This window comes from Labeo rohita, unplaced genomic scaffold (assembly GCF_022985175.1).
Source record: "Labeo rohita strain BAU-BD-2019 unplaced genomic scaffold, IGBB_LRoh.1.0 scaffold_64, whole genome shotgun sequence".
Taxonomy (NCBI): Eukaryota; Metazoa; Chordata; class Actinopteri; order Cypriniformes; family Cyprinidae; genus Labeo; species Labeo rohita.
This window is the reverse complement of record NW_026129568.1, coordinates 285,379-399,055: the sequence shown is the minus strand read 5'-3', so window position 1 is coordinate 399,055 and position 113,677 is coordinate 285,379. Positions and strand designations below refer to the sequence as shown.

The window sequence follows — 113,677 nt, the reverse complement described above, 5'->3', positions numbered from 1 at the left end:
CGCTGTCAACAAATATGTCTCCTCATCCCATAATGCACAGCGCAGCTGACTACGGCAGCTGGATTAGTCCAAAAAGGCGCAGTACTTTTTGCAGTTGGGTCTGTTCGAGTTCGGATCATGTTCTCACCACAAACGAACCGCTCCAGTGTTCGTCTGAAAGCGTACCGAGACCACCTCTTCGAGGAGGTCTCGGTACGCTTTTTTGGTCCGCTTTTGGTGCGCACTCAGGTGCGAATGTTACATTCACACCTACCCAAACGAACCGCACCAAGTAGGAAAACGAACTCTAGTGCGGTTCAACCGAACTAAATGAGGCAGGTGTGAAAGCACCCTAAGTGCCACGTAATTAACAACCCTAAGTGCCACGTAATTAGTAATTTCCCAATTTAACTCAAGTGAAAACTTAACTGAAAGCCACAGATGTCACCGGATGAGTCGCCTTCTCTCTGGTGGGTTGCCAAGAGACGAATAACCGTCCACGTTCAAACAGAAAAGCGCGGCATCGGCCTTCGGTCATGAACAAACTCATGGGCCGACCTTTGATGAGCTGGCAAAATAGAGCACACCCGCCTATGCCTGGCCGATCCTTATTAGATGTTATAGTTTATGAGGCCGACGTTCTGCTCATGGGCCGACGTCGGCCAGACGTACGTGTGCTGTAGGGGTGTGCAAAGCAGCCGGTATTTGTATCTGTATTTGTATTTGTTGAGGGGGGAAAAGTATTTGTATTTGTATTTGTATTCGAGTAAAATTCAAAATAGGCTTAAAAATCCAGTTTTTTTGCGTTACACTTCTACACAACTGCCTCTGGAACCCAGTTAAGGTACAAAAATCTATTCAACAAAAATAGTGATGCAGTGAAGTCTTTTTTTCGCTCAGCCGAGCCTTCTCTGTTGCTGTGTGGAGCAGCCTGTGTCAGTCCCCGAAATTAACTTTTTTACTTGGTAGCACTGGTGCTCCCAACTTCAAAAGGTAGGAGCACCAAAAAAAATTTAGGAGCACCAAATGAATTTTAAGGAGCACCACAACTGCCAATTGAGCAGAACAGCCAGTACTCCACCAGGCATTTCTTTTTAGTAATGCAGTGATCTTGATTCTTCATGGCCGATTCTGATTGCCTTTTTTTTACAAATATATTTATTTTACACCTTAAGCAAGGGACAAGAATTAATGAAAATTTGAGTACATGAACAAGATGAACAGCCATAATCAAAGTAGGCTAGTCTCTCAATATTCAAAGTACAAATAGAGACCGAATTTTTCAAGCATGATACAGAGCTATAGACAACTACACAACCTATTAGAGCCTACAGCCTAGATATGTTATGTAGCCTAATTTGCGCACATTGGGGAGTCGCTCTCTAAACGTGGGGTATTAAAATTGCTTTTGAATGCGCGCGCGCGTTTTACTTTCGGTTTCGTTTTAACGATGGCGCGAAACTCTCGGCGGTGCTGTGTGTGCATTCTACAATACAAGACATTCATTTAACAAAGCAATTTGAAAGTGGTGGGACACAAACGGGATTTTGAAAAGTGTGTCCCCAGTGGAAATTACGCCCCTGCGTGAGTGGAGTTATCATTTGATGTGAATGTATGCCGCGTTGTACAGTATATTGAGACGCGTTGAATTGCGTCTGACAGAATGTGCGCTGTAGCACGAAATATAGTATATTTCTTCAAAAGTAGATTGTGGAGACATTTTAATTGTCCACAATCAAAAATCGTCATATCACACACCCCTAATTGCAATGTACTTTGTGCAAATCCGGAACAGAGGTTGGTTGAGAGAGAGAGAAAAAAACGGCCGGTTCCGAGTTTCAGCGGAGCGCAGTGTCAGTGACAGGGAGTGACTGACGGCTAATATCTAAAATCTGCATTAAAATTAAGAATGTAAAGATAAATTGTAGTTAGTTATGTAATGTTGGCGAGAACGGCGAAACTTTCACTGTATCAGCTCACAGCAGTCTGGGCAGTAGTTCGGCTAGCGAAAGTTTTGTAAAGAAATAAAAACAAGTCGCACCACAACGATTTCTCGCACTCGCACAAATGGTTCCAAATATATTTTGAGGTCGCAATTTCGAGCCCCAAGCCCCGACTTCTGAATGTCACTCACTCACACATGCGGGCATGCACTGCGGTCTCATGAGGAAACGCAGCTTTTTGATATAAAGTTTTTCTTGTTCCCGAATACAAATATTTTTTTTAAGTATTTGTTCGAAATAAGTATTAGTAAAAAACACGCTATTTGTGCCTTTCCGAATACCGTATTCGGGTTCGGCTCCACCCCTAGTGTGCTGTCTGGGTTCCCACTGAGTGGACGGTGACAACTAAAGGGTTAAGAGCAGAAAATGCACCTCTTTTATTTCTGATTGCGGCTGTGTGTGTTTTGGGTTTTTTAAAGCCCTACATATACTTTCCATAAGTCACAGCAAACTCACACCTGTTTTATTTTTGAATGCATTTGTAGTTACATTAATTACAATACATTACATTATATAAATAAAAATGTATGATGTACCATTGAAAATCATGCACACCTAAGGTGGTTTTGGACGCATTAAAACTATTGCTGCAAAAATGTTAAATATTTTTCTTTGAAGCTAGAAACTGCCACCTGTAACGTGGGGAAAGAGGCGAGAGGCGAGCGGATCCAAATGCAAGCTTTTATTCATGGGACGAGACAAAGACATGGCTGAACAGGCAGAGTAGACAACAGCAAACAGGTGTATCAAAGGCAAGATGTAAGAATAGTCCGTGTAGCAGGTGTGGGCCGATGATCGGCGAACGTAATTCAGGAGGGAAAAGCAAGGGGATAATCCGTAAAACGAGCGAGAAGTCCAGAAGGCAGGCGGTGAGACAGACAAAACGAGAAGACCAGGCGAGAAAGCTAAACACAGGGAACTAGGGAACGCGATACACAATGCAATAAAAAAACAACAATAACCACAGAAATAACTACAATACTCCGTGATTAACAGAGAGAAAGTCCGGGGCTTATATAGGGCACCTGATTGGCCACAGGTGTTGACGCAATCAGCACAATGGGTGATGGGAGTAGTAGCCCGGGGTGCAATGCGGTCTATGTGATGTGACAAGGCGAGAGCGACATCTGGTGGTGAGCGGACCGAAGGTCACCGACCAGATTCATAACATAGCCCCCCACCAAAGAGCGGCTTCCAGATGCTCCAACCGACCGACAGTCCAGGGGAGCGGTGGGGCAGGGGCGAGACAGGGCGAGGGTTGGAGGGCCAGGTCCATGTGTAGGACCAGACGACTGGGGCAGAGTCGGCAGAGCAGGAGGCGCTGGAGCCCTCCAGGGCAGAGCAGGCACCAGCGTCATGGACTGGGACCTGGGGAGAGCAGGGACAGAGGAGGCAGACAGAACAAGGAGAGAAGCAGAGAGTTTGTAGGTGGCCCTCATGGCCGTGACAGGGGAAGCAGAGAGTCCAAACTTGGCCGGGACAGGACAGGATGAGAGTTCATAAGCGGACTCCGTGGCCGGTTCAGGACCAGGCCTGGGTACTCTGGCTAGGAGAGGATGATTGGGTGCTACCACCATGCAGGGAGCTAGGACAGATGACGCCGTTTCTTGAGGTTCCACAGCCTCAGCCACCACCTCTGGGGAAACTGTGGCGGGCATCTCAGCCACTGGGGAAGCCGCAGTTGATGCTGCCACCTCCAGAGGCTCTGCAGCAAAAGCTGCCACCTCTGGAGTCTCGATGGCGCCCCCTTTAGGAGAATCTGCAGCCAGCACTATCATCTCAGGGGGCACTGGTGCAGACTCACGGTCAGTCGAGACCTCTGGAGCAGACTTGAGGACAGACGAGACCTCTGGAGCAGAATTGAGATCAGACGAGACCTCTGGAGCAGACTTGTGATCAGACGGGACCTCTGGAGCAGACTTATGATCAACTATGGCTTGACTTGGCTCAAGAACAACAGCTTTGACTTTGCTTGACTCAGGAACTGCAGCTTTGATTTTGCTTGACTCAGGAACGACAGCTGTAACTTTGCTTGGCTCAGGAACGACAGCTGTAACTTTGCTTGACTCAGGAATGACAGCTGTAACTTTGCTTAACTCGGGAACAGCAGCTGTAACTTGACTTGACACTGGAACAGCAGCTGTAGCTTGACTTGACTCGGAAGCTTGACTGGACTCTGGAACAACAGCTGTAACTTGACTTGACTCAGGAAACACAGCTGTACACAGCTTTCGACTTGACTCAGGAACTTGACTGGACTTGGGAAACGCAGCTTTAGCTTTGCTTGTGGTAGCAGCTGTGACGTGACGGAGCACCGTTTTCGCCGCCATTTTGTGCATGGGCTCCGCTGTCGCCGCCATAGTATGAATGCGCTCTGGCGCGGCCGCCATTTTAAGAATGGGCTCCGTTGTAGCCGCTATTACATGAGCGCACTCCGGTGCGGCCGCCATTTTACGAGCGGGTTGCACAGCTAGTGTTACCGCAATGTCGCGTTGCTCCTCTGCGACACCCACGGTAAATGGTGAGCCCACAGTCAATAAGGTGAAGTCCATGAAATGTGCAGTTGATGAACGCGGACCCTCGCGTCTGAGTTGCGAACTCAGAGGCTGGTTCATGCCATCACAAAAAATTTCAATTAAAATGCAGTCTGGGAGGTCTGAATAGTTTGCTATGGCAAGAAATTCGCGAACATGTATCTTGAGTGATCGCGGGCCTTGTCTCAGTCGAAATAATATTTTTGTCCATACCTGTAGATTGTCCGGGTTTAAAGCTGCTGGATCCTTTTGTGACTGAGTATTCTGTAACGTGGGGAAAGAGGCGAGAGGCGAGCGGATCCAAATGCAAGCTTTTATTCATGGGACGAGACAAAGACATGGCTGAACAGGCAGAGTAGACAACAGCAAACAGGTGTATCAAAGGCAAGACGTGGGAATAGTCCGTGTAGCAGGTGTGGGTCGATGATCGGCGAACGTAATTCAGGAGGGCAAAGTGAGGGGATAATCCGTAAAATGAGCGAGAAGTCCAGAAGGCAGGCGGCGAGACAGACGAAACGAGAAGACCAGGCGAGAAAGCTAAACACAGGGAACTAGGGAACGCGATACACAATGCAATAAACCACAACAATAACCACAGAAATAACTACAATACTCCGTGAGTAACAGAGGGAAAGTCCGGGGCTTATATAGGGCGCCTGATTGGCCACAGGTGTTGACGCAATCAGCGCAATGGGTGATGAGAGTAGTAGTCCGGGTTGCAATGCAACAGTCTGTGTGATGTGACAAGGCGAGAGCGACATCTGGTGGTGAGCGGACCAAAGGTCACAGACCAGATTCATGACACCACCATGTTTAAATAATAATTTCAATACAGAAAAAAACTGATCAACTAATGTAAGTAAAACATTCTTAAGCTTGCTGAAGGCAAGTAAACACAAAGTAGGCCTATTACTTACAAACAAAAGGATAAATAAATATATTAATCAAAAATACAAATGAAATATTTTTAAAGATAGTATCTTTTTAAAAAAGTTTTTTTTTTCTAAAAAGTTCTATCTAAAGGCTATTACAGAAACAGACTACAGACATTTTTTGAAGTAATAAATGTTAAAACAAAACACTGCAAAATCTTCACTGTATACGTTAAATATGATTCTTATCAATGTTAATAAGTGATTCAGGCAAGACAAGTTAGTGATTTTCTCTCTTTTTCTTTTGTTGTTTGATTGATATTTATGACGCGGTCAATGGCTGCAGGTTTACGCTTTAAGATCTGACGCACAGATCAAATATTTTGAAGCATCAGTGTTTCTCCCAACTGTTCAGGTTTACTTAAGACAAAACCGACTTCATTTACATGAATATTCTCCAAGACGAGCATATGTGTAGCAATAACAAACTCTATTTGAAGAGAAAGAGAACTCGGCATTCGCACACTGACGCCGTATTTCCACTACAGCGTAGCGAGCAGGGCGAAGCAAGCGTTTTCCATTAATTCCTATGGAAGCTGAGCTTAAACGCTCACGGGGTGCATTATGGGATTGAAAGCGGTGCGGAGAAAGCATTGGAGTGCTCACTGCCAATAGAAAACAATTTAAAAAAGCAGTGGTGTTGTAGCGTTGTCGGCGGCACTGAGTGTGGTTTTGACACTGTAGTGGAAATACACGGTGACTGAGAGGCGCGTTCTGTGAGCGCGCTTTGAGTGTGTGTGCACATAAACCCGTCAGCTTTCAAGTACCCTACTGGACAAGACTTTAAAAACACATGCAAATACTATATATCACTTTCATGATCAATGACACTTCCGTCAACTTTCTCTGGACTCGGGATATTTTCCGAGTACGAAATCCTTGAGTCAAGTCCGAGTAAAAATGCATCCGAGTCTGTGACAAGTCCGAGTCGCCTAAAAATTGTACTCGAGACCGGACTCGAGTCCGAGTACCCCAACTCTATTAATAAGGACCGTATTTCTGCGTGCCTGTGTTAGTGAATTGCGCAGATGCGCAGTTTGGTTTAACACACATAAGCCTGACGCACGTGGCGTTTTCAACCTCTGCCGCCTCAATATATGAGTACATGAACACATGAACATCATCTCTAGAACTGCTCTGAGAGTCACTTCATGACCATTTTACCATTTCTTTTGCAGAAAACTATCATCATATAATGAAGACCCTAAAGGTCTTCACAGCAACTCATCAAAATAAAAGTTCGGTTTAACTTGTCAGTCAGAAATATATAAATACATTACCTAATGTAAAGATAGAACTACTACTAATAATTAAAAAAATATTTTTAAAACAATGTTTAAGTAATATTTATCAGAAAAACTATTTGCCAGAATTTATTTACCAGAAAGTTGTAAACAACACAGTATTTCTGAAAAAAGTAGTATTAATTCTTTATCAAATCTAATTTCAATCTAAAATCATTTATGAATTAATTAGACATGCTTTTGATTATTAAAATGTAATGAAACGATTAAAATAGAATCCAGAAAATTAATGAAAAATCGAGATTCACAAACTAAACTGAATTTGAGAAAAATAATAAAATGTATTTCATAGGGCCCTAAAAATTTTATATAAAAAAAAGTTAAACTTTCAATAAATTGCTGTTAAAACCTGCAAGTTTCATGATTTCAATTAATTAGACATGCTTTTTGATAAATATATTTTTTAATGTAACCATTAAAATAGAGTCTAGAAAAACTAAAATGCAATTTAGGAAAAAAAACAGATTGCATAGGACCCTCTTTATTTCATGTGTCTCTTGTTTTATTGTAGTTGTCCTTTAGTTTGTTACTTGCATCTAGGTTCTTATTATTAATAACAAAGATAAAATAACAAAAAATGACTGTCATGATATAAATTGTTGTTGTGAAATAAAATTAGTATATCATGAAATAAGATTTGGCTTTATCCTTTATGCTAACTTACCAATATAGCAAAGATCTCTACATACCTGTAGGCTCGGTAGTTGTTCACCATAATCCAGTGTAGTGGCACTGGCATGTGATTATTATTATTTTATTTTATTTATAATTTTTTTTAAAGGGGAGATGAAATGCTTTGTTTTAATAGATAAAATAACTATGATCTCCATTTGGATCACCTATTATTCAGTTACTTTTCCTGTTGTTCTATGTTTTTTTTTTTTATTCCGTAGTATCGGTTCAGCAGTAGTATCTTGATATTTTAGCCAGGTATCGTATCAAAGTCAAAATTTTGGTATCGTGACAACACTAGTATGCAGTTGCTGGTTTATTAGAAGGAAACAAAGCTAAAGTACAGGCAAAACGCAGAAAATAGAAAGAATATACAGATATATAATTTACTACAACTAGATAACAGAATCTATGTTTTTAGATTTAGGTAGAGTATCACTTACATTTGAATGTCAAAAGCTTCTTAAAATTACTGTAATAAATAAATATATAATTTTGCAGAAAAAAAAAACAACAACAATAATGATCCGTGGTGACATAGGTGAAATATATTTTGTGGGAAAAAAATGTTATTTCATGAGCTTCTTCAGTTCACCTGTATTTCCTGCTGCTGTCAGCAGCTCCCTTAAAGGGGTCATTGGATACCAAGTTCACTTTTTCATGTTGTTTGAACATTAATGTGTGTTGGCAGTGTATGTACAAATCTACCCTATAATGATAAAAATCCATGCAGTGGTTTTTAATTAATCTGTAAAAATAATATCCCGTTTTTCAAATCGAGCCATTCTCAGATGCCACACAGACAGAGGCCGCTCCCACAATAGTTGATTGACATGAGCGTTTTACCTCGGATCAGCTGTCACAGTCCGCCCTCTTTGTTTCCATGCCAGAGCAGGGATGTAAGTTAGACAAGAATATCTCCGATTGAGTGATTGAGGTGTTGTGTTGCTGGATGTAATAATGAACATAGTGGTCGTCATTTACTCCCGACATCTGAGCAGCTGAAGATGCAGTAGATTACATTTGTTTGTGAAGGGAATGCACCTCCTGATCTACATATATCCATCTATGTTCGTGTGAATCATTCATGATCCAACTTCACTTACAGCAGAAGTATCAGGGTTTTTTTTATGAATCTTTGCGATCACCTTTCCTTATAACGTGGTAGTTAGGAAGTTTAGCGACTAAACGGTGCTAAATGCGGCTAAAGTAAACAAGAACGTCATTCCACAGAGAGAAGAGAGGGGTGGGGTGAGCAGAGCTTATTTGCATTTAAAGGAACAACCCCTTAGAATGAGATGATTTTTGCAGAGCTGATTTTGGCAAGGTAAAAAGGGTGTTGTTTTATAAAACCATTGAGAATTTTTAATCAAAGTGTATTAGAGACTTTTCATTAAGACCCTAAAGAATCATATCAACTTGTGGAAAATGGGCATCCGATGACCCCTTTAAGAAATTTTGAAACCTTGGACTTTCTGTTGTGAAGGGTTTATTTCTGTCCCCCTGAAATCACAGAACAATTTTTATCAATATTTGTTTACCTTAAAAGATCAAAACGCATTTGAACTTGTTTTCAGCCATTTAGGTTAAATAAGTTTGCCTACTTCCAATAACCCATTGACAAATTGCCAGCAAAACCTTTACACTTCAGTCAAAACCTGCTATATACACACGAGAAGATTTGATTAAAAGCCCAAAGTTTCATAAATAAGAGCTCAATCTGTAGAGTTAGCCTACCTCGTCTGTGAGATGCTAATGGACTTTTTAGACATTAAACCATTTCTATAAAGTAAATATTCAACAGAAACATGTCAATTACAAGTAAGAAATGAGTTAGGAACAGTTTCATGTAACATTTGTATGTCTTAAGGCGACAACAGCAGCAAGAGACGGAGTTTTCCTGTCAGGAGTCGTGTTGCCGCCCCGTTTCCATGACAACTCCTCAAAAAGGCACGCAGTATTTACATAAGTTAACATCTAGAGTTAAAACATTACATTAATAATTCACAGTTTCTTTCAATCATTTTCCAATAATGAATTTAAAACTCATTTAGTTCAAAAATGAACCGCAACGATAGCTCACTGTAGATACGCAGTTACCATTATCTAACATTAAACAAGTTAACGTTAGTTGGAAATAAGCCAAAGTATCAAGTAGGGCTCCCTGCAAAGTCTTTTCCCCTGTACTACAGTGCACCGAGCGCTGTAGTGTCACATAATCAATAAAATAAGGTTTTTTTACAGTTTAACTCAAGTGAAAACTTACCTGAAAGCCACAGATGTTGCCGGACGAGTCGCCTTCTCTCTGGTGGGTTGCTAATAACGTGCACGTTCAAACAGAAAAGTGTGCCATCGGCCTCTGGTCATGAGCCGACAAGAGAAGGGCCTGGCTGCAGACATGCACCTACACTCTCAGACGCCTGAACTCTCAGACAACTGCACTTCCGGAAGTGATGTCACTTGCAGTCGATTTTAATTTTACTTTATTTATTTACTTATTTAGTTAGTTTTTATTGAATCTCTCAACATTTTACAACCGTAGCCAGGTGGTGAAGACAAGAAAAAATAAACTAGGTCTGGCTGCAGACGTGCATCTGCACTCTCAGACAACTGCACTTCCGGAAGTGACATTTGCAGTCGATTTTATTTTTACTTTATTTAATTTATTTATAATTTTTTTTAATTGAATCTCTCAACATTTTACAACAGTAGCCAGGTGGTGAAGACAAGAAAAAAGAAACTACATTACAATGTCACTCGCAGTCACCACCTGCACTCTCAGACGCCTGCACTTCCGGAAGTGACGTCACTTGCAGTCGATTTTATTTTTACTTTATTTTATATATTCATTTATTTTTTTAATTGAATCTCTCAACATTTTACAGCAGTAGCCAGGTGGTGAAGACAAGAAAAAATTAACTAAATTACAATGCCACTCGCAATCGCCACCTGCACTCTTAGCTACTTGCAACGTCACTTGCAATCCACACAACTGGTGCATGTTGCGAAAAGAGACAAGACGCTGTGGTCATTAAACGATTAAAACTAATTTAATAGCATAACATAGAGGATCCTGCAAGTCATCTGTAGGAGATAAAAACAAGACCTGCAAATCTGTGGCCACAGAAAAGCAGAATATGAACAAATATGAATATGAAGCAGAATATGAATGAGAAAATATGAAGTCTCTCGTTAAGCGTTTTCCTCCCGTCAACATTATACAACAGTAGCCAGGTGGTGAAGACAACAAAAACAGTATTAAATGTGACAGCTTCTTTCACTTATTAAAATAGATCTTATAATCATTTAATACAGCTTTACTGTAGTTACAATAATATATTTTATGAAATGCTATGATTAATGTCATATTTTATAATGTCAACTCATTTCAGTCTTGTGAGGAATCAATTATATTCATGATACAAACATCAATTCACGAGTTCGCCTGCCCATCCAGTCACAATGGGCAATGGTAAACAAACTTGGCTTGTTGTCCTTAATGGAGGCTCGAACCCGAGGCTCGGCTTGAGCGCAGAGTTCGGACCCCCCCAATGCGATATTACCTAGAGGGAGAATAACAGAAACAATGGAGGAGAAGGGGAGGTGGAGGGATGCCGGAAGAACGGAGGCTGGGACGGTGCAATGAGAGCTGCTTATATAGGCTTGTAATGATGATTGACAGGACTGAATGATTAGGCTCCTCCCGAACCTACGTTTAGAACTTCATTTAAAATCTGGTCTCAAGTTGATTTGTCATTGTGTTTTATTATTTCTGTACAAAAACAATAGAGAGAAATGAATTACATGTTCTTCATCAGTCATGATTGTGACATTTTTACACTTTGACACTAATAAAACAAATGATTGATGAGACACAACAATAAAAATACAAATACACACACAAACTGATGTTACTGTCTATATGGTGATTTCTGACACACATTTATTCTGTTATTTGAGTGACAGAAGTTGAGCTGCAGTATTAATGTCATGAAGAGACTCAATAACATCTCACTCTTACTGATTCATCATCAGCTCAAAGCATTATGATACAATCACTCGTTAGTCTATTCTCATTCATCAACACAGTTTTACTGATGATTCATAATAAACACTAAACCCAGGATAGAGCGTCTGAGTGAATGTGGTCTGTTCTGTGTGGATGAGGTTCATTGTGTCAGAGACGCTGTAGAAGGACAGAGTTCCTGCACTCACATCCACATACACTCCTATTCTACTACTGATGGACTTCACAGGGAGATCAGTCTGTATCTTATTGTGTATGAATGAGTAACTGTAGCGAGAGCAGATCAAACTCCAGGACTGATCATTACGTCCAAACACACATTCAGCACCCGCTCCCTTCCTGCTGATGCTCTTATATGACACTGATATACGCACATCACGCCCACTCCAGTCAATCTCTCAGTAACAGCGTCCACACACACTCTCTCTACACAACACCTGATACCACACATCAAATCTGTCTGGATGATCAGGATGCGACTGTTTCTCAAATACATGTGTCACCTTTCTGTTCTCCTCAGACAGAATGAGTTTAGTGTGTGCTGTGTTTGGATCCAGTGTAAGAAAACAGGCATCTGAACACAAGAACAGAGACATTTATAACACAACAACAATCACTACAGCTGTGTGTGTGTGTGTGTGTGTGTGTGTGTGTGTGTGTGTGTGTGTGTGTGTGTGTTTGTAGACGTACATTTCTTCAGTCCTGCTGTAATCCTGGATTCTCCTCCATGATCCACACTAGAAAATACACACACACACACACACACACACACACTGTTATGACCCTAGGTGGTCAGTCAAGGGCAAAAAGGGGAGTAACATTAAATTGGGGACACATCTGCAAACATATAACACATCAGGTGTGGAGTAAGGCTAGATACAATCAGTACTGCGAATGGGTGTCACCGCATCCTGTGGTGCACAGGGGGCACACTAAAGTGCCTTTTCGGTTCGATTGTATGCGGCGATGCAGTGGAGATGCGTTCACTCATTTCAATCATTCAGCATTCATTTTATAATTTTTTTTTGTCAAATATTTTTTCTTTTGTTCTTATTGTAAAATATTTTGTTGTGATTTATTTCTTGTTTTTCATTTAAGTCATAAGTTAACACTGCAAATTACATGGTTTCTTTTTTTCTGCAGTTGAAGAATGTAGGCTATAGCCTAAATTATGTCAGATCTATAGACTACAGACTAATTCCATTCTTTCTTAACATTTAACTTCATAAAATATGTTATGAAGAATTTTAATTCAACTTCATAACAAATACGGTACGCTAATGAATTTTTGTCTGTAAGTATGGGCCCGGGTAACTTTTGAGGTCTGGTACAAATTATGACATACAAAAAAACATAGGCTATAGGCTCATATGGATTAATCATTAAAAGACCAAGATCTCGATTCAAACACACGCAATCTTATTGCTATATGTAGCTGCTGATCCAGAGAGAGCAGCTCTAGTCATGCAAGGTAAGCGTTAGGCCTATGTTTGAAACAGCTTCACAAGCAGGATACACGGTAGGCTACATTTCTGTGTTGCAAACATTAAATAATAACTAATGTATTGGGATTAATGTTTATTAGAGCCTTGCACAGGCCTCAGATATAGGCCCTAGCCCGGCCCTTGTCTGACTCGAGACCGTCTTTTTTCACCCTTCTCCCAAAACAGCTTATACTGCTGTGTCAAAGTTCAGTTTTGTATGTAATGGCAAAGTGATTATATTTCATTTCATTTTTTTTGGTAAGTTAATTTAGAAAAACATTTGGAGCATTTTGTTGTTGTTGTTGTTTGTTTGTTACATAAATTTTAGTTTTTTAAACCAAGCGGCCATTGGAAGACTGTCATAGTCTGTTTGATCAATTTTGCCTTCTCAAATCATCAAGACTTGTCTAAAATACAATCTATAGTAAAATCTATAGCCTAGATACAGGCCTAAAAGAGTTGAAGTATAAAACAATGTTAGTTTTAACGTTAAACTTGGATAAATGTGCACTGTTAGACACATATCCAATCGTTGGTGCGGAGAGTGGAAGCTAAAGCCTATCTATCCTGATTCTTTAAAACATGCATATGCGTTGAAAGTGAAACCTAAAAAAACCTGTGCACATAAGGAAGCGATTTTTGCGAGTTTCAGCAAATGCGCATGATGACAGATTGCATGCTATCCAGCTGAAATAATAATTATAATAATAATAATAATAATTGAAATTATAACCCATGATATAATATTTTGGCCATATTGCCCATCTAAGTCTTTCGTACCACACTATCAACAGGCACATCATGTAGGCGACACTTCTTGTATTTCGTTTGGGCACCACAAGGTGTCACTGCGGTCTCAAATTCTACCTCTCGCCTACTCTGGCTCAACTGATATTCCTAAGGTAAAAAAAACCTTCCTCATTACCCTACGAACAAAGAGATGTAGAAATTAATAAATGTAGAAATAAAGATATAAATACGTAAATAAATACATACATGTGGAAATAAATAAAAGTGGAAATAAATAAATGTATACATAAAATAAAAAATAAATAAATGTGGAAAAAATACATTTGAAAATAAAATTATTCTTTGTATATTTATTTATATTTGCTTTTTTACATTTCTTTGTACATTCATTTATTTATTTCTAATTATGTCAGATTTGACATTCCATACAAACTCTCTTCCTCATCATGCATTATGACGATATAGACACACGTCCTCTTCCAGGCAAATTTGTAACTTAATTATTGGGGATTTTCAATGCTTGAGCTCTTTTCCTGTAGCCACTTTTTAATTTGTAAGGCTTAACAATCTTTTGCTGCACATAAGAACTATATATTCTTTGTTTTTTCGCATTGTGATGAATGATTAAGAGAATTTGGTCTTTGTATTTCCTTACATTTATACTTCTGGATAATTTCATGTTCTTTGTCATGCTGGTGTGCTAAAAAATGGAAATATGAAGGCAAGGCAAGGCAAATACTAGTTAATGCATTAGACTCAAACTTACTGACTTTGTTCACACAGAAGTCACACTTGAGGTGTTCCTGGTGCCGGTTTTTGTAAAGCCATAATTGTGTTTTAATATTGTTTTGATATGTTTGCTATTTGCAATGGTTAGTAATATTTTTCATAGTGTGATTTTTGGTGAATTATATAAAAACTTTCAAACTTTCACATAGCATCTTTAGGTTATAATAACATTAAAAATTTAAATCCAGATTTTGATTTTCAAAGATTTATTATAAAAACTAATTATTTTTCCTCAAAATGCAATAAATCCATCAGGGCTCTACGCTTAAAGAAATTTAGGAGCACCTTCTAATCAATAATCAAAAAATCTGATAAAAAAAATAGTCTTCCTATTATGAGGTGATATTTGACCCCTTAAAGTGAATTAAAGGGGGATTTTGTTTTTACCTTTGTAATGGCATTTTTGTAACTTTATTAAAAGTATGTTATTTTTCATGTCAATTTTTTAATAATACATATATTTTAAAGCTTTTAAAAATTTATAATTAAAACAACAGAATAAGAACAAGTAGAATAAGAATAAGTTAATCAAATGAAATCAGTATTAACAAAATTAATTTGTACTACAGAGGTGGCACAGAAGAACACAAAAGTGGCTTGTAGGTGTATTTGCATTTTAATGAGGCTCAGAAGTGGCATGAGTGCAAACAAATTTTAATAAAATTTTGAATACAGAAATATTAAATGATTTAAATAACTGAAAAGATACTTTAAAAATGAAACTAAAACTGGCAGTAGGTGGTGGCAAGTCACTGATTTAATTACTGAATCATGTCATTTATTTGATTTGTTTGAACGGCTGATTCATTCAGTAATAAAGCAAATCTTTATGAATGGGAAATTGAATCACTGATTCGTTTTAAAATGCATGTTGGAGATGCGCAGTGGCTCAGTTGTGACTTGTTTCAAACTATTTTTGACATCGAAATAGAGCAAAACCAGGCAATAGCGTAATGGTCAGATAATGTATGTAACTTAATATTAACTTCTTGTTTATGTAACTGTTGTATTAAATCAATATCTCATTTACAAATTCCCTTAAAAATCATTAAAAGCTGTCACTCATCTTAGTTCATTGCGTTCTCACAAAGTTCCTTTATAATCACTGAAGCTCTCTACACTGCACAGTGAATCTCTTATTTACACTCTTAATACACTTTGTTTTTGAAAGGATTTGTCAGATGTGTCTGTGATACATTACTCAACATAACAAAAACACATAGAAACCTTTGAAGCTCCTCTTAGCGGAAACACAAATATGCTTACTGGGCCAGTCGCACTGGTGCTCCTAAATATTTTTTTCATAGTTGCACGCAGTATTTTGTATGTTTGTTGATCACAAAGTACAAAGTAGATGAGGAAAACTAGGATGCTGGGTGTAATCAAAGAGCTGCCTTTACTGCTTACAATGCGTGGAATGGTGCACTGTGATTGGTTGAGCGGATGTATCACATTCTGCAGAGAAGTGAGACTGGCGTTTGTCACATGACTGAAAATATGACTGAATAACATGGCAGATATCACATTTTGTGTAAAAATAAAAATGGACTTTTCAATATCGACCAGGGGGTGCGTTTCCCAAAAGCATCGTTAGCCAACTATGGTTGCAAGTTCCATCGTTACCAACATAGTTCAACGATTCTGGGTTTCCCGAAACCATAGCTTAAACGAACATTCGCAAACAGCATCACAAACATCCAACATGGTTGGAAGTACAGCTCTAGACCTGTGGTTAGAAGCATAGTTCCTTGTTAGTAAGACATATAGGTTCAATAAATTATGCTTTTGGGTGCAAAAAAAACTAACATGCAGTACAATCTATATCTTTCACTCGATCTAAATATAAATGCATTTTAATCTATGTATTTTTAAGCTTCCTCTGCAAGCGACATTTTTGAACGTTTCTGAATAGTGCGCATGTGCATAAATGCCTAAGGGAACCCGTAGTATGACGAGTATGACGTAAGAGGGAACCCGCGATGAATCAAACATCAAATAAAGCGATATGACATGGAACAAAAAAATAGTAAATTAGTCACCAGCTGCCATGTTTAATATAGCTGCATTTTAGAAATCTCTAATAAGTTAAATAGCGTAAGTTATTACTCGGTAACCTCATTGACGAAGGCCCTACATTGTTGAACTAATGTGGTTCAAACGACGGAGAGGCGACTGTGTTCAGGAAACAGTCGTGACTAGCTAGTTTGTTTCCACAACAATGCATCGTACTATGGAGGTTAATCAGCGAGTTCGTTGTACGGGAAACGCACCCCAGATACATTACTGATTTTGGCATTTAGCGTGTTTCGGAACCAAACTCTTCATATGGAATGCACAACATTTAAAAAACAAAATCACATCAAAAAAATATTGTGTCCATTTTTGAAATTATAGATAATAACAAATGAGCTCCCCTTTGGGAACTCAAGCTGCGTCGATAAATGCTTTGGGAATGCCTTCAGTGTAACCATGCTCTGAAACGTGTAGAGCTGCGAGACGTCACGAGTGGGGTGACGTAGAGACCAGGAAGCTATAAAGCACGTGCAGCGAATGCAGCCGGCAGCTTCTGTCTTTCAGCAAGCGCTTGGTGTGTCACTGTTTTTTTTAGTGCTAGTTTGGAGCACAAACGGTGGGAGAGCGGTGTACACCTTATCATATGGTGCCTGTCTCTCCTCAGTGCCCTTGGGAGATCGATCTGTTAACCCTTCCACTTACGGTGCTTCAGGGCACAGGGGTCTCGCAGCATCTGCCCGGGATCGAAGCGGTGCTGGGAGGCTCGCCGCCTCTAAGGAGGTCTCTAGAGCAGCTAGATCGGCTGTTCCCTGCCGGGCATCTGTTTCAGGGCATCGAGCTAGCCACTCTAGTACACCAGAGGTCAGTCTTGAGAGACTGATTCTCTTAGTAGACCATCTGGCAGCATCTGCCTAACGTGTCTCAGTGGGTCCTGCACAGGCGAAGGCTACAGAATCCAGTTTGGATTTCCTGCTTCAATTTTACGGGGTCACTTCCACTTGGAGGCTCCTGAGCAGTCTCCATGGTCATGGAACAAGAAGTACACTCCCTTGAGAAATGAGGTCATCCAGGTATTCTACAGCCGTTACTTCACTGTTCTGAAGAGGGATGAGCAGTTGACTTGTCAAAGCCTGGGGGAGACTGCACTCAAGAGGGTGGCACTCATTTGGAGGAAGTTTGGCCAGTCTTAAGTGGATTTGCTGTGACTCAGAAGACTTCGCACTATTCCCTCTGGCCTCTCTGACTCACCCAGCTCCTCTTGGACTGGTTGCTTTGGTACAGAACTCGCAGAGGCGTTGTCTGTACATTCTTCCCCCGATCGCTCTGCTCCCGGGGAAAAGAGCCCTACCTAGACAGTGCTGCCCCCCCTGTGAGGGTTCCAAGTAACAGCCCACTCTGTGTGGTCTAGATAACCTCCGCTCCCCCTTCTGGTAGCCTTCCAGGCACATGTCTATCTGAGGATGCCTATGTGTTAGCTTGTGATCACTCCCCTTTTGGGTTTTAAGTAGTGGTTGCCCTGAGCTTTGCCTAGACAGTGCTATCTTCCCTGCTGGGTCATGAGTAGGTAGCCCACTCTCTGTGGTCTGGGCTTTGCAGAAGGTTTACCGAGAAGTGGTTTCCTTCTTCAACGTAGGAAGTCCCTATGGTATGCTTTGGGGGCAAAGTGTATTGCTTGGGTTTTTCCCCTTGACTTTGCACTCTCACCCCACTCTTTTCACATTTTATGCAACATTGCTGCTGTTGTTAGCTTGATCAGAGTGATTGGTGGTCCAGCATTGAGATGCTGTTCTTGCCTACGTTAAAAAATTTGGGTTGTGACTGTACGCTGAGTGATTTTATACATTTCTAATTAAAACAACAAAATAAGAATAAGTTACCAATCAAATGAAATCAGTATTAACAAAATGAATTTGAAATCAGTATTAACAAAATGAATTTGTACTACAGAGGTGGCACAGAAGATCACAAATGTGGCTTGTAGGTGTATTTGCATATGTTTAATGAAACTCAGAGGTGGCATGCGTGCAATCAAATTCATAAATTCATGTTGAGATTAATGTTTAAAGTACAAAATTTTGAATATAGAAATATTAAATTATTTAAATGACTGAAAAGAAGATACTTTAAAAATTAAACTAAAACTGCCAGTAGGTGGCAGTTTTAATTATTGATTAATTCATTTGATTCCTTCGAACGGCTGATTCATTCAGGAATAAAGCAAGTGACTGTCTTTATGAATGGGTAATTGATTAATTGACTCACTAGATCCGTTTAAAAACGCACGTTCATTTATAAAGGAAACATCTTTGAATAAAGATGTGCAGTAGCTCATTTGTGACTTTGTTTCGAAGAAATAGAGCAAAATCAGGCAATAGTGTTATAGTTAGTCAATGTTAGTCACTTAATATTAACTTCTTGTTTATTTAACTGTTGTATTAAATCAGTATCTCATTTACAAACTCCCTCAAAAATCATTAAAAGCTGTCACTCATCTTAGTTAATCGCAATCTCACAAAGTTCCATTATAATCAATGAAGCTCTTTACACTGCACAGTGAATCTCTTACTTACACTGTCTCTACACTTTGTTTCTGAAAGGATTCGTCAGATATGTCTGTGATACATTAGTCAACGTTGAAAACTAGGATGCGGTGTGTATTAAAAGCGCCACCTTTACTGTTTACAATGCATGTAATGGTGTGCTGTGATTGGCTGAGTGGATGTATTTTGTAATTTTGTAAAATTTTGTAATTTTGTACATTTTGGAACCCAACTTTTTTTTTTGTTTATTTAAATTGCAATTAATTTGCTTCTCTTTTCAGTAGCTTTCAGCAGCCTGTAAAAATATACCTCAGGTTTCTTGTCAAATCTCTTTGTATAGTCAATCGCAAAGCTTGTTCTTGTTTTAGAGGTGTTTTATGTGTTCTGTCGCAGCATTCGCATTGAAACCAATGCTGCCACTCAGTCTTTTTTTTTCTACTCAGTGGGCGAAGCCACAGCCACTCCAGCTGATGGTGATGTCACATGCATACCCTCTATAAATACCTGTAAAGGGCAGTGCACTCTGGGGTCACGTGGTGGTTTGACGTAAACATACAGCTGTAGCGGACAGCACATTCCAGGGCCCAGTTTATGGCAGGGGCCCTCCCTGACCACAATACTGGACATAGGTTTGCTACATTTTGATTGGATCTTGGTGAACTAACATAAACTGTCCAACGCCATCAGATAAAGATGCCAGGATAACAGCCAGACATCTCTTAGAGCACAAGAAGAAGACCTTTGGTACAAAGCCCGGGAAGGACAGAACTTCCTATTGGTCAAAATGCAGTTTGTGCCCTTCACCCACCTTGAGACTGTTCCTAAGGGTTTGGCCTGTGACCGACCATAAAAATTCCTTAAGACCTCCAGATGCAGCAGCAGTGGGTGAAACTAATAGAGATCATGGAGATCCATCCAAATCCATTCATAACTGTTTTCAAACCTTAAAACTGATACACACTACAACAAACACATTTTATACTTATTCAGAGAAATAAGTATTCCTTGTGACAGCAACGTGTAGTGCAACCTCTTACACAAACTTAGCTGTTAATGGACAAATGAATGCATGCATGACAGTTCAATCTTTTCCCATCACGTTTGGACTTAATGTGTTCGTAACATTGCCGAATGCATTCTGGTTATGGTTTGGAAAGTGATAAATGCACCGGTAAAACTTTAGTGACACTTTTCTAACTTTGTGTTTGGACTATGCAAATAAATTCCACAGGAGGAAAGAAGGATGGGCAACCACGTGTCCCCCCACTGTGATGGAACCAGCCAATCACAGCATGGAAATGGAGAAGCGCCAAATTGCAATCTCCTCCTCATTGGAAAGGGATAAAGGTACCCTTCCAAAAGACACTCCTTGTTCTGAGTCTCCGGCATGTCTAAGAGACACAAACAGAGCGCCAAAGTTTTGAGTCTCCCGTTCAGAGAGACTATAGCAGGATACACAATTCTGAGTCTCCGGCACGTCCAGGGGACGTTAACAGAAACACCAACGTTCTGAGTCTGCAACCTGTTACAGGGAAGGCAGCAACAGATCAACCTTCATTCTGAGTCTCCGGCCTGCAAAGGTGAGACAACAACAGATACCTAGTCCAAGTCTCCAGCTTTTGAGGCAGCAACAGATACGACCACGTTCTGAGCCTCTAGCCTGCGAGGAAAGAGATAATCTACATTCAGAGTCTTCGTCCAGCAAGACAACAACAAATGCAGCGTCCTGAGTCTCCATCCTAGAGAGACAAAGCAGATTGACCAAGTTCTGAGTCTCTAGTCCAGAGAGGCAGAAGACAACAAGGTTAAGCTCTGGCGAGCAAACCTTCACTTCAGGTACTTTTGCTTGCGTGTTCCAAGCTAAGGACCTTCAGCACCTACTCCAGGACCACATCTGCATGTTCCAGATCTTAGCACCCTTGGTGCTCCAGGAGATCAGCATCCTACAGCGCTTCATCTTCAAGGCTGTCGAAACGGATTCCTGCTCCTTTCCCCACTGTACTGCCACCAGCGCAACCAGTGGAAGAAGTTTTTTTAGGCGACCATTATTTAGAACGTATAGCCTTATTGTTTCTGTGGCAAAGCGTCGTGTCTGTCACGTGACACACCACAGCCACAATAGCGCTGTATGACACATGTAACGCTTTTATATCGCTTTTTCCCTTTTTATTATTAATATTCACAAACGTGCTCACTATATTATGAAATACCTGATATTCCGATTCTGAAATGTTTGCAAGTAAATGTATTTGGAAGTTTAAACACTTTCATAATGACAGTGTTAGTTGATCTATGCCGAGTGATGGGTGCCGCCATGTTAGTTCGCGCTGAATCCGAGCTGTGGGATTTACAAAACACAAATTCATCCTCTCCTCCCAAAAAACATTAAAGTAAGTCTCTGGTGAGCTTGGAGAAGAGCAGAGTAAACTTTATAGTTACCTACACAATGTGTATATGATATCAATAAAACATATCGTCAGATAACATTTGTAAGGATCATTATTGCCGCTTCCATAGACATCGGCGTGTATTTTGCCAACTATAAATGCATCATTTTCCTAGTACTTATGTGTATTTAAATGTCTGGAACCTAAAATAAGCATTATATGGTTGAAAACACGGAATAGTTGCGATAATATGACAAGCGCTCAGCGCGTCTGATCTGGCTCTGTGCCAGCCAAAGCGCCAAAGCAGATTTGAATTCAGCAGTTGATCACGTGACGCGCTGAACGTTCGAATCACACCGGTGTAATCGTATGCTCCAGGGACCAGCCAAGAATGATCACACTGGTGTGATCGTATGCGTGAAAGGGTTAAGGTGTCTACATTCGTGGCAACCGCAAATTAACGAATCATTTGTCCACGGCGAGTGAGGGAGACTTGTGCCGGGTTTAAGCAGTGCGGCCGCAGGAGGATTTCACACATTCCCCAGCCTTATAGCAGATATAGGCGGAAAATCTCTTGGTTCCTACATTAACCCTCTGGGGTCGAAAAACACACCGCCGCGGTTTGTGACAGATTTTCTGATAATGCCAAAAAGAACTTCAATTACTCCATTTTTGATATTACAGATTAGAGCAATACATCAATCGAATCAGTAAGGGATCTACTTTTATTGGTGTACACTCATAATAACAACAACACTCTTTGGTTTTGTGAAATAAAGAAAACAAATGGTGTGCAGTCTGCTGCCTTGTTCTCTGTGATTGTCATTAAGAAATGCATCACTAAATGAACTGAAACTCAGTGAATACTCGACACAGAGACATGAGAAATGTATCTATAGAAAGCCTGACATGTCTACTTTTAAATGAAGTAAGTCTTATCGAAAACAAATATCATGTGTTAAAGTAATCTGTATGAAACCAATGCCACATCAGACCTCATTATTTTTAATTTGATTTCGCCCACAAGCTACTTTCAGTTTGATATTATAATCATCCACATGGAGGTGCAAGCGGCGTACCGCCCACATCAACGTAAACAAAGCAGCAAGACTTGTCTTTTTGACTAAGTCTTTCTTTTATTAGCCTACTTACGTTAGTCGTTGTGTTACTGTGACATAACTTGTATACATTATAGTAGTTAGATTTTTTTCCAAATTATAATTCCTGACTACATGTGCAATCAAGTCAAACGTTATGAACTAATTGTTAAGCACGTCATAAACATCTATTCGTGAACAGAGTATATGACAGTAGTTTTGCCTAACAATCTTAGATTCAATCTTAGATCATTCAATGTTACAGTGTAAACACTATTACTTTTATATTGCGTCATTTTTATTTTATGGAACATTAAAAACATCCTGGCGTCGTGAAACATTTCAATGCAATTAAATGAAACATACTTTCCCAGACATAAAATGGTTTTGTATTGTATAACACAAACAGAGCATGCTTGTGTTTATGACTATAAAATCATATTTATTTATTGTGTAACAACAGGATATAAAAGTAATATTTATTATTAACACACTGTTTGTGAATAGATGTTTAACGTGCTAAACAATAATAATTACTTTCTCAGATATAATATGTCAGTTTTTTTATGATAGTATAAAACATGCGTGAGTCTATGACTACAAAATCATACTATATGTATATATTACAGATGCTCCTGATATTAACATGCTCACAGATTTTTTGTTTGTTTGTCTGTTTGTTTGTTTTCTAATGATCTGATACCTGCACAACAGATGAATGCTATATGAATGCCACGTGAAGAGTGCTGTACCAGCATCAGATGTTCAACTGCACTGATATTCTATGGTAAAACAGTTCCTGGACTACTGATGATGGGTTTTGTTTCTTGAATCCATGGAAAGAAGCAGCAATCACTTAAATATCAGGTATAATTCACTTGTTTCACAGAATTCAGAAAACAGTTTTCAGGAATGACACAAAATCTGTTCATGTCTCTGCACAGTCTCACTGATGAGCCTTTAGGGGAGGGCTCTTTGTCTCTCAGGTGTGAATTACTAAATATTCATGGCCATTGTCACTCCCTCGCATATTCCCTTTCAATCACAAAACACGTCTTAGAAAATTTAAATCAATATATTGTGTTCTGTAAACGAGTGAATGAGATGATTTTCACATCATCTTGTAGAAAAAACTCTAGCCTATCACATTCAGTTCTCAAAAGTTTTGTGAACTAATGTTCTGAATATGTTTCATGGCCTTATTTCAGTGACTTAATTTTTGTTTTTCACTAACCATGCATTAACATTTTCTCAAAAACACAAACGTGTACATTAATGTTGCTTGCATATTATGCTGATTACAATTACATCAGACTTTAGCCATTAATATGTTTTTAAAGGGTCATGAAACCCCCCTGATTCAGCACTGGTTAGATCTCACCACAGTTTTAAAAAATGCTGCAAAAGTGGGCATGCGCTGTGGAGCAGAGGGGGAAGAGGGGAGAGAGTCAGCTTCGGGTTCAGATGGTTTTATTTTGCTCCCATTGAGTTAACAACACAAATCAATGCACAGCCATTTGCACTCTGCAACGAAAACATATATATGAACTAGGGATGCACCGATACCGATACTGGTATCGGTACCGATACTGAGCTCCTGTACTCGTACTCATTAAAATGCCCCGTTACCAAACGCCAATACTACATCATGTGACAAGTGCATATGCAGGCAAAAAAACACCAACAACAAAACAACAGACAGCAGAATGGAGTCATTAGAGCATAAGGATGTCTATGAAGTATGTGTATGTAAGTAATATAATGTTAAACATTCAGTATTAAGCTTGTATAACTGGTGCACGTCAGCTGATAGGCAAAGCACGCAGATTGGATTGAGCGCGTGGCGTCTTGTCGAGTTAATATCCCGCCTTGACATCACTGGAAAGTTTGTAGTTCGGTGAGATATGTCAAAAACGACTGAAGTAAATCAATGCACAAGTTATTTAACGGTATAGAGAGAGAGGGAGAGAGAGAGAAAGAGCGAGACAGAGAAAGAGAGAGAGAGCGTGCTGTTGCGTGATCTTCATTGATGTTCGCATATTTAGCACACACATCTTTTGGATTAAAACAAATTCGTAGATATAATATATATATATATATATATATATATATATATAGGGGCATTCGCTATAAACATAGTTTTTTTCAACCTTAAGCAGACACGAATGTCCGGTGAAAGTGAAACTATCGCAGCCTGTGCGAAATGCGATGCGATGTTTTGCTTGCTTCACAAGTGATTCTCCATTATTTGAGTCGCTTTGGATTGTAGCCCAAATAGCAGCATATTTTAGATGAAAAAAAATGTGACATTTCTGAAAATATCTGAGTTAGGAGATTCATAATGAGTGGTTCGCGTGATTACAGTACTGAGCCGCTGCAATGGAGCAGTTTAATGCTATTAAACTGAAGATGATGTACCATAGAGCAAGAAAAAAAAAAAACAGTGAAAGTAACAAAACACATTTTTAATGGGCATAATTAAGTGTAAATATAAAAATAATTAAGGGATATATAGTCAACCCAAAAATTATTCAGACAGCAGATATACACCATCTTTTGACAATTTTTGATATATATATATATATATATATATATATATATATATATATTTTTTTTTTTTTACTAGTGGGTGCAGGACACAGTTTATGATAATGGGTTCTAAATACATTTTGGTTTGACTGTATCTATTTGATAAATGAAGTTGACCAACTAACATTATACATTCTAAATAAAGTTTAATTTACAAAAACCACTGGACTTACAAACATACTTTAAAAACACAAGACGTTTCAGTGTTCATCCAAACACCTTCATCAGTTGTTTGGCGCACAGGAAGTAACTCTGGCAATTTATAGACACAGAGAAGTCACATGATCTAAACCACATGACAGATGTTAGTCCAATTGTGTGCCAGAGAAGATGGTGCTCCAGCAGCTTAAACTGCTATCCCCCCCCCACCCACCCCCCACCCAAACCTATTAGGGGGAGCCAGTTGGTTTATCTGTAAAGCGCCGGGGTAATGTTCTCAAAACAGCATTGTATGATGAGGACAGATGATGTCTCAGTCCCCCACCTCTGTTTAAAGAAGGTCGCTCTACTTTCACATAGATGGCCTCCTTGACACCTCTCTCAAACCATCCATCCTCTCTGTCCAAAATGTAAACATCTTGATCCTTAAAACTGTGTTGCTCTTTTTGTAGGTGGGTGAAGACAGCTGATTCTTGTCTCGAAGAATTCCCCCTCCTATGTTGAGACATACGTTTACTAAGCATCTGTTTTGTCTCCCCAATATAAAGATCTTTGCACTCCTCTGTGCATTTTACTGCATATACCAAGTTACACTTCTGATGTTTGGGAACCTGGTCCTTTGGGTAGACCAACATCTGTCTCAACGTATGTTTAGGTTTAAAATACACCGGGATGTTATGCTTAGAAAAAACCCTCCGGAACTTCTCTGACAACCCGGCCACATATGGAACAACGATGTGACTTCTTCTAAGTCTCTTAATCTTGATGTTTTCTGATTTTGGGTCGTTTTGTTTTTTCTTTTGTGCTTTTGGACTAACATCTGTCATGTGGTTTAGATCATGTGACTTCTCTGTGTCTATAAATTGCCAGAGTTACTTCCTGTGCGCCAAACAACTGATGAAGGTGTTTGGATGAACACTGAAACGTCTTGTGTTTTTAAAGTATGTTTGTAAGTCCAGTGGTTTTTGTAAATTAAACTTTATTTAGAAGAAACTTCTACCTGGATGAATGAATCTTCACAGACATAACATTATACATATTCTTGTAGTTTCTGTACCCTATATTTTACAAATCTACCTGTAAATTTTAAAATATCGGTATCGGTACTCGGAATCGGCAAGTACCAAAAATAAAAGTATCGGTATCGGGCGAGTACTGAAAAAAGTGGTATCGGTGCAACCCTAATATGAACATGCTGTTTTATCTCTATTAACTTGAAGGCTTATTTTGCGGCATTTATAATCCTTTTGATGGGTTGCATTAAGGAGTTGTAAAAACCGTTATTACACTCACTCTATGAATCGCGTTTGTGCCGAACTCTACTTACAAAGCAAACAAAAACAGTCTCCTTTGATCCATTATCATTTCTCTTAGTTATTGTACGCAATCTCACAGTCTGAAGCGTCTGTCATAGCAAATCAACACGTGTTGTCGTGAATAATTAAGCAAAGCGTCTTCTCATAGGATAAGAACGTGCAGCCTCATGAATAATTATGAGGCACTGACACGTCATCGAAGTACTATAGTCCATTGCCACGTCACAAACTGTGACGTCAGCACAATGTAGATTTTAAACCCAGAAGATGAATATAGAGCAAAAAAGCTCAAAAGTAACCCGTTTTCTCCAACAATTAAAATTAACGGATGCTAACATTGTCATATATGACGTGCAACACAAACACTTCTGCTCAAATCTCAGAAAAAGTAGTCTGGGGTTTCATGAACCTTTAAGATGCTAAAAAAAAAGCACAAATGTCAGGGCATGTCAAAACTTCTCCAGGGTGCCAAAACACCTTCAGACCCCAGAGGGCTAAAGGAGAAGTCCACTTCCAGAACAACAATTTACAAATAATTTATTCACCCCCTTGTCATCCAAGATGTTCATGTCTTTCTGTCTTCAGTCGTAAAGAAATTATGGTTTTTGAGGAAAACATTTCAAAATTTTTCTTTATATAATGGACACACCGTAGCCACTGTAGTGCTGTATGACAGATTTCATTTTTCCTTATTTTATTGAAAATATTTACCACACTTGCTTACCATGTCTTCAACTATCTGATATTCCAATTCACAAATATGTGTAAGTGAGTGTATTTTGGCATTTTAAAACATGTATAAATGATCTGGATCGTGGTCTATAACGTGAGATGGGTGCCGCCATGTTTGTTCGAGCTGCCATTCGTTCTGTCAGCCGGATTTACAGCACGTACATTCACCAGTTTCTCCCTTAAAGAGCATCATCTGAGTTACATCGTGCTTCTTCATGTTAATTTCGTCAGTAGAAGACATAACAGAGGGGCTAGACCAATATGTGTTGCAATTTGAAGTTCCGCGATCAAGCGCACACAATAGGCTAAAGCTTGCCACAAAGCACTGGCAAAAGTAATTAACAAGAATGTGTCGAGATAAAATAGTACATTTAATTTAAATTTATTTATTTATTAATAAACTAGTGTTTTCTGAGTCAGTGTGGCAAAGATAAAGTCGATCCTGACACGCCATTTCCTCATTGGACGCGCCTTTAGAGATAAATGCATCCTTACGGATAACATAATGAAAGAGATTTTGTTTTCAATTTAAATTATTTCATTTTAAAGTAGTAATTTAAAGCATTCTATAGATATATTTATCTTGTCTGTAAAGCAAGCCAAGTGGGCGGTCAAAAAGTTTCACAGGAGACCCGCGGGGAACGGTGGGATTTGGTGTCCAGGACACACCAAGCCGACTTTAAATAACTAGCGGCTACGACTAACGTACGTTCTGCACCTGCGTGAAAACATTTAACTGTATATATCAGCAGCTCTTAATAGTAGATCATCGTCATTCAAAATGAGAAACTGAAATAAAGATATACGAGATAAATGCAGATATATGAAATGTAAACAAAGCAGCACTTACCATTTTAAATATCAGTTACGTTAATCACTTTGTTCATTTTAAACGCTCATGTTGTTATGATAATATTCACATACTGGAATGCTTGAGGTATTGAAAAGCCAGTTTTTAATTTTATGCAAAAAGTGATATCCGCCATGTTATGCTGTCATGTTTTCTCTTATTTTTTCCAAACCGCAACAATCGCCGGTCTCCCTTCTATGCAAAATGCAATACATCTGCTCAGCCAATCACAGCACAGCATTTCACGCGTTGTAAACTGTAAAGGCGGTGATTTGAATACACCCCACATCCTAGTTTTCAACAATGAGAATGTATCACAGACATATCTGACGAATCCTTTCATAAACAAAGTGTAGCGACTGTGTAAATAGGAGATTCATTGTGCAGTGTAGAGAGTTTCGTTGATTATTATTTTGTGAGATCATAATGAACTAAGATGAGTGACAGCTTTTAATGATTTTTAAGGGAATTTGTAAATGAGATATTGATTTAATACAACAGTTAAATAAACAAGAAGTTAATATTAAGTGATTTACGGAGACAGACAACATCACGGAGCAGAGAGGCTACACGGCGGCCTACCTCCCACATTTTTTGACATTTTCTAGACTTTTAGCTAGACAAAAAGTTAATTTCACATCTGTTTGGAGTTATATTTCGGAGCAACAACATGTCTAGCAAGGACGGAGGTACTTTTCCGATTGAAAAAGGTCCAAAATACCAACGAAATCTTTAGAGCAGACCTGCCGACGCAGATTTACAGGATGGCAGTTCATGCGATGTGGCTCTTCACTTAACTCTCTGGGGTCTGAGGGTGTTTTGGGGCCCTGGAGAAGTTTTGACATGCCCTGACATTTGTGCTTTTTTCAGTATCTTAAAAAACATATTAATGGCTAAAGTCTGATTACATTCTAATCAGCACAAACTGGGCTACAATAATATGCAAGCAACATTAAAATACATGTTTGTGTTTTTGAGAAAACAACGTTTATGCGTGGTTAGTGAAAAACTAAAATCTTTAAGTTACTGAAATAAGACCATGAAACACATACAGAACATTAGTCCACAAGACTTTTGAGAACTGGATGTGGTAGTCTAGAGTTTTTTCTACAAAATGATGTGAAAATCATCTCATTCACGCGTTTACAGAAAACAATATATTGATTTAAATTTTCTAAGACATGTTTTGTGACTGAAAGGGAATATGCGAGGGAGTGACAACGACCATGAATATTGAGTGATCTACACCTGAGAGACAAAAGGCCCTCCCCTAATGGCCCATCAATGAGACTGTGACTGTCAGGTAGAAACAATGAGAGATTCAAAGAATGGAGTTTTAGACTATTTGTATTTTATTTACAACACAGTATCATCAAAACATACATAATGAAGGTCAAAAGCACATAATTGACTACACTGATCTAACCATAGAGACGTGAAATGACCTTGTGTCATTCCTGAAAACTGTTTTCTGGATTCTGTTCAACAAGTGAAACAAGTAAATTATACCTGATTGCTGCTACTTTCCATGGATTTAAGAAACAAAACTCATCATCAGTAGTCCAGTACATTGTCTTACAATAAAAAAAACAGTGTAGTTGAACATTTGATGTTGGTATAGCACTCTTCATGTAGCCTTCATCTGTGGTGCAGGATGAAGACAAAAAAAGAAAAAAAAAAAAAAACAACAACAACTGTGAGCATGTTAATATCAGGAGCATCTGTAATATATACATATAGTATGATTTTGTAGTCATAGACTCACACATGCTTTATACTATCTTTAAAAAATGGCATTTTATATCTGAGAAACTAATTATTATTGTTTAGCACGTTAAACACCTATTCATGGACAAAGTATTAATAATAAACTAATATTATCCTATTGTTATACGATAAATAAATAAATAAATAAATAAATTTGAATTTATAATCATAAACACAAGCATGCTTTGTATGTAGTATACAATACAAAACCATTTCATGTCTGGGAAACTAATTTACTATTGTTAAGCACGTCATAAACATCTATTCGTGAACAGAGTGTATGACAGTAGTTTGGTCTAAACAATCTTAGACTCTGTCATTCAGTGTTACAGTGTAAACACTATTACTTTTATATCGCGTCATTTTTATTTTATAGAACATTAAAAACATCCTGGCGTTGTCAAACATTTCGATGCAATGAAATGAAACATACTTCATAACGTTTTACTTTAACTTGAGTAGGCTTAAGTAGGCTAAGGCTAAGTAGTTAAGTAGGCTAAGACTTACTCTTTCGGTGGATCTCCCTGTGCGTCCCATCGTGCTCTTCCTCTGAGGGAAATATAAATCTTTCTCCTCACAGCGCGTCTTCTTCAGTAACAAGACTCAAGTAGCCGACATTAACAATGAAGTCTCCCGCTTTGTTTACGTTGATGTGGGCGGTTCGCCGCTTGCGCCTCCACGTGGCTGATTATAATAACAAACGGAAAGTAGCTTGTGGGCGTGATCAAATTAAAAATAATTAGGTCTGACGAGAAAGACTGGACATCGAGTTGGTTTCATACAGATTACTTTAACACATGATATTTGTTTTCGATAAGACTTACTCCATTTAAAAGTAGACATATCAGGCTTTCTATAGATATCTGTCTCATGTCTCTGTGTGGAGTATTCGCTGAGTTTTAGTTCATTTTAGTGACGCATTTCTTAATGACGATCACAGAGAACAACGCGGCAGACTGCATACCCTGTTTGTTTGCTTTATTTCACAAAACCACAGAGTGTTGTTGTTATTATGAGTGTACACCAATAAAAGTGAATTCCTTACAGATTCCATTGATGTATTGCTCTTATCTGTACGATCAAAAATGATGGAGAAATTGAAGTTCTTTTTGGCGTTATCAGAAAAACGGCCACAAACTGCGCAGGCGCGTTTTTCGACCCCAGAGGGTTAAGCTTATGCACGAAGTCACGGAGTGCATCAAAAAAAGTTTTGGATGAGAAACTGTCTACATTCACAAATGTTTTGGATGCCATTTCACTGCGTTGAAGACAACACTAAACGCATTACTGACGCAAAGTGCAGAGTCTCTGACATTAAAGACACTGTGACCTCGACGGAAAACAAGCTGTCACTATCTGAAAAGGTGGACGACTTTTAGAACAGGTCCAGGCTAGACAATATATGAATCCTAGGGCTCAAAGAGGGGTTCGAAGGTTCTCAGCCCACTGCATTTTTTGTGGCATGGTTCCCAAAGGTGCTTGAACTAGACACTGCAAAAGGCTACTTTAAAATCAACTGTGCACACAGAAGCCTCGGCCCACAGAGGAGTACAGACATAGACCAGTGCTCATCAAGCTCCACACTTTTGCCGACAAGCAACGTATAATGTCTGCTATAAAGACAAAGCGCTACCTGGAGGTGGATGACCAGAAAGTCTTCATTCAGCAGGACTTCTCTTCTGCCGTCATTGAGAAACGTCGGAGTTTCAACAAATCTTGGGAGATGCTGATCAAGCGTGGCTTTCGTTTCACCATGCAATTCCCGGCCGTGCTTTGCATCACATGTGATGGACAGAAACATTCATTTTATTGCCTGCAAGAAGCCCAGGCTTTCTTAAATGGTTTGCCTTGACTTGATTGATGAATGACGTTGTCGTTCTTTTACATGGCAGGAATGACCTCTACTCTCCGTTTCCCTGTTGGCTTTAAGAACTGACTGCGAGGCCATGAAAAATATGTATATACATATATAGGTCTGTTTTCTTTTCTTTTTACTTTCACTTTTGCTGAGACAACTTTAGACAACTTCTGTTGTGGCTCCTGGTTTGTGTATTTGAAGAGTTTCGTTGCAAAACGAGATATATCCATTTTGAGAAATGTTGGTTATTTGACATTATTATTTAAGACATCAACAGTCAAGTTCATTCACAATTTTTGTACATTAAACTATTACTTGAGCTCAGTGAAGGCCAGGGACACAATATTTTTCAAATCCAGGATATTTTTTATTTAATTTTATGTCCATAAATAGTTCACAAATAAGTCAAAAACCATGCCAAAATGCAACATATTTATCTTAACATTGTCAAACATCTTAAATTGGTTAAAAAAACAATACATCATAAATATATGGAATAGTATATACAAAGATTGATTAATAATAATAAGATTCTGAGTTAGTTTTGGCCAGAACATACACAACATAACATAACTTTTTTTTTTTTTTTTGCAAAACGCTATAAACGTACGTGACTGACAGCTCGCCTACAGTATAAACAATTAAATGGTAAACGTTTTTTAGTTAGCCTATTGAATCCTCTTTTTTAAAAATATATGTTTTTTGTTTTGATATTATCGTTAAATCAATGAGCAAACTCGGAGCACTTCACCGGCATTGACTCTCTTCCCAGGGGATGCTGAGCATTTTCATCTTCTGCCTCCTTCCTCTTCTCACCTCTTCCTGATCCTGACGTCTGATTTTAGCTTATTTCGCTGTCCAGCTCAGTCCTCTTTGCTCATCCGATATTTCCTATTTCTTGTTTGTATTTTCGCGCTCTTGTCGTCGTTGATCGGACCCGCAAACTAGTATCTGCGCGCTGCTGCCAATAGGTATCTAAAACGTCACCCGTAGTGTAGTGTTCATGTGAAATGTAGGACGGAGGGGACAAACGACCCAGAGCGTCTCTGACATGATTTGCATGATTGGCTCATGCATCATCGGCCAAACTGGCTGGTAAGTTTATATCAATACCCGCCAAAATTATTTTTAACCCGCGGTTGGCGGGTGTTAATTTCGAACCCTGGTTATATCGCACTTTGTAAAGAAACTGGTCTGGCGGATATCGCGTTTTGTGAAAAAATACATTTTATAGTAGGCCTAAAATGTACATTCTTAACTTTTATTAATAGCAGCAATTCACACATAGATTAAGGTACATCTGAACAGTGATTTCCAATAATAAAATCCAAATGTCAAAAAATGGCGTTTATCGCGTTTTGCAACCAAACTCTTCATTTCTTTTAGAAGTTGTGGATGTTGGAAGGGGTTGTTTAAAGATGTTTAACAGTTTTTTACAGGTCACCTTTTTGGGCGGAGCCGTTACATCGCTTAGTATCATTGGTTCTGAAATACCTGATCACCTTTTCAGGTTGTTCGAAGGCCGGTTGGCAGTATGTTCTTTCTATTTTATGTTTGTTTTTCTCTCCACATTGAAGCATTTCACTGTTGGTAACCTGGAAAACTTTTGGTTCTATGTGTTTATTTCTAAAGTGGCGAAATTACACTTTGATTTCTCAGTGCCTATCATGTCCATTCAAAAGTTTAATTTCAGATGTCTCTCCTCTATCCACTCATATCATTGATAGGTGTTTAGGTTATGAGTGAAATTAAGATTGTCCCATTTAACCTTAAAGGGGTTAATCATGTAATTACGAGACAAAATATATTATCCTACCTTAAAAGGGAACAAGCTCAGATTGCTATATTACAGGAGACACATCTAACTGAAACAGAACACCTTAGGCTCAGACAAGGTTGGGTGGGTCAAGTTTTTAGTTCCTCTTTTAATTCTCACAGTAGAGGTGCAGCAATCTTAATTCATAAGTTAAATTTTAGGTTTGAGGATATGATAAAAGACACAGGAGGACATTACATTCTTATTCTTGGCCTGCTTTTTGGGGAAAGGGTACTTAAAAGAAGCGTATATGCTCCAAATACATATGAACCTACTTTTGTTCTCTGAATTAATTGCCAATATTTCTTCTTTTTCAGTTAATCACATGATCATTGGTAGAGACTTTATTTTTGTGCTTGACCCCAGTATAGACCTTAACCCACCTAAATATACCACAGCTTCAAGACAGGCTGCTAAACTGACTATGTTTTGTGAAGAGTTGGACCTACTTAATGCATGGAGAATTATATATTAGAGACTTATTAGAGACACATTTTATTCGTAACCACATAGGATGTCTTCTAGAATAGATTATGTGTTTGTGTCTTGGCAGTTTATGGACAGAACAAAGGATTGTGCTATAAGCATATGTACTTTATCTGATCATAAATCTGTTTATGTAGTCATATCTCCACCTTATATTAACCTCCTGGGGTCGACGGTGACGCAGGCGGCCCGAATTGCATATTTTCATGACATGAGCAAAAAGAACCTAAAATGCTCGCTCATTTTTGATCGTACATATAAGAGTAATACATCATTTAAATCTGTAGAGGATCTACTTTTATTTGTGTACACTCATAATATCAACAAAACATTATGCTTTTGCAAAACAATGAAAATAAACAGGGTGTGCATTCAGCAGTCTCCATCTCCACACGTAAGTTTTTGAAATGCGTCAGTAAAATTAACCAAAACTCAGCGAATACCTGACGCACACACATGAGAGATATAGCTATAGAAAGCTTGATATTTTTACATTTATATGAAGCCCCTCTTGCCAAAAATGTCTAGGTTACGTACGTAACCCTCGTTCCCTGAAGGAGGGAACGGAGACGTTACGTATGGGAACTCGCTTGAGAGTCCAATCATCTCTGAGCCTTATTCAAAAGGCCAATGAACATTGGCGAGTGGTATTTGCATGCCAAGCCACTCCCCCCGTACATACTGGTATATAAGATGGCGGCATGCAACCACTCATTCAGGTTTTCGCTGAGGAGCCGAGCCGCAGCCCGGCGTCAGCGTGACGTAGGGTCGTGGCAGGGGATGTAACGTCTCCGTTCCCTCCTTCAGGGAACGAGGGTTACTTACGTAACCTAGACGTTCCCCTTCAGTCGTTTCACTACGACGTTACATATGGGAACAGACCCATGGAACAGGCCACGACCCTGACGTCGTGTTACACACAGACCCACGTGCTGACAGGCGGACGTGTCAGCAGACGGATATGAACGTAACCTTCCCAATGCCCTGAGGGCCGATAAAGGGGCCCCACAAGGATGCCAGTTGTTACTGAAGCAGGAGTTGGGGGGGGGCGGAGCACATGAGATCTCTACATGTGGAATGAAAGTAATTCAATATATCTATAGCCTTAGAGATATATGAGGGAAACAGCGGCCTTCTGGCTGACCGTGGAAAAATACTGAGACATGTTGCCACAACCTGCTGGGCGAAGGAGACCCAGCCGGAGCACAGTCAGGCACTACTCTGCAGCTAGGCCTGACTGCGGGGCATGGAGCACCCAAGGTTTACCGGGGGGAACAACTGAGGGATATAGCGCACGGATCCCGTAGGAGTGGCGCAGCAAGCCGACACCAGCTGGTCTCCCGTTCACCTGATGTCTATGTTAAGACACGGGAGGACACGGCCTCGACGCAAAGGTTGTAGAACCTAGCGAAGGTGTTAGGTGTCGCCCAGCCCGCAGCTCTACAGATATCTGCTAGTGAGGCGCCATGAGCCAAAGCATAGGATGAGGCAACACTCTGTGTGGAGTGGGCATGAACACCTAAGGGGCATGGCTCTCCCTGGTTTTGGTACGACAGGGAGATGGCATCTACCACCCAATGGGCCAACCTCTGTTTGGAGACAGCATTCCCTTTTTGCTGACCTCCAAAGCAGACAAAGAGCTGCTCGGTGCGTCTGAAGTGCCGAGTGCGGTCCACGTATATACGCAGGGTGCGGACTGGACACAGCAGCGCAGAGGCCGGGTCTGCCTCCTCCAGGGGCAGAGCTTGCAGGTTCACCACCTAATCGCGGAAAGGCGTGGTGGGAACCTTGGGCACATAGCCGAGCCGGGGTCTCAGGATGACGTGAAAATCGCCAGGCCCGAATTCCAGGCACGCTTTGTCGACAGAGAAGGCTTGTAGGTCCCCTACCCTCTTGATGGAGGCCAGTGCAGTCAGAAACGCTGTCTTAAGTGACAGATGTTTTAGCTCTACTGACGCAAGTGGCTCAAATGGGACCTCCCGTAGACCCTGGAGGGCGATGGAGAGATCCCAAGAGGGTACGAGGTGCGGTCTGGGAGGATTAACCCTTCTCGCACCTCTAAGGAACCTCACGATCAGTTGGTGCTTACCAAGGGATGCTCTATCCACTGCATCGTGATACGCTGCGATGGCAGCAACATACACTTTGAGAGTCGAAGGGGACAGCCTGCGCTCCAACTTCTCCTGCAGGAAGGAAAGCACTACTGCAATCAGACATCTCTGTGGGTCCTCTCCGTGAGAGGAGCACCAGTCGACGAACAGACCCCACCTCAGTGCATAGGCCTGCCTTGTAGAGGGAGCTCTAGACTGAGTGATAGTCTCTATCATGGCCTGTGAAAGGCCGGAGAGGTCTGATGCGTCCCGTCCAGGAGCCAGACGTGCAGGTTCCATAGGTCGGGACGCGGGTGCCAAATTGTGCCCATCCCCTGAGAAAGAAGGTCTCTCCTAAAGGGGATCTTCCAGGGAGGGGCTGCCGCAAGGGAAATGAGGTCTGGAAACCAGGTCCGGGTGGGCCAGTATGGCGCAACCAGCAGAACCTGCTCCTCGTCCTCCCTGATCTTGCACAGTGTCTGTGCAAGGAGGCTCACTGGGGGAAAGGCGTACTTGGGCCCCGGAGGCCAGCTGTGTGCCAGCGCATCCCTGCCGAGGGGAGCCTCGCTGAGGGAGTAAAACAGCTGGCAGTGGGAGGATTCGGGGGAGGCAAACAGATCTATCTGGGCTTCGCCGAAATGGCTCCAAATCAGCTGGACTACCTGGGGGTGGAGTCACCATTCTCCAGGATGGGTGGACTGCCATGAGAGCTGGTCGGCTGCACGGTTGAGTTCTCCTGGAATGTGAATGGCGCGTAGCGATTTCAGCCACGTCTGACTCCACAGGAGCAGATGGTGGGCGAGTGGTTACATGCGACGGGAGCGAAGACCACCTTGGTAGTTGATATAGGCTATGGTCGCAGTGCTGTCGGTGCAAACAAGCACGTGCTTGTAGCGCAGCATCGGTCGGAAGCGACGCAGCACAAGAAGCACAGCCAACAACTCTAGGCAATTGATATGCCATTGCAGTCGAGGGCCTGTCCAGGAGCCCGAGGCTGCTTGCGCGTTGAACAGGCGGCGACACTGCAGGGAAACGCCAATCCGGAGTGTGCCACGGTGCCATGCCCATCTCGGGACTCGATCAAATACCACTCGCCAATGTTCATTGGCCTTTTGAATAAGGCTCAGAGATGATTGGACTCTCAAGCGAGTTCCCATATGTAACGTTGTAGTAAAATGACTGAAGGGGAACAAATATTCTTTGATGAAGTAATTCGCATGAAACCAACTCCATGTTCAATCTCTCCCGTCTGCTTCATTATTTTTAATTAGATCACGCCCACGAGATGCTTTCGCTTTCATAGTGTAATCACCACGTGAGGGCGCGCGCCAAACGTAACGCCCACATCACCGTAAACAAAGCGCCGAGACTTTTTCTTTTCCAAGTTCATCTGGGCTACTTGTTGTTTCTGTAAGAAGATGCGCTGTGAGGAATAAGAATTCAGAGGAAGAACACGATGTGACACGCGGCGCGATCCATTGGAGGAGATATTTACATGAGTAAGTCTTTCATTAGCCTGCTTGTGTTAGTTGTTACTGTGTTACTGTGACAGAACTTGTACACATTTTACTAGTTAAGACTTTTTTTCAAACTATAATTCATGACTACAGCAAGTGAAACATCATGAAGTACGTTTAATTTCATTGCATAAAAATGTCTCACGACGCCAAGATGTTTTTTTAACGTTCTATACAATAGAAAACAATGCGATATAAAGATAGTGTTTACACTTACGCTTAACAATAATAATATAGTTTCCCAAATATAAAACATTTTTGTATTGTATAATACATACAAAGCATGCTTATGTTTATGACTTAAAGATCATATTATTTAGTTATTTATTTATCGTATAACGATAGGATGTAATATGAGTGTTTACACTGAGTGTATGTTTAGACCATGTTTATCAATACTCTGCTCTCGAATAGATGTTTAACGTGAAAAACAATAATTATTACTTATATACAGATATAAAATGTCCTTTTTACGTTAGTACAAATGCGCGAGTCTATGGCTACCAACTCATACACTATATATATATATATATATATGCTCCTGATACAGAACTAATGTTCTGAATGTGTTTCATGGCCTTATTTCAGTGACTTAAAAATTGTAGTTTTTTACTAACCACGCATAAACGTTGCTTTCTCAAAAACACAAACATGTACATTCATGTTGCTTACATATTATTGTAGCCTAGTTTGTGCTGATTACAGCGTAGCCAGACTTTAGCCATGAATATGTTTTTAAGATACTGAAAAAAGCACAAATGTCAGGGCATGTCAAAACTTCTCCAGGGCCCCAAAACACCCTCAGACCCCAGAGGGTTAACCCGGCATCTTGCTATTGGCGTTTACAATCTTCAATGTTTAGTAACCCTACATTTTTGGAGTTTCTTGAAAAAGAATGGATGTTGTTTTTCATGGAAAATAACAAGCAGCCTGATATAGATCCATCTCTTCTTTGGGAAACAGTGAAAGCTTATATTAGGGGGTCAATAATATGTGACCCTGGACCACAAAACCAGTCTTAAGTCGCTGGGATATATTTGTAGCAATAGGCAAAAATACATTGTATGGGTCAAAATTATTGATTTTTTTTTTATGCCAAAAATCATTAGGAAATTAAGTAAAGATCATGTTTCATGAAGATATTTAGTAAAATTCCTACTGTAAATATATCAAAACCTAATTTTTGACTCCTTATTGAGTGGGTTCACTTTAGACCCCCATCACTTTCCCTTTGTTATCAAGAGATGTTCAAAATATTGCCTATGGAGAGACTAACTGCAGTGGTAAGGGGAGATAGTGCCATGTTTGAAGAGATGTGGGGGCCTGTTATAGAACATTTACCAACCAATCTACAGGAGATTATATTTAAGGGAAGATTTGTCTTTAAATAAGCATTCCCTTCTACTGAATGGCTGATTTACTATACTGTCTGAGATAGAACTGGCTGAGGGGCAAATAGCTAGGTCAAGAGGTTCATGATGGGCTGAGAATTTTCCTGTCTTTTTTATTATTATTATTATTTATTTATTTATTATATATATATATAAATATTTCCATTGATGCTGATTCTTGTATCTTCATTTGGTTTTACTTTTTGTATTATTGTGCTTTGTTAATTAAAAAAAAAAAATATATATATATATATATATAAATAAATATATGACTATAACGCTATTGCCTGATTTTGCTCTATATCATCGTCAAAAATAGTTTGAAACAAAGTCACAACTGAGCCACTGTGCATCTTCATTCAAACACAGCGGTGTTTCGTTTACGAATGAACGCACGTTTTCTAGTGAGCAGTGGTGGGCAGCAACGAAGTAGCGGTACTTCGTTACTGTACTTAAGTACATTTTTCAAGTATCTGTACTTTACTGGAGTAGTTTTATTTTGAGTAACTTTCACTTCACTACTGTAACATCGAGTGAGAGGCGAGAGGCGAGCGGATCCATGCGCGAGCTTTTATTTATAAGACGTGACAAAGACATGGTCGTACAGGCAGGGTTGAAACAGGAGCAGACAGGAATATAAAAGGCAATCGTAGAGAATAATCCAATAAGCAAGCGCGATAGTCCAAAAGGCAGGCGGCTAGACAGTCAGAATGAAAAAACCAGGCGGGAAAGACAAAACACTGGGGACTAGGAACTCAGAACCAGAAACTAGGAAAACGCTAACAATACAACAATTCAACAATCCGTGAAGTGCACTGGGAGGGACCGGCGCTTTTATAGAACGCCTGATTGGTCACGGGGGCTGACGCAATCAGTGCGGTGGAGGATGGGAGATGCAGTCCGTAGTGTGGTGCAACAGTCAGAGTGTGTAGGTGAGGTGAGAGTGACATCTGGTGGTGAGCAGACAACGGGACACTGACCAGATTCGTGACATAGCCCCCCCCCCAAGGAGCGGCTTCCAGACGCTCGAAGGGAACAACAGTCCAGGGGAGCGGTGGGGTGGGAGCGAGACAGGGCGAGGGCTGGAGGGCCAGGTCCATGTGGGAGGCCCAGTGATTGAGGCAGGACCGACAGAGCAGGTACCCTCCAGGGCGGGGCCAGAGGTGGAGCAGGAGCCCTCTAGGGCGGAGGCGGAGCAGGAGGTGCAGGAGCCCTCCAGGGCGGAGGCGGAGCAGGGGCCCTCCAGGGCGGAGGCAGAGCAGGAGGCGCAGGAGCCCTCCAGGGCGGAGCCGGAGGCAGAGCAGGAGGCGCAGGAGCCCTCCAGGGTGGAGGCGGAGCAGAAGGCGCAGGAGCCCTCCAGGGCGGAACAGGAGGCGCCGAGGCCCTCCAGGGCGGAACAGGAGGCGCCAGGGCCCTCCAGGGCTGAGCAGGAACCCGCGTCATGAACTGGGACCTGGGGAGAGCAGGGACAGAGGAGGCAGAGAGAACAGGGAGAGAAGCAGAGAGACCACAGGATAACGCCGCCTCCCTAGGAGGATCCACAGCCGAAGCTGACACCTCAGGAGGCATTGGCGTGGCTTCTCCGACAGGGAAGGCCTCTGGAGCTGACTCGTGGTCAGACGGGGCCTCTGGAGCAGACTTGGGACCAGACAGGACCTCTGGAGCTGACTTGAGACCAGACGGGACCTCTGGAGCTGACGGGAGCTCTGGAGCAGGAAACCACGTTATGGCCTGGGACCTAGGAACAGCAGAGACAGAGGAGGCAGACAGAATAAGGGGAGAAGCAGAGAGGTTGTAGAGGGATGCCGCCTCCGTGGGAGGATCTACAGCTAAGGCTGACACCTCAGGAGGCATTGACATGGCTTCTCCAAGTGAGGGGAGCTCTGGAGCAGGCTTGTGATTAGACGGGAGCTCTGGAGCAGGCTTGTGATCAGACGGGAGCTCTGGAGCAGGCTTGTGATTAGATGGGAGCTCTGGAGCAGGCTTGTGATCAGACGGGAGTTCTGGAGCTGACTCAGGAACAGACGTGACCTCAGGAGCTGAGTGTGCAGCCCACACACGCCAGAAGGCCACCGCCATTATAGGAAGAGCAGCGGCAGGTGACAGGACATCATTATAGGAGGGTTCTGACAATGTTGATGGAACTTAGATGTTTGAAGATCGCCCTGACCCTAGTGGTGGGTCCACCACGCTGGCCTTCGTGACTGGCCGTGCCCTTGGGGTGTTGGATGAGTTGTGACTTGACTCTGGTCCGTCAGACGAGACATGGTGAGGCTCTGGACAGATAGACGAGATGTGACGGGGCTCTGGAAGGTCAGACAAGACGTGACTTGGCTCTGGGCGGTCAGACGAGACGTGACATGACTCTGAAACAACAGCAATACCTTGACTTGGCTCAATAAGTGCTGCTGTGACTTGACCTGACACGTGAAGTCCAGCGATGATTTGACTTGGCCTATGAGGATCAACGGTGACTTGACCTGGTTCGTGGTGACTGGCTGAGGCCTGACTTGGCGTGTGAAGAGCAACTGTGACTTGACTAGGCTCGTGGAGATCAGCTGTGGCTTGACTTGGTTCGTGAAGATCAGTAGTGAATTGACTTGACTCTTGGAGATCAGCAGTGATTTGACTTGGCTCGTGAAGATCAGTAGTGACCTGATTTGACTCATAGAGATCAGCGGTGACTTGAACTGGCTTGTGAGGATCAATGACTTTACTTGACTCAGGAACCACGGCTGTGACTTTGCTTGACTCAGGAAGAGCGGCCCTGACTTCGCTTGACGCAGGAACGACCGCCTTGCCGTTGCTTGACGCAGGAACGACCGCTTTGACGTTGCTGGACTTGGAAGCTTGACTGGACTTGGAAGCTTGACTGGACTTGGAGGCTTGACTGGACTTGGAGGCTAGACTGGACTTGGAGGCTACAGCTGTAGCCTGACTTGACTCTGGAGCAGCGGCTGAAGTTTGACTTGGCTCTGGAATAACAGCAGCAGCTTGACTTGGCTCATGAGGATCTGCTATAACCTGGCCTGGCTCATGGAGATCCGCTGTACCGGGACTTGACTCATGAACAACATGGCTTGGCTCAGGAACAACAGCTGTAACGTGACTTGACTCAGGAACAACATGGCTTGACTCAGGAGCAACAGCTGTAGCGTGACTTGACTCATGGGGAACAACTGTGACTTGGCTTGACTCATGGAGAACGACGGCTGTGTCTTGGCTTGACTCATGGAGAACGACAGCTTTGACTTGACTCTGTCTTGGCTGCCCATACCGTCATTAGGGGTGAGTCTAGCACGTGGGCCATCATGACCACAGGTGGCGTCCGGGTGCTGACCACAGGTTCAAGAATGGCGGCCATCTTGTGCAGCGGCTCTGGCGTGGCAGCCATCTTGTGCAGTGGCTCTGGCGTGGCAGCCATCTTGTGCAGTGGCTCTGGCGTGGCAGCCATCTTGACAGTGCTTGGCTCAGGAAAGATGGCTGTAACTTGACTTGAGATGGGGGCACTAGCTCTGACTTGACTTGACACAGGAAACACAGCTTCAACCTGACTTGACACAGGAACAAGAACTGTAGCTTGACTTGACACTGGAACAGCAGCCGTAGCTTGATTTGGCTTGGAAACTTGACTTGACTCAGGAAACAGAGCTGCAACTTGACCTGACTTGGAAACTTGACTCAGGAGACACAGCTGCAACTTGACTCGACTTGGAAACTTGACTTGACTCAGAAAATATAGCTGCAGCTTGACTTGACTTGGAAACTTGACTTGACTTAGGAAATGCAGCTGCAACTTGACTTAACTTGGAAACTTGTGAACGGTGATCTCTATGAGTCAAATCAGGTCACTACTGATCTTCACGAGCCATCTTGTGAACGGGCACCGCTGTCGCCGCCATTAGAGCAGCGCTATTCACAGTCGTCGCCATTGCTCGCGCGCGCTCCGATACGGCCGCCATTTCACGAGCGATCCAGGCGAAAAACTTGTTTGTGGCGTCGTGATCCGCCGTTACCGCCAATCTGCGAGAGGGATGCGCGGCTGCTATGTTCGCGTTGTCGCGTTCCTCCTTCGCGACCCCCACAGTACACGGCGAGCCCACACTCAATAGAGCAAAGTTCAGAAACGCCTCCAGTGACGAGCGCGGGCCCTCACGTCTCAATTTTGTACGGAGGGGCTGGTTCACGCCGTCACAAAAAATCTCAATTTTTATACAGTCCGGGAGAGTGGAATAGTTGGCAATTGAAAGAAACTCATGGATGTATTGATCCAGTGTGTGCGGTCCTTGTTTGATCCGGCAAAGAATCCTGTCTGTGTCCATATCATGTGAATGTCCGGGTAAAAAGCTGCTGGATCCTGTTGTGACGGATTGTTCTGTAACATCGAGTGAGAGGCGAGAGGCGAGCGGATCCATGCGCGAGCTTTTATTTATAGGACGTGACAAAGACATGGTCGTACAGGCAGGGTTGAAACAGGAGCAGACAGGAATATAACAGGCAATCGTAGAGAATAATCCAATAAGCAAGCGCGATAGTCCAAAAGGCAGGCGGCTAGACAGTCAGAATGAAAAAAACAGGCGGGAAAGACAAAACACTGGGGACTAGGAACTCGGAACCAGAAACTAGGAAAACGCTAACAATACAACAATACAACAATCCGTGAAGTGCACTGGGAGGGACTGGCGCTTTTATAGAACGCCTGATTGGTCATGGGGGCTGACGCAATCAGTGCGGTGGAGGATGGGAGATGCAGTCCGGAGTGTGGTGCAACAGTCAGAGTGTGTAGGTGAGGTGAAAGTGACATCTGGTGGTGAGCGGACAACGGGACACCGACCAGATTTGTGACAACTACATTCCAAAGCGTAAGATCATACTTTTTACTTCACTACATTTCATAAAACATGTCGTTACTCCTTATAATATATCACATGCTCTGAGACACACAAGCGGTGTCTGATTCATGAACTGATTTTTTTCAATGAACCTGTTAAATTACTAGTTAATTGCACCAAACGATTCATTCACAATGATCCGATTGCAGCTGTCGACAATTCATTGATTCAAATGATCCGTTTATAGCGAGTCTCCAGTCAACTTAATTCACAGGTAAGAACTGGGAGATCTTGTGCGCGCGCGACTGATGCTGCGAAAAGTAAGTTACTAATGTCGAATTTTAGGATTAATTATTATAACTGAAAATCATATTTAGGTCAAAGCTGTCCGTTGTTTGTGAATTACATCTGCTTTAAAAGGTGACCTGTTTAAGCGCACTGAAAGGCTTGAATTCAGACACATCAAAAACAGACAATATTTGAAAGGACAAAATTTGAAAATATAATTATGTTTTCCATAAAATGTTCTTGCTAATTTCAGGCCTTATTCTCATGTCATATATAACTGTGACATTATGCAAAACAAGCTTTAAAACACTTTTTTTCTTACTCATGAAAATGTAATGGTCAAATCCATTTTCTCTCAGGGACATTGCAGTGTAAGCTTCACATTGTATATTACTACATCACTCTCATCAACATAGTCCATATCAACAACAAAAATGTATTTATTGGGAAAATCCCAGGTATTTTGAGCAGTAGGATTTGAAAAAAAATATGTGCTAATATAAAATTCAATGAAGTAGCCTATATAAAATTGCAAAATGAATCTATCAGTACCTTTTTACTTAAGTACCTAAAAAATCGGGTACTTTTGTACTTTCACTCAAGTAAAATTGAAAGAGGAGCACTTTTACTTTTACTGGAGTAATATTTTATTATACGTATCTGTACTTTTACTCAAGTACTCAGCTTGTGTACTTCGTCCACCACTGCTAGTGAGTCAATGAATCAATTACCCATTCATAAAAAGAGTCACTTGCTTTATTCCTGAATGAATCAGCCATTTGAACGAATCAAATGAATGATATGATTCAGAAATTAAATCAGTGACTTACCGCCACCTACTGGCAGTGTTAGTTTCATTTTTATCTTCTTTTTAGTTATTAAAATCATTTAATATTTTTATGTTCAAAATTGTATATTTAAAAAATTAATCTCAACAAGAGTTTATGAATTTGATTGCATTTATGCCATCTCTTTCCATCACTTATACTTTCTCTAAAAAGAAAAGTAAGTGTAGACCCCTAATGGATTTATTGCATTCTGGAAAAAAAATTATTGATTATTTTTTATATTTTTATAGCGTTTTTAAGATTTCTCTTAAATAACTGCTGTTCTTTTAAACTTATTCATCAAAGAACCCTAAAAAAAGTTTCACATGCTCCAAAACATACAATGACAACATTGACAATAACATTAACAACACTGACAATACATCAGCATATTGATAATGAATGAGAATGATCTCTAAAGGATCTTGTAACACTGGTGTAATGATGCTGAAAATTCAGTTCCCCTTCAGTCGTACTCTACGATGTTACGTCATAACTGATGTATTTGGGGTCTCACTTGGGGGCACAATCACCTCTGAGCTATTTGGAAAAACCCAATGAAAATAGGCTAGTGGAATTTGAATGCCAAGCCACTCCCCCGTACATACGTATACGTATATAAGATGCCGGCGTGCATCCACTCATTCAGATTTTTGCTTCAGAGCCGATTGCTCTGTGAGCTGCTTCTACAAGAAGGAAGACGATACATTCATCGCTGCGGGAGTTTCTCAAGCTGTGTGGAACATCCTTTCTTTGCATTCCAGCAGAGAGATTGCCCTGCTGTGCTCAGATGAGTGTGGCATATGCAGATAAGAGTGCCCATGGTAGGGCCGAGTTTTTCGTCTGCCATCGCTGAAGGTGCCCCCCTGGTGGTCCCAAAAGGACACACCTAAGGGGTGGCGGTCTGCCATCTGGGTTGCCTTGTGGCGATAAAAAATTGGGCTTCCTGGAAGCAGGCTACCCGGGGATTGGAAGATTGCTCTCGGAATACCCTTGGGAAAGACGGGCATTCTCCACCGCTGCCGCCTCTGACCTACGGGTCAGTAGGTACCCACCCTTCAATAAAAGAGCAATTTTCTCTGTGTCCTTGGGTTTCTTATAACATATTGGGTTTGTTGTGAGCGACACATGTCTTCCTCACACCTAGCCCAGCACATGGTCTCACCGTAGGACGCATTGCTTCCTCGCACTCTAGCTGCGACAACGCGGGATCATGGATCAGGTAAGCGCTGCCTTAGCAGCCTGGCCCTACTTCGGGACGCTTGCTTTCCGGACTGAACCATCCTTAAAAAAACAAAAAAAACAGAAGCTGTTTTGTCCCACTGCAGGAGTGTTTATGCCGTTTCTATATCCCTATTTATGCAGGCAGCAGCCCGGCTACTAAAACTACCTAGCCTGTCTGCTGATTGAGTTGGTCGGTCTATACATCCTAAAAGAGCAGAGGGCTTCACCCATTCCTGGTTTTTAAGTTCTGAATCGGTCCCCCTTTCGGGCTACCATTTGGGTGGCTGATATGGAAACACATGTCGTGATTTAGCTCAAAAGATAAATGTATATAAATAATTACCATTAATTATGATTAATTACAATTATTTATAAAAGCTGCCAGTAGTAACTGTAGCAGGATTAATTTTCCATCAACTTATTTGTTCGTCCAGCGAACAGTCAGTAAAATTTTTATATCAACTCTGAGAAATGATATTTTCTTGGCCACAGAAAATAACTTTCTTTAAGTACTATTGCATTAGAGCATGTAGCTCGAATCGGAATCGTAAAGGGACATTAATTTTGCAAGGCAGAATCAGAATCAAAACTGTAATTTGTGCGCAATGGTTTTATTAACGAAGGACTAACACATGACTAATCTAAACAAACAAACATGAAATCACTCATACATGGGGGAGTGGTCAGTGAAAAGCCATTAGAGAGAGACAAGGAAATGAAACTATGAAAGAGTCAGTTAACCACCTGAGTTAAACCATCAGTGCTGTCTACAGCTTATACTAAACCTTTGTTTAGTTAAATGTACGATACTTGCATTGCCTTGGTCGTTGAACAAGTGTCCGAATGCAGTCTCTGTGAAAGTCTTGATGGTTTGGAGCAGTGGTGGTTTTGGAATCACGATCACGTTCTTCCGGGTCCGAAGAGTGATGAACTCCAAAGATGTTCTGACTCGATGGTGAATGGGAGTTTCTTCCCATCTGAAAAGAGAAGAAGAACCAAGAGCTGAGAGAGACCCAGCTGAAGTCCTGTGATCTTTGGGGAATGGAAAGACAAGGGCGCAAGGCCTGGCGCATGCTTAGGGAAGTCCTGAAGAGTTCTAGCTCATCCTCCTCTTAGGTTCTAAAAGAACCAACGACTGGCTGCTGAGGCAAGTCACTCATGTGAGACGACTTGAAAAAAAAAAACGCTGAAGAAAGAGATGTCTGTTCGAGGACATTTCATGAAGATGAATTCCAGGGTTGGCTGAAAATGTCTGGCTCTTTGTGGTCAAGATCCACAGCTCTATAGGTTGGGGCCTGTCAGGCCCGCCGGGCACGCCCTGTGCCAGCTCAGGCTCCCCGTGGGTTCCTCCACACGGGCAGCAATCAGAGGATTTTAGCAGAAGAGAGAAGAGAGTCTCATGTGAGAGGTTTTAAATTTAAAAGGTCCAAAAACCAATGGTAATTTTCACCTTTGGAGGGAGAGTTATGACTCTTTGTTTGTGAGCATGGTATTCTGCGTATTAATTTGATTGGGTGTTGATGAAAAACTACTAAGGATTTTTAAAACACTAATATGTTGCAAGCGTATCAACATATAATACACACCATCATTTAGATCATCAAAATATAAATTCAAAGAGACTACACATGACAGGTAATTAGTGGAAAAAATGGTTTTGATTTTGGATACGCAATCTGATGTGGAGGAAGTGCCACCAAAAAGGAGCTTCACCTCCGCTTTTGGCAGAGGTTCCTCTCGTTGAGGGGACCCCTCGTTGAGGAGTCAGAGATGCTCGGTCAGAGTTGCGCTTTCCTTTTTGCAGGAGAAGTTGGAGCAAAGGATGTTCCCTCCACTTTGAATGTGTTCATCGCGGCCATCACGGCATGCCAAGGAAGCATCACCTGGCTGTCAGGTTCAGGAGCAGGGCAGGAGGACAATTTCCCCTGGCCCGCACCTTTTCCCCTCTTGGGATCTCCCCGTGGCCCTCTCTACGTCTGCGGAGTGCTCCCCTGAGCCCAGACCCGGCCTTAGTGTTGCTGTGTCCCGTTCGTGCCATGCGCGTTACGTGGACCGCACCCAGTACTCAGGCGGTCCGTGCAGCTTTTGTTTGCTTATGGGTCAACAGATGGGGAATGCTGTCCTCGACTAGAGGTTGGCCCATTGGGTGGTAGTGCCTCACCTCGGCTTCTGTGCCTAGGTGGGTTGTGTCCACTAGGAGTCGAGTCCACTATCTAAGAGTTACTCCTCCTAGGCGTGGTGCACAGTGCCTCTCTAGCAGACATATGTAGCAGCTGTGGGCCGGAAGACACCCATCACTGTGCAAGATTACTCTTGCGTTAAGTCGTGTCCTCCCGTGTGTTGCGGGTAAGTCAAGGAATTAGCCATTGTGGCTGTGTTGTGTCACGTGACAAAAACGACGTGTCGCCATGGAAACAATAAGGCTATACATTCTAAAAAACTCACCCTGGGGGCTCAGCTAGAATATTTGAAACTCACAAGTGAAAGGGTTAAAGGAATAATCCCCTCAGAATGGGATGATTTTTGCAGAGCCCATTTTTACAAGGTAAAAAGGGTGTTTTTTTACACAACCACTAAGAATTTTTAACAAAAATATATTGTAGACTTTTAATTAAGACCCTAAAGAATCATATTAACTTGTGGAAAATGGGCATCTGATGACCCCTTTAAAGCTTATGCAGTTAATGACTTGTTTCAATTGCCAGTCATTAATATTTAGCAATCTGGAAAATATATACTGCATATATAGAATACACAAATTAAAGAAGTTTACTGTAAAAGCAAAAAACAAAAAAAAAAAAACACAACAAAAACAACAACAAACAAAAAACAGCAATGTAAAAAATACAGTTATTTGCTGTAATCAGGAAATACAGGATAATGCTGTAAATTAAATTACAGCAGTGCTGCTGTAAAAATTACAGTAACTGGCTGTCAACCCTGCTGCCAGTATTATGCTGTAATTTACAGGAAAGTTTTTACAGTGTAGTTGCTTATTATCATGCAGATTACAAGCATATATAATGTTTATTAGTACTTCTAAAGCACATATTAATGGCTTATTCTGTATGACTATATATTTTGGATCCCTTAATGCACTCCATAATTAACAACAGTTGGAGTTTGAATATATCTTGTCTCATTTGAACACTCTGTCAATGTAAGGCTACGTTTACACGACAATGATGTAGTCAAAATGGCTCACTCAGCAGTGTGCTGGCCAGAAGTGAGCCAGCTTTGGCCCAGTAATGGTTGCCAGATTTGGCTAGGCTTGGGATCAGTGGATCTGGCCCGATTATGTTTAAGAAACGGCACATTCAGCCTCATTCAGCCCTACTATGAGCCATATGTATCAGTCCCAAAAATGTAAAAAATTCAGGTTTTACTGCTTTTTGTGAATAGTTGGTCCCCAGAATGCCTAAACCTGTACACACACACTGAATTACAAACTTGTAAAACAAAAAAAAAAAATGCTTTAGAGATTCAAGCCTTTTCCCTGCCAATGTTACTTAATTGCATTACTATTTTAAGTAATAGTTTGTTTTCTTTCTTTTTTCAGATTGTCATCCAACTGTTGTAAGTGATCAATCTAGCAGTCATTCTGTGTCTTTGATTTGCCATGTTCAACACACTGATTAGTCAATAACCAATAATTTAAAATCAGTACATTTCAATTTGTACAGATATATGTATTATCTGACTCAAAATCAGTGATGCTTTTTCTTTTTCTCCCCTTTATTTTTGTCAGTAGCTGCTGCATCATGAAGGCTCCACAGCATCTTTGGCTTTGCAAGTATATTTTTTCAGCTGATTGTCAAACACATTCTCAATATTTGTATTTAGGTTCATTAAATATATACCATGTATCAATATTTATTTATGTATTCATTAGTGTTTAGTGAAATTAAATTTTTTAATTACTAGGGATGTGACCAGATCTTGTGGCACGAGATCTGACTGGTCTCATGAGATCTCGTGACCATATCCCCAAGAAACATTTTGCAGTGTTTACAATAGAACTGCATGATTAATCCTTAAAATATTGAGATCTTGATTCAAACACCCATGCGATCTTATTCCTGAATGACAATGATTTATGTATGTCTATTAGGACTGTTTCACATCGGAGTGTCAGTGGAGTGCAAGAAGCACGTTTTGTTGCTGCCCATGTTAATGAATCAGAGGTCTTTTCAACCACATTATAATCATTATTTCTGTGTTACAGACATTTAAATAACAGAAGTACTGGGATAAAAGTTTATAATTTGGGTATAAACACTTATAGTCTACAGTAGCAATCAAAACGAAAGTATCTTAACACTTGTATGTATAGGAACACTTATCCTCTTCCGCCAGGAGGTGGCAACAACTGCCCGTTTAAAAAAAAAGTATGTCATCATTCATTCAGGAGATTTCAATAGTCAAACAAGTCTTTATTATGATGTGAGACAATGACTCCATTGTTTGTTTGTTTTTTTATTACTATTTTGTTTAAATAAATATAGGTTTTTAAAAGACTTAAGCAATGAACAGTTTGTCACAACCACTAGTAAATTACGTTATTTTGTTTAGTTTTCTAATTTTTCTCCAGAATCGTGGGAGAATCATGGTCTCCAATTTATTAAAAAATAACTGGGATTCTCAATTTATCCAGAATCGTGAAGCTCTTGTTTAAATGTTGTTTATTACTGGATATAATTCATTAAAATGGAAGTTTAATTTCATGAAGTTCAAAATGCAACTACATTTTTTTGCATTTTGTCTTTTTCAGTTGAATAAAAGACTATCTTTCCTATACATTTGATCAATGAGGATTTCTTAAGAAAAGTTGAAAAATCTTGTCTCGTCTCGTTCTCGTTCACAACACACTGTGAATAGTGTAATAATGTGCCTTCCTGCTATACTTCTTTTGATGTTTTGTGACTGCTTTTTCATATGTTTTGTAAGAATTGTCAAGATCATCTGAAGAGAGTGCATCTGTGCCACCGTAAGTAATTAAATGTTATATTTTTCTATAGAGTAAATGTGTAAATATATGGTTTCTTTTAGGAAATTGAAATCAGATGGGCCATAATATGTTAAGATTAATTATGTTGTACTGATTGAGTCAGGGTGTTGTGAGTGGTCAAGTAGGGCCAAAATTAATATGATTAATCTTACTGACATTTTACATATTACATTTTGAATACCCTATTACTCAAAAAGCTGTAAACTGTACCATTTCACAGGCAGTGATATTCAGCAAAGGGAGCATTGCCAAGTAGTGACCATGCAGGGTGCCCAAACTTTAAAATATCCCTAGTGGTTTATTTTTTATAGAAAGATTAAAAATACGGGAGAAATACAGGAAACTATTTAAACGGGTTATAGTGGTATAGAATGGTAAAATACAGGAGAATCCTGGGAAAAATGGGAGGGTTGACAGGTATAGTGTGTGTGTGTGATATTTGTTGTTCATATTAATTAAATAAAGTCTGTATTTCATATGTATTTCACGCCATTCATTTCGCAACCACACATGAAAGCATGCAACACACGGTAGACACGCGTTTGTGCGGCAGAGCAGGTTTCTCTCTCACATTGTATGACGTGACAGACAGCTAGTTGTCCAGTCCTGTTCCGTTCACACAGCGTGTGTGTTCTGAGAATGCGGTTGTGAGTCCTGAAAATTTACGGGTGTGAGTTTGGTTATAGAATAACCGTAGTGTGAGTAAAAGCAACTGTATTAAGGACTCAAATACGATATTGACAACTGTATTTTGCTGCTGTGTGAAAGTGGCCATTAACTTTTTTTGCTCACCAGTCACTGTGGCTAGTGGTTTTCCAAAATTACTAGCCACTCAGCATTTTCATTGGCCACACCTTTGGAAAAACTACGTTTTATATGATTAAAGTTACTGCATACTAAAATGTATTTAAATGAATTTCTAGGTCTCTTTTTTGCCTATTTAAAGGGCATTTTCCCCTAACCATATTAAATGTAACCAATTTTTCAACTACACAAGAAACAGAAGCATGAAAGCATTTACACTGCAAAATTGCAACAGTATAAATAATGTTTTGAGTATGGTGCTTAAAATCATTTTTTTAATTTATAAAAATATGAAATATTGGAAAAAATACAAAGATAAGCTACTTTTAAATATGAAAGTAAACCACCAATAGGTGGCAGTAAGTGACTGTTTTAATGAATAAGTCACTGAGTCATGCCTTCCAACACAGGCTGATTCATTCAAGAATGAAGCAAGTGCCTGTCTTCATGAATGGACCACTGAATCACTGACTCAAATGATTCATTCTGTAACGAAACACTGCTGTATGCTGTTGTGTTTACTTGTGTTGATTTCTCCATGAGGTGACCTTTATTGTTGACATTATCATTATCAATTGTCAGAATCAATGTTTGCAATAAAATTGTAACTCTAATATAAAATGGTTATTATAATAATGTGTTGTCATGACTTCTTCTATGATTCTGTGTTTCCACTAAGTACAGTATCTTGACATGCAAGTGCTGTTAAATATCATACTGTTCTGTTTGGTTTAATGAGATGAAGACACAAAGAGATCAAGATCTGCCCTTATTTATAATAAGGCCCCTGGTAGTTAGTCATCTACTACTAAACAGCAGCTCTACTTTCTTCATTCACTTAGGTTAGAGAAGAACTGGTCCCCAACTGAGACCGAAAGGTTTTTTTTTTCCATTTCTGTCACCTGATGGAATTTGGTTTCCTTGAACTGAAGAGCTGCCTTACAGTTGAATCACATCCTACAACATCGAGACTGGTATTAAACTGAATTGTATAAAACACTGCAGAAATGAAAGTGACTTGACTTGTCCTATTTTGTGGTGTACTGTCATTTGTGTTCCCTGTTGTTTTTTTTTTGTCTGAAGAGTTTATATTTGATTTTACTCCTCAGACTAGTGATCTTTATTTTTTTTATACTGTTGCATCCTCTAGAAACTCATAGACTCATATAGATATACAGAGACACTGAAATGTTTAAACAATAAAACACAAAAAAATCCTCTTGACATACTTGAGTTTGTCCAGTTTGCAGTTTGGATCCTCCAGTTTTTCAGAAAGCAGCTTGACTCCTGAATCTCCTGGGTGATTGTAGCTCAGATCCAGCTCTCTCAGGTGTGAGGGGTTTGAACTCAGTGCTGAAGACACACAACGACAGCCTTTCTCTGTCACCATACAGCCAGACAACCTACAAAAACATACAAGAACAGTCCGTATCACATTAGTGTGTTTGTTGTTCCTTTTTATATTGAACTGATTATTCAATAAAAATAACTGGTCACAAAAAGATAATTTTGTGTTCTCATTTAGCATTCTCAGGAAGAAACAAATATTCCCCCAAGTCATTGAACATTATATATCCTCCATTTAAATAAAAAAGTAAAGTGATATCTCACACAAACAATAGTGGCACAATACTAAGTGGTGAAAGAAAGAATATAAAGATAAGTTTTAAAACCAAAACTTCTAATGTTGTAAAATAAAATAAAAAGCAATTTTCAGATTCTCACAGTCACACTTCTAAATACAACACACTTGAAATCCACTGAAATCCACACTTGAGAACTTTAAGCCCACATGATCCCAAATCATAAATATCTAACATGTCTGATATTTATAACTCTTGATTATGCTGCCTCTGATGTGTTCAGTCCAGTCAAGCGTCTGTGGGATGTGCTGAACAAACAAGTCTGGTCCATGGAGGCCCCTCCTCACAACTTACAGGACTACATCTTGGTGCCAGATATCACAGCACACCTTCAGGGGTCTAGTGGAGTCCATGCCTCAATGGGTCAGAGCTGTTTTGACAGCAAAAGGGGGATCAACACAATATTAGGAAGGCGGTCATAATGTTTAGCCTGACTGATGTATACATACACATACATATATATGTTTACATGCGTGTGTGTGCGTGTGTGTATGTTTGCTGTTGTACATGAATTACACTGAATTATTGATCCTGATCTGATCAAAAATCATAGCACATATTTATAAATATAGAATTGTTTTGACAAACTCTTTTAAAGACTCTTCTAAAGACTTTAGATCTGTTCCCTAGCTTCTATAAAGAAGAGTTCATGATTTCTTACATAGTCTATTAGGGTAACTCTGATTTCATTTAAAATGTGTCTTTCTTTACCTTTTACATATCATTCCACCATGCTTTACACTTCTTCTCTGTCTATGTATTCTTACAGTTTCTCCTCTTGCTCTTTCCATTACACCAATGTCCTCCTCTCCACTCATCTCTTCTCCCTCTCTTTCTCCTCTCCTCTTTTTTTATATCTTATGTCTTAAGCCGGCTACACACTACAGGATTTTTAGCCCGATTTTGCCCCGATTTTCCCCTCCCGAGAATCGGAGCAAAAATCTTGTCGAGCACCTCGATCGGTCCCGATGTTCGGCACGGATTATCTGATAATGTGAGACGTTCACAGATCGAATCTTACACCTCCCGATCTGCTCTCACACAAATCGGGGCTGCCCCGATCATATCAAACATGTTTGATATTCAGGATTTTAAATCGGGATGATCACGGCTGTGATTATGTCAGTACTTTAACAACAGCCAATGCACGACCGCAAAACAGCTGCTGTACGGTCCATTGGATAGTGGAGATGGAGGAAACTGCTTCTTATGTTTTTGTAGTAACACTGTCTGTATAATATGTTGAAAACATACCACAACCACATGGAGCAAGGAAAGCAATGCTCCATGCGGCCTGAGTCCGACCCAAGCCCATCTTTTTTCCCCTTCTCTTAAAACGGCTGATACTACTGTTTTAGCAATTAAAATAGTTCACTTTTGTATGTAATGGCAAAGTGATTATATTTTGTTTCGTTTTTTTAAGTTAATTTAGAAAAACGTTTGGAGCATTTTTTATTCGTTAAATATAAGTTGTTGTTTTTTTTTTTTAACGACCAAGCGGTCAGCTGCAGACAGTGAGACCAGCACTAACCAACCTGGCCCAGCACTATACCAGCACTAACCAGTGTCTGGCTCTCAAGGGAGTTGAATGCACTTTTAGCATTCATTGTAGTGGGGCTGCTTAAGTCCATTTTTGAGCCGAATCGTTCACTTCATGGTACAAGCACCAAATTTGGTACAAATGATGTCCAGGACATACCTTCTAATAAAAGTACGTTGCCCAGCTGAAAATCCAAGAGGGCCGCCAGTTTTCAAGATGGCCGCCTCGTCAAACGCCAAAAAAAGGTTTTCGAGGTAGAACTTGAATTAACAGAAGAATGTTAATGATCCAAGCATCAAAATGAATGTATTATGACTGGAATAACTCGATGGTGTCAATTGAATTCCAATATGGCCACCAATTTTCAAGATAATGGCTATTAAATGACTAAAAAGTAGCGTTTTTGCGTTTTTCTTCAGTTTTCTGCAATGATCTTAAGTGAAAATCTGCAGAATTCTGAGGGATGTGTTTTTTGTGTGAATCATTTGTGAAAATGTGTCCAAACTTTTGACTGTCACTCACCACACACACACACACGCACACACACACACATACAGCAACACAAGCGTTCTTTACTGAAATAAAAGTACTAATTTAGCAATATAAATGATAATTCATTAAAATTCTGTGGTCAAGATTTATTGGTTAGTAATTTTTTATAAGAGTGATGTCAAAGCACAACCAGGGCACACTGGTGACATCACTGCTGTGAGACTCAGCATGGGGTTCAGTGTCAGCTTGTAGTGTACTAACTGTAGTTGTAGTTTACTAACTGTTGTAGTGGTGTACTCACTGTAGTTGTAGTATACTTTAGTGTCCCAAATGCTATCTAATAAGCCCCTGTATAGACTCAACTAGAAGTTTAGTTAGTTGTAGTATTGTAGTTAGATAGCCGCACCTGAATTGACAGGATGTGCCAGCGCGGATAGCCGAGCCAAGGGTAACGGGGCTTTAGTTACCTGGATGGTGTACAGATCGCACAGGATTTATGGCACTGGATGAACGATCGGGCTAGGTGTAGGGCACCAGATACTTGAACCTAGTTGCATCCCATATTCCAATGTGCTATGATATTTTGTATGTTTGGGTGGTAAAAGGATAATCCCTCGACCTTCAACTGTATAAGATGTCTGCCGATAATCCATTGAGTTGTGCTACTAAAACTGACTGGAGCAAGTGTTGCCTCTGTCAGACAGATACAAAAGCAGCGTTGAAGTCTCCCCCTACCCGTTATGAGTGTAGTTCTGACGGCTATTCCATGATAGCCAAAAACATACCTCTATTTCAGGCAATCAACCTGTTGCCCATCAGGTTAGACACATCCAGATTGGATGATGGAGGTGGCATTGAGGATACATTGAGGCGAAACGGTGCAATGTATCACCAAAATTGTCGCAAAATGTTTAGCAACTACAAACTCAAGCGTGCCACTAAAAGAGCAGCTGAAACTCAAAATGATCCTGGTGAAGGACATCAAAAAATTCGAAGGGCTAGCACTGAAGTACAGCAGTGTTTCTTATGCGAAAAGATGGAACCAACATCAGAGATGCGACAAGCCATGACCATGCAGCTGAATGAGAGGCTCAATGAATGTGCTCGTAACCTTAATGATGGAAAGCTACTGGCATTATTGAGTGGCGGAGATGTGGTGGCCCTAGAACTTAAATACCACTGGTCTTGCTTAACGGACCTGTATCACAGAGAGAGGGCACACATTAAAGCGGAAAAACAAGAAAAAATCCAGTCGTCTCAAGAAAAGGAAGCCTTTCATTTGGTGTTCTCTGAACTTCTGACCTATGTCATTGAGGCAAAAAAAACACAAACAGTGATGGGCCTTCTGTGTTCCGACTTGCTGAATTGGTTAATCTTTACAGGGAGAGACTTAAGCAGTTTGGGACAGACCTACCTGATGTGAATGCGACCCGACTGAAAGAAAGGCTTTTGGCAGAGATACCTGGACTTGTAGCCTACAAGAAAGGGCGAGATATACTTCTGGCATTTGAAAAAAGATGTTGGTCCAGTCTTGTCAGAAGCGTCATCCGATGCTGATGCCATTATTCTCGCCAAAGCTGCCCAGATATTGCGCAGGCACATGGTGAATCACAAGTCTAAGTTTGAGGGCAATCTCTATGAGAGTTCAGTGCACGATTCCTTTCCTCCAGCTCTACTTCAGTTTGTCTGTATGATTGAACATGGGGCAGATATAAAATCTCAGCTGAAATTTGGAGCGACTACAAATGATCTGGCAATGGCTCAGCTCCTTCAATACAACTGCTTTGCCAAGTGCAAAGTTGTAATGTTTGGCGGTCTCCACATAGAGATGGCTGCATTCAGATCACTTGGGACCCTGCTTCAGAGTAGTGGGTGGACAGGTGCTCTTGTGGAGGCTGTGGTGGCCTCTTCAGGAACAGCTGACTCCTTTCTTTCTGCCTCAAGTGTCACAAGAACACGCCACATGCACCAAGTTACAGCATGCTGTCTGTACATGCTCCGAAAGGAAGCATATGAGTACCATTGTGCAGATCAGAATGATGGAGCGCTGAATTTCAATGACTGGTGTGAGAAGTGCAGGAAGGAGAGTCCTCAGTTTCAATTCTGGGAGCTTGTGTTGTCAATGGAATTGGTGATTTTCTCGCTGGTCAGGTCTTTCAGAGAGGCTAACTTCAACTTGTATTGTCAAGCACTGTCTGCTCTAATCCCCTTCTTCTTTGCAAACAACAATGTGAACTATGCTCGATGGCTCCCCATTCACCTCAGAGACATGGTTTCTTTGGAGCAAACTCACCCTCAGATTTTCAATGAATTTCAGCTGGGAAAGTTTGTGGTCCACAAGACTCACAGGGAGTTCTCAGGCATAGCCATTGACCAAGCTCACGAGCAGGCTAATGCAGTTGTTAAAGGTGATGGTGGTGCCATTGGAGTTACTGAGGATCCATCTGCACTGAGGCGGTGGATGGTGTCTGGACCAGAAGTTAGCCAGTTAGTCAACCAGTATGAGTTGGCATCTGAGGTCAGTGAAGCAACTGAAGATATCAGGCATCATGAGCAGACTCGTCAGTCTCAGAAGTCCTTCACTGACAAGGTCCAGAGGTTGTTTGCTGTGATGAAGGATCTGGGTAATCCTTTTCAGGAAGAGTCCAAAGATCTGCTCACATTGGACACAAAAAACATTGCACATCCCAGTGCTGCTGAGCTTGTAAGAACTCACTTGGAGAAAGGTCAAGTTGCCTTCAGAGACTTTTTCAATGGTCTGGGTGATGAGACTTCCTTCTATAGGCCGATTAAAAAAAACAAAGTTGACTTCTTTCGCCAAGAAGCAGCTTCAGCTTGCAGTGACATGAAGAAGCAGGTACTCAAAGATGACTGTCGCCTGTTCTCACAGCTCTTTATATCCTGCCAATCACGAGAGTGTGACCTGCTTGAGTTCTTAAGCATGAGAATCAGTCTTTCCCTGCAGCACTGAGCGACACAGGGAAACTCTACTACGGCCAGAAGTCTCAGCTTGCAAACATTTTGGAAGCTACCATTTCTCCTCCTGACAAACAACCAGAATGTGGTGCTATTATCATTGATGGTTCCTCTCTTGTGTATTCATTGTCTCCAAAGACATCAAAGACCTTTGAGGAATATGCTGTCCAAGATGTAGTTCCAAAGATCCAGGCATACTCATCAAAGTATGAGCGAACAGACATAATTTTTGATGTCTACTGGACTTCAAGCCTGAAGGCTGAAACAAGGTCAAACAGAGGTAAGGGAGGTCGACGTAGAGTGACCGACAAAACCAAACTACCGCCCAACTGGAAAAGCTTCTTGCGAGACAATGAAAACAAGACTGAACTCTTTGGGTTCCTAGCAGAGAAGATAGTGACCTTGTGTCCTGACAATGTCGTAGTTGTGACCAAAGGAGAGCAGGCTCTTTCAAACAAACCCATCAGCCTTGAAGGTTTAAGTCCTTGCAACCACGAAGAAGCTGACTCCAGAATCTTCACACATGCTCTTCATGCAACCAAGCAACAGATAAAGTCTGTGTTGATTAAGGCATGCGACACAGATATTCTTGTGGTTGCAGTCAATGTTTTTGCGACTCTTCAGGATGCAGGCTTGGAAAAGATCTGGATAGAATTTGGCCAGGGTCAGTCCATTAGGTGGTTGCCAATTCATGATATGGTGGTGAATCTTGGCCCAGAGAAATCCAGTGGCATGCTGTTCTTCCATGCCTTCACTGGCTGCGATGTTGTGTCAGCTTTCCGTGGTAAAAGCAAGAAAAGTGCATGGCAAGCATGGGAGGTTTGCCCTGAAGTTAGTCCTGAAAAAAAGCTCAGCCAATACCCACCTATCATAGAAGATGCAGACCTCAACATCCTTGAGAAGTTTGTCATCACCATGTATGACAAGCAAAGTACTACATGCAAGGTTGATGAGGCAAGACTGGACTTGTTTGCTCGGAAGCAAAGGTCTTATGATGCCATTCCACCAACAAGCGCATCCCTCGTTCAGCATGTGAAACGGTCTGCTTTCCAAGCTGCCTGCATATGGGGCCAAGCAACAGTGTGCAAAATGCAAACTGAAAGTCCTGCCAACTGGGGCTGGCAAAAAGATGGTCAGATCTGGCAAGTTCTCTGGACAACCCTTCCACCCATTGCTCAGACTTGTGAGCAGTTGACAAAATGTGGCTGCAAGACTGAATGCCAAGGACGATGCAAATGCTATCGCTTTGGCCTGAAGTGCACACAGTTGTGTGCCTGTGCATGTGAGGGCTAAGAAAATAGAACAACCAAGTTTAAGTTGAATGTTTGAGTTGGATATTTGTATTATTATTTTTTAAGTTATGTTGATTCAAGTTCTGGATCGTAAAACATGCAGCCTATGCTTTGACACCTTTTCTGTGTTTTTATACCGTTATCTAAAAAAAAAAAAAAAAATAGCCTATACAAAAAAAAAAAAAAAAAATGGGGGAGACAAAGACAGCCTCTACGTGGCCTCCCCTACAAGTAGCTTACAGGTCCAAAAGCTTTAAGTGAAACTAATGTCTTTGTTTGTGAGTGTTTTTTTTCATTTAATTTGCATTGTATCATCATAATATTCAATAATTTTGATTTTCTAAATGCAGAGTTGTATTTCTCATGTGCAAAAACACATATTTCAATGTATAAACCATCAGAATAGGACTATTCAATCAAAATATAGTTCAAACGCTGTTTCAAACCACTTCCAATGGCGGCCATCTTGAAAAATGGTGGCCACTTTGTTTGTTCAAGTGGGCAACGTACTTTTATGAGATAGTAGGTCCAAAAGCACTTGTGTACCAAATTTGGCGCTTGAACCACAAAGTGAACGATTTTTCATTAATGTGCTCCACTATTGCTTAAGCTCGCTCTGATACCCGCAGTTTCACGTGTTGTGTGTGTGGTGAAGAGCAAGTGCATGCGGCTTCCGAGGGAACTGAATGCGCCTGTAGTATTCATTGCTTAAGCATGCGCTGATACCTGCAATTCACGCGGTTTGCGGGCTCGTTCAGCTCTCGAGGGAGTTCAGTGCGCTCGTAGCATTCATGCTCTGATGCACGGCTTGCACGGCTCGCATGTTGTGTGTGTGGTGAAGACCAAACGCATTCGGCTCTCGAGGGAGTTGAATGCACTCATAGTATTCATTTCTTTGCTTGTTTCTCGTGATGAATAAGCATGAACTGAACGTGCTCGACTCACAAGGAGACTGCTTGTGCTCATTGTGATGCATTCACGGGACTACTGAGACGGGAGGTGAGTGCTTCACTTCACGCTAGGCTAGGCACGCTAGGCACCGAGTTGAATAGGCTTGTCCTGTTTGGCTGGAAATGCTTCCCTCAGCCTAGAGGTTTATCTTTGAGCTTACCGTTCCCGGTTAGGCATCTGAGGACTCCTCCCACCGGGCCCTGCACTCCCTGGAGCTCCGTTGAGCAGCAACCTCAGGTCGTTAGGCCCCTCTTGCCTTCCTATTGGGTTGCTCTCCTGATGGTTGACCTTGCAGTGCTCCACTCACTCTAGTGGGTCACCTATGAGCACGCCACTTCTAAAACTGAATGTCTGAATTCCCTCTCATTCTGAAAGCTGAGTTCTCTGCTCACAAGAGCTCTGTGAGAGAGTGACCTCAGGCTGTTAGGCTTCTTTCTGCCTCCCTGTTAGTTTGCTCTCTTGCTGGTTGAGCTTTGCAGTGCTCCCCTCACTCCGAGGATCACCTATGAGCACGGCGCTCCTAAACTGAGCGTTTGAGTTCCCTCTTATTCTGAGAGCTGAGTTCTCCACTCACCAGAGCTCTGTGAGTCCGCAACCTCAGGCTGTTAGGCATCTTTCTGCCTCCCTGTTCGGTTTCTCTCTTGCTGGTTGAGATTGCAGTGCTTCCCTCATTCTAGAGGGTCACCTATGAGCATGCCGATCCTAAAACTGAGCGTTTGAGTTCCCTCTCATTCTGAGAGCTGAGTTCTCTGTTCACCAGAGCTCTCTGAGTCAGCAACCTCAGGCTGTTAGGCCACTCTCTGCCTCCCTGTTAGGTTGCTCCCTTGCTTCTTGGTCGAGCTAGTATTTCTTCCCTCACCATAGAGAGTCACTTATGAGCATGCTGCTCCCTTCTGAGCACCTGAATTTCCTCTCATTCTGAGAGTTGATTTTCTGCTCACAGAGCTCTGTGAGTCAGCAACCTCAGTCTGTTAGGCCACTCTCTGCCTCCCTGTTAGGTTGCTTTCTGGCTGGTGAGCTTTGCAGTGCCCCCTCACCCTAGAGGGTCACACATGAGCTTGACACTGCCAAAACTGAGTGTCTGAGTTCCTCTCCTATTTTGAGAGCTGAGCCTCCACCCTCTAGAGCTCTGGTTAGCAGTCATGCCAGGTTGGTGGGCCACCTTCTGCCTCCCTGGTAGTTTGCTTTATGATCAAGTTAGCATTGCTCCCCTCACCATGGAGGGTCACTTTGAGCATGCCACTCCCTTTTGAGTGTCAGAGTTTCCCTCTCATCTTGAGAGTTGAATTCTCTGCTCTGTGGGACCCACCATGCAGCCATGCCAAGGGGTCAGGCCCTTTCTCCACCCTCCCCCTTAGGCTGCTCTCATGGTGAGTTCGGCAGTGCTCTCCTCACTCCGAGGGTCACTTACGGTCACTTATGCTTCCCCCTGAGCACTTGAGTTTCCCTCTCATCCTGAGAGTTGAGCTCTCTGCTCCCCAGAGCTCTGTGAGTCGGCAACTTCAGGTAGTTAGGCTCTCTGCCTCCCTGTTTAGTTGTTCGCTTTGCTGAATGAGCTCAGCAGTGCTCTCCTCACCCTAGGGGATCACCTATGAGCATGCTGCCCCCCTTCTGAGTGCCTGGGTTTCTCTCTTATCCTGAAGAGTTGAATTCCATGCTCTGTGGGTTCCACAGCAATGTCAGGGGGTCTGGGCTTATTCAGCCTTGCCCCTAGACTGTTTTATGGGGAACACGGCTATGCTTCCCCACTTCAGAGGGTCGTTCAAAATTTCCTCTCTTCTTGAGAGTTAAATTCTCTGCTCCCCAGAGCTCCGTGACAGGCTTTCTGTACATACAGAATCATGCTAATCTCTAATCGTGCACTTTCTAAAATCCATGTTGTGGTAAGTGCACACACGAGTCTCTGTACACTTTCTAAAATCCACGTTGTGGTAAGGACACACATTAAGGATCTTGTGTTCTTTCTAAAAACATGTATGGTTTGGGTTACGCGTTCGACCTCGTTCCCATTCTTTGAGTTGGCTCAGCCCCCGATTTCCTTGGGCCCCACGCTACCTATGTATCCCTAGTGATACCGACTTCAACAGGGTGTTGTTACCAAGGATCTGTTGAGACAGTTCCTTAAGCAAGCTCATGCAGAGCTTGCAGTAGTCCCTGGGTGACAGGCCAGGGCCTAGTTACTTCCTAGGTGCTTGGCTGTATGCCATTAAAGGAATCTCTTCTGATTCCAAGCTTTTGAGCTCTACCCGGGGTCCAGGATACCTGACCCCTATCAGGTAAGTCTTGGGGTATGCAGCTCAGGTCTTTGGCCAAAGGGGATAATGTCACTGACAGCCATCTAGGCTTCCTTGGGGCAACTTTTAGCTTGGTAGAGTTGGTACTTAGTGCTCGGCTTGTGCTTGGCATGCACTCCCTCAGCAATGGCAGCATGGGTATAATGTTCCCCATAGCAACCTCTAGAGGACGCAGTTTGAAGTTCCCTCGGAAGGGAACGTCTCAGGTTACGTATGTAACCATGGTTCCAGTACTTAAGACTCATATCCAGATCAGCCTGCATCAGTTAACTGTGTTGCATCCTACTAGAAGAAGTCAAATTCTATTAACTCTTAAAGACCTAGGACATTTTCAGGGCACCTGACATGCCTGCACTTTAATAGGCTTGTCCTGTTTGGCTGGAAATGCTTCCCTCAGCCTAGAGGTTTATCTTTGAGCTTACCGTTCCCGGTTAGGCATCTGAGGACTCCTCCCACCGGGCCCTGCACTCCCTGGAGCTCCGTTGAGCAGCAACCTCAGGTCGTTAGGCCCCTCTTGCCTTCCTATTGGGTTGCTCTCCTGATGGTTGACCTTGCAGTGCTCCACTCACTCTAGTGGGTCACCTATGAGCACGCCACTTCTAAAACTGAATGTCTGAATTCCCTCTCATTCTGAAAGCTGAGTTCTCTGCTCACAAGAGCTCTGTGAGAGAGTGACCTCAGGCTGTTAGGCTTCTTTCTGCCTCCCTGTTAGTTTGCTCTCTTGCTGGTTGAGCTTTGCAGTGCTCCCCTCACTCCGAGGATCACCTATGAGCACGGCGCTCCTAAACTGAGCGTTTGAGTTCCCTCTTATTCTGAGAGCTGAGTTCTCCACTCACCAGAGCTCTGTGAGTCCGCAACCTCAGGCTGTTAGGCATCTTTCTGCCTCCCTGTTCGGTTTCTCTCTTGCTGGTTGAGATTGCAGTGCTTCCCTCATTCTAGAGGGTCACCTATGAGCATGCCGATCCTAAAACTGAGCGTTTGAGTTCCCTCTCATTCTGAGAGCTGAGTTCTCTGTTCACCAGAGCTCTCTGAGTCAGCAACCTCAGGCTGTTAGGCCACTCTCTGCCTCCCTGTTAGGTTGCTCCCTTGCTTCTTGGTCGAGCTAGTATTTCTTCCCTCACCATAGAGAGTCACTTATGAGCATGCTGCTCCCTTCTGAGCACCTGAATTTCCTCTCATTCTGAGAGTTGATTTTCTGCTCACAGAGCTCTGTGAGTCAGCAACCTCAGTCTGTTAGGCCACTCTCTGCCTCCCTGTTAGGTTGCTTTCTGGCTGGTGAGCTTTGCAGTGCCCCCCTCACCCTAGAGGGTCACACATGAGCTTGACACTGCCAAAACTGAGTGTCTGAGTTCCTCTCCTATTTTGAGAGCTGAGCCTCCACCCTCTAGAGCTCTGGTTAGCAGTCATGCCAGGTTGGTGGGCCACCTTCTGCCTCCCTGGTAGTTTGCTTTATGATCAAGTTAGCATTGCTCCCCTCACCATGGAGGGTCACTTTGAGCATGCCACTCCCTTTTGAGTGTCAGAGTTTCCCTCTCATCTTGAGAGTTGAATTCTCTGCTCTGTGGGACCCACCATGCAGCCATGCCAAGGGGTCAGGCCCTTTCTCCACCCTCCCCCTTAGGCTGCTCTCATGGTGAGTTCGGCAGTGCTCTCCTCACTCCGAGGGTCACTTACGGTCACTTATGCTTCCCCCTGAGCACTTGAGTTTCCCTCTCATCCTGAGAGTTGAGCTCTCTGCTCCCCAGAGCTCTGTGAGTCGGCAACTTCAGGTAGTTAGGCTCTCTGCCTCCCTGTTTAGTTGTTCGCTTTGCTGAATGAGCTCAGCAGTGCTCTCCTCACCCTAGGGGATCACCTATGAGCATGCTGCCCCCCTTCTGAGTGCCTGGGTTTCTCTCTTATCCTGAAGAGTTGAATTCCATGCTCTGTGGGTTCCACAGCAATGTCAGGGGGTCTGGGCTTATTCAGCCTTGCCCCTAGACTGTTTTATGGGGAACACGGCTATGCTTCCCCACTTCAGAGGGTCGTTCAAAATTTCCTCTCTTCTTGAGAGTTAAATTCTCTGCTCCCCAGAGCTCCGTGACAGGCTTTCTGTACATACAGAATCATGCTAATCTCTAATCGTGCACTTTCTAAAATCCATGTTGTGGTAAGTGCACACACGAGTCTCTGTACACTTTCTAAAATCCACGTTGTGGTAAGGACACACATTAAGGATCTTGTGTTCTTTCTAAAAACATGTATGGTTTGGGTTACGCGTTCGACCTCGTTCCCATTCTTTGAGTTGGCTCAGCCCCCGATTTCCTTGGGCCCCACGCTACCTATGTATCCCTAGTGATACCGACTTCAACAGGGTGTTGTTACCAAGGATCTGTTGAGACAGTTCCTTAAGCAAGCTCATGCAGAGCTTGCAGTAGTCCCTGGGTGACAGGCCAGGGCCTAGTTACTTCCTAGGTGCTTGGCTGTATGCCATTAAAGGAATCTCTTCTTCTGATTCCAAGCTTTTGAGCTCTACCCGGGGTCCAGGATACCTGACCCCTATCAGGTAAGTCTTGGGGTATGCAGCTCAGGTCTTTGGCCAAAGGGGATAATGTCACTGACAGCCATCTAGGCTTCCTTGGGGCAACTTTTAGCTTGGTAGAGTTGGTACTTAGTGCTCGGCTTGTGCTTGGCATGCACTCCCCTCAGCAATGGCAGCATGGGTATAATGTTCCCCATAGCAACCTCTAGAGGACGCAGTTTGAAGTTCCCTCGGAAGGGAACGTCTCAGGTTACGTATGTAACCATGGTTCCAGTACTTAAGACTCATATCCAGATCAGCCTGCATCAGTTAACTGTGTTGCATCCTACTAGAAGAAGTCAAATTCTATTAACTCTTAAAGACCTAGGACATTTTCAGGGCACCTGACATGCCTGCACTTTTCTGTTCAGACCTAATCTAGTAGTCAGCATCAAGTGCTATATATCATTGTAAACAGGAGAACTTGAAGTTTCAGTTTAGCTAATTTAAATGCACAATTTTCCTTTTGTCTTCTCTAAGAATGAAAGAATTTCCAAAATTTTAAGAAAATCGCAAGCAACAATTGGAGGTTTTTCACTGTGCACTCAAACAGAAACTCATGAAGTTTGGACTTTTTTTTAGAAAGTTGTATTTGGGGGTTTTACACTTCAAAATAACATTTCATCTACATATAACATTCCCCAAGCAAGTTATAGCCATTAATTACAATATTGGTATAGGCACTTTTCAGTAAAAAAGAGGTCTATTTAGTTTATTGACAATATAGATGTGTTCAAACATGTTTAGGAAGTAAAGTAAATGGAAACAGTATTATGTAATAAGAAAACACATGTAAAAAAAAAATAAATAGAAGGTGAGTTCTTTTTTTCAGAGAAGTATATTTTCACAGTATGAACAACAAATTCAAACAGTGCAGCAAGTAGTGAAAACAAATTCCAGCGCATTATCAGATATGTAGTGCTGTTTCATCTTTGCTTTTGTTTTGTTTTGTGTCAAAGTGCTCTGTCATGTGTTTTTCTATGCTTTTTCAGAGAGTGCTGTCATGCAAATGTGCTATTTTGTGTTTGTTTTCATGCACGCACAGCGTACTTTACTTTCACTTTGATTACTTTACTTTTCACTATGTTTATTGGTTCACCCTCTGGTTGTGTTTGGGTCAAATTGACCTGGAAAAGATTTTCTTTGGTTACACTGGGTATAAGTACTTCTCTGAATTTTTTTTTGAATTTTTGTAATTTCTTGTGGGTTTTATTTCACCTAGTCACACTTGTGGTGTTCCCGGTCAAAAATGACCGGACTCCAAACAACTGCTTATAAATCTGTCATTAGGCTATATTGTCACCAAATATTGGATTCAATCTTTTTGTCAACTTGTTTTCTTTCATTTAAGACTGGTTTTGTGTTTCTATTTGCATCTGATTAATCATAGGCCTCATTTTTCTGAGAGAAGGTACCTCATTTTTTGTGTGAAAAAATCTTTTTTTATGAATAATTTTCACAATATCAGATAAAAAAATTTGCACTGTATATCACACTAGTGTGCTTTAATGTTTAATAAGGAAGTTTGCTTTTAAATGCTTTTATTTTGTACAAAATTGCAAAAAGTCACACCTGTGGTGTTCCCGGTCAAAAATGACAGGACTCGAAAACAACTGCTCATAAATCTGTCATTATGATATATTTTTACCAAATATTGGATTCAATATTTTTGTCAACTTGTTTTCTTTCGTTTAGGACTGGTTTTGTGTTTCTATTTGCATCTGATTAATCGTAGGCCTCATTTATCTGAAAGTAGGCAAAACTGTACAAAATTGCACAAAGTCACACTTCTTGTGTTCCCGGTCAAAAATGACCGGACTCCAAACGAGATTCCTACTCTCAGATAAATGAGGTCTACGATTAATCAGATGCAAATAGAAACACAAAACCAGTCGTAAATGAAAGAAAACCAGTTGACAAAAACAATGAATCCAATATTTGGTGAAAATATGGCATAATGAGAGATTTATAAGCAATTGTTTGGAGTCCGGTCATTTTTGACCGGGAACACCACAAGTGTGACAGGAATCTGCAGTAGATATTTAATAACAATAGTTATTTTTAGCCGAGGGCGGCTGTCTCTGTCTTTGAGGGTTAAAATATTTAGGCCATATATACAGTTTCAAGGTTACATTTCAATTAGCCAGTATCAAGTGCTACATCCAAACCAGAAGGGGCCCTTGTGATGTATGTGATATATGGGGCATATTTGGCATGTCAAATGTGGGACAAGTTAGGTTTACACACTGATTAGGCAATGCTGATTGTGCCATATATTTGCCAAAAGTGGCCCAAACTGTTATTAATTATTTGGGCAATATTTGTCATTTTATATGCGGGCCACTTCAGGCTCATGCCCACATTAGCCAGTGCTTACTCTGCCATATCTTTGCCAAAACTGACCCAGATACATTTTAATATACCTGGGCCACATTTGCTAAAACATAGGTACAGTAAGTGGACCAAATTTAGTTTACACCCTAATTATCCTTTGTCAATTGTGCCACATTTTGCCAAAGGTAGCCCACATTTGGTTGGCACTATTTGGGCCATATTCAATATTTACCACATGTGCCACTTTAGGGTCACATTCAGATCACCGCATATTTGCCTAAAAAGGCCCACATGTGATTTGATACATTTGGGTTACTTTTGCTATTTTACATGTGGGCCACTTCAGGCTTACATGCCTTTTGCCCGGGCCATAAGATGGCCAGCAGTGCCATATCATGCTATCTGGGAATGTTTTGTCTCTTGTTTTTGCATTGCACTGAGAGTGGATTAAACATTTGTTAACAAAATTCAGTGGCCATTTATTGTGGTAGCATTTTGTTAATTTTTTTATGAAAAACCAGTTACCTCAGTATCTTTAGCTGACAATTTGGACTCTTCAGTCCTTCAGAAAGAAGCGTCACTCCAGAATCCTGCAGGTCATTGTTACTCAGATCCAACTCTCTTAGGACAGAGTTTGAGGATTTCAAAACTGATGACAAACTCCCACAAGACTGAGCAGTGAGATTACATATGGAAAACCTGAACAAGAAGAACATGGTAATAGTATAAAGTATTAATCTTAAAAGTGTGATTTTTAAAAAGTAAATAATCAATCAATCAATCAAGTATTTTAAAACCTCAATATCTCCATCTTAGAGTTTGGACTCTTTAGTCCATCGGAAAGAAGCTTCACTCCAGAATCCTGCAGGTCATTGTTACTTAGATCCAGCTCTCTCAGGACAGAGTTTGATGACTGTAAAGCTGAAGATAATCTTTCACAGGACTGAGCAGTGAGATGACACCCACACAGCCTGTGAAGAGAACAAACAAACAGCCATATTAATCTGAATTTGTTAGATAGGTTATATTGTTTATAATCTGGAGTACATGTTTGTACTTTATACTTTCTAATACAAACACAATACCAAAGCACTTCTGTATAATTTCAAAAATATTATAGTTCATTAATAGTTTATAAACTACAGAACAACAATTTACAAATAATTTACTCACCCCCTTGTCATCCAAGATGTTCATGTCTTTCTGTCTTCAGTTGTAAAGAAATTATGGTTTTTGAGGAAATGATTTTTGAGTATTTCAGGATTTTTCAGCATATAATTGACTTCATTGGTGTCCCGAATTCGAACTTCCAACATGTAGTTTAAATGCAGCGTCAGTCTAAACGATCCCAGCCAAGGAAGAATGGTCTTATCTAGCGAAACGATCTGTCATTTTTTTTTTTGAAAAATAAAAATTTGTATACTTTTTAAGCACAAAAGCTTGTGTAGCACAGGCTCTGAGATGCACGTCCAAGGGTCGTTTTGAACGATTCTTTAATGTGACTCGGGAAGAACAAGTTGTCTCGGGGGAGTGATTCGTTCAGTCACGCATGCGCTACATCCTATTAGGTTCTGTACTGAAATTAGTTCACCTGTTTAGAGTGTTTTTTTGAGTCGTTCGTTCATCTTATGGGGCTGTGACATGATGCTGATTTTGCTAAAATTAACGAAATGACTCGAAAATAGATTCGTTCATTTTGCTGAACAAGACTCAAAGGTCAGAGTCTGCAAAATGATCTGAACTTCCTATAAATACTACAAATCACGTCTTTGAATCACCACAAGTTTATTGTCTGTGTACTCTGGCTCAAAAAAGTATAGTATGTCGAAAATGCCATGTTATTTTCTCCTACAACTTTAGAATTGTCCGACATCATTGTTCGTGATGTAGTACGTGAACGTGCATCCCAGAGCCTGTGCTACACAAGCTTTTGTGTGTAAAAAGTATACAAATTTTTATTTTATGAAAAAAATGACCGATCGTTTCTTCCTTGGCTGGGATCATTTAGAGCCCTTTGAAGCTGCATTTAAACTACATTTTGGAAGTTCAAAAGCGGGGCACCAATGAAGTCCATTGTATGGAGAAAAATCCTGAAATGCTTTCCTCAAAAAACATAATCTCTTCACGACTGAAGACAGAAAGACAGGAACATCTTGGATGACAAGGGGGTGAGTAAATTATTTGTGAATTGTTGTTCTGGAAGTAGACTTCTAATACATGAGGAGCTATGTACAAACAGTGAGCTAATTTATTGTCACTATAATTAATGTGTTTAATTACCTCATATGTAAAGAGCTAGATGATTGTTGACAACGTATTAACTACAGATTGTTCTCACTTTAGATTTGGTCACAGAAAATCTGAAAACGTCATAAATTAAATAAGTTAAACCACCCTTCATTGGACATTGATTGCACTAAAATTCAGTGATCCTTAAAATGTTTATAAATAAGCACACCTACACACATTGGATTTCCATGTTTTATAGGGACCTTCCATAGTATACTGTATACATTATACTGTATAAACCGTGTATCCATTTGCCACTAACCCTAACTCTAAACCTACCCCTAATCCTAACTGATGTATTCAAGGAACAAAGTCAAGGAACTAGAATATGTGTAGTTGAACACCTGATCTTAGTACAGCGCTCTCAGTTTGAAAGACAGCAGGATTCATCTGTTGTGCAGGTATCAGATCACTAAAAAACAAACAACATAAGAAAAACATCTGTGAGCATGTTAATATCAGGAGCATCTGTAATATATATATATATATATATATATATATATATATTAGTGTATGAGTTTGTAGCCATAGACTCGCGCATTTGTACTAACGTAAAAATGACTTTTTATATCTATATATAAGTAATAATTATTGTTTTCCACGTTAAACATCTATTCGAGTTCAGAGTATTGATAAACATGGTCTAAACATACACTCAATGTATGTTAAACATAAGGATGCTTTCATGGAGAGGATGACACTATCTTTACAACTTCGAATGGACAAATATTTCCAATACTGGGATAAATGGATTGTGTATATGTCTTCTTGCTCTGTATGATGATGGCTAAGTATGTCTTTATATGTAAAGTTGTAAAGGTGACCAGTCAAATGTTCTGATATTGCTCTTTTTTTCTCTCTGTTCTTTTTCATTTTGCTCTTTTTTTTTTTTTCTTTTACTTTCAATCCTTAAAAATAATAAAAATAAAGTATTAAAAAAAAAAAAAACATAAGGATGCTTTGTATGTATTATACAATACAAAAACGTTTTATATTTGGGAAACTATATTATTATTGTTAAGCGTAAGTGTAAACACTATTATCTTTATATCGCATCGTTTTCTATTGTACAGAACGTTAAAAAAAACATCTTGGCGTCGTGACACATTTTGATGCATTGAAATGAAACGTACTTCATAATGTTTCACTTGCTGTAGTCATGAATTATAGTTTGAAAAAAAAGTCTAACTAGTAAAATGTGTACAAGTTCTGTCACAGTAACACAGTAACAACTAACGCAAGCAGGCGAATAAAAGAAATACTTACTCATGTAAATATCTCCTCCGATGAATCGCGCCGTGTGTCACGTCGTGTTCTTCCTCTGAATTCTTATTCCTCACATCGCATCTTCTTACAGAAAGGACAAGTACCCAGATGAACTTGGAAAAGAAAAAAGTCTTGTTGCTTTGTTTACGGTGATTGTGGGCGGTTACGTTTGGCGCGCGCCCTCACGTGGCCATTACACTATGAAAGCGAAAGCATCTGGTGGGCGTGATCTAATTAAAAATAATGAAGCAGACGGGAGAGATTGAACATGGAGTTGGTTTCATGCGAATTACTTTATCAGAGAATATTTGTTTTCGGCAAGAAGGGCTTCATCTAACAGTAAAATATCAGGCTTTCTATGGATATCTCTCTCATGTGTGTGCGTCACGTTTTCGCTGAGTTTTAGTTCATTTTACTGACGCATTTCAAAAACTTACGTGTGGAGACGGAGACTGCTGAATGCGCACCCTTTTTATTTTCTTTGTTTTGCAAAAGCATAATGTTTTGTTGATATTGTGAGTGTGCTCAAATAAAAGTAAATCCTCTACAGATTTAAATGATGTATTACTCTTATATGTACGATCAAAAATGAGTGAGCATTTTAGGTTCTTTTTGCTCGTGTCATGAAAATATGCAATTTGGGCCGCCGGCGCCACCGTCGACCCCAGGAGGTTAACCAGGTGATTTAGTATTTGTATGCATTTCCTATTGACACTATTTAATTTTTGAAGTAGTTATGTTTACCTGTGGGCAAAAGCTTAATGTATTTGTGCACTTTTTTGGAAACTTTTAATACTAATGCAATTAATGACCAAAACAATAAAACAATAAATTAAATTATAAAAATTAACCAATAAGAACTTGTTAATTACAGTGACAATGAATGAAGACCTCACTGTTTGTATATAGTTTATTAATATATTAACAAGTTATGAACTACTGAATAACTACAGTTTGCAAATAATTAGTAAATGTTTTTTACTGTATACTTTTTTATAAAATGTTACCACTTTATCCAATAAAGTGTCAGTAACTTAAGTAAACACAAATGTCACAACAACTCCAAAGCCTGAAAAATGCCTCAGGGTCAAATCCTGGCAGTTAAGCTCATAACTCATCTGTGCATTTGTGCTCAACACTGCAGCAAATCGTTCATGAGTCAAACTAATCCAGTTCAACTCACTGATTCAATGATCCAGTCACAGTGGTTGTTAAGTTATCAACACACTGAATCTGTCCTACTGAAATGAGACAAGAACCAAGAATAATATGACCCTCAGAGCTGAGGATTTTACTGATGAAGTGAAAATAAAGGTATTTTAATAAATAAATCCATACGGAATGGGAACATGTTTTTAAATGAACATGAAACAGTTCTTTGAAACAAAGTCATTAAAGACGTTTAGGTATTATTAAAGGTATTATTATTAAAATTCCAGGTTTTCCAGGATGGTTGGGAACACTAATTGTTAATTGTTGTAATTGTTTTCTCACCAGGTTTTTTGAGTAGGCATTGCCTGTCTTGTGTTCTTGGAGAAAATGCCACTGATACAATCATATGACAATATAGGGAAAATATCTACTAGCTATAGTTAGGAGACACCTATTTATTCATATATTTGAACATAGTGATTCAGTGAATGTGAATGTCAAACCTCAGTATGTTCACTTGACAGTGTGGACTCTTCAGTCCATCATAAATCAGCGTCACTCCTGAATCCTGCAGGCGACTGCTAGTCAGATCCAGCTCTGTTAGATTGGAGTTTGATGATTGTAGAGCAGAAGACACAGTTTCACAGCATGTTTCATCAAAACCACACCTGTCAAATCTGCCAAAACAATGTTTAGTCAAATCATTTTCTGATGTTCAGTTTTTGTCTGCAATAACTTATTGTACTCTTAATATTTGGGGAAAATATTTCACATTGTATTTTGAGATTTAATTGTTTAGTGATGTAGAAGAAAACATTTAATTGAACAGAAGTCTGTGAAATTACTCACAGTGCTTTTCTGCAGCATCTCACAGCTGGAATGAGTCTTTTGTAGTTTGAAGGTGACGTGAACCTCTTTGGGTTGAACTCATCCAGCACCTTCTCTGACATCAGCAATACTGAGGTCAGCAATGTGCACATTGAAGATGAGAGGTCTCTTCCTGGATGTTCATCTGAACTGAGGTAACTCTGGATTTCCTCATATAATGAATGATCCTTGAGCTCAAGTAAGCAGTAGAATAGGTTGACTAAAGCTTCATCTGATATATTCCTGTTTTGTATTTGTTTAATGTATTTAGATGCTTTCATGATGCTCTCTGTGGTGTCTTCAATGTGTGTGATCAGGCCTTTGACCAAGTTTTGACTAGATTTCAGTGAAATGCCCATCAGAAACCGCAGGAACAGGTCCAGATGTCCTCTCTTACTCTTCATGGCTTTATCAACAGCCTTCTGCAGTAGCTCCTGCAATGTGATATTTTCTTCTGGCTTGTCAAAGAAAAACTGAAGCTCCTGCATGTTCTTGTTCAGGTAGCAGATGAACACATGCACTGCAGAAAGAAATTCTTGAACACTCAAATGCACAAAGCAGTAGACTTTTGTCTCATGAAGTCCATCTTCCATCTTAAAGATCTCAGCGATCATTCCTGTGAACTCAGTGTCTTTACACACATCAATACCACATGCTTTCAGATCTTCTTCATAGAACACAATGTTTTCCTGCTTCAGCAGTTCAAATGCTAGTTTGGCTAGCTTCAAAATAATTTCTTTATTTAAATTTAAGAGCTTTGTGCGTTGTCTTTCTGCTTGTTCATCATACTTCTGGCTTTTCATTTTCATCTGTATGAGCAGGAAGTGGATGTACATTTCAGTAAGTGTTGTGCTGATACTTTCTTCACTGTTCTTGATGAGAATATTTTGAAGTACTGTGGCCGTGATCCAGCAGAACACAGGAATGTGGCACATGATATAAAGACTACGAGACGTCTTAATGTGTGAGATGATTCTGGAGGCCTGAGTCTCATCTTTGATTCTCTTTCTGAAGTACTCCTCCTTCTGTTGATCAGTGAATCCTCGCACCTCTGTAAATAAACCTACGTACTCAGGAGGGATCTGATTGGCTGCTGCTGGTCGTGACGTCACCCAGACAAGAGCTGATGGAAGCAGCTTGCCTTTCACCAGACTTGTAAACAGCACATCTACAGACGATCTTTTGTCAATCATCTTCAATGCTTCGCTTTCAAATTTCAAAGGCATTCGACTTTCATCAAGTCCATCAAATATAAATGCAAATTTATATTCTGTATATAACTTTGATTTCTCTAGGTCCTTCAGTTCATCATAAAATTCCAGTAGGAATTCATGAAGATTGACCTCTCTATCCTTAATACCGTTAATCTCTCGGAATGGGAGTAAGAACACACAGTGTATATCCTGATTGGCTTTTCCTTCTGCCCAGTCCAGGATGAATTTGTGCACAGAGACAGTTTTTCCAACGCCAGCGATGCCTTTAGTCAGCACAATCTTTTTCTCATTATTTTCCCTTAATAATGTAAATAATTTATTGCAGTTGATTGGTTTGTCTTGTGTTTGTTTCTTCTTGAAAGCATCATCAATCTTCAGAATCTCACGTTCCTGATAGACATCTTTCATATCGCCCTCTGTGATGAACAGTTCTGTGTAAACAGCCTTGAGATGAACTTCATTTTCTTTCTTGCACTCAAAAATACGTTCTGCTTTTTTCTTCATGTTCTTTTTGTGAGTTTCTAAAAACTTCTGAAGCATCCAATCCTCTGTTAAATAGACTGAGACAAAAAATAATAAAAACACTGTGAAAAAAATGTTTTAACTTTCTCAACATAATTAAGTTACTGGTGAATATAATACAAAAATGAGCCATTTCATTCTGGAAATTTTTTCCCATGAATTTGTATTTATATATATATACAGTCGTGGCCTTGGTAAATATAAACAAAAAATCCTGTAAAAACTAATCTGCATTGTTAATTATTTTATCATTTATTTAAAAAAAATCAAAACAATTTTTGTATACCTCTAAAACAAATTGGAAATGCGGTAAATCCCATTATAAAATAAATGCTTTTCTTAAATCCACATGGCCACAATTACTGACACCCATTTATTCAATAGTTTTGGAAAACTTGGAAAACTTGCTTGATCTGAGAGCTGACAGCTATTCAAACTAATTTATTTGTGAGACAGTCTAACAGAAAGATGGCATTACCAAGAGGAATTTATTATATATATATATATATATATATATATATATATATAGGTTTCTATGTAAGTAGTGGTACTTCTGATTGGGCTGAGGGTAGGATTTTAGTGAGTTTGAAGAAAAAGTATTTGATGGATGTATAATTGTCACGCCCCTGTGGACTGTTTTGTTGGTTGTGCCCTTATTTGGTCTTTCCTGTTCCGTTTCTTGTTATGTCGTCATTGGTTAATCACTTACACCTGTCCTTGTCTCATTAGCTACCATATATAAGTTTGATTCAGTTCCCTGTTTCTTGTCCGTTCTCAATGTTAGTTTACATCATGTTGGCATGTGATTTTTATTTTTATTTTCTTCCCTGCTGTTCCTGTTCCCTTTTTGGATTATTCTATTAAAGATCTCACAAAAGTACATTGTGAGAGCACACCCCTCACATTTCAGCAATCATTTTAGTAATCATCTTCTCAATGGACAATACTATAGAAATGAAACTTGGATATATTTTAGAGTAGTCAATGTGCAGCTTGTATAGCAGTGTATATTTACTGTTCCCTAAAAATAACTCCGCATACAGCCATTATTGTCAAAACAGCTGGCAACAAGTGAACTTTGTCAAAACTGTGTCCAAAGTGTCAATATTTTGTGACAAACCCTTGTTATCTAGCAATGCCTTAATCATTCTGTGCATGGAATTCACCAGAGCTGCACAGGTTGTTGCTGGGATCCTCTTCAAATCCTCTATAATGAGTACTGGTACTCCTCACCAGGGAATCACCACACATGCTGGACACCATCTGAGCCAAACAAGTTTATCTTAGTCTAATCAGACCATAGGAAATGGTTCCAGTAATTCATGCTCTTGGATAGGTTGTCTTCAGCAAACTGTTTGTAGGCTTTCTTGTAAGCCAACTTCAGAAGAGGCTTCCTTCTTGGATGATGCCAATGCAAACCGACTTGTTGCAGTGTGCAGCGTATGGTCTGAGCACTGACAAGCTGACCTTCTACTTCTGCAACCTCTAAAGCAGTGGTTTTCAAACTGGTCCTGGAAGCATCCCTGCCCTGGACATTTTGTATGTATCCCTTATCAGACACACTCAATTCTTGTTGTGCACTTTTTACTAACGAGCTGATGCGTTGAATCAGGTGTGTTAGATGAGGGAGACATACAAAATGTACGGGGCAGGGGTGCTTCCGGGACCTGTTTGAAAACCACTGCTCTAAAGCAATGATGGCAGCACTCATGCATGTGTTTATTGAAGCCAGGTTCTGCACCTGATGCACAGAACGAGCCCTCAACTTCATTGATAAACCCTTGCGAGGCCTATCCCTTTCAAAAACGAACCATGGTTTTACTATAGTAAAAATGTAGTTAACTATGACTGTAGTAACCGTGGATTTTTGGTGCGAACCATGGTTTTAAAAAAACCATGGTTTTACTACAGTTATATTGTATTAATACTATACTTAAACTGTAGTAAACCATGACTGTAATAACCGTGGCCTTTTGGTGCATACCATGGTTTTGATACTATGATTCTACTATAGTAATACTGTAGTAATAGTATTGGACTGTAGTAACCACAGTATTTACTAAAGTAGATTGTTTTACGTAACAGGTTGTATTATTATTACATAAGAAAAGTTGTGCAATGAACTTCTACCAAATAAAAAACAGAATAACAAGTTACTATTCTATGATACAGACTTTATTAAAGCACTTCCATAAACTGTAAGAGAAAAGACAATATAAACTGTAACATGTAAGAACATGTTTTACCTGTGACATAAAATGATTCCAAACAAGCAACTACAATTTTTTTTTTTTTTTTTTTTTACATATTGGAGATAAAGTACTGCAGTGCAGTGGTAAAAAATCAGTAATTTACGTATAAAAAGAGCATCTTCCACTGTAAAACTGTTTTATCCCTACAGAAATTAACAGTATGTTTATAAAATAAATAAACATATAAATGTACACTACATTTACATCTTATTTTGTTTGGTCAGCAAAGCAAGTAAACATGGCTTAATAGTGCACCTTTTAATACACAGTATCATACAGCCTACATCCCTAAAATGTTTTCAAACACATCTGACACGAGCAAAAGCAGATGTTTGTATTCTGTACTGTACATCCTACATAACAGATATAAGTAATATTCACTTACGTGAGATGAAGACTTAAGTCAAATTCTAATCATTGGTCTACATTACTGCATGTGGGCAGACGAAGGCCAGCCGAGTACTTCACACTGTTTCTCTGTAAAGGTGATCTGTGCTTTCAAAAATGTGTGCATGATGCTGCATCCATTCCAGTAGTTGTCAGTAAGAAGTCCAATGAATAATGTCATATCGACCAGTAGGTTACAGTTCAGATGAGGCTGCACAGTTTTATTTTAGTTGTATTTTTCACCCCATATGGACTCAAGACCTAAGAAAGAGAAGAAAATACCATATTAATACACAGCAATTATTTACTTGGCTACTTCCCATTAAATAAATGTCCATTCAGATGATGTTATCACAAAAGAAACCCTAACAGGGTGATCAGGACCCTAAAGCAAAGTATAAAGAATATAGATTATATGACTTGCTGAATGTATTATCCATTATGTAGACACTTGCAAGGGTTAACATAAAAGAAAAATCATTTACCAGTCTCACACATACCAGTACATCATTTAATTGAACAGAAATTGGGTTAAATTCATGGGAAAGAAATGGAAAAAGACTTGGATTGAGACAGTTGTGACCAAAAAACATACAGCCTCTGAGTTCAGTCTGTAAGGTATAATTCACCCCAAAATGATCATTTTTTTCTGTTCTTACTCACCCTGGTGTTGTTCTTTTGTTCTTCTCTCTTTTGGACCACATGCTCGTCAATATAATGGCAGTAAATGACCAGCGACGTAAGCGACCAGCTTTAGGGGAAAAAAGCAAAAGTAACACATAATGTGCTGTGTATTCAAAGTTTTCTGAGCACATACTTTAGGGTTTGGTGAAAAACCCTCATGTGTCTTGATCAGTCTTTTCCATACAATGGCATTCAATTTTATTTAAGCTCAGAACTTGACAGCAGACCTGCACAAAGACTACATATTCAAATTACACTTGAGTGAGCGAGAATATTTTGAATTTAAGAATTTGTGTTTCCTTTTTTTTGCATCCTAAGAGAGAGGAGCTGAGATTTTAGGTTTTTCTCACCCAAGGCTATCATATTTTTTCAGAAGGCCTGGAATATAGCACATGAGTCATATGGACTAATTGTATCATGATTGTCATTCCTTTTAAAGCTTGGAAATTATTGGGCTTTATTGAATGCCATTAAATGTAAAGAACAAACTGTGTTCCACAGAAAACAAGCAAGTAACGCATGTTTGAAACAATGTGAGTAAAGATGACAGAATTATCATCTTTATAGATGTTTGTCTATATTTAATATGTATTGAAATTTGTTTGACAAAAGTGTTTCATAAATTTACTTACCACTAATGCAATTGAATTACCAACAGAACAGGACAGGTCCTATACGGTAGGCTGCAAAAATAAAAAATAAGATTTTAGAAACAAAAATGTGAGATTATTTATTAATAGCCCTTGACTTAATTTCTGTTTCTGGGCTATTTACTCCTTTAAATTGCACATAAAAAAAAAAAAAAAATTCCAGGCTAATACAAATGTGTCTCTGTAATGCCACGCCAGCAGAGGGAGCCCTTACCCATGAACTGACTGTTGCTGCTCCCTCTGCTGCCTCGTTGGTTACGTCCTGTTTGGTGGCCATAAAGGGAGGCCTACACCAAACAGGAAGCGCAAAGTATTGTTTTGCTCAGCGGACGCTACCTGTTTTCTTGCCTTGTTTTGATTACCACGGTTTTGTTTCATATTCATAGTTTTTACTTTGTTTTTGCCATAGTCTTGTCTAGTTCTATTGCCATAGTTTTTGTCTAGTTTCACAAGCTCTGTTCATTTGTCTCTTTGGACTGCTCTCTCTGGTTTTTGGACTCTGCCTGTTTATATGGATTACGCTATTGTTTTGCCTTCGCTACACTGTCTGTTTGGATACTGACCCTGCCTGTCTGACTACGATCTGTAAAATAAAGCTCGCGCTTGGATTTTACACGCTTCCTACGAGTCTGCTTTACAGTCACATTGTTGTGTTTGGGGAATGACGAGGAGGAGCGAGGAGGTCCAATGCATAAAGCTTTATTAAGATAATCCACAGGGAAACAGTAACGGACAGGAAACAACAGGGAACCAGCAAACACAACGTAACTCCACGGAGAAACATCCAAACTGACTGATAAGACGTTTAAGGACTGACGATCAAAACAGGAACACAACCAAACAGTCTGACATTACCCCCCCCCCCATAAGGCGCGACTCGCGCCGTAACAACAACACTGGGGAGGGAGGGTGGGTGCCCTGGAGGCTCATGCGGGGCAGACACAGAAGGGACAGGAGGTACGCCTCCAGGGCGGGTCAGGGAGCTCGGGGAGTCACAGCGGAGCATACAGTCTATAGAACCAGGGCGGGTCAGGAAGCTCGGGAGGCCACAGCACACAGTCCAGCCTACCATGGCTGATCGAGGGGGTAGCCCCCCCCAAAAAATTTCTTGGGGGAACTTAGGATGGAGTCAGCCCAGGAGAGCACAGGAAGGCCGGGCTTAGTAGACGCTGACACAGGAGAGCGCACGGGAGGCGCCAGCACAGGAGGGCGCTCGGGTGGCACCGGCTCTGGAGGGCGCGCTGGAGGAGGCGCCGGAGGAGGCACAGGCTCTGGAGGGCGTGCTGGAGGAGGCGCAGGCTCTAGAGGGCGCGCTGGAGGAGTCGCCGGCTCTGGAGGGCGCGCTGGAGAGAGCTCCGGCTCTGGAGGGTGCGCTGAAGAGAGCTCCGGCTCTGGAAACACAGCTGCAACTTGCGACTACTTGACTGCAACTTGACTTGATTCGGGAGACGCAGCTGTCTCTTGCCTTGACTCAGTAGATGCAGCTGCAACTTGACGTGACTCAGGAGACGCAGCTACAACGTGACTTGACTCAGGAGACGCAGCTGCAACTTGACTTGATTCAGGAAACGCAGCTGCAACTTGACTTGCCTCGAGAAACGCAGCCGTCACTTGCCTTGACTCAGTAGATGCAGCTGCAACTTGACTCAACTCGGAAAACGAAGCCGTCACTTGCCTTGTCTCAGTAGACGCAGCTGCAACTTGACTTGACTCGGAAAACGCAGCTGCAACTTGACTTGGTTCAGTAAACACAGCTGCAACTTGACTTGATTCAGGAAACATTGCCGTCACTTGGCTTCACTCAGTAAACGCAGCTGCCACTTGGTTTTACACAGGAAACGTAGACGCAACTGCAACTTGACTTGACTCGCTGGCCATCATGATCAGCCATGACCTTGAAAGGCTGGCCGCGGGCAGTGTCCAAGTGCTAGCCGCGATCGCGGCTGGAGTCTGAGTGCTGGCTGCAGGTTCCGGGCTGACGATGAGAGAGGAGTTATGTAGAGCAGGAGGGAGCGAGGGAAGACCGGGGAAAGCGGGCTCGTCGGAACAGTATGTGGAGGAGGCTGGCTGGTGGTGAGCTGGAGCGGCCACGTGTTTTCTAATGGGGAGAAGATTAGAATCTTCCACATCAATATAAAAATTGGAATGACTAAGGGCTAGGACATGGTTGATAAATTCTGCAACTGGTTTGCAGCGATCCTCAAAAGATATCGAACAAAGTAGCTGGTCATCGTTTAGCCCCATTAGAAAACACGTGTTAATCATGGCATCGTTCCAACTCACCAGATGACAAACGTCCAAGAATTCCTCCACATATTGCTCCAACGACCTCCCTGCCCGACAAATGTTCATAATCCTCTCCTCTGCCCGGAACATATTTCACAGTTTGCGGTCGGTCCTTCTGTCACGTTGTTGTGTTTGGGGAATGACGAGGAGGAGCGAGCATAAAGTTTTATTAAGATAATCCACAGGGAAACAGTAACGGAAACAACAGGGAACCAGCAAACACAACGTAACTCCACAGAGAAACATCCAAACTGACTGACAAGACGTTTAAGGACCGACGATCAAAACAGGAACACAACCAAACGGTCTGACAAAATGCTGTATAACACAGCATTCAATATGAATTTAGAGTAAATAAATTAATGACTCTTTTGAGTCGATTCTATTTAGTAAATAAAGTAATATGTTCTGTGAAGCTGTTGTTTACTTTAAGAGTTAAACCACAGCATCATGGGGCTTGCTTTTATAAAATGGGTATTCCATAAAAATATGTATTTTAATATTGTATTAATAAAATAAACACATAGCAACTTTCTCTCACACAACAGTGTAGTTCTGATAGCAAAAAAACACAGACGCAATAGCACGGTAATAATTATGGTAATAATGACCAACGACTGACTGGAAAAAAAATATGAACAGTACACAAATAAATCGTTACCTGATTGCCTAATCCTAACCCCACCCCTAATCCTAACCTCTCCCCCACACCTAACCCTAAATCTACCAATACTAGGGGGGGGGGTAGTAATCTAGCAGGGACAGAATTGGGCACAACACTGGTTTAATTGTTCAAACTCGGCAATTGCCTGATCTGCAAGATATTACTTTTAGTTATGTCGGTTACGAAATAGTTTTGCATGCATAGGAAACTGTCTGTGTCATTACTGACTAACATGCATTTATCCTTTAAAAATCATATCGAACAGAAAGAATGAAACAATCACAACGATAACAATCATATTTATCAATGCTGAAAACCTAAATGTATAAATACGGATAAATACACATTAGTAGTGCCACTCACCTGCAAAATAATTGGCGACGAACTGATGTCTGGTTTGATGTCTGATGTCTGGATGATCCTTGGAAAGGTCCAATATCTTCGTTAATAAACTCCAGTATGTCTCTACATTACTGTGTGTGTCCTCATGTAACTCAAAATGCCAATTTCTACCGTTTTTTTTTTTTTTTTAATCGAATAAAAGAAACGCGCTGACCAGCTTACGTTTACAAGTTCGTCCTGTGAAGGTTTAAAAGCCAAAGCGTGCCAAAGTCTTGAGAGATTCACCAATCATCAGCATGGAAACTGGAACTAAAGCAAGTATTTTGTAATGACTACAAAAATAACGATAATGGAGAAAAATAATATTAATATGACAATTATAATAATATATGTTGTTGATAACTGTAGATAATTATAAAGTTTTAACAAATGAACTAAAACTAAATGAATGAGCCCCAAAAAGAGGGGTATAAACAATCTTATTGCTGAGCTTATAATAGCTTGTTGATTATACACAGTGACAATTAAATTCATTCTTTTTTTTTTTTTTAGTATTATTTTATGTATTTATTTTTTTTACTTTCTTTAGAAAATCATGGTTATTTTTTCCTCCAGGGTATAAAAGTGTCAGCACACATAGTACAATTAGGGGCCAAGCACCGAAGGTGCGATGGCACCTATTGTATCCGTTAGCGTACTTTTTCTTCCGCTCTGGAAGTCTACGGCAGCCCATAGAACCACTTGCGGGAAAGTTGTAAAATTTGGCACACTGATAGAGGACAGTCTCATCATTAACCACAGCAAGTTTGGAGTCTCTAACTCAAACTCTCTAGCGCCACCACTTGTCCAAAATCATCATTTTATGCTAATAACTTTTGAACCGTAAGGCATAGAATCAAAATTCTTTTTTCCTCTGAATCCTTGGCTCATGCCGAGTCAAATTAAGTCCAACATTCAAAAATCATAAGGTTTATTTTTTTTCTATAAATTTTTCTTCGTAAAACCTACTTTTTCGAACTCGTCCTAGACGGTTTGTCTGATTTTTATCAAAATTGGTTCAGATCATCTTCAGTCCATGCTGGCAAAAAGTTATGGAATTCAAGTTGATTAGTCAAACCGTTTTCGAATAACGCGCAAATGAATTCTACGAAAAGCACACGAAAATGTATGTGAGACTATATCTCTGCAACGGTTTGGCGTATTGAGACCAAACTTGGTGTGTGTAATAACAAGCATGACTTGAGGCTACCTGCAGTGTTTCGGCACAGTGCCACCTAGTGGTCAGGAGATATGTAAAATGGCTTTTTTTGCTTATAACTTCTGAATGGTTTGGCCAAAAATCACAAAACTGGTCTCTTCAGATTTGGTGCATCATGCTGAGTCCAACCGTATCCAATTTTCCCATGTCAGCCATTTTGAGTGTCGCCCATATTGAATTTTGTCCAAAAATGCTATATTTTATGAACGCATTGACATATTGTTACGAAACTCAGTATGTGTCTTCGGCACCATGCCCTGACAGTATTCAAAAAGTTTGGATGTAGCGCCATCTTGTGGTCAAAAGTTATAACGAAATTTAGAAATCTGCTTATATCTTTTGTTTTAATTGGCCTATTCTAATGAAACTAGTCTTGATATATTCCTTGGATCATGCCGAGATCATTGATACCAATTATGCCATAATTGGATGAACTTCCTGTCCGCCATTTTGATTTATGTTGAAAACCTACTTTTGCGAACTCCTCCTAAACTGTTGGTCCGATTTTCACCAAATTTCACTCGGATCATGTTCCGACCATGCTGACAAAAAGTTATGGTTTTCATGTCAATAGACGAAACGGTTTTTGTTTAGCGCATCAACGAATTTGTTGGAAAGATGCCAAACTGCATCTGAGGCTGTATCTCTGCAGAACTTTAACATATTTGCACCAAACTTTGTATGTGCCATTGTCACCTCACACTGACCATGCCATATCAATTTGTTAACAGCGTCACCTACTGGTCAGAAGTAATACACAATTTATTAAACATTAATAATGAAATTTCCAAAAATGCTAATAACTTCTGATTGCATTAGCCTATTGTAATGAAACTGGTCTCAAAGAATTCCTTGGGTCATGCTGACAACATACATACGAAATATACCATAGTTGGCCGAAATTCCTTTTCGCCATTTTGATTAATGCACAAAACCTACTTTTTCAAACCTAGACCGTTGGTCTGATTTTCACCAAATTTCACTCAAATCATCTTCAGTCCGTGCTGACAAAATGTTATGGATTTCGTGTCGATAGACAAAACCGTTTTCGTACAACGCCACTACAAATTTGAGGCATGATGCCAAAATGATTCTGAGGCTGTATCTCTGTAAAGCTTTGGCATAATGACACCAAACTTTGTGTGTGTCATTGTCACTTCACACAGAACATGTCACACCAATTTGAAAACAGCACCACCTGTTGATCAAAAGAGATAAGCCATTAAATTGTGTTACTATTTGTTGCATTTATGACTTTTCGTCCATTTCAACTGATATCATTCTAAAATGGCTTTAATTATTGATTGATGAGGTCGGTCTGTTGCTCCTTGCCGTGCTTAGCTCTGCTTTCTGCCACTTTTGTGCTTGGCCCCGCAATTGCTGTTTGCAGCTATATTTATATTTAATTTTGTGATTTAGGGCTTTACTGGAAAACACAGTTAAGCTATAGATGTGTGCTTTATTGCGTCATTACTATGGTTTCATTGTCAGTACTGTAGTAAAACCATGGTTAATTTTGTGGTTACTATGGTTTTACTACAAAAACCATGGTTTATTTTGTGGTTACTATGGTTTTACTACAAGAACCATAGTTAAACCATGGTTACTGTAGTAAAACCATAGTAACCACAAAATTAACTATGGTTTTACTACAGTTAAAACCAGTTAAACCATGGTTCTTGTAGTAAAACTTGAATATATTTTAGAGTTTAAAGTAGTTACTATTGTTTTACTACAAAAACCATAGTTAAACCATGGTTCTTGTAGTAAAACCATGGTTAATTTTCGTAAGGGATTCCAAAAGGAACCTGTCTTGGAAAACCTCTGCATGACCCTTGTCTCAGTACTGTAACTCAGTTTCCGGTTGTTACTGAACCTCTTATAGCCTAGGCCATCTTTGTGGAGAACAACAATTCTAATTCTCTAATCTTCAGAGAGTTCTTTGTCATGAGGTCCCTTGCTGAACATCCAGTGGTCACTATGAGAGAACTGTACTCAAAGCACCAAATTTTAACTGCGCTAATACAAGATACACAACTTTGTATAGTCCTGTCAAGCAGACAAAAACATGAACATGATCAATAGGACATGTGGCTTTCCATGGTTAAATGACATAGTGCTGTTATAACTTAGGGTGTACTCACTTTTGTTGGCCACTATTTTGACAGTAATGACTGTATGTTGAGTTATTTTCAGGGGACAGTAAATATACACTGCTATACAAGCTGCACATTGACTACTCTAAATATATATTCAAGTTTCATTTCTATAGTATTGTCCCTTGAGAAGATACACTAAAAGGATTGCTTAAATATGAGGTGTGTACTCACTTTTGTGAGATACTGTACATCTGGGGTGCGTTTCCCGTACAACGACGTAACTCGCTGATTAACCTCCATAGTACGATGCATTGTTGTGGAAACGAACTAGCTAGTCACGACTGTTTCCCGAACACTGTCGCATCTCTGTCGTTTGAACCACATTAGTTCAACAATGTAGGGCCGTTGTTAATGACGTCAACGAGTAATATTTTATGCTATTTAGCTTATTAGAGATCTCTAAAATGCAGCTATATTAAACATGGCACCTGATGACTAATTTACTATTTTTTGTTCCATGTCATTTCGCTTTATTTGATGTTTGATTAATCACGGGTTCCCTCTTACGTCATACTTCGGGGTTCCCGTAGGCATTTATGCACATGCGCACTATTCAAATACGTCGCTTGCAGAGGAAGCTTAAAATTACATAGATTAAAATGCATTTATATTTAGATCGAGTGAAAGATATAGATTGTACTGCATGTTAACATGCTTATTGTGCCAAAGAGCATAATTTATTCAGCTCATATGTCTTACTAACAAGGAACTATGCTTCTAACCACAGGTCGAGAGCTGTAGTTCCAACCACGTAAGTTTGTGACGCTGTTTGCAAATGTTCGTTTGAACTATGGCTTCGGGAAACACCAAATCATTTAACTATGTTGGTAACGACGGAATTTGCAACCATAGTTGGCTAACGATGCTTTTGGGAAAGCACCCCTGATTGGGCTATATGTGTGTGTGTGTATATATATATATATATATATATATATATATATATAAATTTTAAAGAAAAATGTCAGACGTACTTAGATGTACTTTTGCATCTGAACTCTTCATATACATATGTATTTAAACATTTGCAGCATATAAACAACGTACAAAATCTTGAATAATCTAATGCTAATGTGATTTATACTGTAAACTTGGATCTAGAATTAAACCAGCATATGCTTTTACTGTTGTAATATTTACTTATGCACCTGTTTCAGTATTCAGATCAATTCTGACTTCAGTCTGAGTACAGCTGATTATCTTGACTGGAAGACAAATGAAAAGATTTATCACTTTTTTTTGCATTTCATGTTTGACATTACAATATTTTTTCTTTATTACCTTTTGTGTGTTTGTTCTCTAAATGTTCAGCAAGATGGTTCTGGTTCATCTTTTTCAGGATATCCAGCGTGATATTCACAGCATTTTCTGGTCCAAAACAATCCAACATCTGATCTACTGTGTCAGTTGCATCTGCTTTCTTCAGTACAGAAACTTTAATATTTCCATCTTCTCTTAAGTAGCTCTTAAATCTCTTCAATTTTTCTTCTTCCAGATCATCCAGTGTGTCATAAAGCAGTTGTTTAACAGATGCCATAGTTCTTCACTGACTGCTGTTGAACATGAGGAAAATGTTTTACAATAGGTCCACTCTTACTGGAAACTCACTAAATAGGGCCTAGAACTGTATCTTTTAATGCTGAAGTTTCAAAAAATTATAACCACCAACCTCAGGAGATCATTTTTAATTTAATTAATATAAGTATTTATAACACTATTTCCTCTAGACCAGATGAAATTTCACCATTTGGATGACCGTTAATATCCTTTCTGTTAAATCCATATGACAGAGATTTTATTAATTTGTCCAAAAACCTCTATGCTTGAGAAGATTTATTTATATATTATAGTGAGAAAAGTCCCTTTTCACCTATTCCTTCCATCCACTTACCCTCACCCATCTCTTCTCACTCAGCTCACTTAGACTGGTCAATAGCATAATATAATGTTCTACATGAATACAAGTGATATCCATAGTCATGTTTGGTATCATTTGAACTATCACTGTGTGTCTGGTACAATGGTCTCATTCTCAAGAAGTAAAATAAAAGGTAACAGGGCTTGAAATTAACTTTTTTATTTGGTAGCAAGTTCAAAAAGTTAGGAGCACCCAATGAATATTAAGGAGCACCACAAATGCCAATTGAGAGGAACGGCCAGCAACATCCTGATCCTGGCCGTTCCTCTCAATTGGCAATTGTAAAATGATTTGCTGGACTCCCGCAAAATAGATATTTCTATTTTGCAGGAGTCCAGCAAATCATTTTATTCTATCGCATCCCGCACATCACATCTCTTGCCGTCTGCAGCCCCGCACCCGCACTCGCCCATCAAGTCTTGTCCAGCGCCGCTCTCTGTTGCGTCGACGCGCAGCGCGGGACAAGACGAGTGCGGCTGTGGGCACGGACAGGTAGAGACTCATGTGAAGATAAAAATAATGATTGCATTTCCAGCTACATAACGCATACTTTCCTCTCCCCATGCTGACTTTGTTTTCATTGGTAGAATCCACCTCACAGGCGCTTTCCAGTCAAAGTATGTCTCAGGTAGAGGACGTCGCGTGTGCTAGTCAACACCCTTTTTACAATCCAGATGATAAAACAGATTCTGTCGGCAATGATGTAACGCAGCGGTAACGCATTCTTGTAACTATACTCTAACTACTGATTTGAAAATTATAACGTGTTAAATTACTCCGTTACTAAAAAAAGAATCAAATTACAGTAATACGTTACAAAGTAATGCATTACAAAGTAATGCGTTACTGCCCAACACTGTACATGAATAAGATGTTTATTTTCTCTTTGACAAGTCAAACTCACTGTAGCCATTTAAATTAGAGGCAACCACTGCATTTTTAAACTTAATTCACACAAAGATGCTGCATGCATGAGCGGTTTCTGACTTAGATTACAATTTCAATATCTGAAGCAAAAACAGAATGGTCTGACAGACTTTAGCTCTGTGAAATTATGCTACATAAAACACCTGGACCAAACCACACATGAAAGATAACTTACTCCAGTAATCAGGCGCTGTTTGACGGGCTTTTTATTTATTTATTTATTTATTTTTTAGTGCACACGCTTCAAATGTAAGCGCATGTCAGAACAGCACGCAAATGAAATGTTTAAGCGGCAAGGTTTAAAGCACATGCAAATAATGTACCCATAATTGCAATGCAGTGCAAATCCGGAACGGATATTGGTTGAAAGAAAATGCTTGGAGCAAAAACCGGCCGGTTCCGAGTTCCAGTGGAGTGATTGATGGCTAATATCTAAAATCTGCATTAAAGCTAAGAATGTAAAGATGAAGCTGAATTGGTTATGTAAGCTAATGTTGGATATAACACTAAAACGGTCGCAATTTCAAGCCCTGAGGTAAACAGATCCTAAGAGTTCAGAGATATTCTGTACTATTTCCCAGTGTCTTTCATGCAAATTACCATCTGTCCCCAAAAGGTCCAAACAATCAAGTCTAGGACACACTTCATACTATGTATTTTTCTCAAGTCTTGTATGTATCTTACTCCTAGATTCATTTTTGAGATTTTGATGTCTTGTACTGATTTGATATATGTTTGAATTGGCTGTACAACTGGCATAATACATATTTATCTGACTGATAATAAATTGTTACATTTGATTCTATCTAGTAGATTACAATGTATTGTCTTGGTTACATCTGTAACCCTCGTTCCCTGAAGGAGGGAACGATGATGTTACGTCATAACTGATGTATTTGGGGTCTCACTTTGGAGCCCAATCACATCTGAGCTATTTGGAAAAGGCCAATAAAAATTGGCTAGTGGAATTTGCATGCCAAGCCACTTCCCCGTACATACGGGTATATAAGATGGCGGCGTGCATCCACTCAGTCAGGTTTATGCTGAGGAGCCAAGACGCATCCCGTCATTCAGCGCAGTTCAGGATTGTGGAAGGAGGATGTAACGTCTCCGTTCCCTCCTTCGGGGAATAAGGGTTACAGATGTAACCGAGACGTTCCCCTTCAGTCGTACTCTACGACATTACATCATAACTGAAGTATTTGGGGTCCCTCTGGAAAACACCACAATCCTATTACGTAGTTGAGGAACAGATGCTGACAGGCAAGCATGTCAGGACAAATGAACCTCAACACATAACCTTCCCAACGCCCTGTAAGTGTAGCCCTAAGTAGCTTAGAGACTAATAAAAACTGCCCCCCTTTAAATTTTGAAATTTATCTCATTCTGAAATGTCAGTTCCTGTGACAGTTTATTTGTATTACTGTGCTGAGAGTAAAATTATTTGCTGTAAAACTAAGGTTCGTCAGCAGGGGGCACCCAACTACTGATGCGCTAGTCATCAGTAGTTGAATAACAAAGAAATAGTATTCAGTACATGATGAGCTTCGTGATAGACGCAACAGATGCGCTCCTTGTTTAACCTCTCTCTTTCTTCTATCTTTTCGAACAGGTAAGCTGATAATTATTACTCTAATAACAGCAAACAGTATACTGTGTTTACACGAAGTCAAATTTGTGAACTGAGACGGTAAGAATGTTGAATTTGACCGTGATTAAGTGCGTCAAACACAAAATGGTGGATGAGTGTTAAAAATAGTAACTTTAAATGTGAGAATGTCTAAGTGTACAGATAGTTGAGAAAAGCAAGCAAAATGAGACACAACAATAACCTGTTTGGATTTTTACAAACATGGATTAGTTATAGTGACGGGTAGCAAGAGTTAAGGAAAATGTGTTTGTGATTGCATATGAATATGTAAAGACCTCATTTAGTGTGGCTCTGTCAGCCATTACGATTAAAAGAACATTTGTGAAATACTGTCAATAAGAAAACCAGTCAGATTCAGTTGTAAACTGCTTTTATTTTTTCATTTTGTGAGAGTTCCAGGAAAACACTGTGGTTCAGTTAAAATCTAGTTCATGAAAGAAAGACAGTTCATTAGTACATTTCATAGAAGATTAAAATGGATTTAAAAGAGTATTAAAACAGCTTCAAACAGTTATCATTGATGGAGTAATGTGAAAATACACTAGATAGTCATTCTTGTAATTGTTTATAGAGTTTATATTACTCACTGTATTCAGAGTAAAGGAGGCTGTGATGCTTAAATTATGTTATTGTAATACTTTTCCTTTATGCTATGTGAAAGTGGGCACGGTACACATTCAGATCTATTTGATGAGAATGTTCATCAATTTAGAGCCAATATTTTTGAGTGTGGATTAAAGAGTAAAATATCCAGTGTCATATATCTGCATAAATATCTGCACTATAAGACATGTTTTGTTTATAATTCTCTGTTAAAGTGTCTGATGCAAAGAAATAGTATTCAGTACATGATGAGCTTCGTGATAGACGCAACAGATGCGCTCCTTGTTTGACCTCTCTCTTCTATCTTTTCGAACAGAAAATAAATGTGTTGCTCTAAGAACGGACGTTGCATATTTCTTTAAAGTGTAACATAAGCAAGATAACGGGCCCACCAGGGGTGCCAGGTATCTGAAGCAACCATTGGGGGGCGGAGCACAATGACGAAATCTAAAGCCATGTGGAGATGGGAAAAAAAAAAAAAAATGCTGAGACATTATGCCACAACCTTCAGGGGGCAAAGGAGACCCCCTGTTGGAGCACAGTCACGGACTACTCCGCTCTAGTTCAGACTGCGAGGCAATGGAGGACCCAGAGTTCACTGAGGGGAACAACTGGGATAAAGCGTAAGGATCCATAAGGAATGGTGCAGCAAGCCGACACCAAGCCATCCTCCCGCCAATTACCTGAGTTACCTGCAACACACGGGAGGACACAGCTCAGCGCAACAAGAATCTTGCGCAGTGATGGGTGTCGCCGGCCTGTAGCTGCTACATAAGTCTGCTAGAGAGGTGCTGTGCACCACGCCTAGGAGAGTAACTCTTACAGAGTGAACTTGACTCCTAGGGGACACAGCTCACCTAGGCACCAGAAGCCGAGGTGAGTCACTACCACCCAATGGGCCAACCTCTAGTCGAGGACAGCATTCCCTGTCTGCTGACCCATAAGCAAAGAAGAGCTGCTTGGAGCGTCTGAGTTCCAGGTAGGTCCACATAAACGTGCATGCCACTGACGATTGGTCACCCTTCCCCCAGTTGACCCGAAGTCCCAATGGCTAAGGTGTGAAGGCACCAAGTTCCTGTATTTGTCCAACAAATCTCACAAGTGAGGTATTCAAACTCCAGTCATCAAGATAGTTGAGGACCCAGGTGCCCTTCTCCCAAGAGTTTTGAAAAATGTGGGGAGCAGATCAGCTCAAAAAACAGGAAGCCAAAGGGGGAATTGTACTGATACGTCTGACCCCTGAAGCAGATCGGAAAATGATCTGCATCAGGGCAACCAGAATATAACAGCACGCGTCCTTCAGGTCGAAGCTGTAACCCAACCCTTGTGCTGAAAATTAGAAACATGAGTATCTGTTTCAGCCACCCGAATGGTAGCCTGAAGAGGGGACCGATTCAGAACTCAAGAACCAGGCCCACCGCTCTTTTAGGATGTATGGACCGACCAAATCGACCAGCAGACATGCTAAGCAGAATTAGAACCGGGCTGCTGCATGCATTAAATGGGGATATAGGAACGGCACCAACACCCCTGCAGCAGGACAACCAGCTTCTCTCTTTTTTTTTTTTTTTTTTTGAGGATGGCACAGCTCAGAAAGCAAGCGTCCCGAAGTAGCGCCAGGCTGCTGAGGCAGTGCTTACCTGATCCATGATCCTGTGTTGTCACAACTAGAGTACGAGGAACCAACATGTCCTGCATCCCCAGCTTAGATGGCGAGACCATGTGTTGAGTTTGGGTGTGAGGAAGACATGCGTCACTCACAAACAAACCCAACATGCTATAAGAAACCCAAAGACACAGAGCAAATTGCTCTTTTATTGAAGGGATGGGTACCTGCTGACCCGTAGTTCAGAGGTGGCAGTGGTGGAGAATGCCCCTGTCTTTCCCAAGGGTATTCCGAGAGCAATCCTCCAATCCCTGGGTAGTCCGCTTCCAGGAAACCCACACAAGGCAACCCAGATGGCAGACTGCCACCACCCAGGTGCGGCCAGCTCCGCCCCCGAAGGGGAACGGAGCAAGTCCTGTTGGGGCCACCAGGGGGCGCCTTCCACAACAGGCAGAGGAAAAACACGGCCTTTCCATGGGCACTCAAAGTTCTTTTGCTGCGTATGAACTGCCCAGAACCGCTGGGCCAAGTCCTGGGCAGTGTCGCCAAAGAGGCTGGCCTGAGACATGAAACACCAAGAAAGCAAGCTTGTCTGTGTTATACATCTCACTAGGTCCAGCCAGAATTTTTTTACTTTTAGGCAACCAAGATGGACATCACCTGTCCGAGGGACTGCACCGAGACCTCCGGCACGGACGGCTGCTCAGCGAAATCTCTGGCGTCAGAAGACGAAAGCCCCTCCACTGATGATGCGATAGACGTCTTAACTTCCTCATGAGCACTTAACGCACTTAACGAGACGCAAGGATCATGCTAGGACGAACCGTACATCAGCATTCAGAAACTCAACGGTAATACGCTGAGAGGAGTCACACCTCCGCAGGGGCTTACCCGGCGGAGCAATTCAGACTATAATCCTCAGGTCTCCTATGCCTCTAGCCAATGCAACCTCGGGAGTCTAGCGACCCGCGAAACCGCAAAGGGAAGAGTGCAAAGGCAGCCCACATATTAAATGTAAGCCATGACCAAGCGTAATAATGGGCATGCCCATGTTGCGTGGGCAAAACCCACTCACAAACGCCTCTCAACGTGCATTGTTTACATCCCAGACCTGTGAGACAGTGATCGTGACAGAGATGAGGAATAAGGAAACGATCAGCACACGATCAGAGGTGCGTCTTTTTTTTTTTCTTTTTTTTTGAATGTAGACATAACAAAAAACAGTATAAAAAAAGAAAAAGAAATACACCAAAACCAATGACAAATATATGGACATACATGCAATGTGTTGTATAGCAATACTCCCCCTCAATACATGTGAGAAGAAAAAGTTTATATAAATAAGTAATAATAATAATTATAACTATAATATATTATGTAGATCCTGTATGTACACATTGCTATTATTGATAGTAATAAAAGGAAAAAATATATATTAAGAAAGAGAGAAAGAAGTGGTTTTGCCATTTGAATATATGTAAATCATTACAATTTAAATGAAATTTTAATGAAATCATTATTTTTTTGTTGTTGTTTTTTTCTGTTACCATTGCTGTCACCACCACCATCTTGAAAATATAGTTTATATAATAAATAAATAAATGAATAAATAAATAATAGAGCTAGAAAACAATAAAGCTAGAAAACAAAAGATCTTTAAACAGGGAAAGAATGAATGAGGAAGGAGAGAAAATTAAAAATGGAAGGCAGACAGGGAAGTGAGGAGAAAGAATAAGAGGAGGACAGAGAGAGAGAAAACTGAGAGAGACTATTATTTCAAGCTGATGATGGGAGAAGACTGCGAGATAAAATGTGAATGTGGGCAATTATTATTTTTAATATATCCCATTTGTTGCAGTTTGTATGTTGAGATATGCGTATGAACAACTTTATATTGAATCATTTGAATTTTGGCATTGCAGGAAATCAAATAAATGTTATTGCAAACTTCTTGCCAGTTGATAATTTGATCTGTACCCATGTCCTTAGTCCATTGTTGAACTGGAGCAACTATGTCAGTTTCTAAAGATATTAAGAATGTATATATTTGTGATAATATTTTATTAGGTTTTAAAGATTCAGTAGTTTGATATATGTGAGAATTACAGTTTGACAGAGTACAGGAACCAATAGGTTTTTGTATGACTTCTTTTAACTGTAAATTTTGAAAGTAGGTTTGATTTGGTAAATTGTATTTTGACTGAATATGTTCAAAGGTCATGAAAATGTCCCCATTATATAAGTGGCCCAGGGTATTTACCCCTCTCTGACTTCATGTGGAGAAATAAAAAGGTTTATTGTTAATTAAAAACATTGAATTATGCCATATGTGTCACACCCCTGTGGACTGTTTTGTTGGTTTTGCCCTCTTGTGCCCTTATTTGGTCTTTCCTGTTCCGTTTCTTGTTAGGTGTTCATTGATTAATTTCCCACACCTGTCTTTGTATTCGTTTACAACCCTATATAAGGTTGTTTCAGTTCAGTGGTTTTCGTCCGTTTTTAATGGCATATAATGTTAGTTTACGTCGTGTTTGCATGTGGTTTTCCCTATTGTTCCTGTTCCTGTTCCTGTTTTGGATTATTTTATTAAAGCACGTTTTCATTATTTCCTCGCTCCTGCGACTCCTTCCCACATGCGACCATGACAATATGGGTGTTCTGGTTGATGGTTTCACTTTACAGTGTAATAGATCATATAACTTCCACCAAGCATTCATGGTGGTATTAATGGTATTATTTTTGTAACCAGGGAGAGTTTTTATTGATTTGTCTATTAATGGTAAAAACTTTATATCTAATGACTGAGCCAGCTCATTTTCAATATTTGACCAAGGGAGATTAGGATTATGTATCCTTTTATGATGAAGTAAAGGTAGAAGTTAGGTGCCCCAAGTCCTCCAGACTTTTTTGATTTTTGAAGAGTGGATAGTTTTATTCTGGCTTTTTTTTGTTCCAGTAGTACTTTGTCATTGTACTGTCTAACGAGGAGAACCAGCTGGAAGGTGGGGTGACTAGGATCATGGAGAAAATATAACTGATTTTTGGAAGTATGTTCATTTTTACAGATGATATACGGCCAATTAGAGATAAGGGCAAATTATTCAATTTTTCCAAGTTGTTTTGTATTTCTTGTAATGATGGGGCATGGTTAAGCTTAAACAGATCTTTTAGATTGGATGAAATATGAATCCCAAGGTATTTTATTATTTTGGTTGTTCGCTTGAATGGGTAATTCTCTAGTTCAGCATCCCAGTTCAGTTTAGTAATAGGCAGAATCTCAGATTTGGAGCAGTTAACTGAATATCCTGATACCTTACTAAAATCACTTATCAGATTATGGGCTGACATAAGCAATGAAGATGGGTTTGTAATACATAAAAGAATATCTTCTGCGTACAGACTGATTTTATGATGGTAATGTTTTGATTGAATACCAGATATGTTATGTGATTGCCATATTGCTGCTGCCAAGAGTTCGATAAAGATTGTAAAAAGTAGTGGTGATAGTGGGCAGCCTTGTCGGGTTCCTCTTTTTAATTGAAATGGTTTTGATAAAATGCCATTAGTTATAACAGATGCTGTTGGGGTGTTATAGAGTGTTTTAATCCAATTAATGACATATGATTTAAAACCAAAATGACTGAGAGTAGTGAAGAGGAAGGGCCATTCTACACTATCAAAGGCCTTCTCTGCATCTAAAGATACAATGATAAACTGTGGTTTGTTTGTGTTGGGTAAACTATTATAGAAATCAACTATGTTTATTAATCTGTCAACCCTTGAGAGGCCAGATGATCGAGTCGCTTCACCTCTTCTTGTAAAAACTTTCTCTTGCTGACAACTTTTTATTTTTATTTGAACAATATGAGATGATTTGACCTCTCACAACACATTTGGCAGTTTCCTGCAATGTACATGCAGATATTCCTTGTGTACTGTTACATGGTCAGAAATAACAATAGCATGAAAAACTGGGTCAATATTTTTATGTGTTATTTTTTTTATTTTATGTATACGAGATGTGTCTTGAAAAAGACACTCTCAATGACCGTGTGTGCTGTAGGAAATTGCTCTTTTAGGCTGGATTGCCCAGGGGAGGGCCACCGCACTCATCTGAGTGCAGCAGGGTGATCTCTCCGCTGGAATGCACAGCTTGAGAAACTCCCACAGTGACGAAGATATCTTCTTCCTTCTTGTAGAAGCAGCTCATGAAGCGATCGGCTCCAAAGCAAAAATCTGAATGAGTGGATGCATGCTGCCATCTTATATACCCGTATGTACGGGGGAGTGGGTTGGCATGCAAATTCCACTAGCCAATTTTCATTGGCCTTTTCCAAATAGCTCAGAGGTGATTGGGCTCCCAAGTGAGACCCCAGATACGTCAGTTATGACGTAACGTCGTAGAGTATAACTGAAGAGGAACCTTGTTACCGAATTTCCTGCGTCAGATTAGTAACAGATTAAAATTCACTTGAGATGGAGCATAGGGCACACCAACTATATCTTTAGAGATTTGGCTAACACTTGGTATTAGTTCAAGTGTACTTAGACTGTAAGGGCTAAAAGGAAATTTCCGTTTAGGTCAACTGAAAGTTGTTCGGCCAACCTAAATAGGGTAAGCCTAACCTCTGTTTACTGTAATGTTACTCTAGCTGAGTGTACATGGGAGACCATGGCATGACCAAACCAAAGCTGCTATCAGAGAAATAATGTTGGTCGGCTTATATCTATAGTAGTGGTCATGACCTCTGACTAGAGATAATGTTGCTTTATTCAAGTGTGTACAGATCTATGGGGACTAAACAAAGGTACTTTTAGAATGAGCAAGCATAGGGGCGGCCGTCTAAAGCACGGGTGACAAACCTGCAGCTGTTCTTGCTCTTCAGTCTATCCACAGGCCATTTCACCTCTCTCCATTCTACCGTAGCCTGGGAATTTCCCAAAGGCAGTGAACTTCGCAAGCACAAGGTAAAGACACTGAAAGGTCAGGTATTTAGTGAAGCGCAACCCCCATAGAAAGAATGTGTGTATTATTTGGTAACTAATGTATTTGCTGTCCATGTGTTTCACTTCATAGTTGGGGGTAGGACATCTACTGGCTGAAACATAAATTGTGAATTATAATGAATATATTAATTAATTAATTAATTATATGAATGTATCTCTGAAGGTTCGGACTGCCTTCAGATTCGATGGCACCTTCACCTTCGCTCCATGTAATACCCAAAGAAGTGTTCTTCAGCTGTAATTCAGCTTTTCCATAAGTGCCATCTAGTGTCATACAGTGGATTTACCTACAGTTATATTCAGCTTGTGTGCAGTTTTTGTCTGGCCAAAAAACAGTTGATGAAAGACCAGTTATCTAGATTATTTGTGGAACAGATAAAATACATAAATTATTATATTAAATCAATTATCATTTTGACTTAAGCTTTTCCTCTATTTAAAGGCTGAAATGTGAAGTTTGTTTTTATGAAACTTTTTCACAGATTTATTTGAAAATTTACATTAGATATTTGAACGGTATATGCTATTAGTTAAACTGTTGTTAGTCATGTTGTCATTTAAAATCATTGGTAGGCTACTGTTGTTGTTTTAGTAATTATGCAAACAAAAAGTCATTTTATTTGTTGTTTGTTGATTTTAAGTATAAAACTTGGTGAAGTGATCTGTCAGTACTTTTTGAACATTTCCAGTACCTTTTAACAATACCGTGATAATACTGATAACCGTGATCATTTTGGTCACTATAATCGTGATAAGAAATTTTCATGCCATTACATCCCTAATCTCGTATATCCTTGTTTCGGTTTCTTCTTTTAAATGATTGATACCTGGACACTTGAGAGCGCATACACACAACAGGAAATAAGATCTCATGAGAGGTCGCAGAAATCTTTGCCGCTAAACATTAATAATAATTAGATATTACATTACAATTTGGTTCATGTAGAATAGTCTTATCTTTGCAAGAAAAACCCTCAGCTTTCAAGATTAGACTTTATTGTTCTGTTCAACAAAGCCCAGATGCCAGCTCCCTGCTGAAAAAGCACCTAAAACCAGCTTGGGCTGGTGGGCTGGTTTTAGCTGAATTAAGCTGGAAGTAGCTGGTTTTAGCTGGTCTCCCAGCCTGGCCAAGCTGGTGTCCATTTGACCTGATTACAAAATAATCAGTTTGTTTCACTTACTGATAAGGTTGACAAGAATTAATTATTGTCGTTAGAAATACATTCACCATAGTTGTATGACCAATTATAATCAGCTGTTTTATTTTTAAGTGTTTCGGTATTGAATAGACTTTTACACAAAATATAAATGAAACAAACACAGTCTTTATATAATAAATAACAATCACCTGCAATTAAAAAACACTAGGAGAAAAAAAAACAATATCTTTAACAAGAAATGCTTAAAGCATAATCTGATCACGTGGGTCACGTGGTGGTTTGACGCAAAAGTACAGAATAATACTGTAAATTTCAAATCTGCAGAGGCCGGATTTTCTTCAACGGTCGATCGATATTTGGGAGCGGCAATAAGTACGATTCACAACTGCGGTAAGTGATTTATTTCACTTTTTATTTTACATGTTTGGCAACTGCAGTAGTATATCGGTGTCTACGTTCGTGGTAACCGCAGATTAACGAATCCTCCGTCCGCGGGTCGCGAGGGAGACTTGTGCCGGGTTTAAGCAGCACGGTCGCGGGAGGATTTCACACATTCCCAGGTCTCATAGCGGCTATAGGCGGAAAATCTCTGGATTCCAACGGTAGTAATTATATGCTTCATTGACAACAGCTGTGATTCACGGTAACGTTGTGTTGTTCAGCACACTTTCTCGTGATTATTTTATGATGTAAATTAAATTTGCACAAGCAGTCATCCGTTAACACGGGCGCCAAAATGAAACGTGTGACATTGCTAAAGGCTCGCAACTCACGGTCATCCCGCTCACGGAGGATCAGTGTATGTCACGTAAACTTTGGTTTAAAGAACGAGTTCATTCAGCCCATCTTCCTGTCTGGCCTTTTCGCAGCATATATTCACTCCGTAGTAAATTTACCAGGAGACAGACGGAGATTTGGAGTTCATTCAAAGGTAATGGTTGCATTCTAAGAATTTGAATGCCTGCATTTTACGTGTAGATATGTTATTAGATGTTTCTCAATTCCAGAAGACCGACTATTTTTAAGGGAGAATGATTCAGATGTCTCAAAAGCTAAAACTAATGTGAATTACACAGTTTCCTGACTGATTTGTAGGTACTTAAGAGGAACAAAGAAGTTGAAAGGAAAAGTGCCATCTAAAACAACAGGGCAAATGGTACAGAAGAAACCAGTTGAAGTGAACCCAAGTTGCCACTCTTCTTTGCAAAGTGAAGGATTTTCAGTGGAATTTCTGAAATGTAAGACATACACACATACCAAGATCTCCTTTTTTCTTTTATTATATTCTTTTATTATCTACACTTCCGTTCAATAGTTTCTATTTTCTGTTTGTTGGGAGGTAGTTGTTGAGGGGGGGTTCACAGAGGTTTACAGAGACCTAGGGCCAGAATTACATCATGGACTTCACCACTTCCTGTGGATTTGTTTTCTATGATTAAGCATCTAATGAAATTTTGATAGACTAATTGATGATCAGAACTCAGGAGGCAGCCCTTTTAACCATAGTCAATTTTGCTAAAAACAGCTAAAAATTGATTCACACATTAATAATCTAAATTATTTCTTTTTTTTGAGTCTGTGAGTTTCAGTGACTGGCGGAAACAAAAAGAGCCTGAAAGAAGAGAAAGAGAGAAGAGGGAGAAACAAGTGGGGCATTACATATCCCAAAAAATACAAGATATAATAAAAAAAGAAAAGAAAAATGAAAATGCATAATATGTTTAGAATTCTGTTATTGTTCTTCTTCACCATTAATTGTTAATAGAGTTGGGGTACTCGGACTCGAGTCGGGTCTCGAGTACAATTTTTAGGCGACTCGGACTTGTCACGGACTCGGATGCATTTTTACTCGGACTTGACTCGGACTCAAGCCTTTCGGACTCGGAAAATATCCCGAGTCCGTCCGAGTCCAGAGACAGTTGACGAAATGTCACTGACTTGATGCATTATCACGAAAGTCTTGTCCAGTAGCTACTTGAAAGCCGACGGGTTTATGTGCCACTAGAGATGCGCGGATGAGCTCAAACGTCACCCGAATCCGCAGCTTCAACTGAATTATCCACCCGCCACCCACCCACACCTATATCTTTCTCTGATTTAGATAACCGCACCCGATCGTCATTTACAGTTATTCTAATTCTTAGTTTTGCATGATGATATGATGAATGGATGGTTTGTTTTTAACAGCAGATTGATTCAGCTGATCTGCACATCGCTGCACACTTATATAAGCTTAATCGTTCGTGCTTTTAAGCCACAGCCACGCTAAAAAGAATAACGTTAACTGACATCTGGACGTGACTCTCCGCAATCTCTGATGGAATCGGTTGGGTGTTTGAACGTCTACTGGATCCTTGGACAAAAGATTACAGGGGTTCACCCAGTTTAAGAAATTTCAGATCATAAAAATCTAATTCTTTTCATTTTTAAGGTATTGTTTTTGTTATAATGTACTGATTCAAATTAGTAATCAATAATAATTGTTATTTTTACTACTCGGCTAATCTGGTGCTGGCGCGGACGGAGCGGGCGCGTGTCAGGTGCAATCATCAAACATATTTCAAAGAAAGCCGGCGCCACATTCCCTACCGTCTTTACTATGTGTTTTGAGCGAATATTTGCATTTATTCACATACGATTGAATTAGAAATGGTGGCCTGTCATGATTTTGGCTAATGCAGGACACTACTGAATGATGCGCATCAGAGGGAATTTATTTACTATTAATTTACACCACTAAATATTACCCTACTCAGTAGCACTGATACAGGCGTAACTCCCTTCAAACTTGATCTGAAATGTCTTTTTTTCCGTCACAACTTCTCGAACAGGTGAACACACAGACACACACAAAAATGAAATCGTTTGCCTGAAAAAAGTATTTAGAACAGGTTCATATTTTAGAAAATGTAGTTAATATTTGCCTCATCGATTCATCTCATCCACCCATTTTTTTTTTTTATTACCCGACCCGCCCGACCCGCGGATATAACCGCCATCCGCGCATCACTAGTGCGCGCACACTCAAAGCGCGATCACAGAACGCGCCTCTCAGTCAGTGTGTCAATACAGAGTTCTCTTTCGCTTCTAATAGGGTCTGTTATTGCTACACACATGCTCGTATTGGAGACTATTCATGTAAATGAAGTCGGTTTTGTCTTAAGTAAACCTGAACAGTTGGGAGAAACACTGATGCGTCAAAATATTTGATCTGTGCGTCAGATCTTAAAGCGACAGCAGCGTAAACCTGCAGCAGCCGACCGCGTCAAACAATAATCAAACAACAAAAGAAAAAGAGAAAATCACTCACTGTTCTTGACTGAATCACTTATTAACTGTAATAAGAATTATCTTTAATGTATACAGTGAAGATTTTGCAGTTTTATTTTAACATTTATTACTTCATGAAATGTCTGTAGTCTATTTCTGTAATAGCCTTTATATAGATCTACATAAAAGAAAACTTACAAAAAAACCTCTACAATTCTATTTTAAAAAAGATTCTATTTAAAAAAAAATATTATTTTATTTGTATTTTTGATTAATATATGCATTAATACTTTTGTTTGTAATACTTGGAGTGTTTACTTGCCTTAAGCTCGAGAATGTTTTACTTACATTAGTGACAATGATGGTGGCAGTTTCTAGCTTGAAAGAAAAAATAATTTTTCTAACATCTTTGCAGCAACAGTTTTTATGGGTCCAAAACCATCTTGGGTGTGCATGATTTTCTAATAATTAAATGGCCCATCATCAATTATTCCTTATATAATGTAATTTATTGTAATTAATGTAACTATAAATGCATTCAAAAATAAAACAGGTGTGAGTTTGCTGTGACTTATGGAAAGCATATGTAGGGCTTTATACACAGTGTGTACCATTGTAAAGACTAGGCTTATCCCTCACAGCCTCATTTCTCATTCAAGAAACCCAAAACACACACAGCCACAATCAGAAATAAAAGATGTGCATTTTCTGTTCTTAAGGTCCCATTCACCAAGATACCTACTCCTTTACCCCCACCCTTGAATTTATACATTTACTACATCGATGAATAAAGTCAAGTCCCGCCCTATAATTTTTCACATTCTAAAAGAGAGTTTCACTCTAAAATATGTCACATTACATAGATCAGCCATAACTTCTGTTACATGACTTTAAGTTTGCTAAGCAGAGCAGGGACACTAATTACGAGATGTTGTGAAATCAAAAATCAAATGGCAAAATCCACTAGAGGTTTGCTTTTCTTACATTGCTACTGACATTTGTTTTTTTTAGTTGTAAAGGTTAAAAACAGGGTGCCCAAACTCGGCCCTGGTCCTTGGTTTAGCTCCAACTTGCCTCAACACACCTGCCAGGGGGTTTCTAGTATGCCTAGTATAAGCTTGATTAGCTGGTTCAGGTGTGTTTAATTGGGGCTGGAGCTAAAATCTGTAGGACACCTCCCTCCAGGACCGAGTTTGGGCAGCCCTGGTTTAAAACAATGTTAAGATACTGACAAACAGTAGTGTTTCCTTGGACTCGGATGGACTCGACTCAGACTCGGCCCTTTGGGACTCGGACTTGATTGGTAAAAGACTCGGACTCGACTTAGGTGGACTCGAACCCAACACTAATTGTTAATATAGTGTTAGAATTGTAATCATTCCAATTATTGTGTAAATATTTGTTAGAAATATTTTTTAAAAGGGGCTGTAAGTGCAAATAAAAATTGTTTTACTGGTTCCTTGTGGTCCTGCAGATTATTAAAAGTAAACTTGGAATTAGTTATATTATTTGTCGCAACACCCCTTAACACGAAAAAATTGGGTCAGACGCTATGTAATCAATCAATCAATCGATTGATTATATTCTGTAATGCCACGCCAACAGAAGGAGCCCTTACCTGTGGACTGACTGTTACCGCTCCCTCTGCTGCTTCTATGGTTACTTTCTGTTTGGCAGCCTTAAAAGGAGGGCCATGCCAAACAGGAGGTTGCGGAGTATTGTTTTGCCTGTGCGGACTCTACCAAGCATTTTCCCTGTTTTCATTGCCTTGTTTCATGGTCATTGTTTTGTTTCTTAGCCATAGTTTTTGCCTTGTTTCATTGCCATAGTTTTTGCCTTTTTCCATTGCCTTGTTTATTTGATACTTTGAACTGTTCACTGGTATTTTGACCTTCTGCCTGTTTTCTGGATTACGCTACTGTTTTGCCCTGGATATCACTGTTTGTTTGGAGATCGACCCTGCCTGTCTGACTACGTTGTGTTCAATAAAGCTCGCACTTGGATCTATCACGCTTCTGACGAGTCCCGCTACATATTCTTTTACATTTTGACCAGCTAAGACCAGCCTGGCTGACCAGCTAAAACCAGCTAAGACCAGCCTGGCTGACCAGCTAAGACCAGCCTGACCAGCTAAAACCAGCTAAGACCAGCCTGGCTGACCAGCTAAAACCAGCTAAGACCAGCCTGACCAGCTTAAACCAGCTAAGACCAGCCTGACCAGCTAAAACCAGCTAAGACCAGCCTGGCTGACCAGCTAAAACCAGCTAAGACCAGCCTGACCAGCTAAGAACAGGCCTGGCTGACCAGCTTAAACCAGCTCAGACCAGCCTGACCAGCTTAAACCAGCTAAGACCAGCTAAAAAAAGTGGTCAAAACCCCTCTAAAACCAGCTTGATAAACCAGCTATGACCAGGCTGAGAGGCCAGCTTAAACCAACTTGACCAGCTTAAGCTGGTTTAAGATGTTTTTTTTTTTCAGCAAGGCTGTACCAGTTAAGTGTAGTTGACGCTTCAAAAACCACACACACTGAGACTGTAATCCAAACAACCCCACTGGATAAAGCACGGATTCTCAACCGGTGGGCTGCAGCCCACTAGTGGGCCTCAGTGATCCTCCAGTGGGACCAGAAGATAGCTTAAAGTTAATTTAAATATTATCCTAAAATTGTTTAATTTCATTATTAATGTTTTAAATTAAAATGATCAAAGCACGGCCTCTCTTGTGTTCTGTGATTGATTGCTTCGGATTCTGCGCAACAAGCCTCATCGCACTGTTAAATACAGACTGAACGGCGGCTCAAAACTTCCAACCACAAGCAAACTTCATCTTAGAGACCTGCACGGGACAGGTTTTTTTAGTCCCGCTCCCACAAGATTCTGTCCCGTGAATAGATATTTCTATTTTGCAATGTGTTCATCAACAGAATGTTATAATATCTGCATCTGTACGGTTCTTTGTCATAAAAGGATCAATCGGTTCCCCATATACTGTAGTTTTCACTGTGTTCACCCCTCATCACACCACAGCTGACTTCATAAAACGATCATGTTTCCATTTTCAGTTGAAAATTTAACGTCCAATATAATGCATATTCCAGTGCATGTGCAATAAGGTTTGCATACTTAAGGAAATAGGGTTGTACTAGAAATGCAAACCATAATTTTGTATATATTATAATACCCTTATTAGGGGCTGAGCCCCCCTAAAATGAAAATCCTAGAATCGCCCCTGCTCTTATGCCTATTTTTGTGTGAAATTTCAAAACATTTGCATAGTTGTCAAAATGAATGTTCTGTGAGTGTTTTATAATGGATGCTTACTCATAGAGAAGGATCTTGTGAGACTCAGTGGTTTTTATGCACATATGAGCATCAGCATCAACAGATTTAGAATGTATTTGCTGTATTTTTCATTTGCATGTTTCATTTCATGATGGATTCAAACAGTAGACATGTCAGTCCAGTTCAAATGGACAGGTTTAGTGAGTGATCTTTTGGCCTCTCCCTGTTGTCCTGTCTGGCAGGTTTACTTACTTAAGAAAAAGTAATCTGAAGTTGTAAAGAATGTCTGAACTAAAGAATTCAGGAGCTTTAAATCTGTATGTGTTTATATATGTTAAAAAGTTAGAATTGAGCTTAGGGTTTTCTTTTAAGTTATGGGGGGCCTTGCAAAATTGACCGGAGAAGGAGGGGGGGCCCAGCATAAAAAAGGTTGAGAACCCTGGGATAAAGCAATGTCTTTTGAAATGAAACAGTAGGTAAGAAAAATACTCATAATTTACACTTTTTAAAAATTATTAATCATTGCTTCTGACCAACTGTCATACAGGCATGGGTTACAATTTTTCTTAAATATCTTTGTTTATCTGAGGAAACAAAGTTCAAAAGATAGACATATTCTGTATATTATGTACTTTTAGCCACTGTATTTTTCAATGCAGAAGTAAACTGTGTTAGACAGTGTTCAGCTAAATAAAATTACCCTAGTAAAATGTAGTAGATTTACTATATTAAGTATAGTTCAGGTTTATTCATATATTTACTAACATATCGCTATAGACTTACTGATATAAAAACTTACTATTAATTATTAAGCCTAAAACATGTTTTAATATCACTGTTTATGAGGACTATATGGTCTTTAAATATTTTGCATTTAAAGACTGATATTATTTAAAGTGTACCTATAGTATACTTGCAATAGTTCCACTTTAGCATAATCAAACATGAATATCTTTGGTTGGACTTCAGCACTACTTTTTCCGCATAATTAAAGTGCACTAAGTAAAAAAATTAGTTGTTCCAATTTAGCAGACTTTAAATTTACTAGTTTAGTATACTAAAAGTACAACTGCAGGGTATTTTTATTTTGTACATACGATGTAAAAACTGTATATTTGTAGTATACTTAGCATGACATAAATATATTTTAAATACAATATTTAAACAGTTGTTAATAAGAACATTTTTTGTGTAGAATATGTACAGTAATGTAACAACCTTGAAGGTCTTTACCATTGACAGCAAGCCACAGATTGCAGTTGACCGCATATTGAGGATATCAGAGGATATCAGAGCAAATCAGACAATTTAAGATTAGATCAGAACAGTGTAGAAACAAACAACTCAATTCCATAAGGAGGCCCAACAATATGGAGGATTGTAAATCAGATATCCTGGTGCAACAAGTCTGAAGTGAGTCTAACTAACTAGCAGCTTTGAACAACTTGCAGTATTAAAACAAATAAACACTTATTTACACTTATTGATAATTCCAACTCAGGAAGGGGATTGTCAAATTTGGGGCAAGTAACCAAAATTAATGGTCAAAGAGACAATACATCATGACAATCACAAAAAAGCTAAGAGGATAGCTACTAGTTAAATACTTCCTCGGATTGACTTCGCCCACCTGAGTCAGAGACCTTTTGACCTTTTGTTCCTCACAGAACATGTCCTCGCATTCACAGAATGACAGAGACTGTATTTTACATATGTTTTACATATACCAAAATGATGCTAAAAAGACTTAGAAATGATTATCTGTCTTTTGCTTTACTCCATATCATGTATGTAATGCTCATGTTTTAATCACTCACTGTCAATGTCATTTTGAGCCAATGATTATTGAGGCGTATTATATTTGTCACGGATCTGGTCGGTGTTCTGCGGACTACCCTCCACCAGATGTCACTCTCACCTTTTCATGCTCTCTAACTGTTGCTTTGCATTTTGGACTGCATCTCCCATCCTCCACCGCGCTGATTGCGTCAGCCCCCATGACCAATCAGGCGCTCTATAAAACCCCGGACTTCCTTGTACACTGCACGGAGTGTTGTTTGGTTGTTATCTTGTTTATGTTTCCTAGTTCCCTAGTTTGTATTCGCGCCTGGTTTATCGTGTACGACTCATCGCCGCCTGCCTTTTGGACTCTCGCTCTGGTTATTGGAATATTCTCTCTCGGATCGCCCTATGGATAATGCTCGCTCCTGTTTTGACCCTGCCTGCCTGACCATGTATCTGTCTAGTCCTTCTAATAAAAGCTTGCACGTGGATCCGCTCGCCTCTCGTCTCACTCGCACGGTAACAGAACACTCCGTCACAACAGGATCCAGCAGCTTTTCACCCGGACAATCTTCCGATGTGGACACAGACCTGATTTTAGCCAGGATCAAACAGGGACAACGTACACTCGAACAATACATCCGTGAGTTTTTGGCCATTTCAAACTATTCTACCCTCCCGGACTGTATTATTATTGAACTGTTTGCCGATGGCGTCAATGAGCCGCTAAGAGCGAGAGTGAGACGTGAGGCTCCGCGCTCATCATTAGCCGCATTTATGAACTTTGCGTTGCTGTGTGCGGGTTCGCCGTGTACTGTGGGGGTCGCGAAAGAGGAACGCGACAACGCGGACATGGCAGCCGCGCATCCCTCTGGCAGACTGGTGGTCACGCCGGATCACGACGCCACAAACAAGTTTACCGCCTGGATCGCTCGTGAAATGGCGGCCGTGTTGGAGCGCGCTCAGGCTATGGCGGCGTCAGCAGAGCCCGCGCACAAGATGGCGGCCGCGCCGGAGCGCGTTAACGCGATAGCAGCAACAGCGGTGCCCGTTCACAAAATGGCGGCCGCGTCGGAGCGCGTCCACACAATGGCGGTGACTACAGAGCCCGTTCACAAGATGGCGGCGAAGACAGAGCTCTGTCACGTCACAGCTGCCATACCAGAGCCATATAGGGTTGCAGCTGTGTTTCCTGAGTCAAGTCGAGTTTCCAAGTCAAGTCAACGTACAGCTGCATTTCCTGAGTCAAGTCAAGTTTCCAAGTCAAGTCAAGTTGCAGCTGTGTTTCCTGAGTCAAGTCGAGTTTCCAAGTCAAGTGAAGGTACAGCTGCATTTCCTGAGTCAAGTCAAGTTTTCGAGTCCAGTCAAGTTGCGGCTGCGTTTCCTGAGTCAAGTCAAGTTTCCGAGTCAAGTCAAGTTGCAGCTGTGTTTCCTGAGTCTAGTCAAGTTCCCAAGTCAAGTCAAATTGCAGCTGTGTTTCCTGAGCCACTGCACAAGATGGCTGCCACGCCAGAGCCACTGCACAAGATGGCTGCCACGCCAGAGCAACTGCACAAGATGGCCGCCGTCTCCAAGCAACTGTACAAGATGGCCGCCATTACAGAACCTGTGGTCAGCACCCGGACGCCACCTGTGGTCATGATGGCCCATGTGCTGGACACACCTCTAGTAACGGTATGGGCAGCAAAAATGGCACTCCTTCATGCCGCGGCGGCTACCCCAGAGTCAAGTCAAGACACAGAGTCAGGCCAAGTCACAGCTGTTCCCCACGAGTCAGGCCAAGTCACAGCTGTTCCCCACGAGTCAGGCCAAGTCACAGCTGTTCCCCACGAGTCAAGCCAAGTCACAGCTGTTCCCCACGAGTCAAGCCAAGTCACAGCTGTTCTTCACGAGTCAAGTCACGTTACAGCTGTTGTTCCTGAGTCAAGCCCTGTTGTTCCTGAGTCAAGTCACGTTACAGCTGTTGTTCCTGAGACAAGCCATGTTGTTCCTGAGCCAAGCCATGTTGTTCAGGAGTCAAGTCCCGTTACAGCGGATCCTCATGAGCCAAGCCGAGCTGCTGCTTTTTTCCAGAGCTAAGTCAAGCTTCAGCCGCTGCTCCAGAGTCAAGTCAGGCTACGGCTGTAGCCCCCAGGTCCAGTCAAGCTTCCAGGTCCAGTCAAGCTTCCAGGTCCAGTCAAGCTTCCAAGTCCAGTCAAGCTTCCAAGTCCAGCAACGTCAAGGCTGTTGTTCCTGAGCCAGGTGAATTCATTGTTAATCTTCACAAGCCAAGTGAAGTCAGGGCCGTTCCTCCTGAGTCAAGCAAAGCCACAGCCGTGGTTCCGGAGTCAAGTAAAGTCAATGATCCTCACAAGTCAGGTCAAGTCACCGTTGATCCTCATAGGCCAAGTCAAATCACCGCTGATCTCCAAGAGTCAAGTCAGTTCACTACTGAGCTTCACGAATCAAGTCAAGTCACGGCCAATCTCCACGAACTAAGTCAAACCACAGCTGATCTTCATAAACCAAAGGAAGTTATTACTGCTGTTCCAGAGCCAAGTCACGTCTCGTCTGACCTTCCAGAGCCCCGACACATCTCGTCTATCTGTCCAGAGCCTCACCATGTCCCGCCTGACGGCCCAGAGTCAAGTCACGTCTCGTCTGAGCGCCCAGAATCAAGTCGCATTTCGTTTCACCGCCCAGAGCTTTGTCACATCATGTCTGCCAGTGTGATGGCAACCGCCATCCTCAGCATCTGGGCCGCACACTACGCTCCAGAGATCTTGACAATTCCAGAAGTCCTGCCCGTCGTCAAGTCTGCGCCAGAGGTCTCGTCTGACCTCCCTGAGCCTTGTCACGTCATGTCTGCTAGCGTGCTGGCGATCGCCATTCTCAGTGTGTGGGCTGCACACTCGGCTCCAGAGGTCACATCTGTTCGCCAGCCAACTCCTGCGGTCACGTCTGGTCACAAGCCTGCTCCAGAGCTCCCGTCTGATCACAAGCCTGCTCCAGAGCTCCCGTCTGGTCACAAGCCTGCCCCAGAGCTCCCGTCTGGTCACAAGCCTGTTTCAGGGCTCCTGTCTGGTCACAAGCCTGCCCCAGAGCTCCCGTCTGGTCACAAGCCTGCTCTAGAGCTCCCCTCGGTCGGAGAAGTCGCGCCAATACCTCCTGAGGTGTCAGCTACGGCTGTAGATCCTCCCTTGGAGGTGGCGTCCCCTTACAAGCTCTCTGCTTCTCTCCCTATTCTGTTTGCCTCCTCTATCTCTGCTTTCCCCAGGTACCAGACTATGATGCGGGTTCCTGTTCTGCCCCGGAGGGCGGCTCCGCCTCCAGCTCCGCCCTGGAGGGCTCCTGCTCCGCCTCCGCCCTGGAGGGCTCCTGCGCCTCCTGCGCCTCCTGCTCCACCTCCAGCTCCGCCCTGGAGGGCTCCTTCGCCTCCTGCTCTGCCTCCGCCCTGGAGGGCTCCTAAGCCTCCTGCTCCACCTCCGGCTCCGCCCTGGAGGGCCCCTGCGCCTCCTGCTCCGCCTCCAGCTCCGCCCTGGAGGGCTCCTGCTCCGGCTCCGCCCTGGAGGGCTCCTAAGCCTCCTGCTCCGCCTCCGGCTCCGCCCTGGAGGGCCTTTGCCCAGCCGATTCTGTCTCAGTCTCCTGGCCCCCCCACCGCTCCCCTGGACTGTTTTTTCTGCTTATTCGGTTGAAGCGTCTGGAAGCCGCTCCTTGGGGGGGGGCTATGTCACGGATCTGGTCGGTGTTCTGCGGACTACCCTCCACCAGATGTCACTCTCACCTTTTCATGCTCTCTAACTGTTGCTTTGCATTTTGGACTGCATCTCCCATCCTCCACCGCGCTGATTGCGTCAGCCCCCATGACCAATCAGGCGCTCTATAAAACCCCGGACTTCCTTGTACACTGCACGGAGTGTTGTTTGGTTGTTATCTTGTTTATGTTTCCTAGTTCCCTAGTTTGTATTCGCGCCTGGTTTATCGTGTACGACTCATCGCCGCCTGCCTTTTGGACTCTCGCTCTGGTTATTGGAATATTCTCTCTCGGATCGCCCTATGGATAATGCTCGCTCCTGTTTTGACCCTGCCTGCCTGACCATGTATCTGTCTAGTCCTTCTAATAAAAGCTTGCACGTGGATCCGCTCGCCTCTCGTCTCACTCGCACGGTAACAATATTCTTGTTATAGAAATCATGATTAAATTATACTTTGCGAGATTGGGAAAATTCAGACCATGTGACTAATAAGATAAAGGTATGTACTGGGAGGAGAAGCATAGCAACAGCACGAGCAAAGACAATATCTAATTGGGCAAGACACCATTTGGGATGTGTCCAACAGTCCAGTTTAAAAATTCAGGACACCAACAAATTTTTGCCCTGCTTTTTGCTTGTTGGACTTCCTGGCTTGCATGCCTGCTGCTCCTCTAACATCATGAGCAGATAACTCATCTAATCTCATCACACTTATCTTTTTTCTTTCTTTCTTTAGGTTGTTTTTCTTTCCGTTGAGAGTTTCGTGTTCTGATTTAAGTTTTGCCGCAAAGCCAAGTCTCTGAGTCCGACCTCGACTCTACCCACCTTAAAACTTCAACCAGCCCACAACTCCACACACATAAGTTAACGCCCAAGACATCACTCCGGACGACCTCCAGTGAGTCAACAACCTAGGAAGCCTTCTTTCAGCAGACGACGCCACACAAAATGGAATCCCAGTAAACACAGGCAACACAAGTAAACCTTTCAGATTCGAGCTGAACTGGTGCATTTAATATAAACATTAATAGCCTCATTAAGGAACTCAATGTGAGGGTTAATTAGATGATTGATGGTTGCTCAGATCTAAGCAACTGCATATATGGCTATCAACTTGGGATTTCACATTTTCGCTCTCTTAAACTCATTCTTTTCTCACTTTGTCTTTCTGCAACTTGTGTGAATGTGTGAGCACACGTTTCTATGTTAGAATAGTTCTTAGATTTGTCTTAAATCTTATTTATATTGAAAATAGGAGTATTGTGTGTTTACACATTATAATACATAAGTTTAATTCATGAGCTTAATTAAATCACTGTGAAATTATGACATGTCCCCTTAAGTAAAGTCATGACAAAATAATGCACTTATAAATCATTAACTAAAACATGAATTAACATGTACTAACAGTGCCATGCTTATTTCTTTAAACCCCCAGTATAAAAACCAATGATAAAAAATATTAGTAGTTTTATTTATGTAATTAAAGACATTTACGGACTCAAGAAAGCTTAAACACAGCTGTAAGAACAAACAAGGCATGTTTACATGTAAAATATGACACGTTCATCAGCGCCAATAGCCTTGTGGTTATTGCGCCAACGTATAGCACAGCTGTGCTTGCGGCGACCTGAGTTTGAATCCCATCTCGAGGTCTTTTGCCGATCCTGTTCCCCTCACTATGCCCAGTACTTTCCTGTCATCTTTCTACTGTTGTCACGAATCTGTTCCTGAACGCCAGTCTGCTCGCCACCAGAGGTCGCTTAGACATTCACATTACACTGACTATTGCACCACACCCCGCACTACATTCCCCATCAGCCATTGCACTGATCACCTTCATCCGATCAGACACTGTATATAAGCCTTGGACTTCCCATTGCCATCTGCCGAGTATTGGATTGCGTTTAGCACACGTCTTGTGTTAGCAGCTGTATGGAGCCAGTTAGTCAGTTCATTCATGTTTTCTAGTTTAGTCTTGTTCCTGTTTCCTAGTCATTCAAGTCTTGATTCTATGCCTTGTTATATCGTCTTGTCTGTTTTGCTGCCAGCCTTTTGGAACTCTCGCTTGTCTTGTCAGATTACCCCTATTGCCTAGCCCCTGGGATTACGTTTGCCATGGATCGACCATCGCTTGTTTTACGGACTACTCTTGTGTCTTGTCCGCATATACCTGTTAGTCATTGTCTGACCCTGCCTGTTCTGACCACGTCTTTGTCGATGTCCCTAAATAAAGCTCTGCATTTGGATCTGCCTGCTTCATGTCGCATCTCTTGCTTCGTAACAACTGTCATGTCCAAAAAAGGGCCCAAAAAAGCCCAAAAATATAACTTTTAAAAAAATATGTCATGTTCATAAGCTAATGCTACTTGAAACATATTCGTATAGGTGACAAATATACAGTTCATTACTGTACATAACTTCCTGGAAAAAAAAAATCTAATATAACACGCATGCAAAAATGTCTTTAATTATTAATTTGGTTTGGCACATTCACCACAGTAAATGTAGTGTGAAATGTTTTACAAACATTTAACTTGTACAAACAACGTAAATATGTACAAAAACCTCTTACTTTGAGTTCAGATTTTATGCATGTAATACT

The 113,677-nt window shown here is 40.8% G+C and overlaps 1 pseudogene; it reads right to left on the bottom strand.

Annotated features, from left to right (window-relative positions):
• Positions 1-11,504: 11,504 nt before the first annotated feature.
• Positions 11,505-75,483, bottom strand: LOC127161404 (NACHT, LRR and PYD domains-containing protein 12-like; annotated as a pseudogene).
• Positions 75,484-113,677: the final 38,194 nt, after the last annotated feature.